Source organism: Sprattus sprattus (genome assembly GCF_963457725.1).
Source record: "Sprattus sprattus genome assembly, chromosome: 9".
Taxonomy (NCBI): Eukaryota; Metazoa; Chordata; class Actinopteri; order Clupeiformes; family Clupeidae; genus Sprattus; species Sprattus sprattus.
This window is the reverse complement of record NC_137928.1, coordinates 30,325,591-30,469,769: the sequence shown is the minus strand read 5'-3', so window position 1 is coordinate 30,469,769 and position 144,179 is coordinate 30,325,591. Positions and strand designations below refer to the sequence as shown.

At 41.1% G+C, this 144,179-nt stretch overlaps 6 protein-coding genes across 7 annotated transcripts; 4 read left to right on the top strand and 2 right to left on the bottom strand.

The window, feature by feature from the left end:
- Positions 1–799: 799 nt before the first annotated feature.
- LOC308369861 (calpain-1 catalytic subunit) lies at positions 800–34,864 on the bottom strand (the record flags this gene model as incomplete). The annotated part of the gene is made up of 20 exons (XM_080844407.1): positions 800–826; positions 949–1,007; positions 1,248–1,364; positions 1,468–1,546; positions 1,673–1,741; positions 2,243–2,307; positions 2,495–2,555; positions 4,945–5,019; positions 12,742–12,781; positions 15,855–16,060; positions 19,223–19,380; positions 21,125–21,279; positions 23,296–23,370; positions 23,722–23,813; positions 23,937–24,008; positions 24,136–24,307; positions 27,417–27,550; positions 28,057–28,175; positions 28,683–28,752; positions 34,661–34,864. 20 exons carry the CDS (start codon positions 34,862–34,864, stop codon positions 800–802), a joined length of 2,049 nt encoding a protein of 682 aa, XP_080700533.1.
- Positions 34,865–37,444: 2,580 nt separating this feature from the next.
- eif3k (eukaryotic translation initiation factor 3, subunit K) lies at positions 37,445–42,314 on the bottom strand. 2 transcript variants are annotated; one of them, XM_080845348.1, is made up of 8 exons: positions 42,167–42,314; positions 41,640–41,738; positions 40,743–40,863; positions 40,414–40,491; positions 40,152–40,218; positions 39,348–39,425; positions 38,870–38,995; positions 37,445–37,575 (listed from the first exon to the last, which is right to left on the bottom strand). In XM_080845348.1, exons 1-8 carry the CDS (start codon positions 42,226–42,228, stop codon positions 37,544–37,546), a joined length of 663 nt encoding a protein of 220 aa, XP_080701474.1. In that variant the 5' UTR covers positions 42,229–42,314; the 3' UTR covers positions 37,445–37,543. The 2 variants fall into 2 exon arrangements, with proteins under 2 accessions (XP_080701474.1, XP_080701475.1); XM_080845349.1 differs by having other exon boundaries at positions 40,414–40,488.
- A 20,811-nt stretch (positions 42,315–63,125) lies between these two features.
- Positions 63,126–65,247, top strand: LOC308370447 (uncharacterized protein; the record flags this gene model as incomplete). The annotated part of the gene is made up of 4 exons (XM_080845096.1): positions 63,126–63,288; positions 63,530–63,677; positions 64,900–65,027; positions 65,143–65,247. The coding sequence occupies exons 1-4, from the start codon at positions 63,160–63,162 to the stop codon at positions 65,245–65,247; spliced, it is 510 nt and encodes a 169-aa protein (XP_080701222.1). The 5' UTR covers positions 63,126–63,159.
- A 5,057-nt stretch (positions 65,248–70,304) lies between these two features.
- map4k1 (mitogen-activated protein kinase kinase kinase kinase 1) lies at positions 70,305–92,828 on the top strand (the record flags this gene model as incomplete). Its single annotated transcript, XM_080844907.1, is given in 33 exon segments — positions 70,305–70,375; positions 70,377–70,410; positions 75,088–75,145; positions 78,769–78,859; positions 79,856–79,920; positions 80,113–80,168; positions 80,430–80,477; positions 80,683–80,725; positions 80,823–80,895; positions 81,011–81,142; positions 81,424–81,486; positions 81,637–81,718; positions 81,928–82,044; positions 82,156–82,237; positions 82,349–82,407; positions 82,509–82,570; positions 82,677–82,721; positions 82,860–82,880; positions 83,009–83,051; positions 83,288–83,450; positions 83,569–83,669; positions 83,978–84,019; positions 84,251–84,329; positions 84,421–84,497; positions 84,613–84,673; positions 85,119–85,221; positions 85,359–85,417; positions 85,661–85,764; positions 90,765–90,942; positions 91,139–91,207; positions 91,745–91,837; positions 92,445–92,571; positions 92,732–92,828. Coding segments are annotated over 33 exon segments (2,598 nt in total).
- Positions 92,829–111,216: 18,388 nt separating this feature from the next.
- LOC308370143 (WD repeat-containing protein 20) lies at positions 111,217–124,110 on the top strand (the record flags this gene model as incomplete). The annotated part of the gene is made up of 4 exons (XM_080844731.1): positions 111,217–111,626; positions 112,483–112,665; positions 121,950–123,428; positions 124,063–124,110. Exons 1-4 carry the CDS (start codon positions 111,246–111,248, stop codon positions 124,108–124,110), a joined length of 2,091 nt encoding a protein of 696 aa, XP_080700857.1. The 5' UTR covers positions 111,217–111,245.
- A 14,268-nt stretch (positions 124,111–138,378) lies between these two features.
- LOC308370445 (delta(14)-sterol reductase TM7SF2-like) lies at positions 138,379–143,142 on the top strand (the record flags this gene model as incomplete). The annotated part of the gene is made up of 9 exons (XM_080845094.1): positions 138,379–138,399; positions 138,738–138,792; positions 138,904–138,957; positions 139,287–139,390; positions 139,510–139,629; positions 139,829–139,997; positions 140,083–140,163; positions 140,250–140,372; positions 142,982–143,142. 9 exons carry the CDS (start codon positions 138,379–138,381, stop codon positions 143,140–143,142), a joined length of 888 nt encoding a protein of 295 aa, XP_080701220.1.
- Positions 143,143–144,179: the final 1,037 nt, after the last annotated feature.

The window sequence follows — 144,179 nt, the reverse complement described above, 5'->3', positions numbered from 1 at the left end:
GACCAAACGGGTGCTACATTTAAGTAGGTCACTCTTAAACCGTGCGTCTATGTCGATTACCATCATACAGCGGCCGAGCATTCCAGAGAAATACTCCAAATCCGCTCCCAGTCCTTGAATTCTGTGGCCACAGAACCACTTTTATCTCCACTCCCCCTCAGTGCAAGCCTTTTGGTTGAAGGACAGCTCCATCATCTCTCATAGCTTAAGCCATGCCATTTTTATAACTGATTGCCATCACTGCCCAAACTGTTTCAATGTTAAATTAGTTTAAGCTCACTTGCCTATCCAGATGACTTTCAAATAATCTGCAGAATTGAAGACAGCCCATCCATACATGGATTCATTTCCAGCATTTGATGCAACATCTGTCTTAATTTGCATTTGACTCCACATAAACTCACAAATAAATAGTAACTTACAAACAGAAAGTGATCTAGCCACTATGTAATGGTGGCGTGTCTGTAAACTCTAAAAATGTTTGCACACTGTCTGCACCGAACAATGTAGCACATGGCAAATTCTTACTTTAAGAAAGCGGAAAATGACCTCTCAAGTTTTGACTCACTTTAATGAAAACTCTCAATAGCAACACACAGAATGGTTGTTAAAAAACAAGAGCACATGCAGTATCTGAATAACCCATGCCCTGGAGAAGATTCTATCAAATGACTTTGAAATAGAAGAGGATAGTCGGTTTTGAAAGATGCTGCTCAGGATGCTGAGGCTGGATCAGCACTGGGTTGTTCCACAGTCCACTGCTCCCAGGCCTGCATGCATCCTTTTCCAGCCTGGAGGCTCAGTTGTAGAGAGTCATATGAAGCCACTGCAACCCAGAAAGAAACCATGATAAATCTTGCTATAGTCTCACATTTTGTAACTCAGAAATAGTTCAGCTGGATAGTAATTAGTTGTACTGACAGCTGAATCCATCTACATTCTTTTTACCTGTCTTGCATTGATCGATATCATTCCCATTCCCATCATGTCATAGGCTTGAAATTTATCTGGGGAATATTTAAACCAACACACTAATAAATACATACATACACACCTGCCATTTATTCACCTTACCATATTAATACATACGTTGTTATACATCCACAGTGGTGTAAACCATGAAGACACTAAAACTCCTTTAGTAGAATAGTAGTCGTGACACCTCCCCTTTCCCTCCCCTTCTCCCTCCCCTTCTCCCTCCCCTTCTCCTTCTCATCATCATCCCAAGTCACTCCTCTTCCTCTTACGGATCATGCTCTCCAGTTTCATCATCAGGTACAGGAAGCCAGGGTAGCTCACAGTCATATCTGGCTCTGTGTAGCGCTGACCAATCAGCTGCATGATGAACGAATCCACCTGAACGCCTAGGCCAAAGTAGACAAGCACAGATCAACATGCAATTCATGCAATTCATTTCCCAATGCTGCCTTCTAGTGGTGAATTGTATGAATACATTCTGTTTCCTACCTGCTTTCCTGAGTGCATGTTTGATTTCTTTGTACTCTAGAGAATAAGATTTGTTGTAGTCGTATTTCATGAAGATGTGCTGCAAAACAAAAGAGGAGTGCAAAACCTGGAACAGCTGGGACACGTTCACACACACTTGGGAAGCGCATTTGACCAGCTCATAAACTGTCAAACATTTCTAGGTGCAGCGGGTTGAGGGGCTTACCGTCCACTTCCTGAATTTATCCCACAGAGCCTGAATCTCCAGCCAGTCAAGCTGAGCCAATCCCTGTCTCTTTTGTTGTTCAGAAAACTAAGGAAACATGGGTACCTCCACCATTTTGAAACATGTACCTGTTTTTGATAAACACACCACCTAATTCTTGACTGCTTTCCTTGTTCAAAATGGTTGAACATCCCTAGACCACTGAAGGAGGTCCATAGCAAAGTACTAAAGGTTAACACAGGGAGAAGGTCTATACTAAAGTCTATGCTAAAGGTTCATGGGAAATAAGCACAATAGCTTAGCATATGACTGATGATGCTCAGTTATGCCCCACACTTTATGTAAGCACTAATAATTAGCAATTTGCACATGGGTAATATTTTAGTAGTCATTTTACTATATTGATATGCCTTGACATTGTGAAAAAGGCTCATTTCATCAAAGTGAATTCTAACTTTTCAAAGTGCTTTTTTATTGTATTTGAATGACAGAGAAACTGGAGCTGGATATCTGTGGAGCCAAACTGATTCTTCTGCTCTCTTTCTGAGAGCTGAAGCAGAGGAAGGATACATCCATTAGAACCACAAAACTCTTGCAGTGTTCAAGACACAGCTTCTGTTCACTCCCTGCGAGGGCTGAAGATGCCATCCGGGCACCACAAGAGGAAACAGGAAGAGAGAGCAGCACAGAAGCATTGTTAACCACACTTCCTCTAACCTTAACCCAGTAAGAATAGCTCCTGAATCATTTACAACCAGGCTAGTATTCTGGTATATTATCAACCAGGCTAGTATTTGTTCCGGCCTACTAGATCTCACTTACCTCCTCCACTGATGGCCTCTGTCAGCAAGCTGAGCAATTCAGCAGGTCGACACTGTCCCTCCTAGAGGAAAGTTCAAAGCTTCAGTATGGTGCCAGGTACATCAAAAAGGCACCCCATCAGCTCTTGTTTACACTAGCCTGCAAATTAGGGTTAAAATGTACAGATCACACAGGAACAAAGGATTGACACATTCTAATGCAGAACACATATGGGTGAAGTTGTAGAGCAGAAGGTCAGGCCTCAACTCCGTACTGGCTTTGGTCAGGCCTCAACTCTGTACTGGGTTGGGTTAGGTATCAACTCTGTACTGGGTTTGGTCAGGCTTCAACTCTGTACTGGCTTTGGCCACTTTGATTTCCTTTCTGTCTCTACTTAACTGCTCTGCACTGTGTGATGATGTCCACATGTGTTACCTGAGCGTCTAACTGATCCAGTCACTTCTAATATACTTCTGACTGATGCTCACTGGTGCTCACTAACCGAACAGTTCCAGACTACAATGACGACTGACTAAAGTGTGATATATGCTCTGTTTTAGACGTAACGCGTAAGCACGTAAGATACACAACCCCCTCCTTGCGCAGTAAAATACCCCCCCCTTACGTGCTTAAGTGCGTCGCCCAAAATTTCTGACTATGCGACTAAAACACTCCGGCCATACGCAGCTCGCAAAGACTGTGATTGGCCAGCTAACCACAGCCTTTCACAGAGTCTCACGTTTCCGTTTTTATAGCATACTACAGTCTTTTTTAGACCCAGAATTTTTTTTAATCATGAATACCCTGCAGACCGTCTCACAAGCCTTTTCTTATGGATTATGAACATAACAGAAGAGGTCCAAAGACATGAACTCCTTTACAAATCCTCTTTAAACACTTTTAAGGACGCTCAAATGACCGCAAATTTATGGAGAGAATATCCCATTCTCACCCGCGATTGTTTGGAGAGAATGTGCTAATTCACGAACAAATACTTTCATATTCATTTTCCACCACTTGTGAGTCGTGGTGACATCATTCATTGAGTTCATATTGAAGTGAATCAATCTATTGCACCCGCGAGTTTGATAGAATGAGCCCGGTCTGCTCATATGCAAAAGTTAACATTAACGTGCCGTTACCGTGCCGTGGCCAGCACCATTGTATTTACAAGCATTGGCATGATACACTCATGTGATGAGATTCTCTCGCCGTTTACCTCTCATCTTTGAATAATGTAACTCACAAACACATCGTTTTAAAGCCTGTCGCAGTCATTCAAAGATGTGTCAATAAACGAACTTTTGCATCATGTGATCTGTCGCCACTGTTTTTTTTCGCCACTGGTACTGAATTGCCAACCTTTGTATTTTGTGTAACACATGTATTCATAACATCAAGCCTTTCGCCCACTACACTTTCATGTTCCGGTAATTTTTTTTCCTTTGTCCTGCTGCAATAAATACGCTTACTTCACTCAAAATAAATCTACAGTTCTGGCGTCAATTTGCTTTGCAACACGCACAATCCTTAGGTAACCTTAAGGAACCGTAAATCAAAACTTGTCTAAAACAAGTCCCTTGTGTAAATTACGTGCTTATGGCCCTGTGTCTAAAACGAGCCTAAATCAGCCTTACGGTGCAAACCCATGCCACCGTTATGAGCGACGCGGTTTCTAAACCCAATGCATTTCAACGGGAGCCAATCCATTGTGACGTAGACCAGCGATCTGGGCGACGCGACGATGAAAATTCGAACATGTTGAAACTTATGCAAATGAGGAGTGATTTTTTCCGGCAGCGGCCAATGAGATTGTTTGGTGTCGTCTTTGACGGTTTGAAAATTGTAGGACTGTATGCTATTTCCACACGCTACACCACGCCCACTCAAAGCGATGGAATTTGATTGCGTCGCTGTCATGGGTTTGCACCGTTAAGCTGCATATAAAGGTTATAAGAACATGTGCATACTTTTTGTAGTCAAATGTTACAACATTATTTAGCAGTCTTGTAGCTGAAAGACGTAAGTCATAATAGAAAATGTAAGAGTAAAGTATAAAATATCAATCAAGTGATCAATTGATCTATAATCATCACATTATCAATCTTATATACACAATATATTTATATGGACCATTTTGTAAAGGTCTGCAGGTTGTTCAAGATTCCAAACTAAAAGTTAAGGGTGACAATTCAAAACTATGCTGTTTGGGTCTCAGAACTGGAACAGCCTTCCCCATAATATTATAAACTGGCCTTTTCAGAAAGCTGATATGACATCTATTGGTTTACCTCAAAGTGTACATTTGTTAGGTTGATTCTAATTCATTTGACTTTTTTGTAATTGCATCATGGACAGCAAAATAGAGATGTATACCCACCGTTCTGAGACCCAATGAAAAGGAGTTGTGTTTGGCTCACCTTGTTGCAGTGCTTCTTAAAGAGCTGTGTTTGTGTTTGTGTTTGGCTCACCTTGTTGCAGTGCTTCTTAAAGAGCTGGCGCATGGCACTGAGAGAGGGAAGCACTGACAGGGAGGGAGAACTGACCTGGGAACAGGGGCAAAACAGCTATGTCATACATCACTAACATCACTTATTAATAACGTACACTTAAGTTTACAATCAGTATGATTATAATGTACTGAGAGTACAATAACCTTTGGGTTAACCCTAACCCTAGATATGACCTACTCTTTGTCTATGTTATGGTTGTGAACTTTGGTGACCTCTCGTGGCCACCTTTGGTCATCATCAGCCTTCAGGTATTTTTTTGTGATCTGTGATGACCTCACCCTTGTGTTATCAACCTCCCCTGTGTCTCATTGTAGTGTCCTGTGTCTTGATTTTATAATTGTCGATGTGTATTTAAACCCAGTTTCCTGCCCCGTTCTGTACTTAGTCTTAGCAGTGGTGTTGGGAGTCTGTCTCTGCCTCTGCCTCTTCCTCTGAATTCCTCACTGGTTGGACTGGTCTTGAAGAGCTTTTTTTCTGGCTTTATGGACCTGAACTGTGTAAAGGTATTGTTCCAGTCATCTCTTGTGGAACTAACCATTTTAGATTTAGTTCCTTTTGTTGGATTCTGCCATCTTTTGAGCATTTAGATGTTATGACTTTCTGCCTGGAATAAAGTACACTAACTGGATTTAGCTTTCTGCACTTGAGTCTACCCTCTTATCTGGTAGTTGAGTTGGTCAGTTTCTCAATCTTGAGACCTGGTGCTATGGATCTACTGGGGATCAGGGACGACAACAGTTTCCGTGGTTTTTACTTTATTCCAAGCGTCAGCTCTGAAGTTAACAGCCTACCTGCAGAGTAGGCTTGCAATGTATGCATGTCATTACAGTGCATGACATGCCCTGTATTGTTATTCCTAGGCTTCTTATACTTCTTATTACAGTGCATGAAATGCCCTGTATTGTTATTCCTAGGCTTTTTCTTATTATTACAGTGCATGAAATGCCCTGTATTGTTTTTCCTAGGCTTCTTCTTCTTCTTCTTCTTCTTCTTCTTCTTCTTGTTACCTTTTTCTGCGATTAATTCAGCTCGAACCGCTTAACTTAGAAACTTTGTTCAAACTTTGTTGCGTAGGTCTTGTAAAGGACACTTATGCTATGTATTTTTCACTTTTCTAAACTTTACACTTTTTAAGATATTAAAGAAAAACGAATATAAATGTTCCCATTGACTTACATTGGGTCATTAAACTGGCTTGCACCTGTGCTTCACTGACACCTGCACCAAGGTTCCAAGGCTCCTCTTCTCTCTGTCCCTCTCCATTCAACTGTATAACTAGGAATATTAAGAGACACCTTCCATACTCTACTTTTTTCTCTCTCCTTCTTTCTCTCTATCCCTTTCCCTCTACTTTCTCTCACACTCCATCTCTCTGCTTCACTCTTTTTTTCTCCTTCTTTCAATATTTTCCCTCTTCACTCTCTCTTTATCCAGTTATCTTTATTATCTGGCTTTATCCAGAGCCACTCTTGTTCACTCTTCTTACTTTCTTCTTTCTTTCTTCCACTCTTCTTTCCTTCTTCCACTCTTCTTTCCTTTATTCACTCTTCTTTCCTTTCTTCTTTCCTTCTTCCACTCTTCCTTCCTTCTTCCACTCTTCTTTCCTTCTTTTACTCTTCTTTCTTTTCTTCTTTCCTTCTTCCACTATTCTTTCCCTTCCTCATTCTTCTTTCTTTTCTTCTTTCCTTATTCCACTCTTCTTTACTTTCTTCACTCTTCTTTCTTTTCTTCTTTCCTTCTTCCACTCTTCTTTACTTTCTTCACTCTTCTTTCCTTTCTTCCACACTTCTTTCCTTCTTTTACTCTTCTTTCCTTTCTTCTTTCCTTCTTTCACTCTTCTTCCTTTCTTAACTTTTGCATTCCATGCACTGGTATTTCCTTCAGGAAATGCATTTTCTAGTTATTATTCCGTTTACCGAACTTCTGCGATTAATTCAGCTCCAACTGCTTAACTTAGAAACTTCGTTCAAACTTTGCTGCGTAGGTCTTGTAAAGGACACTTATGCTATATATTTCTGAACTTTATACTTTTTAAGATATTAAAGAAAAACAAATCTAAATTTTCCCATTGACTTAGATTGGGCCATTATGACATCATAATAGGGTCATTAAACTGGCTTGCACCTGTGCTTCACTGACACCTGCGCCAACGTTCCAAGGCTCCTTTTCTCTCTGTCCCTCTCCATTCAACTGTATAACTAGGAATGTAACGGGGCAAATGCACATTCAACATATGTGTGGGGGCGGGACACCCTAGCCCTATCTGTGCATTTGTTTGTGTGTGCTTGTGCGACGTTTCCTCCACAGGTGTTCCCTATATATGGGCTGATGAACAACCAACAGGATTGGCTGGGTCACCACATAAAGTCTAACCGAGATCTCCTCTCGGGGCTCGCACCTGGCTACGGACGACGAGAGACTGCGTGCGGAGACGAGACCCGGATTGACCCACTCTTCGCAGACTCCCGAGCGATCAACCACGAGATTCGTTCAACGCACTGGACAGCACGACATAAAGGAAAGTAGCCCCGCTATTGCCTTGTGTGTGTGTGAACGAAACTTTTAGTGAAAGCCCCATTCTCGCTTTTGATTATACTCTTCCTGCACCTCTCTAGCTCCGGAGGAAGCAGACGCCGTCAACAGTGACTCGAGAGTTTTGTCAACGCACACTACTTCCTTGTGCAAAGGAAAGTAGACACATCAAACTTCTACCGAGTGAATGGGCTGGGATCGGGGATAGCCTACTGTTGATACTTTTTTGTACTTCCTCGTTCTCCAGACTGGGCGGAGCTGCTGGCCTACTAGGGAACGACACCTCCCGTCAATCGAACTCCCTTTCTGGATTCCGGTTGGCTAGACCGTGGGTTGGACTTATATACCGAACTGTGATTGGTCTTTGAGCCCGTCTCTCCGGAGGGTAGTGAGTGGTGATCATTTTAGGTGATAAAGTGTCTGTTTAATCTTTTACTGGCTGCCCGCAGTGTAGTTATTTGTAATTTAGCAATCCTATGCTTAGTGATCTTTGTTTCCATGTGGTAATGTCTGTTGTGGTCCTAACTATTGACTCTCTTAGTCTTTAGCTGTTTGTGTTTTTTATAGGGCTGGGCAACGATTACAATTTTTAATCGCGATTAATCGCATGATTTCCCTGATTAATCGCGATTAATCGCATTTCTATACACACAATCCAATAATCAATTCAAAAGTAGTCTATAGCGCACTTTTATTTTAAATGTTCTGCCATATGAACAAAAGTACCACAACATGTGTTGTGCAAACACTTAACATCAGCATTTTTATATAGTAGCAGTTAAATAAAATAAATACTTTGTGTAATTCTCAACTTAAACAATGTTATCAAAACAAATACAAAACTGAAGCTTATTGCCACTGCCAGGGCATTGATATTTAGAGTGTGGTGAAGCACCAGAAAGTTGTGATGGCTGGTTTCCCTATAATGTAACTAACCAGCCTGGTTATGACGTTGTTTCTGCCATAGCCCTCTGACGTTTGTAGCTCGCTAGTTAAAGGCAACTCCCCATGCTAGCTAGCGATAGCTAGCACGTTAAAATTAGTTAGCTTAACCTATCGGGAGCCGGGAGGACAGGGGATATCATTGCACAACAATCTCAAAATCATATTTTAGATAGTTGATTTCTTTGTCATCCTGATGTGATCTTAATGATATATCCAGTAGGGTGACAGGCTAGGATAGCCAGCTGCTTAGCTGCTGCTAGCATCATTCAGAGACAACGAACTTATAGATTCTACCTAAACAGCTGACCGGTTAACGCCCACTGACGTTAACATTTGCTGGAAGTGATGCACAGGCAATGAATCGCCACATTATTTCGAGAAGTTTGGCTTTCGTGTATCTGTGTTAACTTGCGTGTGGTCAACTTTTCAAGTATATGCGCTTCTGCAGGTTTGTTTATCAGCCCATTCTTTTCTTTTCCGGTTGCTCAGCAGTCAAAATAAAAGCCTATTGGCAACATACCTTTACAATAATAAAATAAATAATAAAACCTGCGTTAACGCGCGATAAAATAATTGTCGGCGTTAATTAATTGATGAATTAACGCAAGATTAACGCATTAACTTGCCCAGCCCTAGTTTTTTAGCATGTACAATTGATGTGTGGAACTGTTTGCATGTTTGCACAATGGAGTGAAACGTTGTATTTTGCACAAACGATTGCCGTGTTTAATAATTTGTATTTTGCACAAAAAGGATCCCAGTGTTAACCACTGCTTATCGCTGCACCGTGTGATTCCCATCACCAGACTTTAATATTACCACATGTTCGTCTAGATCGACTCCAGCATACTTGGCAGATCTGCGTAAGATATTCAATTTCACTGTCGGCGCCTAGCCCAATCACCTTGTTTTAGTGATACATTGATGAATTGTTTCTTTCTGTATTGATTCCCCCTGATTCGATTTTATAGGATAACTGCTTCCTGTTTTAGACTTGACTAATAAAACTCAAACTTTTGTACGAATAGATTTGGTATTGTTGTGTATCAAAGGGTCAAACAATCAACCTGCACGGTTACAGGAATATTAAGACACCTTCCATACTCTACTTTTTCTCTCTCTCCTTCTTTCTCTCTATCCCTCTCAGTCTACTTTCTCTCACAATCCATCTCTCTGCTTCACTCTTTTTTCTCTCCTTTTTCAAATATTTTCCCTCTTCACTCCCTCTTTACTGTCTTTATCCAGAGCCACTCTTGTTCACGCTTTCCTTTCTTCTTTCTTTCTTCCACTTTTCTTTCCTTTCTTCTTTCCTTCTTCCACTCTTCTTTCCTCTCTTCTTTCCTTCTTCCACTCTTCTTTCCTTTCTTCACTCTTCTTTACTTTCTTCTTTCCTTTCTTCACTCTTCTTTCCTTTCTCCTTTCCTTCTTCCACTCTTCCTTCCTTCTTCCACTCTTATTTCCTTCTTCCACCATTCTTTCCTTTCTTCTTTTACTCTTGTGTCTTTTCTTATTTCCTTTCTTCTTTCCTTCTTCCACTCTTCTTTACTTTCTTCATTCTTCTTTCCTTTCTTCCACACTTCTTGCCTTCTTTCCTTTCTTCTTTCACTTTTCTTTCTTTTATTCTCCCTTTCTTAACTTTTGCATTTCATGCACTGGTATTTCCTTCAGGAAATGCATTTTCTAGTTATTCTTTGTACCAACTTCTGCGATTAATCCAGCTCGAACCGCTTAACTTAGAAACTTTGTTCAAACGTTCTCATGTAGGTCTTGTAAAGGACACTTATGCTATGTATTTTTCACTTTTCTAAACTTTATACTTTTTAAGATATTAAAGAAAAACGAAAATACATTTTCCCATTGACTTACATTGGGCCATTATGACATCATAATAGGGTCATTAAACTGGCTTGCACCTGTGCTTCACTGACACCTGCGCCAATGTTCCAAGGCTCCTCTTCTCTCTGTCCCTCTCCATTCAACTGTATAACTAGGAATATTAAGAGACACCTTCCATACTCTACTTTTTTTTCTCTACATTTGTCTTTTTATCCCTCTCACTCTACTTTCTCTCACACTCCATCTCTCTGCTTCACTCCATCTCTGTGCTTCACTCCATTTTCTCTCCTTCTTTCAATATTTTCCCTCTTCACTCTCTCTTTACTTATCCAGAGCCACTCTTGTTCACTCTTCTTTCCTTTCTTCTTTCTTTCTTCCAGTCTTCTTTCCTTCTCCCACTCTTCTTTGCTTTATTCTTTCTTACTTCCACTCTTCTTTCCTTTCTTCTTTCCTTCTTCCACTCTTCTTTCCCTCTTCCACTCTTCTTTCCTTTCTTCTTTCCTTCTTCCACCCATCTTTCCTTTCTTCACTCTTCTTTCACTCTTCTTTCCTTCTTCCACTTTTCTTTCCTTCTTCCACTCCTCTTTCCTTCTTTCACTCTTCTTTCTTTTCTTCTTTCCTTCTTCCACTCTTCTTTCCTTTCTTTACCCTTTCTTTTCTTCTTTCCTTCTCCTTCTCCCACTCTTCTTTTCTTTTTTCACTCTTCTTTCTTTTCTTCTTTCCTTTTTCCACTCTTCTTTCCTTTCTTCTTTCCTTCTTCCACTCTTCTTTCCTTTCTTCTTTCCTTCCTTCACTCTTTTTTCTTTTATTCTTCCTTTCTTAACTTTTGCATTTCATGCACTGGTATTTCCTTCAGGAAATGCATTTTCTAGTTCAGTGGTTCTCAACCTTTTTTCAGTGATGTACCCCCTGTGAAATATTTTTTCAGCCAAGTACCCCCTAACCTGCGCAAAGCATTTTTGATTGAAAAGAATATGTAATTCACAGCGCTATGCCATCATTTTCTTATTTATTAAACTGTCAACACTGAATATTGAACATTGAACATTGTTGCATTTAACTGAGTGCGTTTGCAATTACATTTTAGTAAGAACCTTGTGCTTGTGCTTCACTGAAAACCTGTCAGTCTTGGTGGCAGGAAGGCAACTGCTGTGATCAAGCTCTTCTCCAGACACAGTCTGTTTCTCTGCTTTGTTGTGATCACAGTCATTGCAGAGAAGGAGGCCTCACATAAATATAAGGAGTAAAAGGGTAGTAGCTGCTCCAAAGCTTTCTCTCCCAGGTCAGGGTGCTCCTGCTTCACACACATCCAAAACTGAGTGTGGATTTGGCAAACTTCATCTGGAGGCCAGTCAGATTACACTTACAGGAGTCTTTCCTGATTAGTGACAGGTAGCTTGCTTCCATATGCTTTGGACAAGAGAAATGGGTTTCTCACCCAATCCAGCTGTGTAGATTTCTCCTCCATGCCAGGAAAGTAAGACATTCGAAAATTTAAATTTCGAATCAAATTGGTCAAATGTCCCACGATGACCAACTTGACAGGAGCTCTGTCCGCATCCTCACTAGAGAGAAAATCATCCACCTGAGGAAAGCAGGTGAAATTCCCCTGGCTCTTCTCCACAGCTCTGCTTTCTTCAGGAAACCTCCCACCTTGTCATACAGGTTTAAAATGCTGGTGTCCTTTCCCTGCATACATATTCAGTTCGTTCAATTTGCTAAATATATCTGCCAGATAGCACATATTTGCAAGCCAGTCTGTGTGGCATGCATGGGGAGATCTGTGCTTGTTCAGAAAGGTGTGTACTCAGATCGTAATTCCAACAGCCGGTTAAGTATTCCGAGAGAGAGCCATCGCATATCTGTGTGCAGCACAGTTGTGTGTGTGTTCAGCTTCCATGTTTTCGCGAACAAATCGCGCTTATTATAGGCTACAGTCAGTTGCCAAAACGATAGAAGACATTCCTCCGTGATTTCCCTAAGAAAAAAATAGTTCTACACGCAAAGGCGCAGCAACCCGCATTCTGACTTCAAGTTTCAATGACTTTCCGTTACGTTCAATTACCGGACTACTACTGATATGAAAGATGTGAATTAGAAGCACAAAAGCCGTTGCCAATGACAGCGGATATAAACTTTTCGCAGCAGTGAAAATCAAGGAACTACAAACCTGCGAATGCAGACATTTAACCCACATAGCTATGGCCCATACAAATCAACTGAACATTCTGAATAGCCGTATAATAACTATTTTTAAAGGATTTTTGAATGGAGGCTAATTTGGAATATATCTTTTAAAAATCTCACGTACCCCCTGGACTACCTACACGTACCCCCAGGGGTACGCGTACCCCCGGTTGAGAACCACTGTTCTAGTTTATATCTAAAATTGGCGTTAATGTTGCATAAAATATGGAACAAAATTAAGAGGGTTTGGTTTACCTCTGCAGGCACAGGCTCAGAGCTGGGGACTTCCACTGGACTGTGAACACACAAAAGGAACATAGCTGATCATTGGGTAAATCAGGAATGAATCTCTTAACATAGTTCAAGTGACTACCTAAAGCGGTCCGCATGCTTATCCGACCGTGCTCTCCGATCTCACAAGGCACGCCCTAAAACGCCCTCCTTGAAGTGGGACCACACCTTTGAGCACGGATGGATCTCGGATGGCCTCTCGGATGGCCTCTGGAGCACCGCTCGAATCTTCTCAACTATCCGATCCGAGCTGTCCGACACCCCTGGCTAAAATCACGTTTCCGGTTTCGTTCCCTATATGACAGCACCGCCGTTTTAAAAAAATCGCTGAGAGATCGCTGGGAGCCTGGGGCTGGAGGTCCAGGAGTGCATTAGGAGTTGGAGGAAGATCAGGGACAAGTTTGTAAAAATGAAAAAAAACTATGAAGGGCACCAGCGGCGATGCAGGAGGAAAACCGACATTTCCCTTCTTCCTTGCTCTATCCTGGCTCTCGCCGCATATAAAGCATAGGGAGACGCGTCTAAATATGGCAATAATAAAAACATTTCTTGGTTTTCGAACAGCCTCTTTGTGTTTGAGCTAGCAGAGCATGCAGTGTAAATGATTAAATTGTAAAAGAACCTGAATTGTAGACGTAAAAAAGCAGAACTGTTTGTGTGGTATAATAATAGAAAATATTCGGCAATAACCGCCAGCTTGGTCATTGTCGTAATTCATTTCACAACAACAGCCTCTGATCATTAACGGAAAATACACGGGATAAAAACAAACGATTTCTTATTTGATAGTTCTACTGTTGTTGTTGTAGATGATGTAATGGCCTTGTAACATCAAAATAAGCCGATGGTAATCTCCACAGCCCCTCGTAGAACCATGCAGGTAAAGGTGAGTCGTACGATCATCCGATTAGAAAGGGCGTGTCTCTCGTGAAGTCGTATGAGGTGAGTTGGATAACCATGCAAAAGCCTTTACTCTTACCCAATATATGATTTGATCTGACACCGTTACTGTTAATTCACTGAAATATTTCTCACTATCTGTACAGCCATCCCTGATCTATTCCTGTTGTTCAGAGACTTACACAGCCCCATGGCCCTGATCTATTCCTGTTGTTCACAGACTTACACAGCCCCATGGCCCTGATCTATTCCTGTTGTTCACATACTTACACAGCCCTGTGGACCTGATCTATTCCTGTTGTTCACAGACTTACACAGCCCCATGGACCTGATCTATTCGTGTTGTTCACAGACTTACACAGCCCCATGGCCCTGATCTATTCGTGTTGTTCACAGACTTACACAGCCCCATGGCCCTGATCTATTCGTGTTGTTCACATACTTACACAGCCCTGTGGACCTGATCTATTCCTGTTGTTCACAGACTTACACAGCCCCATGGCCCTAATCTATTCCTGTTGTTCACAGACTTACACAGCCCCATGGCCCTAATCTATTCCTGTTGTTCACAGACTTACACAGCCCCATGGACCTGATCTATTCCTGTTGTTCACAGACTTACACAGCCCCATGGCCCTAATCTATTCCTGTTGTTCACAGACTTACACAGCCCCATGGCCCTGATCTATTCCTGTTGTTCACATACTTACACAGCCCTGTGGACCTGATCTATTCCTGTTGTTCACAGACTTACACAGCCCCATGGCCCTAATCTATTCCTGTTGTTCACAGACTTACACAGCCCCATGGCCCCGATCTATTCCTGTTGTTCACATACTTACACAGCCCTGTGGACCTGATCTATTCCTGTTGTTCACATACTTACACAGCCATGTGGACCTGATCTATTCCTGTTGTTCACAGACTTACACAGCCCCATGGCCCTAATCTATTCCTGTTGTTCACAGACTTACACAGCCCCATGGCCCTAATCTATTCCTGTTGTTCACAGACTTACACAGCCCCATGGACCTGATCTATTCCTGTTGTTCACAGACTTACACAGCCCTGTGGACCTGATCTATTCCTGTTGTTCACAGACTTACACAGCCCCATGGCCCTGATCTATTCGTGTTGTTCACAGACTTACACAGCCCTGTGGACCTGATCTATTCGTGTTGTTCACAGACTTACACAGCCCCATGGCCCTAATCTATTCCTGTTGTTCACAGACTTAAGGCCCCCACATGCTTATCCGATCATGCTCTCCGATCTCACGAGGCACGCCCTTAAACGCCCTCTTTGAAGTGGGACCACACCTTTGAGCACCTCGGAGAGCCATCCGAGGGTGTCGGATGGCCTCTGGAGCACCGCTTGAATTTTCTCACTATCCGATCCGACTATCCGATCCGAGCTTTCCGACACCCCTGGCTAAAATGACGTTTCCTGTTTCGTTCCCTATATGACAGCACCTCCGTTTTTAAAAAATCGCTGAGAGCTCGCTGGGAACCTGGGGCTGGAGGTCCAGGAGTGCATTAGGAGTTGGAGGAAGATCAGGGACAAGTTTGTAAAAATGAAAAAAACTATGAAGGGCACCAGCGGCGATGCAGGAGGAAAACCGACATCTCCCTTCTTCCTTGCTCTATCGTGGCTCTCGCCGCATATAAGGCATAGGGAGACGTTGTCTAATTACAGCAATAATAAAAACATTTCTTGGTTTTCGAACAGCCTCTTTGTGTTTGAGTTAGCAGAGCATGCAGTGTAAATGATTAAATTGTAAAATAACCTGAATTGTAGACGTAAAAAAGCAGAACTGTTTGTGTGGTATAATAATAGAAAATATTCGGCAATAACCGCGAGCTAGGTCATTGTCGTTAATTCATTTCACAACAACAGCCTCTGATCATTAACTGAAAATACACGGGATAAAAACAAACGATTTCTTATTTTATAGTTTGTTGTTGATGATGTAATGGCCTTGTAACATCATAATAAACCGTTGGTAATCTCCACAGCCTCTCGTAGAACCATGCAGGTAGAGGTGAGTCGTACAATCATCAGATTAGAAAGGGCGTGTCTCTCGTGAAGTCGTACGAGGTGAATTGGATAACCATGCCAATGCCTTTACAGTACACAGCCCCATGGCCCTTATCTATTCCTGTTGTTCACAGACTTACACAGCCCCGTTGCCCTTTTCAGTCAGGACCCGCAGAAGGAACTCTCCCTCCTGGTGCTTCTTGGAGGTGGAGGGGATGATGATGTAATGGCCAGGGGCCAACTGACCACGAAACACCACCTCCCTGCAGGATTGGTATTTGGCAGTGCAGAGAGGGTCCAGCTGAGACAGATCCATCGAGTTGAGGTAGCTGTTCTGAGATTTAGCCTGTGGATGAAAGACACTCGCTTAAAAATGAACACAGACACACACACACATGCATAAACACCACACATTAATACACAAATGAACACGCATAAACAGAGCACTCAGACAGGCACACATGAATGATTCCACAGCCCTGGTCCTATTGTTGAAAGAACCAGAAGTTAAGTGTCTTCTGTTAATAGATTATTTGGTCATCTCATCAAAAGGGTTTACAGCAGCTCCCTCACATCATGGCTAAACACCAATAATGAGGCCCCAAAATGGCTCCAAATGCCAGGGAAATGAGTCCCCTTATAAATAAGGTACCACAGCTCTCTCACACACACACATGCAAACCTACCTACCTATGACTATCAGTCAAATTAAACAATTCAACCTTGGTCCTCAGGGCTTTCATCCTGATCCCCCCATATTCTCCACATAAGCTTTACTGACAGTTAAAATGACGAGTGTCCTCTACCTGATAAAACATGGAATTAATAACACATTTCCTAGCAAACATGCCACAAACCACAATCTGGCTAAATCCTCGCAACAATACTTGAACCAACTGCTATGCATGGTGGTGAGGTAGGGGCAGGGGTGCATTGTGTAAGTATCTGATCACTCAGACCACATTGAAATCCGATCACTCAGACCACATTGAGATCCGATCACTCAGTCCACATTGAGATCCGATCACTCAGACCACATTGAGATCCGATCACTCAGACCACATTGAGATCCGATCACTAAGTCCACGTCCACATCCAATCCGATCACTAAGTCCACATTGAGATCCGATCACTAAGTCCACATTAAGATCCGATCACTAAGTCCACATTGAGATCCGATCACTAAGTCCACCTTGAGATCCGATCACTAAGTCCACCTTGAGATCCGATCACTAAGTCCACCTTGAGATCCGATCACTAAGTCCACATTAAGATCCGATCACTAAGTCCACCTTGAGATCCGATCACTAAGTCCACATTGAGATCCGATCACTCAGACCACATTGAGATCCCATCACTAAGTCCACCTTGAGATCCGATCACTAAGTCCACATTGAGACCCGATCACTCAGACCACATTGACATCCGATCACTCAGACCACATTGAGATCCGATTACGAAATCCACATTGAAATCCGATCACTAAGTCCATTTCGAGATCCGATCACTAAGTCCACATTGAGATCCGATCACTCAGACCACATTGAGATCCAATCACTAAGTCCACATTGAGACCCGATCACTAAGTCCACATTGAGATCCGATCACTCAGACCACATTGAGATCCGATCACTCAGACCACATTGAGATCCGATCACTAAGTCAACATTAAGATCCGATCACTAAGTCCACATTGAGACGCAATCACTCAGACTACATTGAGATCCGATCCGATCCGATCACTAAGAGATCCGATCACTTAGTCAACATTAAGATCCGATCACTAAGTCCACATTGAGACCCAATCACTCAGACAACATTGAGATCCGATCATTAAGTCCACATTGAGATCCGATCACTCAGACCACATTGACATCCGATCACTAAGTCCACATTGAGATCTGATCACTCAGACCACATTGGGTGTGGGGTGCATATGGCCACATTCTTTCAGCAGTGTGAATGTGAGTGTGTCCTGTCCTATGCGTCTTTATTATACAATATAATCAACTGATGGCACACACAATGCAAACCATAACTCAAGAATGATGAGAATAGCACGTTATCAGCTTATTTTGTGAGGTAAGGCTTTAAGTGTATGTGAGCAAGAGACAATGGGTGAGCGTATGACGATAGCACAAATGGTGTATGGAGTCGCAGCTTAAGCGCAGAGACAGGGTTTGCCCGTCTCCTAATAAAGTTGGCGAAACAAATGCAACATTAGCTGATTAGCCTACCTCTTGTTACCAGCAGACACACACACAACACTTTCCAAAATGGCGTTGCATTGAATAAATCAGGCCTATGATGTGCATTACGCATGCATGCGCATGCATGCTTTGTCGATGCTTAACAAGATCTGCGTAATGTCCTGCGACAATCTGCCAGTGATTTCCTTCTCACGAGTGGTACCCTATATTAAAAACCTGAGTATATTCAAAACCAGAATAATAATAATACATTTTATTTATATAGGCATTTCGGAACAGAGGGTTTAATTTGGTAAAGATATTTCGGATTTTTTTTCTAAATATTGAGCTTTCGGAACACTGGGCAGTCCCCCAGCCAGACAGAAGTTTTGCCTGGTCATAGCTCATCATTGCCTGCGAGCTAATTACAACTATAACAGGGACGTAGCAATAACGTTGTATGCACAACTCCTATCGTTCTAACTGCCGAGCTATTATCAAACAGGTTGTTATAGGCTACTTTCGGAGTCAGGTCGCCGCCAAGCACCTGTTTAATTGTGTATGTGTTTTTCAGATGTGGGTAAAGCTGCTGTGTGTGCTGCTGCACCAAATAATTCCTTTCATCAGTGTTTTGTAAATGTTTCAGCACTTTGACTGTCTGTTTACGTTACCGCGAGTCAAAGCACTATTTCTGATCGCTTTCTCGTTGACCTGTCTACTTTCCCAATACAATAACCGAAGTAAGTAACTAATTTGACCGTAAAATCCAACACATTGTTGATATACTGTATATTCGCCAATGGGGTGTGTTCGCGCCTCATGCCTCATGACTAGTAAACTAGCTTGCACTATAGAGCCATCTACCTTATGCCACATACAGGGGCTCGTCATTATAGCCGGCACTGGGGCCTGTTGTATCTACGTTAAGCCTAAATTATACTTCAGTAGACGACACTTTTGAAAAGGTCTCCGACAAAAATTACGTCATGCATGACACTTTAAACCGTCGTTTTGAAGTGTCGGCTACATAGAGGTTTAAAGTGTCGTCCATGACGTAATTTTTGTCGGCGACCTTTTCAAAGGTGGAGTCTACCGAAGTATAAATTAGGCTTTAGGTTACAGCCTACATCACATTCTTTCATAAATAACATTAGCAGGGATGTTTATCATGAAAAACTGGCACGTCAACAACTTTTCTAACACAGCCAGAAACATCAAGGAAGCGCAACACCATAGCTCTCGCAGAGAGAGAGAGACAGAGAGAGAGACCGAGAGAGAGAGAGAGAGAGAGAAAGAGAGAGAGAGATAAAGAGAGAGACCTTGTAGATGTGCAGGCCGATGGAGATATTGATTCCCTTCCGTCTCTGGTGCTTCTGCATGAGGGCCACCAGGAAGGAACAGCTGAGCTCTGGGTCCTCAGGGTCATCATCCTGCTCCAGCAGAGTCAGGTTGAACTGAGGGTTCTGCCAGTACCACGCTGGAGGCCCACACACACACACACACACACACACACACACACACACACACACACGCACACACACACATTCTATGTATGCATTGACAATAAAACCCATGCAGTGAGATACGGTCTCTTCTATTGAATCATTTAATTTCACGCAGACATAAGTTTCAGAGTACACAGCACTTCAGGGCATGGGAGCACTGGTGAAGCACTGCAGAAAGAGCATCAGGGCCCACAAGTACTACTTCAAACCTGCAGGCAGATCTGGGTGCCACAGCCACCCCCTCTTGATGTGGCTAGAAATGTGATGCCCCAGCTGCCCCTGGCCCGGTGTTTGGTCCGGCAGCACAAGAGGCCTTAAGGTTTATGATTGACATATTGGTCATGTCTCGCACAAACTGTAACGTCAACACAGCAAGACGAAACTCATTGCACTTATTAACAAAGAGAAGGTCAGGTGGCAACTGTGAGGGGGGGTTTGTTGACTTCTGGCAAATATCACACGATAGAGTGTTGTTTATATTCCTACTGATGGTGATCCAGAAGAAAGACATTTCTTTTTTTGCATTATATATGCGGAGCATCTCTTTATGGATTTGATAATGGATCTTGAGTTTGTTTTTGCGCCATTTTGCGTCTCCCTACACCCTCTTTTTAAGAGTTTAACAGTTTGATTTTATTTTCATAGTGCTTTTTGTTTGTTGGTGACGGTCTTAACTTGTACTGAAGCAGTGTCATCCATAATATTTGCCATTTTTAAAATTATTCAACATACCATCTACAGAGTATGACAGTTGGACAATCTGATCTCTGTTCTTTTGGCTTCCTATGCTGACTACCCACATCAAGTTAAAAGCTCTGATGATTTGCCTACAGATAAGTCAAGACAACTGCAACATCCTTCCTGAACACCATCACCCAGGCTGCCTCACTCCCTCAGCTGGAGATACAACTGTCACACATTTTCTTACGCCCTTGAATCTAAAACTCTTTCTTTCTTCTCTTTCTCCTCTTATCTTGCACTAGAATGTTTGTATTGAGGCACTTTGCTTTCAGTGTTTAAATCATGGGCCTGCATTAGTGTGGGTCTTCCCTTAAAAAAGACCATATCTGAGACTGGGTAAAGAGCAGTGCACAGGCACTGGACATTAGGGGTGGGGTGAAAAAAATCGATTCTTCAGTTGTTCTCGATTCTCTCTAGAACGCTTCTGACTCGATTCAGAAAAGTTCATAATCGATTTTAAATTATTATATATTTTTTTTTTTACACATTCATTTTATGTTGAAAAAAAAGCTGCATCGATTTATACATTGTTCATAGAAAGTCATAATTGTTACAATGACTAGCTTTTTTCTCTAACAAAAATAGGGAAGGTTCAGGCTCTGGGCTCTGTAAAGCGCCTAGAGACAATTGTATTGTTATGGCACTACATAAATAAAATGTAATTGAATTGAAATTAATTAATTCATCTGTTGATTTTCTTTAATTATCAAACACAAAGTAGGAAGTGATTTGAGACTCTGAGTAGCAAACTCAAATGTTTTAAAAATCGAGATGCATCGATAATCATTTCATCAGTTTAGAATTGATAATCGATAATCGGTTTAGAATCGAATCATTGAGTTTTGACTATGTTTGCTATTGATTTGCAACTTATTTGGTTAATATAAATGAGAAGATAAAAGAAAGATCATATCGGAGACAGTGAAATAAAGTATAAATGTGTATATGCGCATGCACCAGCTAATGAGTTTATACCCCCATTGTGAGGACCGCCAGCAGACTTGTAATCCACCCATTTCCCATGATGCATTGTGCAGTGCCAGGGCCGCTGTGCAGAGCTCAGTGTGTCGTCACTCAAGTGACACACCTCCATAAAGTCAAAGTTCAGACGGAAGTCTGACAGAGACATCCTGAGAGAAAGAGCGAGAGAGAAAGAGAGAGCAGGACAATCAGAGGAAGAGAGATACAGAGAGAGAGAGATGACATTTAAAACCTCTTCACTGAACTATCATATGGATTAACGACATTTAAAGCCTTGTATCTGCCATTTTCTACCCCCATACCATGGTACATACAGTGGCATGCAAAGGTTTGGGCAACCCTGGTCAAAATTTCTGTTACTGTGAATACCTTAGTCATTAAAATATGATCTGATTACCAAAAAAAAACACATTTCTTTAATATTTTAAGCAAGATGTATTTCCATGCCGCTGCTGGCATATCCAGAAGATCTCCTCTATATTGTAAGTACATTTCAACAGGTTATTGAAGATTGTAAGCAGAACCAGTTGAAGTGTGTAGGAGGTCGGAGAAGGTGTTCTTGACTAGCACCCTCTGTGACCTGTTATACACAGGATTAGTTGGTCATTTAGGTGGAAACGAGTGGTGAGTTATTCAGCAAGAATGTGTGGCTTCAGGGTGTTCCATGCAGAGGAAAACTTCACAAACAGAACCCTGGCTGCAGTGTGTGGGGATTCCAGATGCTTGTGGATGGTGCCTGTAGTTATTACTTTTGCATCATCAATCTGTTTGATATTCATATTGGACTGGGTCCGTCTGTGTATATTTCCTTGGTGATGGTATTGGATAACCCTCTCCATAGTCTTCCACACATAGGAGGTGAGGGCCACAGGTTTAAGATCATCACATAGGAGGTGAGGGCCACAGGTTTAAGATCGTTTTGTTTGTTAATCACCGTGGAGTGTTTCTAGAGCTGAGGGATTAGGCCACTAGACATGGAGCTCTGGAACAAGAGCTGGAACATGTCCCTCAGCTGCGCCCACAACACAAAAAGGGTTCGGCCGTTGAGGTTGTCTGGCCCAGGTGCAGTCATTAGGTTTAGGTTCTATCTGTCTCTCAGAATCTATCTGGGTGTTGCTGCCTGTCTCAGATCTGGTGTAGGAAGAACTGAGATCCATTAGGGGCTGATGCTGGACTACGGCCCGCAACCTGAATTAACTTGTGGGTGGTGGAAGCAATATTCATAGTTTCCATGTTCCTAAGACCTTGCCAAGCTTTACAGAAAATCACTTGAGTACATATTTGATCCACCTTGTCTTCATATTTCAGTTTGCCAATTTTGATGGCACACTTGAGTGCTCTGTTAACCTCCTTTTTTCAGTCTTGGAGCCAATTAAAGTTGGAGCTGTTTTCTTATTGAGGATTTCTTCATTAGGAACCCAAATTTAAAAAGGATTAAAAAGGAAATGTATGGCAAGGCCGTGTCCACTTGCTCATTGATGTTACTGAATGAGGCTATAAGGATATTCCAGTCGGTGGCCTCCAAACATCCTCGTACGTAAATTCTACCATTGGTCTACTTTTTGATGGTTAGAATAAATTGCAGGTTTGTGTTGTGGTCGTAAATTCTGTGTTCCTTTTTAGTAGAGTCCGTAGCTACGGAAAAACTACTCACAAATATAAGGTTTTGTGAATGGTACCCATAGAGCAGAAGCCTCAGCATCACCTTTCTACGAAGCCCTTTGTGGCCAAGTCACTGTGCACCAGTGTTTTATAACTGGACTACTTACTGTATAACACTCTCCATGAAGGTGACCTTCCCCATGATCTCTAGACTTTTGACATGTTCAAACTTGTTAGGTATAACCAATACATCAGGAAAAAGGACATCAACTGGGTCACCATCATGAAGTAATTTGCAAAGCCAAAAGGCCTTCAAGCTCTTAAGTATGTCGTCTACCATTCTTTCAGACTTACACCCAAGAGAAGAGAGAGAAAGATAGAGATAGAGATAGAGAGAGAGAGAGAGAGAGAGAGAGAGAGAGAGATCAAGAGGAGGGAGTAAATAGAACACCAGGCAGCATAAAGGGGAACACAACAAATGGAGAAGGACAGTGATAGAGAATGTGCTAGAGAGAGTGTGAGGTGAAATTAAATCCAGTGATTGACCAATAGGTCAGACTAACCAGAATTCTCCATCTTCCTTCTTCACCCTCTCAATGCGCTGCTGCTCTTGAGCTGAAACCTCCCTCCACTCCTGCCTGTCTCACAACCACACACACACAAACACACACACACACACACACACACACACACACACACACACACACACACACACACAGAGATCACACACGGCAATCATAGGCCTGTCTCACAACCACACACACACACACACACACACACACACACACACACACACACACACACACAGAGATCACACATAGCAATCACAGGCCTGTATCACAACCACACACACACGCACACACACACACACACACACACACACACACACACACACACACACACACACACACACACACACACACACAGATAACACATGGCAATTCCAGGCAAGGCACCCTGGGCAGGGACTAGCACAGTTTCAGACGTACCCTTTGTCGTCGCTCCAGGGGCCCTCCCACTCGGTACTCCCCCATGGGTTGCGTATGCGCACCAGCTCCACAGGGCCTGACCTGGTCTGGATCTGATGGGACAGAATGACCCAGAATGACCCAGAATGACGGAGGACAAGACAGCTGACAAAACGTCCCCAGTGTCCTTAGGAGATATCACTGGCATGTGGATTTACAGTCTGCACTGATTGTACCTTCTCCATGCTGGTCACAGAGTAGGCGTGTTGGAACATGATTCCAAACACATTCTTCTGCGGAAGGACACCCTGGAATGAACACAGTGATCAGCTATGTGGTGGTCAGGTTCAGACAGGTCAGTATTTAGTTTTTTGGGTAAAAGAACATTGGGACCCATCAGTGAAATCTAATGTTTGGCAGTTAATGTTAACATACCCGGCTGTTCGCACAGTTGATAAGAGCCCCTTTGGCCATAAGGGGCTTCAAGAAACCTCCTAGATTCTTCGACAGGGCTTCCACTCGGAAGACCTCAGTGACCCCTCCTGTCAGGTCTACCATAGCCTCATGGGGGAAGCCCATGTTGAGGGCCCGGTAGCCCCCCTTCAGTCTGCCAGGGGGAGAAGGAAAAGCATCAAAGATGGGGGTAGCATGGAAAGACAAAAAAACAGCATCAGGAATCATTATTCCCTCTCCTCTGGAACAATCTCCCTGCCTCCATCAGAGCTGCAGACACCGTGCCTATATTCAAATCAAGACTTAAGACATTCCTCTTTAGTGCATCCTATAGCCAAAAGTAATCGTGTCAACAAACCCATCACCTGCTGTGCCAGCCACCCAGACATATCCGAACACAAATAATGTTCTAATAAAAATCTAAATTAAAATATTACTTGCAATTAAGTACCGCAACATCAAATGTGTTTCCTGTTTGCCGAGTGGATGCATGTACGGCCCCGGCAAACAGAACACAACAGAAAACAAAATGCTCAATGCCAGCAAAACTAAACATATCTAAACACATGCAATACCCCCCTAATCAACAAAACTGGGCTACAGACAGCGCATGTTGTACCGTGCAGGAAGGCCTTTACGGTTCCCGGGTACAGCATACGGCGCATGTTTCGACTGTCACCAGCCAATTGGGCACTGCTGTATACCCTGCGACCCTAAAGCTTACGACTGATATCTCCATAAGTACATTAGTAAACTAAATGACAAATGCCAGCATTACTTAACTTATCTTTTCCCTTTCTCTTTCTCTCTCTCTCTCTCTCTCTCCTTCCATATCATATTGCTTATGCCTATAATAACACTGATAAAATAGCCTATTGCCTACTGTTAAATCTACTACCCAAATGTTTCTCCCTATCTGTTTCTGAAATTGATGTCTACTAACATAAATGTTCTCTCGCCCTTAAAGCATGTCCCAATCGCTGATGCTCCTCACCCCCACCACTCCTCATCTACGCATATGGACAGCTGAACTCTACCAACTCACTTTCTTCCTTTTCTTTCCCTACTAATCAAGACTATCTCCCCATGGCACACTGCTGTAGTCTCTCCACCTGGTCTACCTGGAGAAACCCTCGGCCAATTGCACCCACCGCCACTGCATTGCCGTACACTTACGCCCAATCTCAATACTTCCCCTTACCCCTTATCTTCCCCCTTACCCTTGAAATTGCGCGTTCATGTGAGAGCTAGTGGTGTCTCAATACCCAATTTGATCAAGATTAAGGGATAAGATTGAGGGCTTTATATCCCTTAAAATTAAGATTATCGGAGAGCTCACTTGCTCCTCCAAGGGCTATCCCAGAGCACACAGCGAAATCAGCTCGGGAATTTTCCAAAAAACATGGCTGCTTGAAGCGAGGAATATTTTACATGAATAAAGCTATCTACACAACTTTTTATATGTTTATAATGACTCGGTTTGATCTGAAATGTGCTACACGAACGATGCATAGTATTGTAGGTCTTAACTGAAGCTTTCAAACAGTAATTTTAGGTTATAATTAGCGCGTATACCACCACTCCATTGGCTTATATGGTAGCTTGCCAGCTAGATGCTACATACACTACATGTAAGTATTTTTGGCTTATAATTAATTTAAAAATGACGACAGTCTTGTTTCGTGCTCTACACAGTTGTATACATATATATTTGCAACCATGGTCTTTATTGAAACTTTTTTTAAATCACTAGTTTCATAGCTCATACAGTCACGCATGACGTACCCGAAACCGAGTGGCGCCTCATTTCATAGGGGAAAGTTTTCAGCCCTTGGCCCTTACACTTGCAAGTGCTAGGGTTAAGACAAAGACAAAGACAAAGCAAAAGGGGCAAGGGGAAGAATCGAGATTCGGCCTTACTCTACCCCATACCCTATGCTAGCATTTATATACAATATACATTATTGCCACCACTGAAATGTTTCTCTGTCCCTACGTCCCCTACCCCTGTAACAGTTACCCTATTAGTACAGTAAACCGGTCTTGCCTGTATCATGTATTTTACCACCGGATGTCTGTGTATATACTATGTCCCACGACCAAATGCTGGCTGTGTACAACCCCTGTTGCCTCCTTTCCCCTTCTGCCACACAACTTCCCCCCTTCCCACCTTCCTATCTCCACCCGGCCGACCTCAAGCAGATGGGACCCCCCTTATGTGCCGTGGTTCTGCTTAAGGTTTCTTCCTGCCTAACAGGGAGTTTTTTCTTGCCCCTGTTGCCATTGTCCATGCACTTAAGGGGTCTATGCTCTGGGCTCTGTTAAAGGTGCCTTAAGGATTAATAGCTATTCGCTAAAGGTATGCTAGCAGCTAAAACTAACGAAATCTCTTGAAATGTGCTGACTTTGACATTATGACAAACTAATTACTCAACGACTGTCCTTACACAGTCAAACATCAATCATGTGCAACGCAAGACGGCAAATAAGCTACTTACTAGATCGGCAGAAGGTAATCAAAGTCAGGTCGGCGGGCATCGGCAGGCAAAACTACAGAAGGCAGTTATATGCCTATCGACCCTGCTATGCCATTGGCACGGACGCAATTCTCCGTATTAAAAGTCATTGTAGCGCCCCAATTTTTTTTAAGCTGTTATTTTAAGGTTAAACTGCTTATCCTAACCCTAATCCTGAAGCATAATTGTTGCATATTGTGCCTTTAAGCGCCTAGAGGCAATTGTATTGTTATGGCACTATACAAATAACATTGAATTGAATTGAATTGAATTATTAAATAGAACGGCCAAATAGTTCTGTTGTGATATGAATCTGGGTTCATGGGTAAATGGTGATCATAACACGCGTAATAGTTCATGCTGTTCCTGGATGAAATTAAAACATTGTGCTACTTCTACATGACCCCTTCACAATGTCTATTTTAGAACACAAACAATACCTTGAAGCATTTTAACACTTCAAGGAAAGTAGTCCTGTGTGATTAAAACAAATAATGCAACCAGATAAACAGAAAAGGCAGTTGTTTAGTGCTCTCATGAATGATGTGCAATCAAAAAGAGGTCTGTATTCAATGCACGCAGGAGCTAAAGGAAGCTACCTTCAGCTGTTAACAGTCAGCTAGTAAGACAAACAATGATGTAATGGGTGGAGCAAGTGGTAGACTACAGAACCAACACTGACAGACAAACACCCAGTCACAAAGAAAGAAGAGAACAGAAGAGGAGAAGACAAGACAGAGTCCTGACTTGGCATAGGCCTTCTCCAGCAGGGGGCTCCAGAACTCATTCCTCTGAGCAGAGCGCAGGTAGATCAGCTGTCCATTCTTAGTAGGAAGCTGATCGTCAATCTTCACATCCTTCCACTCGCCATACTGCCAGAACTACAGAGAGGGGGAGGGGAGTATGGGTGTGGCTAGGTAGTATACAAACAATACATTTGAGAACATGTCATTTTAAGCCTCGTTCAGGTTTTTCCAGGCACCATGGCTCATTGCCAATTCAAACAATAAGCTGAGGTCATGCGCATGTAATTGATCACAAACCACTCCTGTTCGAATTTGCAACCTGTGTGTCAAGGCAACTGTGCAGCTTGGTGAAATCATGAAGTCTGTGGCCTCCTGAGTCTGTTCGTCAAGTATCCCAGAACATAATATAGCCATGTGATGTTTCTTAATTACATATTATAAACCGACTCCTTTCTACAAGACAGAAAGCTATAGATTGATGATGATGATGATTGATGATTATCCATCTCATTTAGCTATATCAGGACTATAACAATATATATATAAAATAAAACGGAGCTTCTGAGACTTTAACATTAGCACCTTGACAATAAAGATTAATTGGGCAACAGTATGTTCCAGCCTAAAGTGACTTGTCTTACCCGGAAGTGGAAGCTGCCGTTATAGCCCTCATGAAAGCTCTGTCCCATGGACACAACCTGTTTGAGCAGGGATGGGTGCAGGGAGAGAGAAGCAACTGCAGACAGAAACCAGCAGTCATCTGCATGAAGGGGATGAGTGGGAAACAAAACAGGATGAGACCGGGAAAATGACAACAACACAGAACATGTGTACCTAACTTTCTAAGTTTTTAGTTGTTTACACAACGTCACAATGTGACAATTTCACAACGTCAAAATGAGCAACATTGGGCAGCACATTGCTACCATGTCAATAGGTAAGTGTATAGAGCTAGTTCCTTCTGCTCTCTCTAGATATAAATATAGATCAGTGTCTGAACAAAAAGGGCTTTGGCCTTCCTAAACGTAGATGTGTAGTCCAATAATCAGCCTATTTATTTAAGTATGTATGTATGTGTATATGTGTGTGTGTGTGTGTGTGATGTAGATAACTGTTTCACTAACAGTGTGTTTAGTTTGCATAACTTATGGCTAAACTAAATACACAGTTGTGTGGCCATGCATTAATACATTAGAGGTCCCCTGTACAGTAGCCTAATTGTCACAATGCCCATCATCCCTTTCAGCTTTAGAAAAATAACACTCACTCAGTATCCCTTGGCAGACATCCATACGTGTAGCCTCATCCACAATGAATTGTGGAAATGGACAGATCTCCTGCAGTTAGATAAGCACATCTTACCTCACTACAGTCATTGTTGCTGTGTCCTACCTTAAAAGCACCACTAGAGGGAGCTCACACATTCAGTCATACTGACCACTGTACAACGGTGTACAGACAGTTGCAAGATACAAAGCAAAACAAAGTGCTTAATAAAGTTTGTTTATTATAACCTACTTCTGCTTATACACCTGTTGGTAAAAAAAGTATCACCAAAATACATCACCTACTAAGAGAGATCACAATAGGCCTATCCATGAGCAAGACAGATGAATAGCTATTCATGGAATATAATATGGCTTGCCCTATCAAAGTGACAGGAATAAAGTGTGTAAGGAACAGTCATTATTTTGTATGCTGCAGATAAGCAAATGCTCCCGTTTGTAAAATAATTACAAAGTATTCAATTATGTTCAGTAAAACTGCATGTGTATGTTGTCTCCGTATAGACTTCAGAGCCACTAAGTTAGATCTCAAAAATAGGTCTGTTGCTTTCCCCATGCTGAGAGGGAATAGTGACAGACTCAAAAGCAAGGCGCTTTGCTAATGTGTCACCAGTTTCACAAGGTGAGCAGAAATTAACCTCAAATGAACCTAGACATGCCGCAGAGCAGTGTGTAATATAACCACCGCACCAAGTGAGTGCATAAACCTGGACGGATTTTGAATCAAGGGCCCCTGGACACAGAAGCCTCCTGTGCCCTCCAACTCCCAGGCGTGCGCAGTGCACACAGCAAGAAGCAACTCACGGTCCAACCACCCTCTCCTGACATGACATATTTAATACCTGTAGATTGCCTACAAGAGTCAAACCATATCGACAAATGATGGAATAAGCTATACTAATTATGCTATAATAAATTGCCAACAAATAGCACATTAATGAACAAAATTAAAACTTGTATAGCCAATCATATAGGATTTACGAGACTCATACCACAGGCAGTAGCTGTGTCTGTTTCTTTTGTTCCTGACCCATCCTGACCTTGCGTAACCAATGCTTGCTTATACTTTAGTTTTATTTTAAACACATTCATTTGATTTACTATTTGTAAAATGCCTGTGGCACAAATCATGACCTTTTTTTTGATTGGCAGGCATGATAAAAAGATAATATAGAGACATAAACTGCATAATTATAGCATCAATAAATATCCAATAAGGTATTTAATTTTCTAATGCAATGTCCTTAGATGGTTATTAAGGTAAAACCAATTAAAATTACTTTCATAGGGGAAAAAGGCATTTCTTGTAAATGCATTTGGCATCCTCGCTGACCTCCGTAGGTGTAATGACCTCATTCTCTGCCAACATGACCACAGGTGACTGCTCCTCTTCGGGTCCACCGATATTAAGGAGTAAATAGGCTTTGGTTTTTTGTCAGATTTCTTTTTTTCTGTGCAGGCTTGACACAGCAGTTACTTTTTACTGTTCCTATCAGCTCCAATAATTTGTTGAGAAACGTGGTTACACCGAGATATTCCACTTCTGACCCCATGTTGTTTCACTGACTGAGAGTCGTGCTGGCCACAGTAACTATAATATAATAAACATAAATAAATTAAGGTTGATTAAAAAGCTGCCAAATGGTGTCAGAAGTGGGATAGCTTTCCGTGAGGTCGTCGGAGGTGTGCCCATAAAACCGTGTGAGGGACCCCCAGGTAGGTTTACCCCTGTGTGAGAGACCCCATAGATGGGTGAAGCACTTGTGTGTGGGGCGTCGGATGAGAGAAGTACAGTTGGTGAATGCGCGAGGAATGCCTGTGTAGGGTGCGCTTTTCAAAGGTGAGGGCATCTTGACGATGTACTGTCAGTATAGATGAGTATGTGCCCTGACTGCCATGCCATCGAGCCTGGCTCTTAGGCGTTGCGGTCAGAGTGGATGTTTGGCACCCTGTAGACCGGGTGGGGTGACTACGCTCTCTATTCGCTACACACGCTTTAACCACATGCAGTCAGACTACTTTAACTCGCTTCTGTCTGGTCCACCAAAAAAAGCCATTAGTCAATTACAAATAATACAGAATGCAGCAGCAAGAGCCCCCACTGAAACCAGATGGAGGCATATCACACCAGTCCTGAAATCAATGCACTGGTTACCTGTCCACACCTTTACTGGCCTGGCTGTGTGGCATGGAGCATTGCCCTGCTGGAAAAAACACTTCTCAGAGTTGGGGAACATTGTCAGAGCAAAAGGAAGCAAGTTTTTCTTCCGGGACAACGTTGTACTTTGCCTGGCTGAGGTTTGTAAAAGACCATAAGGATTGAAAAAAGCGGACTGGAGGGTCTTCTAAGTTCGTCTTCTCTGATGAGTCCAATTTCACAGTAGGTGCAAGACTCTGTGGCTTGTAGGCCTCTCCAGGTCTCCGTCTAACCATCAGACGACCATGTTGTTGGGCAAAGCTGAAAATTGGACTCAGAGAAGATGAACTTAAAAGATGACCTCCAGTCCGCTTTGGTTCAATCCTTATGGTCTTTTACAAACCTCAGCCAGGCAAAGTACAACGTTGTCCCGGAAGAAAAACTTGCTTCCTTTTGCTCTGACAATGTTCCCCAACTCTGAGAAGTGTTTTTTCCAGCAGGGCAATGCTCCATGCCACACAGCCAGGCCAGTAAAGGTGTGGATGGAGTACCACCAGATCAGGACCCTGTCATGGCCAGCCCAATTTCGAGACCTGAATCCCATAAAAACCCTCTGAAATGTGATCAAGAGGAAGATGGATGGTCACAAGCCATGAAAAGAAGCCGAGCTGCTTGAATTCTTGCGCCAGGAGTAGCATAAAGTCACCCAACGGCAATGTGAAAGACTGGTGGAGAGCATGCCAAGACACATGAAAGTTGTGATTTTAAATCAAGGTTATTCCACCAAATATTGATTTCTGAACTCTTCCTAAGTTAAAGCATTAGTATTGTGTAGTTTAAAAATGAATATGAGCTTGTTTTCTTTGCATTATTCGAGATCTGAAGACACTGCATCTTTTTTGCTATTTTGACCAATTGTCATTTTTCTGCAAATAAATGATCTAAATGACAATATTTTTATTTGAAATTTGGTAGGAATGTTGCCAGTAGGTTATAGAATAAAACAAAAATGTACATTTTACTTTAACACATACCAATAAATAGTAAAACCAGAGAAACTGATAATTTTGAAGTGGTCTCTTAATTTTTTCCACGGCTGTTAATCTCGCCTATCACTCCCTGTAATATGTATCTCTTTGCAGTAGTCTGTAGTGCACAGACATGATATGGTTTATCATCCCTCTGGAAAATGTGTACTGTGTCTCAGTAACCCTCTGTAACCCCCCCCCCCCCCCCCCCCCCTCCATTTTTCCTTCCGTGAGGCGCATTGTGTTACCGCCTGGAATAAAATGCACCGTTTAAATAAAGTTTGATTTGATGTGGCATGTGGCAGGAGTGTGTGTGTGTGTGTGTTCATGTGAGTTTATGATGTGTCTCAGTGTTCATAGAATATATTTATCTTTCCTCATTCATACGTCTTCAGTCATTTTCTCCAACCCTTCACATTTGTATAGATGGTACCAGTGACTGAGTAACATAAGACTTTAACCGTCATTTCTCATCTTGAGAGCCATATTGTAGCTAAGACTCCTTTTGTTAAGTGGCTGATTTTGATTTGATAACATTTAGTCATTTTCTTCATATCCACGCCCAGTTTCACTAACCTGGTGGTCCCAGAGCGATTACCACCTGTGGGGTGCCGACCAAAATCCACAGGTGGATATGCTGGCTAAAGTGCCCTCCGCAAATATTGGCACCCTTAGTGAATGTGACCAAAACAGGCTATGAAAAAATATATCTTTGCTGTTTACCTTCTTGGACTTTCCCTCAAAATATTCACAAAAATCTTACCTTTTCATTGAAGTAAAATTCTTGAAAGAATTAATTTTCTTGACATTACATAAAATATTTTTCTCCAAAACATGGGTGCCACAATTATTGGCACCCCTAGAAAATCCTATAATTAAAATCTAACTGAAGTATATTAGCAGTCATTTTTTACATTTTTGAGTTCACCTGTTTGATTAGGAACTCTTAAGTGGTCAAACATGGCTTCCTGCTTCACAGAGGTATAAATATGAGGTGACACAGGCCAAATACCCTTAGTCATTCATCAAGATGGGAAAGACAAAAGAACTCAGTGTCAAAGTGCGCCAAAAAGTTGTCGAGCTGCTGGAACCCGGATTTAGGGATATAAGAAAATATCTAAACAGTTGGAAATACTCACTTCCACAATCAGGGCAATAGCTAAGAAGTTAAAAGCGACAGGAGATGTAAGGAATCAGCCTGGAAGAGGACCTATCTGTAAATTGATCCCACGCACCGTGAGGAGGATGGTTCGACTGGCAAAAGAATCTCCAAGGATCACAGCTGGATAATTGCAGAGGTTAGTTAAGTCCTAGGGTCGGAAAGTCTCCAGAACTACCATCAGACTGCACCTACATCACCACAAGTTGTTTTTGAGGGTTGTCAGAAAAAAGCCTCTGCTGTCAATCAACAACAAACTAAAGTGCCTACAGTTTGCCAAATGTAAGTCAGACTTTTATATTAGAGTTATATGGTCAGATGAGACCAAAATAAGGCTTCTTGGCAACAAACATCAAAGGTGGGTTTGGCGTAGACAGAAAGATAGCCATACAGAAGAACACCTTATACCCACTTTGAAGTATGGTGGCGGATCTCTGATGTTGGTGGGCTGTTTTTCTTCCAAAGGCCCTCGACATCTTGTTTGGATACCTGGCATCATGGACTCCATCACATACCAGCAGATATTAAATGAAAACCTAACAGCCCCCTCCAGGAAGCTTAAAATGGGCCGTGGTTGGACCTCCCAGCAGGAAAATAATCCGAAGCACACCTCAAAATCAACACAAAAATGGTTCACCGACAGCAGAATAAAGGCTTTACCATGGCCATCACAGTCCCAAGACCTAAACCCCATAGAAAATCTGTGGAAAGAGCTGAAACCTATTGTACCAGCGTTGACCTAAGAATCTGAAGGATCTGGAGAGATACTGTATGTAGGAATCGTCTCAGATCCGTGCCATGTGTTCACCAACCTCATCACGCATTATAGGAGAAGACTTGGAGCTGTTATCTTGGCAAAGGGAGGCTGCTCAAAACATTAAATTAAGGGGTGCCAATAATTGTGGCACACCTGTTTAGGAGAATATTTTTTATTTAATGTAAAATTAAAATGTTTTCTTTCAATCATTTTATTTCAATGAAAAGGTAAGATTTTTGAGAATATTTTGAGTGAAAGACCAAGAGGATAAACAGCAAACAAATATTTTTTCATAGCCTGTTTTGGTCACATTCACTAAGGGTGCCAATAATTGCGGAGGGCACTGTATCTGTGCTGTCTCAATTCTTGTGTCTGTTTTAATAAACGGCAAGAATGACTGAGATCACTAGGCCTACGTATAAATAGATTATTATATTGATTCTCAAGAGACACAATTACAGTAGTGAAAGTTAAGAATACATTGTATTACAAAAATTGGATGAATTGGATGGGCCAGCTGTCAACCTGGGAGGATCCATAGATCCGCCTATCTTCACGGATGTAGACATTATACGCAACTATTAGCCTACAACCTCAAAAAAACATGCTGTATTAGGGCACTCATTTATGTGCAGACATTTATATTGGTCGGTTCCACACGTCGCAACATTCGCAACAGTGTTGGTTTGAGATACATCTACAAGGCTACTAGCAGTCTGAATCTTCAGTTTTTACCACTCAGTTTACCTTATGAGTGTCGTATGTTTCCCGTAATATGTCCTAACCATAAACGTATTCAGTCCAAACGTCTCCATTCATTCCTTAGTGTTGGCTGTATCTGCACCTCGGAGAAATACGCCAACTTTGAATAAACGTACCTTTGGACGCTTCCATTTAATTAAGGTTTGCGGCAGGATATCATCTGTAGGAAACGTGCGGTCTACGAACAGCCCATCTGCCACTTCAAGACTGCTTATTGTATTACTGGGGTAAGTATATGGACTCAACGAAGTTGGACTTCCAAGTGGTTCCGGCCATTCGTCCCGCGACTGCGGTGTTGAAGTTTTCTTGGTGTCTGACATCTCACCACTGGTGTTCCACTTCAGTTTAGGCCTACTTTGTTCATATCCTTCAATCTCACATAAATGAACTCACCCGACTGTCGACGCAGATCCGTTTTAACATGCACAGTAAAGTAGTGCTACCTTTACCTTTATAACCACACCCATCAAAGTGAACCGTACCGTGTCATAACCTGAAGCACATCACATCGCACAACGGGCTTGCTGACTCAGTCAAGTTTCGGTTTTGTATAAGAACATTTCGGAATACCAGGGCATATGCTCTACTATGATCTCCCATTAATGCCGCAACCATTATCTAACAAATAAAAGAATATATGCATAGCTTAATCCCATCTGTTATTCAAGAGAATTCTTGGTATTATTCCTCCCAAAGGCCAAAACAAGCACAGGCAAAGCCCCACATTCCACAGCAAAAGATTGTGTAGAAAAATGTGCAGAAGTGAAGGAAGCAGGTGAGAAGTTATATAATTCACTTTAAGAGGAAATAACACTATTTCTTCATCATTACTATTGGCTCAGAAGTTCATGAATATGACAAGTTAGGATTTTGATAATAAGCAAATACATAATATATTAGTCATATTACAGCTGACTGGTATAAATATCTCAAAGCCCACTCAGTTCTGTATTCTGGCTTGTAAATGCAACAGCTAAATTCTTGACATCATTGCAGGACAATTTCAGTTGATGAAGTTCAAGAAACAGCTTATATAATACATGTATTCAGTGAAAATATGGGCCAACATTTCCATTAGTCATATAAAATTTATATAACTAAATATATATATATATATATAACTAAATATATATATATATATATACAGTGGTGGCCAAAATTATTAGAACGCTTGGCATATTTAAGAGTTTTCAGTTGTTTTTGTTGAATTGGCCATTAAAATACCCTAAAAACTAATGAAATATCTACACAGTCATCATTATGCTCTATAAACCATAAAATAGAGCCATCATAATGAGATTTAGGTCAATTTCCGTACAAAAACAAGCTAGGCCTATTTCGCTGTCAATGTCACACAATCATGTTCCTGCACAGAAGAAGCCAAATTACTTTTGTAATCATTGTCAGGTGTTATTGGGGTTAAATTGATTGTGATGCAAGAGTCTTAGGACACAGCTCTGCGATTCTTTTGAATGTATAAGGCCTATCCTGCTCATTAAGTGATTGGTAACATCAGGGTTTTGTCACTGAGGCCACACCACCAAAAGGTATTGATTCAAAGCCTCTAGAAGCAGTCTTGAAGCACATGTTGCTCTTTGAACATGCCTAAGGTGAAGAAAGAGCTAACAGGTGAGCAACGGGTTCGAATAAAGTTTTTTTTTTATGCTGGCTGGAGTTACTGCCGCATAGCCAAGGACTTGAGCTGCAGTCCAAGCACTGTAAAGTACACTTAAGACCACCATGGCACCAGAACCGAAAGGGGAGAGGTTTCAAAAAGAAACTCTCAGACTCACAAGTGAAGCATCTCAAAATTCTCAGTCTTCAGGACCGAAGAAAGACTTTACAAGAACAGTGTGACGAGATCAACATCACAATGACTAATGGTGCAACAGTGTCTTCAAGAACTGTCCGTCGGAAACAGGGAGAAGAAGGACTTTTTGGCAGAATAGCAGCAAAGAAACATTACTGAAAGAGAAGAATTGAGTGTAATGTCTGAAATTTGCAAAAGAACACAAGAAATGGACAGAGAAAGATTGGTTTAAGTGTTGTGTACTGATGAGTCCAGGTTGGAATAGTTTGGCAACAAGCAAACGTGTATGTTCCACGAAGTGAGGGGGAGAGATATAAAAATGAGTGTCTCTTGCCAACAGTTAAACAAGGAGGGGGTAGTATTATAGTGTGGGGTGCAATTTAAGCCTCAGGAACAGGTGACTTTGGCTAAATTGATGGCATCATGGATACAAAAGTATACCACAATATTCTGGTGAGGCACGGAGTTCCTTTTTGGAGACGTCTTATTGGGCCTGGATTTATTTTCCAAGAAGACAATGACCCTAAACATTATTTTAACTATTGCCGGATCTACCGCCAACAAGGAATCTGCTGGAACATCGAAAATGATGGACCGGCCCTCTCAAAGTCCGGACTTCAAACCCTTCAAGCCAATTCGGGGCAAGTTGGAAAATAAACTCGACAGATCTAATGTAAATTCCAAGGAAAGCCTTTGGCTTGACTTGCAGAAGGCATAGGATAACATAAGTGTTGAAGTTCTCAAGAAATATATTGACTCTATGCCTGAGAGATGTGCTGCTGTAATTGCTGCAAAAGGTGGACGTACCACATATTAAAGTTAAAAGTGGATAAAAACAGTAGGACTCACTTCATCTGATATTTGTTGTGCTCAGAACAGCCATCTGCATGTTTCATGAACATTATGAAATTAAATCATGTTTTGGAGGCAAAAAAAAGGTAATTATTCTCAGATCGGTCAGGTGTTCTAATAATTTTGGCCACCACTGTATATCTATATAAACACACACAACCACACTTTATGAATACTTATAATGTTACAAAACCAGGTCCCTTGTCACAGAAACAGGAAATGCACAGAAGCAAAACACTTGCAGATCCATTTTGTTTATTGCAAAGCTGTTGTTTTCTTTTTAATGAAGGCAAAAGAAAGAGGTAAAAAATCCGGAGATATTATTGTGATGAGGGGTTCACTGTGATGTTGCCATTATGCTTGATACACCTGTAGGGAAAGGTAGGAGGATTGGAGCATTATAAGCAACAGGCTTCATCTGACACATGACTCCGTGCAGAAATATTACATTTAGTTTCTATGGCCAGCCAGTCATTCTAGCTAGATCCATCACTTTAAACTGAGACCATGTTGACTAAACAATTCTACTCAATGGTTGTTGACATATCAGTCTGATGTTTTGATGTACTCGGAGAAAAGGAAAAGAAGTCACTCCTCTCCATTCACTCCACTCTAGATTAACACCAAGGTCTCAATCTACACAACATAAACATGTTCATTTGTTTAACCCAATGGGATTTTTGATATAAATGTTGTCTTGTCAGGTCTTTTTACCGGCTGAGGTTTTCATAAAGTTTATCTTTTTGAAACTATGGACAATGCAGAAACGCTGACATAGTTTGTGATGCCAATGAGTTTTAAGTATTTATTTACTTATAAAATAAAATTCGGCTAAAAGGAGGTGTATGCGACTTATTTCTGAAGCATCTTTATATCCCGATATCAATGAATAAATTAAATGCTGACAACAAAAAGGAAAAAAATCCCTCATCTGTGGCATTTGTCCCAAATGAAGTGATTGGTTGATCTTCCTACCTCTATGTCTACATACAGGTCTATTTACACTCACTTTGCCCATGCAATCACTGCGCGTGACTGGAGTCTTCCATAGGCTAGGAAGATATATTGCTATAAAAGCTAGCAAGCTACACGCACAAGCAGCATGTTTGTGCTATGCTTAAGTAGCTACGTTTACACCTACTATGTATGTTATCTGTTTGCATGTTCACAAGTGTTTGGATTGTAGTTGTGAGGAGGTGTGGTTCGAGGGTATTTATCTCAATGGTCTATTTTGGCTTTGAACAGGACATTTTACAGACATAGTGATGTAGCTTATCTGTGTGTTTTTGAAGTTGTGAGAATGAGACGTGAATGAAACATGGAGGTCTGTAAAAGGGGCTGGGATTTCTGTGGTTGTAGTCTTTCAAAATATCTCATACTTGCTGGTTTCTTCAGCATCACCTACCCTACACTAAAGTGATTTGACAACAGCTGACAATTTGGCATTCTACTGTTTTGCCATCATCTGCATGATTGTTGCGCAGGTGAAGTAAAGCAGGTATCAGTGAGCCCCTGAGGCTTAGACAAGAGTCGGCACAGCCGGTTTGCCCAAGTTCACATTCCAAAACCAAAGATTAGCTCTTGATGGGATAAAAACAGCTCCTTCACTAGCTTTGCTTTCTCAGCAATGGGATTATAACAATGTGTGGCATTTTATACTCACTTTCAAAGTCAATCTTCTCCACAATGTTCTTGGGTTTGATGCTCTCTTCCTGGTTGAAGATGAAAATCATACCATCTTCATTCTCTGTCCAGCCATATTTACTCATCCACACTTTCACCTGAGTATCTGCAGAGAAGAGAAGGACAAGAGGGGGATGGGGGGGCAAGAACTAAAATGAGAGCAAGGCCAAAAGAAACATCATTCCAAATGAAATGTAGTTTCCAAAGAGACATAGGAGCAGTCATGTCTATTTTAATATGGCTTCATCTGGAGTTTAGTAATATTGACTTTACATTAGTCTGGTCCTACTAGATCAAAAGACTACAGAAGGATCTAGAGCAGTTGATCCATTACCAAAGGATCCAGTTGTGTGGCACCTACTCGAGTCTGGGTTACATAGAACTTATATTGTGTGAACAATGACCTATACATTGACTTGGCCCGATAAATGAGAGGCATTCAGGGCAAGCCTTCTTACCCAATGGGTCTCCCAACATTTCAGCCAGAAGCCTGTGTTCAATGTTTTGGTAGGTGATTCCCACAACATGGCAGATAACTGAAAACAGACACAAAAGACACAGAATAACATTTTTTAAAAATACGCAAAATAACATCTAAAATGATAAAGTTATCCAAGTTCTGATTAGATGCAAAACAGTACTCCTTCAGATAGTCATACAGACTACACCAAAATCAGGTTCAACAAAAATCGCCTCACCAGTTGTGAGACTAAGCCCTTAATATTGTATCTGACAAATGTTCTGTAGCAAAGCATTTGTGCATACTGAGCAACATGTCTGGTCTTGTCTAATCACATGACCTAACATCGACTCTACATAGCATTTTTTGAAAGACTCAAAGTTTAACTTACCATGGGATTGTTTTTTAGCATTAATGTGTTTAAGTACATTATGCTGGATGTCATTAGTGAGCATCTGGCACATATTTGACACTAGGGACAGAGTTACTGTAAAACCAAGCTGCAAGTCAAAGTTATCTTATTAGAAACTGATGAGCTATCACTTTCAGCACTGCTTTTGTCACGTCACTGATGTGTCCAAAGAGTGTCTATATAAGTGAGACATTTACAAATGTTTGTTGTGGTGCCTTGAATTTTTCTTTTCAAATATTTATTTGCATGGCCGCAGAAATATGTTTTTGGTGATTGGTTGTTTTAATTATAATCGATGGTGATGTTTCACTATGGAGTATTTGTGTAAACATATAAATGGGTTCATACCCCACTCAAGAAATCAGGAAAGGCTTCTAAGTATTTACTCACACTTGCGTACAGATTCTTCAAATCCAGTGATGCCATCAATAAGCTCCCTGTTCTCCTCCAGGCTAGTCTGAGGTAGTCACAGAGAAACACCAACCATGTCATACAGCAAGACAACATTTAGTAGACAAATCAAGATAAATAGCTAGTTCCACAGAGACAACAGATGGGCTTCTTGAAATGCAATAAAACAAACTACTTGATGCATTATCTTTTTCTGAGCCCTTGTCAGTGTGCAGGTGTTTGTGTGTGTGCAAGACCTTACCCAGAACGCCTGAAAGTGACATGTTTCCAGAAGGTTCCCGAGGTAGAGTATCTGTCTAATCGGTCGTTCCTCTTGCTGCGACACTGTAGTCAAGGAAATCAAACCTCTTGCAAAGATGAACCTTTTCTCTAATGTGACCATGAGCAGTTTTGAGATACGCTTGAACTACAAATAACAGGCATGCCAGCTGAAACAAGTGTGACTATATTAACTTTCTTAATATTAACTTAACTTGCATTCTTTTAGCTTTAAGATAGCTGACGATTACATCGTAGTAATAAGAACGTTAAAGATAAAAGAAAAATACAAAACAGGTTCCAAAAAGATACGTGTGTCTGGTCAATCATGCACTTGCATAGGGTGAAGTCTGTGTGCGGCAGATTCGTCAGGGCCTTGAGCAAGACTTGTGATGTGACTGTGGTCTGAAAGTAAGCTGGGTTGAACTGGTAGCTAAGAGGAGAAAACATACAGGTAAGTTTTAATCAGACACAAATAGATTAATCACACTACCACAAGTCTTTTTCAGAGAAACAGGCTTCATTCACACTATTTGATCACAGATCACATTATTCTTTAAATACTAAGCCTCACTCCTGTGGAATACTCTTCTACCTAAATCTAGATTAAAAACATTAATCTTCAGTGCACTCCTTGGTTAGGGATGGTGTGCAGAGATCAGGCACCCATTGTGCAGCCTTTTGGAGTCTGGCCTGTCAGTCGTTGTTGGGTAAAGTAAGGTTTAGATTACCCTCATGATGTGTGAAGGCAGTTTTCTTTAATGAATTGAGAACTAGATCCAAGCATTAGTAAACTATCTGGCATGTCCTTGTATTAAATATTTTACACTGAGATGTGATAAATAAACATATTTAGTTATATGATGAGCTTTGTACACAGAAGATACATAGTTTAAGCTGCTGAGTAAAATTCACAAATTTGAAAATTGATACGAGCACAAATACAACACAGGTGGTAAAACAGCTGGATAGGCATGCCTCCTTGCACACAGCAAGGCAATCCAACTTCATAATCCGGGGAACAACTACTGGTGAGGTTGGAGGTGGTGCATGTTTATGGTTTGTAAACACTGAGATGGCTAATCCATACCAATTAGGACCTATATGAAATTTAAATTGACACGACTTCACTGGTTAAAGACACAGTGGCAAATACAACGTGTGATGATAATGGTGTGTATGTTTTATACGAGCTTTTGGGAAACTCACAGTTTAAGAACAGCCAGATTGGCTTCCAGGTCATAGGCGTTTTCTCTTGCTTGCGTTTCCACATAGCGCTCCAAAGTAGCCAGATTCTCTGGGTTGTATCTGAGAATAATATTAAGACATTACAAGTTTAGATGGGAGATACATGCTGACTTAATTCAACTTAATTAATGTTACCTTTAACACATCATTTCAAATACAAAACAGCCATATTACGTTCACACTCTCATAACATCCTGCCAACGCTATTCTTAAATAGGCTAATTTTACACAGTCACTGCTCAACAAAGGAGGTGTGTAATACAAGGTCTTATATATCTGAATGTGGGGATATGATGGTTAGTGTTTACAGAATGATAGCTATATAGCTCATGCTAACCCCCTGTGAATTCCACAATGCTACAACACCAAGCTAGTTCACCGCGTAATAGCGGCTGGACCGAAAGCTAACAAATGCCATGGATGAACAGTTGGCTATCTAGCTAGCTAGTGAGCTATATTTCTTTTATGTTTTATAAGAAAAAGGCTACCTGTCGATACCACGGAGCAGCTTGGCTACATTTGCTCGCATCTGTTCAAATGACGAACTCATGTTATCAAATGTGTTTTACGCGAGCTTTCGAATGATATCCACACGTGGAATCACTGGCAATTTAGCAAAGTGGCTCACTTGTGAACCGGGTTGGAACGGAAGGAAAAACTGACACATGACCGGAAAACTCATTCCCTTCCTGATTGCGCTCGCCTTTGCTGTTTTTTTTTTTTTTAATTGGCGCCCCTCAGCGGATAGGAGTACAGTGAAAACATGGTCGTTTGTATCAGAAAGGTTTCCTATTTCCCCCACTGATCTCCAAAAGAAACTGGATAGCGCATCCCATGTGTCGCTGCCCTATCTGAGTCGGCTGCCCCATAGATATCTATAATAAAGGCTAGATAAGTTGTCCGCGTTGCTGGCCGACGGAGTCAAATGTCCGCACAATTCGGCCATTTTGAGACGGAATAGCTCGCTCAGATAGGTGCCATAAATACACAAGCACAAGCTATTTATGTAAAATCAATAGGCTACTAAAACTCAGCATACAGAATGGCAACAGGAGTATACTTTTATTATCACCGTTTAAAAAGCAATATTACTGATATAATAAAATACCGGTGATCCCACGGGATCTCGCTTTAAGGGAACGTTCACTAGAACAGACTGCACAAAATTCTGGCATCTTCATTGGCAATAAAGTCAGCAATTTCCTGTGGAAATCATAATGTAGATGTTTAACAAACCAACACGATTGGAAATCATGTGCAACTTAAGTTGTATTGAAAAGAAAGAACAATTATGCCTCGCCAATTGATGTAAAATGATTGAAACACAATAGCCGTGATACACAATAAAGCTGCACATTTCAACATGTTCAAGCATCGAGAATTATTACCAAGGTAATGACGTTTGTAAATCAAGTAATTTGTAAATCCGTCAAGATTTCCGCGAGATATGAGTGTAAACGATTGTGAAGATCACTGACGTTACCTAACGTACCACTGATCCCTCCCGGAACTATTCCGTCCTTAAATGGCCTCCTGTACGGACATTCACGAGTCCGCCGTTGCATCCATAGACATGTATAGGTAGACGCCGCCTCCACTGCTTCAGCCCGTTGCCTCGGCGAAACGCGTCGCCGCCATATTGTTACAGGAGCTCTCTGACGCCAGAGGTCTGTCAAAAGTGTCAAACAACCGCAAGTTGCCAGGAGCTGCGGTTTATCTGGATACAAATCACGATAACCTTTTACATTTCGCAACCAATTTCATGGAGTATTCAAGGGTTTATGCTCTACGTGAAGTGTGTGAAAAAGATTTGCCTCTACATTACTTTGAAACTCGCTAGTTAAATCGCCAGTCATTCATGTGCATGGGTCTATGATAAACGCGCACCTTTCTTGCACAGCTCGTGCACTTTGAAAATACTGAGAAGCTCTATAAACTATCGAAATAGTGCTTCTTTAGTTACTACGTATTGACCATCATTAAGAGAAAGAGCATACATCAAATAGTGAAATACTGGCAGTCAGTGTGTTTTTCATAGTTTAATAGTTCCTTTTCAAGTATGTGCATTAAGAAATGAATGACTGTGCATTAAGAAATTAATGACTCAGTATAATGTGCAATGGAATAACATATGATATATATAATATGTGATACAATATAATATAATATATTTTAAGTATAGGTATATATTCATATTCCACAAAATCAGGCTGCACCACATTGCAAAACTGAGCACGCTGCAATTACAGACTGGCAACAGTCGAAAAAAGCTCAGCAAGACGATACTTTTTAAAGGGTTCTAGCCTAGATTAAATTATTATATTATATCATATATTGTGTGAAATTCTATATTGTGTCAATTGCACTGCATAGATCTGAAAATGTTATGAGCATGATTGTATATGTCAAATTGTACAAATGTACAAATATATATATATATATTATATAATATGAATATATACCTATACTTAAAATATATTACATTATATTATATTGCATCACCTATTATATATATCATATGTTATTCCATTGCACATTATACTGAGTCATTATATTATATTGTATTATATATATGCTATGTTATTTATATTACAGTTCAACTATTGAGATGTGTATGTATATATTGAGGTGTATATTTTTACTGCTATAGAAATATATAGCTTTTTTTGTAATGTTGATTTGTGAAATAACTGTGTATTGCCAATTGCACTGTTCAAGGTTTCTTAATGCACATACTTGAAAAGGAACTATTAAACTATGAAAAACACACTGACTGCCAGTTTCTCACTATTTGATGTATGCTCTTTCTCTTAATGATGGTCAATACGTAGTAACTAAAGAAGCACTATTTCAATAGTTTATAGATCTTCTCAGTATTTTCAAAGTGCACGAGCTGTGCAAGAAAGGTGCGCGTTTATCATAGACCCATGCACATGAATGACTGGCGATTTAACTAGCGAGATTTAAAGTAATGTAGAGGCAAATCTTTTTCACACACTTCACGTAGAGCATTAACCCTTGAATACTCCATGAAATTGGTTGCGAAATGTAAAAGGTTATCGTGATTTGTATCCAGCTAAACCGCAGCTCCTGGCAACCTGCGGTTGTTTGACACGTTTGACAGACCTCTGACGTCAGAGAGCTCCTGTAACAATATGGCGGCGACGCGTTTCGCAGAGAAGCAGTGGAGGCGGCGTCTATCTATACATGTCTATGGTTGCATCCCCTTGGGCTGCCCTATCGGAGTCCCACACATAGCGCATGCTCAAACACAAACGGTTTACGGCAGAAAGCTCAATATCAACATATCTGGCTTGTCTTAACGCATAATGTAGGTTTATTTAACGTAATGTTTTATAATTTTGTAAACGTTTAACAGCTTAAAGGGTGATATATTCTCCGTTTTATACGCAACGCGTAAGCACGTAAGATACACAAGTGCCCCTTGCACAGTAAAATACCCCCCTTATGTGCTTAAGTGCGTCGCCCAAAATGTCTGACTATCCGACAAAGACACTCCGGCCTCACGCAGGTCGCAAAAACGGAGATTGGCCCGCTAACCACAGCCTTTCACAGAGTCTCACGTTTCCGGTTTCATATCATACTACAGTGTTTTTTTAGACCCAGAATTTTTTTTTATCATGAATACCCTGCAGACCGTCTCACAAACCTTTTCTTGTGGATTATGAACAAACATAACAGAAGAAGTCCGAAGACATGAACTCCTTTGTAAACCCTCTTTAAACACTTATAAGGACGCTCAAATGACCGCGAATTTATGGAGAGAATATCCCATTCTCACCCGCGATTGTTTGGAGAGAATGTGCTAATTCACCAAACAAATACGTTCATATTCATTTTCCACCACTTGCGAGTCATGGTGATATCATTCATTGAGTTCATATTGACGTGAATCTATCAATTGCATCCGCGAGTTTGATAGAATGAGCCCGGTCTGCTCATATACAAAAGCTATAACATTAACGTGGTGTTAAAGGCACCCAGTGCAACTTTCGAGGCAAAAATAAACATTAAATTTCTAGTCTTTTTTACATGTAGTTAGTTTCAATAACTCCATACCATTACATATCGACATTCAAGGAGCAAAGATGAGACTTCGTTGTGTGGTGAGAACTGATAGAAAATCGTAAACAACAACAATCGCGGCCATTTTTTTTCCAAATCTTTATTTATTGTTGCCACCAATAAATAAAGCAGGATTCCCATCGGCCATTCTCTGAGTTTTCCGAACGCGGTACTTCACTATTTAAATGCCCATGGTTCTATTTCATGATGGCGGATCTAAGTTGTTTCGAGACGAAGACGAAGAGAAAGCGTGGTCGACCTCGTGTTTTCACAACACCACATAAAAAACTGAAGTTTCATAAGAAGCTTATAGGTGTCGTGTGCTCTTGGGCGACACATTTGACGAATGGAGGAAGCTAAGCGAGAAGCTCGGGCTGCAGACGGACAGCGAACTTGCGCGTGTGCTGTTGAAAAGGTAATAATAATAATTAAAGCTGCAAGCAGCGTTGACCGAGCACGCGCGCACACGTCGGGGAAGGCGCTGGTCGACGGCTGATGTGCACCGCCGTCCGTCAAGCGTAGAGCAAGCCGTGAGAATGCCACGTACATCAAAATAGCACAACAATACAGCACAAAGAATAAAGAAAGCAACGTTTCCAACCAACAACAAGTGGCGCTATAGGCGAGTGGCATTATGGGCATATGTCCGCATTCAGGCCGGGTCCAGCGTACACCCTATGACCTTTGGTCAGGATCAGACAATGTGCGATGTTTCCAACCACCAACAGGTGGTGCTATAGGCGAGTGGCATTATGGGTATATGTCCGCGTTCAGGCCGGGTCCAGCGTCCACCCTATGACGTTTGGTCAGGATCGGACAATGCAGGCAGGAGTTTAAGTGACTTTGTGGTTTGTGGCGAGCACTGGCAAGTTGTAAAAGTTTGAGGGTCTGCCACGCCCACACCCTTCAGATTTTTGGAAAACCCTACATAAGTTTTGATCCCCCATGGCTGAAGAGTATCCTGACCAAGTTTTTTTTATTTTTTTATTTTTTTTAAATGTATTTATTTACGTGTTTACAGACTTCCTTACAGTGTGTATATATATATAGTTTTTTCGTTTGTGAAAAATAAAAAGACAGACAGACAGACAGACAGACGGACCAAAAGACAGACATGTGGACAGACCAACAGAAAGGCAAGCAGACAAATACACAGGACATTATCCAGTTGCGGTGGGATTGTTGTATACCAGAGTCAACAGGGGAAGAGAAGGAATTGATGAGGGAGATCTGTGTGAATGAGGGGAGATAAAATGTGCCTGAAATGTGTGAATTAAGGGAGATGAGGTGTGCCTGCATTGATGGCGATTGAAAGGGAGAGTAAAGCTGGAGAGAGAGGAAAAAAAAGGAGAAGTGGTGTAATTGGAGTTGTATAAGTGTGTGTATGTGTTTGTGTGTGTGTGTCTGTGATTATGCATATGATAGCCTAATGGGATGGGAGAAAAGGGAAAGATAGGAGAGTAGAGAAGTGGGAGGGAGAAGGGGAAGTACGTGGTTTATGCTACGGTTTAATTTGTAAGAAGATTATGAAAGGGTTCCAGATGTTTTTAAAGGCACATATGGTTTGTTTTTTTCTAGCTTACATTTTCTCTGTTGATATGTGTTCTGCTAATAGATTGGACCAGTGTTTGAGATGGCAGGATGTTTTGGATAACTAGTTCTGAAAGGCTATTTTCTTAGCGATAGCTAGAGAGACGAGTACTGGGATTTTGTGTTGAGATAGGAGGGGGATTTCTGAAGTGTCTCCCAGAAGGCAGAGTGTTGGAGACATTGGGACTCTGCATTCCAGGATGGTGGATAGTGTTTCAATAACGGTGGTCCAAAATGAGTGAACGGGTTGGCAGTGCCAGGTGGCGTGGAGATAGGAGTCTGTGTTCCCTGAAGTGCATTGTGGGCAGATGTCAGTGTCAATAAAACCCATTTTGTGCATCTTACTACGGGTGAAGTGGGTTCTGTGAATGGTCTTATATTGTATGAGTTGTAGGTTGGTGTTGGTAGTCATTGCAAAGATGTTACTGCAGATTTGTGTCCAGAATATGAGATGTGACTTTTTTGGGTTGGTTTACGAGTTTTAAGAGTTGTTCACTTAATTCAGATGGCTGCAATGTGTTGTTGGTTATTTTCATTTTGAATTTGACTAGAGATCTCAACTGTTGGTATTGAAGAAATTGGTTTCTCCCGACGCCATATTTCTGGGTAAATGAGATGAAATGTTGATTTTCGAATACATGATGGAGGTGGGTGATTCCTTTTTGGTGCCATTTGGGGAAGTAGATAGGTGCCTTGTGCAATTGAAAATCTGGATTGTGCCAAATTGGGGTGAGTCTGCATGGTGCTAGGGTAAATTTGGTGATTTTGTTGGCTTTCCACCAGGCTGTCAGAGTTGAGGATATTGTAATGTTGTGATAGAAATCCATTTTTTGTATTGACTGTGGTAGAAAGGGGAGGTCTGTGATAGAAACCGGAGAGCATAGGGATTGTTCTAGACTGAGCCATGGGTAGGTATGTGTATTATGTTGAGTCCATTTGAGTAAATATTGTAGTTGAAGTAGTTTTGGAAATGTGGTGCTTCAAGTCCACCTAGTTCTTTCTTATTTTGTAGGGTTGTGAGTGAAATTCTTGCTTTTTTGTCTTTCCAGTAGAAATGGGTTGTCAGAGAGTCTAAAGTTTTGAACCATGGAAATGGCGAGTACTGGCGAGTCATACAAGTTTGAGGGTCTGCCACGCCCACACCTTTGAGATTTTGAACAATCCCTCATTACAATTTGATTCCCCATGGCTGAAGAGTATCCTGACCAAGTTAGAAGGCATTACCATTAAATCTGTAGGAGGAGTTCGATCAGACGTCAGGTGTGGAAACAGAGTGATGATTCCAACCACCAACAGGTGGCGCTATAGGCGTGTGGCATTATAGGCATATGTCCGCGTTCAGGCCGGGTCCAGCTTCCACCCTATGACGTTTGGCCAGGATCGGACAATGCCGGCAGGAATTATAAGTGGCTTTGCGTTTTGTGGCGAGCACTGGCGAGTCGTAAAAGTTTGAGGGTCTGCCATGCCCACACCTTTGAGATTTTGAACAATCCCTCAATACAATTTGATCCCCCATGGCTGAAGAGTATCCTGACCAAGTTTAAAGACCTGCGTGAAGTGCGTGCGTGTGTGTAAAAGAAAACATGTAAAACTATTTCAGATCGTTTGTGCTTCGTTTGTGCACGACAAATGAAAATTTGTGCTCATACTGTTTTTGAGATATCAAACATTACATTTTGTAAACATATGACGTCACTCAGCACCCCAATATTGTCCGAATCGGTTCAAATGTGTCTCAATCATTTGTGCATCGTTTGTGCACGTTTGTGCACGACAAATAAACATCTGTGCTCTTTTAATTTTTAAGTTATTAAGGTTTCAATTTTTTTCACTCAGCACCCCAATAATGTCAGAATTGGTTCAAATTGGTCTCATTCGTTTGTGCATCGTTTGTGCACGTCTGTGCACGACAAATGAACATTTGTGCTCTTTCAATATTTAAGTTATTAAGGTTTCATTTTTTTCACTCAGCACCCCAATAATGTCCTAATCGGTCCATATTGGTCTCATTCCTTTGTGCTTCGTTTGTGCACGTTTGTGCACGACAAATGAACATTTGTGCTCATACCACCTTTGAGATATTAAACATAACATTTTGTAAACAAATCACGTCACTCAACTTCCGAAGCTGGCGCCCCAAAGGTGAAAAAAAAACATATAAAACTTCTTCTGATCGTTTGTGCTCGAAGCATGAATATTCCTGCTCTTTTATTTTTTTAAGTTATAAGGTTTCATTTTTTCACTCAACAAGAATGTCCAAATTGGTGTCATCCGTTTGCGCACGAAGAATAAAATGTGCTTTCAAATTTATCAAGTTCTAGATTAGAGGCTTCCTATTTTTTTTTTTTTTTTACATGTGACGCAGTTGGTCACGCGGCTTAGTTGTGCTGCAGAAGACAACGGAGGGAATATCTGAAGAGAATGAACAATGAACACATGTAAAGAGAACTGGAGACATTCTATGGAAGAGAACTGAAGTCTGTCAGTGCAACTATCAACTGTGTTTTATCACCTGTAGTGACATAATGGGGTATTGGTTTTCTAGCACCTTGCTCTTTTTTTCTTGTTTAAGGGTAGCTAGACTTGGCAGGCGGCTAGGCTCTGGATCATCAAACTTCATAATGTTGTGGGCCTCTTGTCACTCGCCATACATGTGGCAGTTTTTTCCCCTTACACAGCAACAGTCAACAGGCTTTGTTTTAGTTGTATTCGTTGATTAGTTTGCCAATTGTAATGTGAAATTCTAGAAAGGAAAATACAGACTGGGATGCAAAGATCCTATAGTACAGTAGAGCTTCTCATACCCTTTCTATGCTTCTTTAATTTGATATATTGCCATTTAAAAGATTAACAGGTTTACCAGAAACATTGCAATAAACTGAACAAAATTGTTAAGCAGTTTATCCATGAATGTAACAGTTATAAACTTTGTCACTTCAACTTAATAGAAATATATACATAATCATTGTGTGGACATCCTTTGAATAATGTCAGTAAAGATAAATAATACATTGATTATACTATGATAATACTTGATAATAGGAATCTTCAATAGAATCCATATTTCTGGGGGAACTTCATAACAAGCGAGGCACACCTACAATTGGGGGGAGGTTTGACTTCATTCCACAAGTTTTGATCAGGATAGCAAGGTGGATATTGCCCTCTATCAAGATTCTGCACATTTTCGCTGGTCTGTCCTCTATCAAGATTTTGCACATTTCTCTGGTCTGACATCTTAACAAGGTAAAACCACTGTACACATGAGGGAGGGAACTAAACATTATTCCTTATATTAACAACATTGATAATGTTAGCAACTGCAAATGATAAATGCTCATAATAGGTGTATAGTTTGAGGCTCACTGTGTGATGTATTACAGGACTCACTCCCTGTGATGGTAAAAGATGCACTTCAGTCATAATGTTGGTCATACAGATCACTCTTTATTGTAAATAATGGCATCAGTGTCCATTTTTTTGCATTTCTTATATTACTTGTATATTAGCATGAGGTCCACTACACTGTGGGAAACCTGAGCAATGTATCAAATGTGCAACTGTGGGTGGGGGAGGGGGGGATTGGAAAGTGGACAGTGGTGACCAACAGAATCCCTCACATTCATACTGGGGTGGTCCTTGTTTACAATTTTCACTTTGTAATGTCTCTTTTTAAAATAAATGACAAGCTTTAAGGTCATCATTCAAGGCCAACTTTCAGAAATCATTGCATTTTCAGCATCATGAGGCACTACTCCTGACATTTAGTCGTCACACTTCTTGTCATGGCCTCCTTTGAACATATTAGTACCACTTTGATCCCAGACAAAACAAATTCACTTTGATCTAAGACTAAACGCATTCAATGTAAACTCAGCACAAAAAGTAAGTAAACTTGTGTTTGGTAGATAATTTCTTTGTTCTATCAATGCTAATTGGCAATAAATATTATACCGTTGCAAAGCCTGCTTTCTCCCCTTTTAAAATGGTGCCACATTTGTAAGGAACATGCATTTGTGGAATGAGCATCAGAGCTGAGTATGTGGGTTGCGCCCATGAAAAATGTGCCAGAATAAGCTGAAACTAAGGTCATTTGTGTTTGGTAGATTATTTCTTTGTTGTGACAATGCTTCTTGGCAATACATCTTACACTGTTGGAAAGCCTGTTTTCTTCTCTTTCAATTGGTACCACATTTGCAAGGAACATGCATTCGTGGGATGAGCTGCAGAGCTGATTTTGTGGGTTGCACCCATGAAAAGTTTGCCAGAATAAGCTGTTTGGCAAATGTTTCATCGGGGCAACCCACAAACTCAGCTCTGCAGATCATCCAACAAATGCATGTTCCTTGCACATTTGAAAGAGGAGTAAACAGGCTTTCCAACGGTATACGATTTATTGCCAAGAAGTATTGTTACAACAAAGAAATAGTCCCAAACACACATTTTCTTACTTTTATTACATTTGGCACATTTTTCATGGGCGCAACCCACAAACTCAGCTCTGCAGCTCATCCCATGAATGCATGTTCCTTACACTTAAGGCACCATTTCAAAGGGGAGTGAACAGGCTTTCCAACGGAATGAGATTTGTTGCCAAGAAGCATTGTTACAGCAAATAAATAATCTACCAAACACAAGTTTCCTTACTTTTTGTGCCGAGTTTTATATGTTGAGATTCTGTACCAATATAAAAGAACCTGGGGTTGAGAGCTGTAACAAGGTCTTTTTTATTATTATTTTTAAACAAGCTCTTTCAAGGACCACCCTAATGCGCACACACAATCACACACGTGCACACACACTAATAGGAAGAGTGGTCTCCTTTTTCATGAATATGCTTACAAGTTGGGCAATAAGAAGTTAAGTCCATTCCCTCTGTTTTTTGATAGATGCCAAGACCTTCAGCTTGGGACAAGGAGAAAGTAATAAATGTACTCAAGGCTGCTAAACACAGTGTGGTAACTGAGCATGGCATTGCAGGTCCTACAAATACAGTGTGGAAACAGCTTAGTGACCAACTCAGAGGGGAAATGTCACCCAAAAACATGTACACATTTGTGAAGTTAAATAGGCACAACTGTTGGGAAACCCTAGAGATAAAAAATGAAGAGAGCGACGAACCTGATTGCACTGATACTGAGCCAGAATACATCAGTGATGACCCTGATGAAAACCCACATAACACGGATTTTCAAATGACCATATCCTATGACGAGTGGGCTACTGTATGGAAAGAAGAAGTTGAATACAGTAATACAAGTGGACAAACTAGACAGTACACAATTCTAAAGCGTAGAACATGGACTCATTTATTGAATCAAAAGATATGGGAGAGCACTAAATCCCCATGCACTATAACATTCAAAAGAGCCAAAGTGTATCCAAATAGTCTGTCAAAGCCCATCGATATTACTGGGTACTGCACTGAATGCAATGCAAGATTATCCATTGTGAGTGAGAGCATGCCAGAAGAGGGCAAACCAGTGCTGCTACAATGTCAAATTCAGAATGTCGATGACAATCTACACACTGGGAAAAGGAAGAGGAGATTAACTGAGGCACAGCGAAAAACTGTGTCAGAGGAGCTGTGTAAGGGCAAACAACTTCCACATGTATGGCAAGTGACAGAGGCTCACAACATTATGAATTTAGGTGATCCAGAGCCTAGCCACCTGCCAAATCTAGCTACCCTTAGAAAAGCAAAACAAGAAAAAAAGAGCAAGGAGCTAGGTAACCAAGACCCCATTATGTCGCTGCAGGTGATAAAACACAGTGTGCCTCACAGTGGAAGCATCCATGATATTGGCCTTGACATTTTTTTCTGTCACTACTGGACCCCCTCTCAAATGCATGTATACAAGGCAATGTCAAAGATACCAGGCTCCACTGTTAGTTTTGATGCCACATGCACAGTGGTGAAAAAACTAAAACGACCCACTGGAACATCAGGACATATCCTCCTTTATCAAGGGGTTTTGTCCTCACCTGGAGCTCACATTCCAGTGGTTCAGATGCTCTCTGAACATCATGACATCCAAGCGATACGAAACTGGTTGTCTGAATGGCGACGAGCAGGTGCCGCTGTCCCAAAAGAAGTTGTGTGCGACTTCTCCCTCGCACTCCTGGGAGGAGTTGTTAAGGCCTTCACTCTTCAACCAGACCTCAAAACTTACATTGATCAGTGTTTCGGGGTACTGATGGGCAAAGAGTACTCCACATTACCTCCATGCTTTGTCAGGGTGGATGTCGCTCATTGCATAAAAATAATCAGTCGAAGGGAGTGTCTCAGGAAGAAAGGGAACAGGGTAAGGGAGTTCTACCTGAGAGCCATGGCACAGCTCTTGCAGTCTGTCACAATGGACCAGGCAAAAGAGTTGATTCGCTCCATTGTTGTTGTGGCCCTCAGCGAATCAGAAGGGAGTGATGCAAAGGGAACACCGGTCTTCTCCGAAATATGCAAGACTAACCTGAAGAAAGCCATCGCAGCACAGTGGGAACCTCTCACAGAAGATGTGCCACAGAGGACCGATGTGCCACAGAGGACTGATGACACACTACAAGCCTGCAGAAGCGATGTCCAAAGGTGGGTTAGTGACATATGTGAGGAGAGCAGGTCTCTTGCTGCCGATGATGGTGACAGGGACAATTTGCATTTTTTACCGAGCTCGTCCCACATCTCATTCGACTGTCCTCCTACCTTCCTCTATGGACTAGGATTATGGTAACAGCCTTCAAAAGCCAAAACATTACTGCCAGTTCTGCTCACATTGAGGCAGAGTTTAAAAATTTGAAGAAGGGCCTCTTCAAACATGACAATTTGCCCATACGGGTGGATTGCTTTGTAGCATAACATCTTGCTATGCCCGAGGGAAGTATGAAGCTGTCCGCTGCTACCATAAAGAACCACAACAAAATGGAAGACAACACAATGGAAGACAATGACGATAGAGGACAACAAAATGGACGACAAGACCATGAAACACTGTTGGACACAGACAAAAATTAGCCGATTGAAAACTGGCGAGGCCTTGGTGTGCCCCCCAAAAAGAGGAAGTCATATTTGACACCATGTCCAGAGTGGCTTCACAAAGATTCTGCCCCGCAACAAAAAATATCGATTGGATTAATGAAAAATGGCAACCACCTTGCCAGTCACCCTATAAAACTGGGGAAAATGCATGTAGCCGTAACAAATACATGTGCATTTGACTCTTTCCTCCAGTGCCTGTGCTCTGCCTTCTGCGATAGCAACAGCTTCAGCAGGTACATCCAACAGAGCAAGAGTTCATTATTCAATTTGGTCCACTTCATCGTAATAAAAGGGGTAAACAATGATGCGTACAAGCAAAGGGCAAAAATCCTGGTTGAAGCTTTTAGCTGTGAACCGTTGGTGTCAGGCGTAAATGAAGTGAATGCTGCATGCAATGTTGCCAACATAATAACGTCAACAATGAAGGAGGCCCCATCTGTTGTGCTCCAAGCATTGTGCTCCTCTCCTTACTGCAGCTACAGCCTGAAACAGAAAAGAGATGTTCCTCTAGTTCAAGTTCATGTGCACACACTGCATACAGAGGGAATGGGAGCACTTCAAGCGACTGTACATCGAAACAGGCACAGAGAGGTTCTTTGCACTGGAGGAATTCCCCGCCAACATCACCTTACACAACGAGCCATTTACACTTCGAGGCATTGTGGCATATCTTCCAGGGCCGACCAGGAGCTCTCTTGGACACTACGTGGCCTTCTGCAGGAGATCGTCTGTTCTCTGGGAGCGATGTGAATACCTCGCCAACAAAGTCACAACTTCACCTGCCAAAACAAAAATACAACCACATGTCATAATTTATACAAAGGAGTGAAAAAAGAGACAGTTTTTTCAGCCATCCATCCTCTCCAATCAATCTTAATTGACTTTTGTGTTCCTGCCTCTTGGCCACCTTTCCGCCAACAACCATCACATCACATCATATAGGCTGCCCTGGGCCCTGTCCTTCTGTCAGCAGAGGCTTTTTTGAGACCGTTTTTTGTTGCACTGACAGACTTCAACTTACTGCAATTAATTTCCCACCATCAGTTTTTTTGAGGGCTTACAAGCACACAGTAACATTTCTTTTTTCTTTCTTCAGTATGACACATTTTCTACATGACCAGCAACTGAATAACAATGATTACATGATACTGTGTGCAGAACCTAAACTTGTGTCTCCTTCAGAAAACCTAATATGTAGTTCAGTTCTCTTCCATACATGTGTTCATTGTTCAGTAAATACAATTTTCTCTATGGTTCAGGTTTTCATTTCTTTCATCTCTGTTTTGCCATCACACATCTTACAACTAAACATTCTTCATTGATTCTTCTCTTAAATCTTAACATAATCAGAACCACAATCTGCATCTGCTTTAATTGACCAAGTTTGTTACTAAAGACAATGAATTTAGTTAGTTTTTAAACTTTCTTAACATATGACACTCACAAACTAAGACATGCCATCTTCCTCCGTTGGCCATGTTGCCATCTGCACTTGACCTCATCAACTCACTTCATCCTAACGTTTGAAAAGCGTGCTTTAGCGTGTCTTACCTGAATAATGACAACTGCTTTCAACAACGTAGGCGATATAAGTCTCTGGAATAACCAACTGACACATCTTTGATACATGAACGCTACGACTTTACTCACCTCTCAGAAGACAAACATCGGTGTTAGCACAGGAGACTTTTGAGCCGAAGCCTTCAGATCTTCCCGCGGTTGTCTTCTGCAGCACAACTACGCCGCGTGAACAACTGCGTCACTTGTTAAAAAATAGGAAGCCTCTAGTCTAGAACTTGATAAATTTGAAAGCACATTTTATTCTTCGTGCGCAAACGGATGAGACCAATTTGGACATTCTTGTTGAGTGAAACAATGAAACCTTATAACTTAAAAAAATAAAAGAGCAGGAATATTCATGTGTCGAGCACAAACAATCAGAAGAAGTTTTATATTTTTTTTTCACCTTTGGGGCGCCAGCTTCGGAAGTTGAGTGACGTGATTTGTTTACAAAATGTTATGTTAAATATCTCAAAGGTGGTATGAGCACAAATGTTCATTTGTCGTGCACAAACGTGCACAAACGAAGCACAAAGGAATGAGACCAGTTTGGACCGATTCGGACATTATTGGGGTGCTGAGTGAAAAAAATGAAACCTTAATAACTTAAAAATTGAAAGAGCACAAATGTTCATTTGACGTGCACAAACGTGCACAAACGATTCACAAACGAATGAGACCAATTTGAACCAATTCTGACATTATTGGGGTGCTGAGTTAGTCTGGGAAGTCCCGCCCCACTTCTTCCGGCCAAATTGATTTTGCCTCAGAACTGGGTCTGGCCAAGTTTGCATACCCGTTCATTTCAAGATTTCCAGAATCCTTGGAGCCAATCACAAACTGGCTTTTGGCTACCTGGCGCGCCATTGGCGGATTTAAACTTACCACGGCTACGTTACAAAATCTACTGCACGGAGAGTTTTTAAACATTGGACATGGTGGCCGCCGAAGCACCGCAAAACTTCGATAAGGCAAGTTTTCTTTGAAAACAGAACAGAAACTTGCCCTGGAACAATTCATACAGAAAAAATATGTGTTTGCTTTATTACCGATCGTTGTATCGTTGTATAGTATCGTTGGTCTGATTGGTTAAAGGACTGTCCAATCAGGTGGCTGAAGTGGAGCGCCGTTGAGAGTTGGCCAGACCAACTGAACAAATGGAATGCAGTGAAGGGGCAGGGAATTCCCAGACAAGTGCTGAGTGCAAAAAATGAAACCTTAATAACTTAAAAATTAAAAGAGCACAAATTTTCATTTGTCATGCACAAACATGCACAAACTAAGCACAAATGATCTGAAATAGTTTTACATGTTTTTTTTTACACATGGGGTGCCAACTTCACTCAGGTAGTTTGAAGGCATTACCATTAAATCGAGTTCGATCAGGTGTGGAAACGGGCAAAAACGCAGCCAAAACGCATATTCCACTCAAAATTGCCGACTTCCTGTTGACCTGCCACCATTTCGTAGATACACTTTTTGGTGCGCCTGGGCATGACAAACACGTGTACCGAATTTCGTCAAGCTATGCCAAACTAACCCCAATGCAGAGGGGTATTTGCAATGTTCAAGGGGGCGCTACAGAGCCATTTTGCCCCACCCCATAAAATGTTCAACGCAAAAGATCTTAGATGACCCGGCATAACGTCCCTGCCAAATTTGTGAGTTTTCCAGCAAGTTTCATTAAGAAAAAAAAAAGAATAATAATAATAAGAAACAGTAGAATATCAATAGGGCTTCGCTGCTTGCAGCAGCTCGGGCCCTAATAATAATTCATTTTGTAAGTACTCACAACTGTATTCAATTACAGGCATGAAAGTACTAACAACTGTATTCAATGCATGGGCCACATTTGCGGAATATCATTGTGTAACATTCAGCAAATACCTTAGAACAGACAGCACTGCCTTGCGTGTTAGAATCTCCGGAAGCGTTCTGGACTCATCGGTCTTGTTCGTGTGCGGTCAGAAGATTTGAAAAAATGGCCTCTCCCCACCGACGATTGTTGTTGTTTACAATTTTCTATCAGTTCTCACCACACAACGACGTCTCATTTTCGCTCCTTGAATGTCGATATGTAATGGTATGGAGTTATTGAAACTTACTACGTGTAAAAAAGACTAGAAATTGAATGTTTATTTTTGCCTCGAAAGTTGCACTGGGTGCCTTTAACTTATGGCCAACACCATTGTATTAACAAGCACTGACAACATACACTCATGATGAGATTCTCTTGCCGTTTACCTATCATCTTTGAATAATGTAACTCATAAACACATTGTCATTAAAAGATGTGTCAATAAACAAATTTCTGGATCATGTGATCTGTCTTTTTCGCCACTGGTACTGAATTGCCAACCTTTGTATTTTGTATAACACATGTATTCATATCATCAAGCCTTTCGCCCACTACACTTTCATGCTCCAGTACGTTTTTTTCCTTTGTCCTGCTGCAATAAATACGCTTACTTCAGTCAAAATAAATCCTACAGTTCTGGCGTCGATTTGCTTAGGGAACCTTAAGGAACCGTAAATCAAAACTTGTCTAAAACAAGTCCCATGTGTAAATTACGTGCTTACAGCTCTGCGTCTAAAACGACCCTAAATCAGCCTTAAGGCTTAACGTCAACATATGGGGCTGGTCTTAACTCGGGTACATTTAATGTTATATTTAATTGTGTTGTAAACCGTTAACAGCATAAGGCTCAACGTCAACATATGGGGCTATTTTGTATTACTGTTACTAGTAATGAATGCACTGCTTAACTAATAATTCAATAAACATGAAGCTTAACATCATAAACCGTGGTGGATTACCTGGCTCGTTGTAACAGTGTCGCAAAGTGAAGCAAGCGACTACGATCCGGTAACTACTACGCATGCGCGACTCAGATAAGGCAGCCGACTCAGATAGGGCAGCGACACCATGGTTCCGGGACAGTTACAAACCCCTCCACCGCCCTGCTTTTGGAAAGGCTGACCACAGCTCCATTCTTCTCCTCCCCGCAAATCGGCAAAAGCTGAAACAGGTCAGACCTGTTGCGAGGTCAGTCCATCAATGGAGTGACGAGAGTGTGGCTACTCTCCAGGACTGTTTTGACACCACTGACTGGCTGATGTCGGGGCAGCTGAGGCAGCAGATGGGGACATAAATGAATATACGGATACAGTTTCCAGCTACATCCAACACTGCATTGATGATGTCGTTCCCAAGAAGGCTGTCTGGTCTTTCCCAAATCAGAAGCCCTGGGTTGATGCTGCGGTCCGGGCCAACCTGAGAGCCCGGTCTGCGGCCTTTAACTCCGGGGATCCTGATCAGTACAGGAAGGCCAGATACAACCTTTTGAAGGCCATCAAATCAGCAAAGAGGGCTTACAGAACTAAAGTGGAGTCCAGTTACCATGGCTCTGACCCCAGGCGCATGTGGAGTGGACTAAGAGCCATCACTGACTATAAAGGGGGGAGTTACAATGAGACCCAGTCTTCTGTCCTACATCCAGACGAGCTGAATGCCTTTTACGCTCGCTTTGAGAGGGACAGTGACCCCCCAGCAGTGGAGTTACCTGAAGGCCTATCCAGTGGTGTGCCTACATTAACTGTAGCTGAGGTGAGGCACTGCTTCAAAAAGATCAACCCTCGCAAGGCACCGGGCCCAGATGGGATATCAGGTAGGGCCCTCAGGGGTTGCGCTGACCAGCTAGCAGGGGTCTTCAGCGACATCTTTAACCTCTCCCTCAGCATGTCTGTACTTCCCACCTGCTTCAAAAGGACCACCATCATCCCTGTGCCGAAGAACACCATAGGCCATCTGCATGAATGACTATCGCCCTGTAGCACTGACTTCTGTCATAATGAAGTGCTTCGAGCGGCTAGTTAAATCCTTCATCTGCTCCTCACTGTCTCCCTCCCTGCACCCTATGCAGTTTGCATACCAGTCCAATAGGTCTACTGACGATGCCATCACCCTGACTATGCACACCGCCGTCTCCCACCTGGACAAAGTGAATACATACGTAAGAATGCTTTTCATTGACTATAGTTCCGCATTTAACACCATCATCCCATCCAGACTCGTCTCCAAGCTCATAGACCTGGGACTAAGCACCTCCCTATGCAGGTGGATCTTTGACTTTCTGACGGGGAGGCCACAGGTGGTGAGAATCGGTGACCGCACCTCATCCACAGTAATCACCAACACAGGCACCCCCCAGTGCTGTGTGCTCAGCCCCCTCCTGTTCTCCTTGTTCACGCATGACTGTGCGGCCACGCACAGTTCAAATCTCATCGTGAAGTTTGCTGACGACACAACCATTGTGGGCCTCATCACTGACAACGATGAGGCAGCCTACAGAGAGGAGGTTGATACCCTGACAACATGGTGTCAGGTTAATAACCTCTCTCTTAACATTAGTAAAACTAAAGAGATGATTGTGGATTATAGGAGACGGCAGGAGGAAGAGCATGCGCCCCTATACATCAATAGATCTGTAGTTGAAAAGGTCAGTTGCTTCAGGTTCCTTGGGGTGAACATCTGCAGTGATCTCACCTGGTCTGTTCACACGAACAAGGTGGTGAAAGCGGCCCGGAAACGCCTTTTCTTTCTCAGGAGACTGAAGAAGTTTGGTATGGATCAGTCATCCTCACTAACTTTTACAGGTGTACTATAGAGAGCATCCTGACTGGTTGCATCACAGTGTGGTACGGGAGCTGCACAGCCAAGGACCGTAAGGCCCTACGCAGTGTGGTCAGGTCTGCGGAGTTTATCATAGGCAGGGAGCTCCCAGCCCTGCAGGACATCTTCCATACACGATGCATCAGGAAAGCTGGCAGGATCCTTAAAGACTGCTACCATCCATCCTATAAACTTTTTTCCCCTTTGCCATCTGGTAGGCATTACCGAAGTATTCGATCTCGCACCCGTATATTGGAGGGCAGTTTCTTTCCAAGGGCTATCAGGCTTTTAAATGGACAGTGATACAGTCTTGCACCTTTCACTTTACATGTTACAGTTTTCCATTGTTTGCACTACAGTAATATTGCACTACCTGATACCAGGCACATTTGATTTGTCTTTAGGTTAGTATAGGTATATTAGGTTAGTTTAGGTTACTATATGTGTATTATATGTTTAGCAGATGGTATTGTATATTTATTTTGTAGATTTTGTAGATGTATTATATGTGGAATTTATGTTCAGAGTACTTATATGTTATGTTATGTTATTTATTTTATGTTATGCTATTGTAACCAGGTGGTGGTTAGGTCTTGGCTCTGGATTGCGACTACGCCACACTGTAAAAAAAAAATGTAATAAAACAGAATTTTACTGTTTATTTTACAGTTTTTTTCTGTATTTTTAAAATACCATTCATTTTACAAAAAGAAACTGTGATTTTACATGACAAATGTAAAATAACATGAAATCACTGTAAATGTAAAAACACAGAATATTTCTGTTGTTTTACACAGAAAAAACCCATTAGAAATACGTATATTTACTGTTGTAACACGGGTAGATGAAATCAAGCATTCTGATTGGTTGAGAGTGAGTCACTCAAAAATATCGAAACTGAACAAAGATGGCGGCGTGTAGCCTGTTAGTGGGAAATATTTGATGTGAATTAAGCTATCTACACGACTTTTTATACGTCTACATTGACTCGGTTAGTTGTTTATGTGCAACACGGATGGTGCACAGTATTGGTGGTCTTAACTGAAGCTCTCAAATATTATTTTAGGTTGCTGATTTCGCGTAGACCAAAACTCCATTAAGACACATAGTAGCTTAAGCTAGCTAGCCTCTCTGCTAAAAGTATACCGTTAGCATACAGATTATGCTCTCATACATAGATATATACATGTGTTATGTCTATGCTCTCATACGCCTCCCGCATTGAGGCCGATGTAGGGTCTGCGCGCGCCCAAATAGAACATTCTTGCACTGGTTACCACGGAGTTTCAACACTGACAAGACACAAGACAGCAGAAGACTAAAGGTAAATGTCTTTGTACTTTAATTGAGTTCTCAAAAATAAAAAGTTTAATACCCTGGCATTGTATTTGACGATGAAAGGCTCATTGTGTATAGGTTGTCGTGCTGTCATGTTGGTGTGCTGAATGGGGGCCGTGATGTGAGTGTAGCCAACACCATATGAGGCTCTGGCTAACTTTGACTAGCTAGCTTGCACTGACAACCTTCAGTTCGTAGTCGTAAGGTAATGTAAGCCATAGTAGCTAGCTAAGGTAACATGTACAGTTCAAGTTAGCTAGCTAGCCAACCTGGATAATTTAATCTGTAAAATTGGTTGGCATTTTGTATTTGCTATTGAAAACATGCAGAGTGAGAGAAAGTAAAAACCTGGCTAGTAACATATTGCGTTTTCTAATGACGAAGGCTCTTTTAAGCACATATCATAGATACTCTTTTGCCATAGCTTTAAGGCTAGCTATTTAGCATATCGTGTTGGCTAGTTTGCTCCATTTTATATTATAACCATAGAGCAGGGGCAACGCCAGTGGTGGAAATCAGTTTTCCCCAAACCCTTTTCTCTCGAAGCACAATCTATGTATTCTATGGGGAAAAAAGTCTCACGGCACACCAGCATTACATGTTATTGTGTTGTTTGGTTGTGAAATGCCTTTTAAGTTTAGTTTGTTCGAGTTGCAGTCCTGTTGAAAATATGTGTTTTAAATGTTTGTTTAGGGATTTTAAACTGCACCAATGGCTCATACATTTTTGCTTTGGTTTGTGTTTTTCTCCAGCCTCCTCCCCTGCCAAGACAGACACATTTTCTACCTTCCCATGACAGGCTGGACGACAGTGGATTGGAGTACTCAAAGTACTAATTCAATCAAAAGCTCCAAACATACTCACAGAATATGAGAAATCTGGTACCATATGCACAAAAAACAGGGTGCTACTTGTGAGGGTTGCTGTCAGCAATCTTGAGGAGAGATGAGGATTGTAAGTTGACGACACTGTCAAAGTGTGAGATTCAAAAGTATTGACAGTGGAGTGGAAGTTGTTCTTATATATCTCATACTTAAAATTAATATTTTAGTCAATACATGTGAAGTGTGAGTATAACTGATGGCAATACATGTTTCTAATTGAAGAGTTCAGGTGCAAAAACTTAATCATGCCAGCTGTGTTTTTTCCAATTTACCACAAAAAAGGTCAGGTGGACTTCTGAACTCTTCAATGTGTGTTTAGAAATGGTTTGGTTGATGCTGTCTGTTATTTTCAGTTACCCATCCAGTGATGACAAGGTGCGTCTTGACAAGAATGTTGTCACCACGTTTCCTAAATTGAGTGTCAAAATCCAGGAACACAATGAGGGATATGTAAGTGAAAAAAAAATGATGTTTACCTTCCCACCCCACATTTTACTGATGTACCAAATGTTTATTGTTTCAGAAATAAGGGCCATTGTATTTTTGGTATTATTGACTGATGCCTCATGTCCACTCTCTACCTTCAACCCATGAAAAGGAACACTTACCCCCCCCCCCAATATCTCAGTAAATATAGCCTGTAAATTCAAATGAATAAATTGGATTGAATATTTATCTTTGTACATCTTAGTTCGACTTCGATAGCCAGTTTGAGGGGAAAGCTGATCTTTTCCTTCGCAAATGGCAGATGAACATCATCCCTAAGCTAATGAAGGTTGCTGCGTTGGAGTTGTCTGAGGATCTGGAAAATCCTTCAACCACCAGGAACAACAGTGATGGTATGTTGGTTCGCATTCAGAAAGATAGGGGGGAAATGCACTTATAACTTTTATGCAATGGATAATAACTGAAGCCAGTTTAATTGTTCAAGATGACTTAAAGTGCATATGACACCTCAATACTAATTTTTTTTAATAAATAGAACGAAGGTGGTATTTCACAATCGATATATATATGTTGAGGAAAAATATACACATTTGACTTGTTAAAATCATCATTTGAATGCAGCGCCACTGAGCTACCGACTTCCCAAGCGACTCACTACCACCCTTCGTTAAAAAACTTAAATTACTTAAACGGAGGTACTCTGTTGCACTTGGTCGCCATTTTTCCTGACAGAAAACACATTTTCTCAGGGAGCCACCGGCTATTTCTTAAGGATCAGTTGTAAATATGCCTTCAGGGTGTGTTGCAGCATATTGCTCGAACGTCAGTTCCCATTCTTTTAGCCTTTTCAAATTTCCAAAAGACCTAAAGTAATTTGCTGTGAAGTAATGCTGGAAGCATTGCTCTCTATCCATTAAATAGGGAATGTATTTCACGTATTTAGAATGGCTGACCTAACAAACAACAGCTGTGAAAGAGCTAAGAGACTGGAGGCAAACGGTACATCTGCCTCAATGAGGGGGGCGTTATACTTATTAGCAGCGAGGCTAGCTAGCTACTATGTCATCACTGTCAGAACTCGGCTCTTCTGCTGGCTCGTCTTCCAGATACGGCTCAATGCTCACAATCACCTTTACAAACTGATACGGATCGAAGTCTTCCTCAATCTCATCTCTGCTTGAGTCTGTTGCAGAAAATTGCTCAAAATTGCTGAATTCTTCAACCTCCATCGCTAGTTGTGTGGCGTGGGAACGAATGAGGTCTACCGCCAGGTGACCCTGTGATGTCAGTGGTGGTAGACTTCATTCGTTCCCACACCACACAGTTATCGATGGAGGGTGAAGAATTCAGCAATTTTGAGCAATTTTCTGCCACAGACTTCAGGTTTCAGGTAAGCCGGCACTGCTTGCCGAAGAGCGTCGCGAAAACCACACTTTGAAATCGTGTACAAACCTAATTTTTCAATCATCGGGTTTACACATGACTTCAAAGTACTATGTTTTATGTATAGTCTTGATAATTATATGCCGTTTACCTTTTTTTTTTAGGTGTCATATGCACTTTAACCTTGTGTAATGGTAGATATCTAATTTGGATTCTAATATTTTCATGTAGACATGCTTTGCTTCAAAGCACTTCAGATGCTCATACACCTTCTTCCACCAATGCCATCAGGACGAGGGGCTGGATGGAGTCGCTGCAGTGTTAAATCAGCCATTTCCTACCTCATGGACTTTGTGCAAGTATGTTTGTGTCTTATGACTTATTGGTTGCATCACTGAACCTCCTGATGTTGTGTTGTGGTCTCCTCCCCATGCTGGTTTAATAATGTAGTAATTCAAACGTTTTGTGTTACAGCCTAGAACGAGCATTTCATCATTGCTTGAGAATCCTGATTCATCGAGAGGCTACCAGCCTAGCATTGTGTGCATTGGACACCCAAGCGGAGCTGCCCAGCAGTAGCTGATCGTCGCAAGAAGTGACAAGATTGCTATGCCACTTGGAGATGAAGGGCTGATGTATTGGGCCTTATTGAAAAAAAACATTTACATTTGCAGTCGAGTTGGAAATTATATTAGAAGATATCAAGAGTCTGTGGATTTTTGTTTACTTTTTTTTTTTTTAACTTTTTTTCTTTCATTTCCAATTCAGTTGAATTTGTTTTTGTTTGTTTCAGAACCAGTTGCTGTATGGTTACCTGTTAGTTATTTTTTATATATATACAGAATAAAAATACAGAGAATGGGAAATTGTAGTCGTTCTTGTTCAGCTTAGTCTTGTTCAAACACAATTCATTTAAGCCCCTTTTCCGACTGGCCAAAAACTGGTTTAAACCATTTAAAATTAAAATAATTATGGTGTTATTAGGTGAGTATAGTTTTTTTTTAAGTTGAAAGTGCTTTAAATATTCATTTTTTTTAACTAGTTTTTAAAGATTAATCAAATTATTGTTGTATACTATTATATTACATCTCATAAAAAATTATATACAGGATTTTTAAACAAATAATGCCATTAAAACCAACTAATAACAGCACATTTCTGTAAATGTAAGCATTATTACTCGTATAACAATGTTAATCTACCATCTTCATGGGTAATTTAATTTAACAGCACATTTCTGTAATTATGAGACCAATAAATGGATTTAGTGTGTGAACAAGTGATAGAGAGAGGCATATTCTCAAAGGCTGAAAGATCAGGTAAGTGACTATACACTAAAAATTATAATAAACGGCAATTTTCTGGCAGCTGGGGTGCCAGTAAAAATACCGTAAAATAACATTAAATTACAACATTTTCACATTTTAAAACAATTAAATGACCTAGAAAAATGGAAAATAAATGTTGTATTACGAATAATGTTCGTAATATAACGTTTATTTACCGTTTTTCTAGGTCATTTAATTGTTTTAAAATGTGAAAATGTTGTTATTTAATGTTAAAAAACCTGAAAATAAGGGAAAATCTTGGTAAAATTACAACTAAAAACTGTATTTTAATTACGGGAAATAACCGTATTTTTACGGTACAGTAATTTTCTGTTATTTTACGGTATTTTTCTGGCACCCCAGCTGCCGGAAAAAAACCGTTTTTTTACGATTTTTTTTTTTACAGTGCACCTGATGACTTTCACACCAAGATATTGTTTTGTTGTAATGGTTCCTTTTAACAGAGACAAGCGGGTTCTCACCTAGGCACGTTCAAGTGACAAACAGAGACAATGTATTCCAGTATAAAACAGTATTTGTCCCAACCAACACCTCAACCAGTCTTCCGTCGGTTACATCGGGTGTGCTTGCTCGGTAGCGGACAGGCATACCCGGAAGCGTTTGGGTGAACGGTAAACACCTGTTGCCAAATAGTCACTTTAGGCAAGAAAGATCATTTAGCTGAATTGCTAACAAGCTGTATGCATAGTTGAAATAAAACAGGAGCACATACCTTATGCAACAATAGCGCACAGAGCAAGAATGTGGAGACACAGACACCTGTATTTACCTACCTGATGAGCTGGTTATATAGGCGCACGACTTTAGCTAAGTAATGAACAGCCACGGAGTGCTACTCGGGGGCGTGGCAGAGCAGGACCCGAGCTACGGTGGCTGCTTGAGAACAGGACCGCAGTTCGGCCGGTTACATTCTACCCCCCCATTTGTTATCGCTGTCCCGCAGATAAAACAAAAAAAACACCCTATATAATACATAAAATCCTAAATTGATCTCTTAAAACCAGGGTCGGAAACCTGCTGTAGTCCTATTAATAGAGCCAGGCACCTGGGAGTTCATAGTCCCATCCACGGTGGTCCTAGTCACCGACACTAGGAGGTGATTGGGGTTTCCATGCCTTCCTGCAGTGACCCGGGATGTCCTCCGTGGAGGTAGTAGGCTATACGTACACAGGTTAATATACACATTTTGAAACTGTCAGAATCCATGTGATGCGCTATCCAGTTTCTTTTTGAGATCAGTGATTTCCCCTCATAGGTGCAAAGAGTTAGGGGTGAGCAATTATCACGTGCCTCTATCATGTGTTTCCTACAATAAGTGGAGGAAACTGTAGTATATGTCAGTGGGGGTACACTGACATATACTACAGTTTCCTCCACTTATTGTTAGGCTATATGCCCCATAGCAAACGGAAATGACTAATATGACATAGGCTATGGGTTAACCACTGTCGTAGGTCATTTATGCCCCTGTAACTGAGCAATGTCGGGATGATGGTGGTGCCCCATTTGCTTCCTGGACTGAATTTGCCTTGTTATTTCACTAATTTACCTTAGAAATGGCCTTTTAGATTAATAGGAAAGCTTTCTCAAGGTCTGTATTATCACTGCAATCAGTCAACAGCTTTCCTAGCCTGTAAAAATAAATATTTGGGCTCTCAGTAGAAGTTAAAATAAGATGATATTAAAACAAATCAACCTTTTGATTCCCTGCCAACACAATCTTTAGAATCAAAAGTAGGCCAAGTTTGAAATTTGGGATTACACTACATTAAATCCACATCACTTGTATTGATTTATTTAACCCTAGTTTACCATAGGACACATTTACACACACATGGCTGTTGTAGTAATATTCCACCTTTATCTGCTCCAGATTTGAATGGTTGAACAATAAGTGGTAAGTGTTAAGGTGTGTGGGTCACATGGAGACTGTGGCCAGACAGTGAGTGGGTGAAGAGGAGAATTTATTGTTGGGTATGTCTCCTGTAGTTCTGGGTCCTCAGCCAACCTCAATGAGTTGGTAAATTCAAAGAAATTCACTTTCTCTGTTAGCACTGTCCTTTACCTATTGAGTCGAAGATGGGAAGTTACATTGGTCCAAAGTTAATAAGGTATATAATGAATGGCGATATATGCAAATCTTTGTACAAGCCATGAGACCGCATCAATGTGCAGCAGATGCATGTTTGTCTAAGGTCAGCCTTAGCCTTGAGGGGGAAAATTTTCACATCGTCTTTTGTGCACTACATGGTTTCTCACCCACAGTGCCGTTCCACTGGTAGTAACTTGACTTTCCGAGTTGAAGAATGGTGTCACAGCATGCAATCCAAAAAGACATAAAAATGATTTAATATCCCCCCTAAAAAAGGCTAACATTTTCCTGCTCACAAGAATAAATAGTCAATCTCATATCAATAGTGCCACACCTTAGACTTTGTGTCTGTGGCAAATCAAATTCTTACATTTAGAAAATGATTTGCAAGGGCCTTAAAGTAGCATTATGCAGTATTTGTACTTCAGGGATAGGGTTAGGATAAGCAGTTTAACCTTAAAATAACAGCTTAAAAAAATTGGGTCGCTACAAGGACTTTAAACATGAAGAATCGCCTCCATGCCATTGCCATACCAGGTCCGTAGGCATACAACTTTAGTTCTGTAGTTTTGCCTGAAGCCGCCCGATTTCTACTGTCTGCCTAACTAGAAAGTAGCTTATATGCCGTCTTGCTTTCTCTTGCACTTTCTTGATGTTTGACTGTGTTAGGACAGTTGTTGACTCACTAGTTTGTTAAAGTGTCAAAGTAAGCAAATTTCAAGAGGTTTCGTTAGTTTTGGCTGCTAGCATCTCGTTAGCGATAAGCAATTAATCCGTTATGCTACTTTAAGGCCTTGCATTTTGTATGCAGTCATATAAAGCTGTGTTTACCTATTTCAATTTGCATGTATTTTGAATGTACTGAGCTGCCACAAAACCTACCTTTGATCGTGATGTTGAGATTTATTTACGTTTCTCTCCCTCCTCAGTACTGACAGAGATGTCCAGGTACACACGATTGTTGCAACACAGGATAGCAATACGGAGGGGCAGAGTGGCAGAGTGGCAGAGTGAACAAACTCAAGATGTGCATCTAGTCTGCTGTGTGTTAGTATAGAGTTGTCTGCTGTGTGTTAGTATGGCGTTGTCTGCTGTGTGTTGGTATAGAGTTGTCTACTGTGTTCTAGTATGGAGTTGTCTGCTGTGTTCTAGTATGGAGTTGTCTGTGTGTTAGTATGGAGTTGTCTACTGTGTGTTAGTATGGAGTAGTCTGCTGTGTGTTAGTATGGAGTTGCCTGCTGTGTGTTAGTATGGAGAAGTCTGCTGTGTGTTAGTATGGAGTTGTCTGCTGTGTGTTAGTATGGAGTTGTCTGCCAACCTCTCAAACCATTTTCATGGATTCTGTGGTCCTCAGGTGAAGCTGGAGAGCAGCTATCCAACCCTGGGATTGAGGTTGATGTGTCCTGATCATTGCAGCCAGAACCCTACCCATAAATTGCAACTAAGCTCCTCTTGTTTCAGAAGCCTACATTCCTTTCCAGTATGTGACTATCCCAACGAGGTGAGGAGGCAACACTGGACAAGAGCTGTGTTTCCAGTAGAACATTCTATATTGTTAGTATTAAACTTCTAAGTGATAAAAAATTACAGGAAGTTAGTCATGTTCAGCACAAACCTGTGCAGCCTTGCAGCAATTGGATGCTGTCTTCTGCAGAGATGCATATCTATCACCAGAAAACCCACAGATTCACATCACTGCCAGAAGCCAGCAAGCAAGCACACACACACACACACACACACACACACACACACACACACACACACACACACACACACACACACACACACACACACACACACACACACACACACACACACACACACACACACACACACACACACACACACATATTTATATTTATATATATATATATATATATATATATATTCATGCCTGTCTTTCTCTCTGTCTCTCAAACACACACAGGCAGGAAATAGTCTACATGTAAATGAGCCACACAGAAACCATGTGAAAGGCAGAACAAGGGAGGGAACTCACAGTTGAAAGAAGAAGGAAGGTGAATGTGTGAGAGCGAGGCTCACACTTCAGTGCGTTGGGTGAGATCCAGCCGGTCAGCACGCACACACACACACACACACACATACACACACACACACACACACACACATTTACTGAAACTCACATACTGGAGGGAGCTGACAAGTGAAGTGTGTAGTGCCATGAGCCAAAAGTGATGGATTCCCAGAACCGAGCCGCCTTGGACATCTCCACCAGGAACCCCCAGGATGACTTTGAGATCCAGTTGAGTTGGTGGAGGAACCTATGGCGAGGTTTACAAGGTCAAAACATTTTGAATATTCTAATTCTTATTCATGTGTCTATGTGTAAGTGAAGAGACACAACCACAGTGTAAGCTTTATCACGATTTTGGTGAACAAAATGAAATCAGTGGAGTAAATTCAGATAAATTCTGCTTCTGTCACCTCATCTGTCATCTTGTGAACATTACCTCTCGACTTTGTAGAAAGTAGATGCCAAATATGGGTACATGAATGCAAAGGGGTCGAGATCTTTTAGCTTCTCTTGATTATGGCAACTTGACATGAGCTGTGTTTAGGGAAAGTTGACTATTTTCAGCCTTTGTAGTCTTTTTGAACCACCAAATCTAAATAAGCTGCTAAATGTTTCACATCTCTAATCAAATGACTCCTCCTGAGCCTTTTGTGATCTCATGACTCTTTCTTTCACTTTGCTTCAGGCACTTTATGCTTTCTAGTGGGTTACTGAATTGGAAATGATACCAGACATGAAAACAGGATAAATGATACATCAAAAATACAATGCCTATATTAAACAATACTTTGCAAATGTATTTAATGTAAACCAGGCTGTTGTGAGTCACATTCTGTTTCAAGACTTTTTTACCTCATGTGGGGGGCTTCGGCCCATACATCTATTCTTAGTCCACATTCTCAAAGAAGCTTTTCACACAATTGAGAGTGAGAATTGAGAATGTATTTTAGCAGTCAAAAATGGCAAGATATTTCTCTCTTTTTTGGGCATTTCAACACCATGTTCTGGTGTATTGGTAGCATGAAGTGACAAGTCTGTCTCTCAACAATGTGGCCTTTTTCATTCAAGACATTCACAAAGTCACTTTCGCATCTGCAGTTTAAAGTCTGGTCAGAGTGTAAGTGTTTCTTAGATTTGAAGCAAAAAATGTATTCTGACACCATACATCTACATTTTGTCTGCTTGGAGTTTCATTTTAGAGAGGGTGAAAAGCACCTGTTATCTGGAAAGGCCAATGCAGATATACCACTGCTTCCTGTTTTCTTAAAAGATCATTCTTTTGGCTCAGTGAACCTGGCAAATGATCACACACATGATTATCCTGCTAGAAACAGCTTTATTGTTTCTGCGCAGAAATACATAAAGGTCTAAGTAGAACTAGTTTGATTTAAATTCACAGTTAAATATTGCAGTGTAATGCTTCAAATGTCATCACAGGACGACTGAGGACTAAACAACGAACTGCTAATATTACTAAAACTTTGTTTTGAGTAAGACAGTAACAGCATTTAAAGTGGACTGTCTAACTGACACAGGCAGTGTGCATGTGAGTTGTACTGGTGCAAATGAAGCAGATAGGATACACTCAGGCATTTCACAACACACTGCAAGGGTCCAGCCTGAAAAGGCAGAACTGAAATATAGTTGGGTTAAGGCATGGACAAGTTATTGTCTTATTTGGTTGTGTGTATTATAAGGATACACACGTGAGTGTTCCCGTTGAAATGCGACAAAGAGTTGGAACAGATAATGAAACAGGTACTGACCAGGTCTTGTGACCATGGCATTTATACATCACAAAGTGGTGTGTGTGTGGTGTAAGGAGATCTAAGATAACGTCTGATCTAAGATCATGTATGTTTCTTTTTGGCAAGATGGTCATGAAGCAGCTTTAAATTATTGTTGAGGACATATTCATTCCATGCTAGACTATGTAAGGCACTATATAAAATGATACAGTTAATGAACTGACACAGTGTAAGCCAACGTGTCTGAATAGCAAGACATTCCTGTTCACCATACCGGTTTGTCCTGTTTAGTTTACGACCAATGTAACAGAGTCCTGTCAATGACACAAGCTTGTGCCCAGACAAAAACACATTCGCTTCTTTATACTCATTGGATGCAGTAGTCAATGTGTCAGTTCCATTCATGAGGATGGTACTTTGAGAGGGTCAAGGTCCCCATGACACAGTAAGACACCACAACCCTGATGGTGGTTCCACCCTCCCACTGGGGGCCAACCCCCCCCCCCCCCCCCCCATCAGAATGTGCGTCATTGAAGGTGTGAAAGCACACATACTGTAGATAAGTAGAAATATACCTAATATGATATAAAATAAACTAACTAAAGGCAATTCATATCATTTCATTGAAACATTTTCTATCAGAATGACTCAGTCTTTACTGAGCTTCTGAATACTTTGACATATGGACAGATCCATTCTTTTTTTGAAATCCTTTCAAAGGGGGATTTTCAAAGCTGGTGAGGCCTACTCTCTAAGCAGACTACGTACTGAGCACCAGGTGCACCTCTGAATTGAATGCAAAGTGCAAACACAGAAGTGAGACATGCTGCGATGTTTATCTGCGCTTCAGTGAACTGTGGGGGGTGGGGACAGAGACAGAGAGAGAGCCAGAGCGAGAGGAACATGGACATACAGTCATTGTAGTTCTATGGCAGTTAGCATGGATATACAATCATTGTAGTTCTATGGCAGTTAGCATGGACATTTAACCAATCGGAAGTATTAAAAAACACACAAAAATCATTCTACCTTCATGTGAATTCCATTCAATGAAAATACCAACAGTCCTCAAATTTAATATTGGTATCTAAACACAGGCTCTGTATCACAGAATTATTGAGAGTTATTCCTATCATTCATGTTTTCGGTAAACCCCTATGTGTTTCCCCCCCCTGTTTGCATACATACTTCTTTGCTTGTTTGACGTCATCACAGAAGCCTTTGAATTGAGGTGGTCTCGCCAGCCCTGTCAACAAGTGTGGTCATAGCTCTTCTGCTCTGACCACAGCCTCAGCTAGAGTGTCTGTAACCCACATTTGTCTCCAGCCCCCTCTGGGTTTGCTTTGACCCCGTAAACACAAGTCCACACTTTCCACAGTCTGCATCTTAGGGCTCTTTGCAACCTTCTCTACTGTATAAGGTCAGGTTGATGAATAGCAGCTGTAAAACAACATATACTGCTCGGTTAGCAGGGGCGGAGTGGGACACAAAAATCCACCGGGACAATTCTGACTGCACGGCCCACCACCGGCCCACAACGTGCCCAAAACTGGCCCAATCCGCATCCCCTCCACCTCCCATATCAACTACACAAACAAACGGGCGGCTTTTGATCATTATTGTTAGATTTAGTGTTGATGTGTGGGTGACAGACATGACAGTGACAGTGACAGTGTATTTGTATATGTACATTTATGGAAATACGGAACAAATCGCGTCCCGTATTGGCTCAAATGTTATGCTAATTCGCAACAATGTGTCCTGTCAACTCACTCGCATTTAGTTGACGGCTGGTTGAATAAATCCGTAATTCTTGTACATTTTGATGCACTTTCCTCCAGCATCCGCCTCTTTTTCAGTCTGGCCTTTTTGCCCCCTCCTTTCTCCTTTCTCTTATGTCCCTCAATCAGGTCCACTTCACCTGCTCTCTCTCGCTGATAGCCGCTAATTTATCTCCCTAGGTTCACTTGATAAAGGCACAACGATACGCATTTCCCATGAGGCAATTTGCTCCGACCATTCTACATTCAACAAAAAACGAATTCAATCGCTGGCCAATTTATATTTGTGGTCATGAAAGTAGCCTAATGAAGCGTCTGAATAAAAAAGAATTACATCAATATAGGAGGCTAAACAAAAATCAGGTTGGATTAATGGGAGTGAGTTTGACACACACCATAGGTGTGATGTACAGAGACAAATAGAGCTATAAATAGTGGTTGGACTGCTGAACCACAGAACTCTCAGAGAATTTAGAGATTTTCACGGGACCATGATTTGACGTACATGTAATCTCGATGGGCCGCTCATGAATTTGACACGACGGCTGCGAAGGCCGGTCTGCAGGCTGGTTCTCGATAGATTATTGGCCGACCGGCCTACCGGGAAAAATCCCGGTCCTCCCGATGGCCACTCCGCCCCTGTCGGTTAGAGTTGTACAGTTGCAGTTCATGGTGTGAAACTGGAACGCAGTATTTAGTAAAATATATACTATTTAGTGCATCAGAGAATGGGCCAGTGGGTCTCATTTTCAGCCACTGACTATTAACAATTCAGTATTAAAGGTGCATTAAGGATTAATAGCTATTCGCTAAAGGTATGCTAGCAGCTAAAACTAACGAAATCTCTTGAAATGTGCTGACTTTGACATTATGACAAACTAATTACTCAACGACTGTCCTTACACAGTCAAACATCAATCATGTGCAACACAAGACTAAGCAAGACGGCAAATAAGCTACTTACTAGATCGGCAGAAGGTAATCAAAGTCAGGTCGGCGGGCATCGGCAGGCAAAACTACAGAACGCAGTTATATGCCTATCAACCCTGCTATGCCATTGGCACGGACGCAATTCTCCATATTAAAAGTCATTGTAGCGCCCCAATTTTTTTTAAGCTGTTATTTTAAGGTTAAACTGCTTATCCTTACCCTAATCCTGAAGCATAATTGTTGCATATTGTGCCTTTAATGACATCTTAACCTATTAACAAGTCAGTATTAATGACATCTAAACCGATTTTAATGACATTAAAAGAATGACTATTAACAAGTCAGTATTAATGTCTTCTAAAGCGATTTCCTATTGGTAAAATGACATGTTTATATACACACACTGCTCTCATTTTAAACATAGTAAAAAGCCTAATGGCTACCACAGAAGACAATAATTAATCACTATGGTCTAACATTCTAGGCTCGGAATAAGCAAACAGATGAGCTGGCAGCCATCAAGGTCATCAAAATGGAGCCAGGTAAGTGATTGACCTCAGCTAGTTTCATCTAACACATGTTTAGTCCCACAAATTACAACATTCTTTAATATGGTCATTTCCTGCAATGTTTCTGATAATGTGCACATACAGTACATACACAGACACATTCTAATGTCACAATCTGAACTCTGGGTAAATATTGTGTTGAGGCTTTTAGCCATGAACTTGTCATAGGTTTTCACAAGTAAATAACAAAACAATGAGAGATGTTGTCCATTGTTGTAGTGTGTAAAAACTGGTTTTAGATGCTAAAGTCAGCCACAAGGCCGAATTAAAGTTTGGGAGTTAAACAGGTGTATGTGTGTGTGTGTGTGTGTGTATGTGTGTGTTCAAGCTGTGGCTGGTACAGCTTCCTTCCTCATCCACAACACCTAGCTCATCAGTAATCTCACTGCACATTCCTCTGATGTACAATATGTTGGTACTATATATCATTGCTTTCTCAACTCTTTTTCTGAGGGCTTTGTGAAAGGTGTCTTCTATGGAGTCACTGCTGACACGGATGTTAACCATATTAACTCATCTAAGTACAGAGTGAGATACAGTGACCAGAATGTGGGAGCTGTGGGTTAAAGAATGTGTTTTGAGGATAAGATTGTATCTAGGGCATGGTAAGGTCAAAGGATAAGATTGTGTCTAGCGTATGGTATAAGGTATTAGGATAAGTTCGTATCTAGCGTATGGTATAAGGTATAAGTATAAGATCGTATCTAGCGTATGGTATAAGGTATTAGAATAAGATCGTATCTAGCGTATGGTATAAGGTACAGGGATAAGATCATTTATAGGTTATGGTATAAGGTATAACGATAAGTTTGTACTGTATGGTATAAGGTATTAGGATACGATCATACATAGGTTATGGTATAAGGTATAAGGATAAGATTGTATCTTGCGTATGGTATAAGGTATTAGGATACGATCGTATCTAGCGAATGGCAAATGGTATTAGGATAAGGATAAGATCGTAAGGATAAGATCGTATCTAGTGTATGGTATAAGGTATAACGATAAGTGCGTATCTAGCGTATGGTATGAGGTATTATGATATAACATCATATCCACCATATGGTATAAGGTATAAGGATAAGATTGTATATAGGTTATGGTATAAGGTATTAGATAAGGTCGTATCTAGCGTATGGTATGAGGTATTAGGATAAGATCGTAAGGATAGGATCGTATCTAGCGTATGGTATAAGACATAACGATTAGTTTGTATCTATACTGTAAACCCAGACAGTTCTACTAACTCTTTAACATTATGTATTCAGTACTTAAAACCTGGTATTTAGTTGACACATCTTAAAATGTATTAGTTTTCTGAGCAAGTGCAGACTTTTTAATTGTATTGGAATGTATTTGTTTGAGTTAACATTGCCTGATAAATGTTATAAATGTTCAAAAATGTTTAGTATCTGACGTCATCAACGTCGTTGAGAACACCATTGCAAAGCTCTTGGGATGAGAGTCGGACACACACGACTCCTCTACCTTAAGTCTGCTGTGTCCGTCTCTTATCCCAAGAGCTTTGCAGTGGTGTTCTCAACGACGTTGATGACGTCAGATACTAACATTTTTTGAGTTATCAGGCAATGTTAACTCAAACAAATACATTCCAATACAATAGAAACATCTGCACTTGCTCAGAAAACTAATACATAAGTTGGGTCAACTAAATACCAGGTTTTAAATTCTGAATACATAATGTTAATGAGTTAGTAGAACTGTCTGGGTTTACAGTGTATAAGGTATTAGGAAACGATCATATCTAGCTAATGGTAAAGGGTATTAGGATAAGGATAACATCGTATGGTATAAGGTATTAGAATAAAATCATATCTAGCATATGGTATTAGGCTTTAGTAAGCAAAGTTGTATCAAATAGCTAGACCTGTTTGTGACTTTTAGAAAATGACAGACAATTAGACTCTATGGTAGCTAGTACTGGCATTTTCTTATGAACTGCCACTTACTCACTGTGGCACACATGTAGTGCCGTGGGGTTACTTCCCAAACTAGTACAAACCAGATCCACCAATACACAGGCAACACACAGATGGACTAGAGTTCTTACAAAGGTTTATTTAACAGTTCACAAAATAAATACAGGACTGTAAAACAGTAGGCAGATGTAATAGGGCACCACGGCAGTTACTTCCCCCACTAACAGGCAAAGGCTAGAGCACCCAATTCTGCCCCTACGTATAAATATCAGTGCATATAAATAGCATGCAACCCACAGCAGTTCAGGTGACACAACACAGCATCAAATGGCACATCACACGGTGGAGGTAAAGTACATAAAATCCACTTCAATTCATCAGAGCAACAATGTGATAACTCATTCCACACCAGAGGGGGGCAGGAAGGGCAAACAACCTAAGGTCAGTGGGTGGCAATAAACCGTTCTTGATGTACCCCAGCCCAACCCATATGAACAGTCCTGCACAATATAAAATAAGTCCGTACTGGTCGGTGACCTCTACCGACCAGTAATTAAAACAATACAAATATAGAGCACACAAAGACACCAACCCACTGGCCAATCGCCGATTAGTGTATGCAGTCCATGTGATCTGGACCGGTGACGTCACGTTCGTGCGGAGATGGAATCGCGCATCTGGATCACCGTGAACGCACCCGGTCGTCGCAGCAGCTTGTGGCTTGAGGATCCGCCTCCAAACTACAATTCAATGAGGAAGTACACAACAACTCAGCACACAGCCAGGCTATACCAAGCTGGTCAAATTAACAGCAACATTAAAGGGATTAAGCAGGCTGGAACTATTACTTCCCTTTCCCAGAGGAGTGGAGAGCGTAGTAAAACAATTCGTCCATTGCTAGTCCTCACGCTCCACTTCCTGGTTGTAGCTCTTGACAGATGCGGTCTCCCAGTCGGCGCTGCACATCTCAATCAAATACTTAGCTTGCGTTGAGTTGAGTTGAGTTGAGTTGAGTTGAGTTGAGTTGAGTTGAGTTGAGTTGAGTTGAGTTGAGTTGAGTTGAGTATTCTCCGATGTCGGTCTGTCCACTGTTGGCTCCAGCCGCTTCCATGCCGTGGCTTCTCACTCGCCTCCCAACTCCCGTCCATCTGTCAATTGCTCTTTTTATCTCTCCCCATCCCGTGTTCGCTCTGGCACCAATCGGTTCATTAGAGTCAATTGCCATTAATTAATCACACGTGAGTCTCTTTACTCACGTTAAAGAGACTCGTGAAGAATCTCCTCCCCAGTCCAAAACACGTACACACCAAGCACCGTGATGAATCATTGTCTCTTAAGTGACGGCACTTTGACACATAAATGTAGGCATAGAAACACGTACACATTCATATACATAAACATTAATTTACAGGCACTTGACACACACATGCTCACAAACGATCTACTGTAATATCTACCATTCAGATGGCTAATCCTGGGTTCCTTGTCATGTCAGGTACAGACATTACTAATGTGGCTGTGTGCAAAATATACACACATACATTACATTCTCTTAGACTTCTGACTAATCTTTAGCCAGCAGTGGAAAGAACCGGCCTTAACATTACAATGTAGCTGCATGCTGAAATGACAAAAAGCCTTTGTGTCTCTTTGCAGAGGATGATTTCTCAGTGATCCAGCAGGAGATTGTTATGGTGAAGACATGTAAGCATCGTAACATCGTGGCCTACTATGGCAGTTACATAAGGTAATACTTAAGTCCAACAACTTCACTGATCTTTCATTTACTGTGTCTCTAGGAGTCATGAATTACCAGTGTTTTGTGCATTATGTATTCTGGGCAAATATTTTAAAACAGTATGCAGTTTTTTTAAACAATTTGTTATGTACCTTTTTGTAGGTAAGTCGTTTTTATAACTATCTTCTATCTTGTATAACTATCTTGTAACTATATAACTATCTCATAAGATCTTCCAATTTGTTTTAATGGTATGTCTTTTACCCATACATGTCCTCTTTTCGACCGCCCTTTCAGTGTTGCCAAATGTATTATCCTCCAAATACAATCATTTTAAACCTTTGGTATGATACTTCGCCATTTCCAATCTGGCAACACTGAGCAACAGCATATGACATCTGCATGTACAAAATATGTCAAAACTTCGTTGCGGGGAGGGGCGGGGTACTGTATAGCATGCCGGCAACAAAGTGTCCTTTTTTCACAAACTCAAATCTGGTCACCCTAGATAAACACACCGCCCACTCTCATTAGCCATGCACCCAGGTAATACACTATGCAGTTTGGTTAGATCCTGACCAAAACCCTCTGAATATGTAAGAACTGCTTTTCACAGCATGCTACCATCAGACATATTGTCAACATACATTAGTTAGCTAGCCTTTATCCATTCCAGAAGTGCTGTTGTAGGTGTTTGCAAAGCAAGTCTATTGGCTTTTAGCCAGTTAGCTTAGGGTTTTGAATGAAAAATCTCCTTAAGGTGAAAACAGCCAAAGAAAGAGTATGTCTACAACACGTAATACACAATATACAATACCACGTATGAATTACAACTTGCTGTTGGAATTTTTTTAATTTAATTTAATAAAACATTTTGTCTTTTGACTGCTTTGCCAGTTCAGATTTTAATTGTTCCCTAGTTCTAATTGGTCACTGTTTTCACTAAGTACCTACAAGAGCCAAATCTACTCAGACAAAGTCAACCCCCACTTTCTCTGTGTTCAGGGCCAATAAATTGTGGATCTGTATGGAATACTGCGGGGGAGGATCCTTACAAGACATTTATCATGGTGAGTGCTCTGGGGTCTACTGAGTGGCCTTCTCCCAAGCATGTGGCTTGAGAAAGAAAGATAATCTTATTATTGTAGAATCTGTCATATCTACCCACCGGTCCATATACATACTGGCTTCCATTATCTTTTATGTTGCATTATTCACTGTATCATAATATCTAATCAGGTCTTGTGTGGTTGTCGCCATAGTAACAGGACCACTCTCTGAGAGCCAGATTGCCTACGTGTGCAGGGAGATGCTCCAGGTAAGCCCTGTATTATCACTCATCAGAGATAAAATGGACCTTTCTCCACTTCATGACTGTAAAGAGGTAGCCAGGAATACACACATTCACAAAGTCAGTAAAATGTTTGCAACTATTGTAGTTGAACAGAACTGTGCCCTGGTACCCTGTGCTTTGGCATACAGTAACCATTTCTGTCAATAATTCAGCATTCACCTCAAGCTACAAAAAGTATAGTAATGTTTCAATGTGTAGTCTGTGGCTTTAATATTTTACCAATAGGGCCTTGATTACTTGCATGGACAGAAGAAGATTCACCGAGATATAAAGGTGTGTTGACAAGGAAGACCTCTTAATAAAGCGTTATATCGTTCATATTATGTATCATTCATATTTACCAAATGTTGATGGCCTCATTACAGTCTTACTTGCTCATACTGTATATGACCCTCTGGCCCCCCTCATGTAGTTTTTGAAAAACATTTAGATCACATAACTTCCTTATCTATTATACCTATGTGCTTTGTCTTTCCAGGGTGCAAACATCCTTTTGAATGACCAAGGAGAGGTCAAGCTAGGTAATTTGTGTGTGTGCATGTTCAGGAGGAGTTGTGTAAGTGTATGAAAGCACATGAAACTGTTCTGTAATCAGTTTGTCTTCCTTCCTGTGTGCAGCTGATTTTGGCATTGCTGCACAGATCACAGCTACGTTCGCCCGCCGCATGTCGTTCATTGGAACTCCCTATTGGTGAGAACAAGCCTGCACTGATTCTAGACCAGTACCAACTGATTTGATTGCAGTGCACCGGTCACAGTGGGTTAGTGAGTGTGGTTCTGTCTGTCCCATTGACTGCTCCTCACAGGATGGCACCAGAGGTGGCTGCAGTGGAGATTAAGGGAGGCTACAATGAACTTTGTGATATTTGGTCAGTTGGTATCACCGCCATCGAGTTGGCAGAACTACAGCCACCATTGTTTGATGTCCATCCTCTACGGTACATTCTCCCTGTAACAATGTATCTGCCTGCACACGTGTGTGTGTGTGTGTGTGAGATTGTGTCCAATTCTGATTTTGAGCCTATATGTGTATGTTACATCAAAGAGTTTTGAGCACATGTGATATGCGAGTGTTATGGTATTCAGATCTCATCTAGCTACTGCCCTTTCTAAGCATTCTCTTGCTCTTCTTGTGTGTACCACTGCTCCGACTCAGTCCACAAAGACCTCTGAACCCACTACGCCTCTCAACATCTTCACATTTGGTTTTTCACTTTAGGGTACTCTTTCTTATGTCTAAGAGTGGATACCAGCCTCCAAAGCTCAAGGATAAGACCAAATGGTGAGGAACAACAAGTAGGAATATATACATGAAATAAAAAAAACTTAACAAATATATCATCCAAATATGAGAAGTCCACTGAAGAAGGCTGTATCAAGTTACTAATATGGTCTTTCTTATGGGTGTTTTCTGTTGGTGTGTGTGGCACAGGACTCCCATGTTTTACAACTTTGTAAAAGCCATGCTTATTAGAAACCCGAAAAAGAGGCCGAGCGCTGCAAAGATGCTCACAGTAAGCCCAGCCGATTACCATCATAAACCCAAAGACAATGTTGAGTCTGTGTATGGTTCTGTGTGTTTGTGTCTAAGTATGAGAGTGCTTGTCCTACTCTCTATTTTCTTTGTCAAAATCAGCTTCAACCAGCTTTTATAAAGCTTTCCTGGCACACAGTTGCAGCAATATCAATAACACAACCACAATATGTCCATGTGCCCATGCAGCACCAGTTTGTGATCCAGCCAGGCCTAAGGCAGGCGCTGACCCTGGACCTGCTCGAGAAGCTACAGCATCCAGAAAAGCTGAAGGACTGTTTACTAACAGAAGAGGAGGACATGGAGGTGCTCTTCCCCAATCACATTTCACTTTGTCCAAAGAAAAACCTTTATGTATTTTATTATATTTTCTTATATTATATTAAATAATCTTATATTTTATTATATATTATTTAGATAAATGTTCCAAGTTCACTCCGAAGAATCCATTCCATTAACCGACATAATCAAGCAGAGAGGACGAATTCTGACATCAGCTGTGAGTATGTTTTTCGAGCTTGATGATTTTGTGTGCAGCTGTGATACCACTTCATCCTGTTAGCTCTGACCTTTCTTCAGTGTCAAAGTGTGAATGATGTGGTGTTTTTAGTGCAGCAGATCTACACACAGAGGCCGCTGAAGGCAAAGACTGATTCCCCAGATACAACAGTAAGAAACACTTTTGCATCAAATATGGGTGTTATGTGCTAAAATACATGTCATTCCCATGCATCTGTAATAAATCCAACTCCAAATTATATCATAATTAGTTACGGTCAGATGGTTGTCGATGGATAGAATCTTCTGAAACGGACAAAAAGTGGACAGCAAGGTAACATACATACTGAATGACATTGACAAGGAGTTGCAGTAACATTGCGAAAGATTGATTTTTAAGAGTCCATTTTCAAACAATTGTATCTTCTTCTTTCCTCTAGAAATGAGGATGTTGGGTCGGATGATGACTATGATGATGTAGACATGTAAGGATGAAAAATTTCTAATGATGAAGGATTAAATGACAAAGCCTAAAGCATTTTTTAGGGTCTCCAGTTTGTCACATTCAAAACTGTTGTACACATGTTGTGATGTCTTTCTCCTCCTTCTTGACTATTTGACAGACCCCTGAACTACAGCAGCAGGTGAGTCTTCCTCACATTTAGCTGTAACAGCAAGGATTAGGCCAAGTGTTTAGCTCCGAGGACATGACATATATTCCTTATATTCATGCATTCTTATATTGAAGTTACCTCCTCCTCTTACTCTACAGTGAGACTGCTGCAGATAACACCCCTCCTCCACTTCCTCCAAAGGTAATTAAGAGAAATATAACTGCTAATTATAGTTCACTATAGTTTAGAATGTAACATATATATAAATCAAACAGAATAGATTACATTTAACCACAACACTGAAAGACATTGCCATTTCACATAGTCAAATCCATTTGAGGTTTAAGATAAATACCCCTCTGAAAATGAGTTAGAGGGCAGTGGTACTCCCCGTATTAAGATAATCCACATGCGTGACAGTAATTGTGTCCATGCAGCCAAAGGTTCGGACAAGTTCAGAGGAGAGTGTGGTGGGTGAGGATGATCACGGTCGCTCACAGCACACCCTCCTGCCCCCTCTCCCCCCCCTGTACCGCACATCCAGTGGGACCGACACACGGCCAACCCCCCGGCCTCGCTCTACAAGAAACACCAACTCAGGTAACACCCCATACCACCATTGTATTAAAGGGAACCACAGCATTGCTATAATCAGAAGCTTCCTCTTTTGAAAAGGTCAGATAGCACAGCCCATGAGTTCTCTAATTTCCATTTGCAGATCCTTCATCTTGTGCAACCAATAGAACAGACAGTCCTGCCCAACCCCAACCACCAGAGCTGCCTCCGAAGAAAGAGAGGAGGAGACGGCAGCCCAAACAGGTGAGGATAGCACACTGGACACATTTGGTCCGAGAGAAACCTATTTCAACTTCTCATACTTTTGAATCTTGAGCTACTGGGGCACTGGGGAGATTTTAACAGACTGAAAGACTGAAGACACTTTCCTATGCTTTAATGTTAAAGCCAGGCCTCTGTACTCTATTCTTTGGTATCATTTTTTAGGTAGAAACAGGGGGAAGAACATGCTTCCCTAAAATGTAATGCTTTATCAAAGTAAGAGCAAAGATTAGAGAGCAAGCTGGGCAGAGTTTTAGTACACTAGTAATTATACATATCTTCTCTCCAAGGAACCAGTTGAATGTGCTAGCCCTGTGTCAAGAAAACTGCCAGTAAGTTGTTTTAAATATCCACATTACTGGTAGGTTATGGATCAAACTTGAATACAAAAACATGAAGCAGTGAACTTGTATGCACTCATTGGAACACCGGTCTTAGAAGGAAAGATGTTACCATTCACTTTCATCTTCTGCAGATTATATTTAAGAAAGTATTTAATGGATGTTTCATTTTCTGCAGATTATATTTAAGAAAGTATTTAATGGATGTTTCATCTTCTGCAGATTATATTTAAGAAAGTATTTAATGGATGCCCTCTGAAGATAAACTGCTCCACCACATGGGAGCACCCAACCACTAAGGGTATGCAGCTTGTACAGATGTGCCTGATTGTCATACGTGCATCACATTTCATGTTGCACACCAACCAAACCTTTGCCCTGATGCTTTATAGATCAGCACCTCATATTTGGAGCAGATGCAGGAATATTCATGCTGAATCTCAGTGGGACAGAAGCCACAATGGAACTAGTGAGCATGCAAGACTGATTCTCGATGTCATAAAAGTGTATAGGACCTGCCAATGGTTTGTAAGAGTTTTGTCAAACTTCTTTTCTGTCTTTCTCCCACCTCTCCTGCACTGTAGCTTTACCCAGGGAAATGCACTTGGGTACATACCATAAGTAGTGTACTTATGTCAATATCAGGTAAGGATGCAAGCAATATCAATTATTTTCATGCATCAGTCTTAATGATTACATTGTATTAGAGAAGAGGCTGAACATGTGAGTTCATGGTGTGTGTCTGTGTGTGTGTCTGTGTGTGTGTGTGTGTGTGTGTGTGTGTGTGTGTGTGTGTGCGTGTGTGCGTGCGTGTGTGCGTGTGTGTGTGTGTGTGTGTGTGTGTGCGTGTTTGTGCATGTGTGTGAGTGTTTGTGCATGTGTGTGTGTGTGTGTGTGTGCATGTGTGTGTGCATGTGTGTGTGTGTGTGTGTGTGTGTGTGTGTGTGTGTGTGTGTGTGTTTGTGCGTGTGCGTATGTGTGTGTGTGTGTGTGTGTGTGTGTGTGTGTGTGTGTGTGTGTGTGTGTGTGTGTGTGTGTGTGTGTGTGAGTGTGTGTGCATTTGTGTGTATTTTTCTGTTTTCCTTCTCAGGGAAGTCAGCTCAAATACATTCCCATTCTATGAAAGAGTTGTATGAGCAAGCTAGGAAAGACCATCGTATGGTTGCCTTACCCACTCACCGACTGCTTCCAAGGTAATTCCAAAAACAACAAGATCTACTGACTCCACAGTTGTAAGATAAGCATGCATGTAGACTATAAGGAATCCTCAATTCTAACTCTACCCCTAACAATTTTATGCACTGAAGCAGATATATTTTTGTTTTCACAGGAAATGTGTAATAACTACGAAAATACCAGACACCAAGGGCTGCCAAACATGTACTGTAGGTGAGACTTGATGGACACTTAATCACTATTATTCAGTTAATTGCAGGAGTTAATTTCTTATAAACTCATTTTGGAATAACATAAGTCATGAGAAAGCCATTAATTCCATTTGATATTTGAATCTGCCAAGTTTATTAAACTCTAAAAGTGGGATTCCATTTGGACTTTGAAGCATGATTTAAGAATATCATCAACATACTGATACAACAGCCCTATTTGTGTGGTGCTGTGCTTTGTCTCCAGCCAAAAACCAACTGCGAGATTGTGAGTTTCTGTGTGGTGCACTGGAGTCCACTGTCGTGTTGCTTCAGTGGTACGAACCCATGCACAAGTTCTTACTCATCAAGGTCAGTGGATGTCCTGCATCTTTTATTCCCTTTAGTTAGGGGCTGTCCTAAGAAGCCTCTAACCACCTCTAAACCACAGTTTCAAGACATGTACATCTATGTGTGTAAGTCCTAAATCTAATGTGGAGCAACCTAAGCTCTGCAACCATGGATAGTTTAAATTGGAATTGCAAGTCACCACTAATTTTTGAACTACATTTCTCCCCTTAAAGAGCAAGATGTAAAACATTCAAAGCTTGTGTATTCAGCTTTATGTTGACTCTTGGATAAGGTTTCTTTGACATTGAGTTTCCAGACCTCACCCTAAAAATGTACCTGTTTTTTAGTATTTTGGAGTGTATTTCAGACTCCTACTTTGATCAATTTGGAGAGGAGGTTGTAGCTCAAACTGGTCCTTCTGGAGACCGTCTGCTAATACTGGCCAGTACCACTAGGGAGAGCTCCAGAGTCTGTTTTTGTCTCATTGATAAAACATGAGACTTGACAGGTATGCTAAAGTTACATAGTATGTCATAATTACAGTGCATGAAATGCCCTGTATTGTTATTCCTAGGCTTCTTCTTCTTCTTCTTCTTCTTCTTGTTACCTTTTTCTGCGATTAATTACAGTGCATAAAATGCCCTGTATTGTTATTCCTAGGCTTCTTCTTCTTATTCTTGTTACCTTTTTCTGCGATTAATTCAGCCCGAACCGCTTAACGTAGAAACTTCATTCAAACTTTGTCGCGTAGGTCTTGTAAACGACACTTATGCTATGTATTTTTCACTTTTCTAAACTTTATACTTTTTAAGATATTAAAGAAAAACGAATATAAATTTCCCCCATTGACTTACATTGGGCCATTATGACATCATAATAGGGTCTTTAAACTGGCTTGCACCTGTGCTTTACTGACACCTGTGCCAAATCAAAGGAACCTCTTCTCTCTCTGTCCCTCTCAATTTAACTGTAACTAAGAACATTAAGACACCATCCATTCTCTATTTTTTTCTCTCTCCATCTCTCCATCTTTCTCTCTCAGTCAACTTTCTCTCACACTCAATCTCTCTTCTTCACTCCATTTTTATCTCCTTTTTTCAATATTTTCACTCTCTCTTTATCTCTTCATCCAGAGCCACTCTTGTTCACTCTTCTTTCCTTCTTCCACTCTTCTTTCCTTTCTTATTTTCTTCTTCCATTTTTCTTTCCTTCTTCCACTCTTCTTGCCTTTCTTTTTTCCTTCATCCACTCTTCTTTCCTTCTTCCACTTTTCTTTCCTTTCTTCACTCTTCTTTCCTTCTTACACTCTTCTTTCCTTTATTCTTTCCTTCTTTCACTCTTCTTTCTTTTCTTATTTCCTTCTTCCACTCTTCTTTCCTTTCTTCTTTCATTATTTCACTCTTCTTTCTTTTCTTCTTTCCTTCTTCCACTCTTCTTTCCTTTCTTCACTCTTCTTTCTTTTCTTCTTGCCTTCTTTCACTCTTCTTTTTTGCTTTCTTCTTTCCTTCTTCCACTCTTCTCTCCTTTCTTCACTCTTCTTATCTTTTGTCTTTCCTTCTTCCACTCTTCTTTCCTTTCTTCTTTCCTTCTTTCACTCTTCTTTCTTTTCTTCTTCCTTTCTTAACCTTTGCATTTCATGCACTGGTATTTCCTTCAGGAAATGCATTTTCTAGTTCAGCTTGAACCGCTTAACGTAGAAACTTCATTCGAACTTTGTCGCGTAGGTCTTGTAAACGACACTTATGCTATGTATTTTTCACTTTTCTAAACTTTATACGTTTTAAGATATTAAAGAAAAACTAATATACATTTCTCCCATTAACTTACATTGGGCCATTATGACATCATAATAGGGTCTTTAAACTGGCTTGCACCTGTGCTTTACTGACACCTGCGCCAAATCCAAGGAACCTCTTCTCTCTCTGTCCCTCTCAATTTAACTGTAACTAGGAACATTAAGACACCCTCCATCTCTCTCTCTCAGTCAACTTTCTCTCACACTCAATCTCTCTTCTTCACTCCATTTTTATCTCCTTTTTTCAATATTTTCACTCTCTTTATCTCTTCATCCAGAGCCACTCTTGTTCACTCTTCTTTCCTTCTTCCACTCTTCTTTCCTTTCTTATTTTCTTCTTCCATTTTTCTTTCCTTCTTCTGCTCTTCTTGCCTTTCTTTTTTCCTTCATACACTTTTCTTTCATTTCTTCACTCTTCTTTCCTTCTTTCAGTCTTCTTTCCTTTCTTCTTTCACTCTTCTTTCCTTCCTTCACTCTTATTTCCTTTCTTCTTTCATTATTTCACTCTTCTTTCTTTCTTCCACTCTTCTTTCCTTTCTTCACTCCTCTTTCTTTTCTTCTTTCCTTCTTTCCTTTCTTCTTTCCTTCTTCCACTCTTCTGTCCTTTCTTCACCCTTCTTTCCTTTTGTCTTTCCTTCTTCCACTCTTCTTTCCTTTCTTCTTTCCTTCTTTCACTCTTCTTTCTTTCTTAACCTTTGCATTTCATGCACTGGTATTTCCTTCAGGAAATGCATTTCCTAGTTATGACTTACTATATCATAATAATGACTCAGTATCATAACTATTTTGTAATTATGACTTAGTATCGCACAATTATGATTTGCAAGGATTTCATCATTAGTGTTTGCAATATTACTCATGTTTATTAATTAAATATTGAAAATGAAAAGTTCGTTCATTAAAAAGTGAAATTCCCATGCATTGAATAGACTATGACTTAATTTCTTTCAAGGCTTCTCTACCTTTCACTGCTTTTATTAGTGTGCTTGCCCGAAGGGAAGCACAGTATTGTTGTTGTCAAGTTTTCTTTATTCTCCCCGTTTTTTGTAACGCTAACTACTCCTCGCCCGTTCGAGGTGCAGACGCCGTTCAAACACCGAAACGTCCGGCCCGATCCGGTGCAACCTGCTATGACTTTTCTTGGCGGTACTCCTTGCCACTCCTTTTTTATTCCTCTTTTTCCATCACCTTTTTCCCCATAGACTTGCATGGCAGAACTCTGTGGATTATGACATCATAATGGGGTCATTAAAACTAGCTTGCACCTGTGCTTCACTGACACCTGCGCCAAGGAACCTATTCTCTCTGTTCCTCTCCATATAACTGTATAACTAGGAATATTAAGAGACACCTTCCATACCAGGGCTCTACAGTGCGAGTATTTCACTCGCATAAATAGGTACGTGCGAACTTGAAAAACTTGTATTCCCACTACCGTAACGTTAGCTATCATAGCTGTGTTAAGCAGTGCTATCCTAGCTGTGTTAAGCATCTGTAATATCTGAGTACGGGGCTAAAGGCTAACTAACACTACGTAACGGGAGTATCCACTGGCAGTTTCAGCTAGCCGTAACGGGGGATCATTTTCCTTAATTCAAGTTGTAATTTAGTTGTGTGAATATAGTGAGCTAAGGCTTGTATTCCTACTACGGTAACGTGAGCTATCCTAGCTGTACGGGGCTATGCAAAAGTAGTTATACAGAAAGAATGGTTAACTTGTTAGCTCACCAGTTTATTTTGTTGCTAATGTGGTTGGAGAGGATTAAGCGTGACCGATAGCGTGAGTTAACATTAACCCGTGTCCTGGGAGTAATGATTCATGAGAGACCTTGAATCATTAGGTTAGCTGAAAAACGTTTGAGGATGTACCTGGACACAGCGTAGCTGTTGTAGTGTGCTCAGTTTTCGAAAACTAGACTGAAACTAAGAAGGATAACTATGACTAAATGTGACTAAAACTAATATGCACTGAATCTAAAATAGCTGCTGAATCTAAAAGACTGAATCTAAAATAGCTGCCAAAATGAACACTGAGATGTATTCATTTTGGCAGCTATTTTAGATTCAGTCTTAAGACAAAAATGCATATTAGTTTTAGTCACATTTAGTCATAGTTATCCTTCTTAGTTTCAGAAGAGGTTTTTCATGGTTGCTAGCTCTAATCAGATGTACTAACTAGGAGACTAACTTTTTATGCCAACGAACACCAATAACTAGAGCTAATTTGACAGACTATAAACCAATGTGATACACGTGCTCTAGCTATACAGTAAAAGTGTTGCTTACGTTAGATACTAGACCTACAGTCTAACTCTAACTGCATTAAGTCTAACAAGCTATATCTTACAATAAACTTTAAGTAAAGCTGGCTATGTAAGATACTACTAATAACAATTGATAAGAGGTCAACCAAAGCGTTGTATGAACAAATGCAGTAATTTGATCAATTTACCAGCTAAATTGCTTTGGAATAACTGAACATGAATGGGGTTAAACGTTGGAAAATACGTTTAGTCCATTTGTCAGCCAGTATTTGGGTATATCCATAGGTATTTATGGTGCCATCTATAAATGTCATCTCCCCAACTCCTTTTGCACTCATGCAGCCCCATATCATCACACTCCCACCTCCGTGCTTCACTGTAAGGACTATGCATTCACTGGTAGTCCTGGACAGGTTAATGCCAAACATGCTGGACCCAAACTGAGTCAAAGTAATGTATTTTGGTGTCATCTGACCAAAGAATGTGCTTCAGATATTCAACAGACTGATTTTCATGTTCAAGGTTTAATCTTGTAGTATTGTGCTGAAGAGCAACCAAGGGTTAATGTAAGAGCTTAATGTTATGCATGTCATTCGCACTGTCTGAATGTCTGAGTCTCTACTTTGAGGTCTGTTCTCTCAGTATAGTCTTGCTAAAGCATTTGTTTTTGATTGTTCATAAGAGGAAATACTGTAGTTGTCAACTGAGAAATAATGCATACTCTATCTGGGCATCACATTGGAGTTTTTTGACATTACTTCAAAACGATAATTTCTTCACATTCTGTTGCCTATTCTAGTGAATTTTTTAAGGTTTTAGACTGATGTTCTTACATATAAAACCTTTAAATGAGATTCACAAACACAATATTTTGGTTACTGTTTTTCTCTTTTCTGTTAAATACTCTTGTGGTCCCTTCCACCTCTTTGACACTGTCTGGCGCTATGGCGTATGTTTCACAGACATTTGATTTCCCACTGCCTACTCCTCTGCGGGTGTTTGAGATGGTGGTGGTTCCTGATCAGGAGTACCCCCTTGTGTGTATTGGAGTCACCAGGATGAGCAGTCCAGACCAACCTGTTCAGCTAAACACCATAAACCTGAACTCCAACACATCCTGGTTTTCTGGTACAGGGCAAGGTAACAGTCATCACCGTACATTATCTAAGAAGTTCTACCAAGACACATGAAGGTTGTTAATAAAGTTTGTTAATATTGATGCGATGTCCATTATCTCAGAGTTCTACCAAGACCCATGAAGTTTGTAAAGGAAGTTTGTTAATATTGATGTGATGGTCCAATGGTATTTCTGTGTGTGTATGGTTCTGACTCACAGAGGCCTGCTGTGCAGAAACAGTGCAGGTTAACCAGCTGGATGCTAGCACACTGCTTGTGCTCATTGACAGTAAGTCTTCTTGTTCCTCATCAGAACCATTATAACTAAGGTAGTAGCAGGGATCGGTCCAGTTCATATTGTTGCAAGTGTCTTTTGACATGACATACAATACATATGATACACTCCACCATTGACCCACAGTATCAAATGCCATGGTATTGATTTACATAATGACATACAAACAACCTAGACACTAAATCAAGACTACAAGCAACACTAAAATCCCAGGCTGAGCAGTCCCCAAGCCAGAAGAATATCTTCTGATGCTTCGCTTCACAGGAGAGGGGAAGCACTTCATTCCCAGGCCAGGGCCACCTCATTGCGCAAGCAGATGTAGCACACCTGGGCACAGCTAGAGATGACAAACAGCACAGGGAACACATACAGACCTAACACATACCATCAAATAAATTCCACTATAATAGCTTGTGCTTTGATATCTGTGATGGGCTGAACAAGAACGAAATACTCAAAACATGCACGAATATGAAAAGCAGCCTGCCACATGACAATGGTATCATGACTTAACTCTACCTCTCCTGATAGACTCGGCTTATTTTGTGAACTTGGAAGGCTCCGTGAGGAGTCAGAGGAGGTTGCAGTCTGAGGTTTTCTTCCACTTGAGTGTAGAGGCTATTGGTAAGCGAGGCCTCAAACATCCTCTACTTTCATTGCTATTCTCTAATGTCTGTTGGACTCCATTGGAGTGCACTGTTCGTGATAACACTTGTGTTGTTACACATCAGGCACAGATTATGTAAGGGATAACGGCCGACAAGCTGTACAGTTCTACAAAGATAATGGACGCTACGGGACAAAGAACTCCACGACGCGAAGTCCATTATCTTTGTAGAACTGTACAGCTCGAAGGCCGTTATCCCGCTTATCTCCCGTTTACAACATTCAAAAATGTTTTTATTATTATTATTATTATTATTATTATTTAGAATTTCCTTTATCTTTAGGAAACTTAATATGCAAAATAACCTGATGAATTCTTGATTTGAACCCGTGGCTCCTGTTAGAGAAGGTAGAGCTTTCGTTTTCCAAAAAAAAAACGTTACGTTGGTTGTCAATGGTAACCATTCAAGAGCATTGATATGGAACGGCGATTTAACTTTTCTACTGGGACTACGTCCAAGATGTCCGTCTATACGAACTTAATGTACACCCCATTAGCCAATCAGAAAACAGTATTTCGTTCCAGAGGGAGATAACAGCCCTTATTCTCTCTTGCTCTCCTCAGTGTACTTTGAAGGTACATTGCTGGCCTTGTGGCGACATGGTTGGCAGCGGAGAGGAGAGAACCTTTCTGAGATTCTTCAGGAGACCACCGACCGCAGGAAGACTTATCGTCTAGTGGGGACAGATAGGTGTGTATGAGTATGTGAGTGTGTGTGTGTGTGTGCGTGTGCAAATTCTATATACTCCATATGATAAAAACGTAGCAACAGTTGATACATTTGAACATTGCACAAATCATTTTTTGAGGTCCCATGTTTGTAACTTTGATTCATTATCTTTTCCCTTCAGTATGGTTGTGTTGGAAACAAGACCAACTGAGGAGCAGTCTGGTCACTGCAACCTTTATATCCTGGAGATTGCTGAGCGCCTTATTCTTGTACCTTGAGGAGTTTACTGCGTCCTGGTGTCATCGGGAGACTACCCAGTCTCCACCATGCTGAACTTTTTCATAAATTAAGATGTTATAACTATTACACTGAACTATGTATGCCCAAGGGATAGACCACATCTGCTGCCTCAATAATCCCTCACGAACCACATGTGCCATCTTTGTCTAATGTCAACCAAAGTATACCACAGTATGGAGTCCCCTATAATCTATGTCTCCCCTGCTGATGTACCATCATTCATATGTGGACAATGGAGCGACTTGTTTTGGCTGATCTACTTCTGGTGGTCCTCCATTTAGATGCAGCTGGGAGGGTTGTTTGTCAGGAAGGAGACCATGAGTGTTTTTGTGATACCACTGGAGGGGAAGACCTCATCATCAATGCAGAGGTTACCCTCTGTCCTCTCCAGGGCCCACTAGAACACTAAACACATTTCCATAGCCTTGCAGTCATTGGCAAAGATGCCTGCCGCAACAGTTTGGAGTGTTTAAAAGCAATGTCCCAATACATCTTTAAACCGATCAATACCAGTTACAGCTCCAGATGTTCTGAGGCTTATAATTGTCATATATGTCACAAATACTCTTCTTGTCGGGGCCTGATAGTTCCTCTATGTGTTTACACCACAATGGATTGTTCGCTTTTCCCAGACCCCTACTATGTCACCAGCATCAAGCCCCTTCACACATGACAGAGTCAAATGAGCAAAACAGTAAGGGACAGGCTGTGCACTGAAACCAATGTGAAATTGGCTGCTTCACTGAGTGGTTTGGGATGCTGGGGTGTGTGATTTACTGTGAGGGAAGTCCTTGTGGTGTTAGCTTGTGGTGTTAGCTTGTGCTCTCATTTGTGTTTCCTGTCTCTCTTCCTGTTTGAAAGTGTGACTTTAGATGGCTGTGTTAACAGTCTATTAAAAGAGGGGCAGAGCAGTTTAATGTGTTTTTTTCCTTCTCTAAGACATATACAGATACCAGTTTAAAGTATGCCAGCATTGGCAGGGACGTTTTTGTGCTCACATAAAGAAATGATGTATACATCTAAAGCAAGAAGCATAGACACTTGATGATAGGAGTCTAGGTATCCTGAAGTATTCATGACGTCTTCATGGTCTGACTCAATTGTCAGTGTATTGGACAGAATTGCTTGGCTCTGAGCCACCAGGAGACATATTGGGTCTTGTTTTCACACTTCATTATCTTAAGAGCTTTTGTCTGTGGAAATTCAGTGGAATGGCCCATGTCCCCTGGGCAGGTTGTGTTGAAATCTGGCAATAAAATTAATTATACCAAGGTATCTATTTAGAATATAGTCGTGTCAGTATACTACTACCTGAGGGAGATAATTTGAATAAGCAAACCACAGATCCTTTATTACTGGCTATTGCAATAACCAGTCTCGTAAGTCCTTGAAGGTTACAAATATCCTTTTAAATAAATAAATAAATAAATATCACATTTGTAAACAAGATTCGTTTTACTGTCTATTTTATAGTGGTTAAGCGTCAGTCATTTTCCAGGAAATATGTTTCATATGTGACTTCATACATCCTGTTTATACAATACCATTAAAAAGTTTTCATCCATCAAATAAACTTCAAAATAAATACATTAGTCAAGATTGAACATATAACATAGTCAAGATAGTCTGCAAAAATGTCACCCCCCTAGAGAATGTATTTATCACTAAGTAGTTGTGCACCCAGGCCTTCCATGTCATTTTCTATCATGGTTAGCCAGTTTGCACTGTTCTGTCAAGGGAATTAGTGCATAGGTTGAAATTGCATTCATTTCTCCAAACAACAATAAACTGATATGTTTCTGTTGAAAACTTTCTATCTGGCCATTTCATTATACTGAACCCACAAATGCTGATGCCCTGAATAGAGAGTTTTATTGCTTGCTTAAGTACCACAACGGATTTCAGCTGCATATACAGTACATAACTGGAAAAGGGCTTTCAACTGACATATTATCCTTTTAACATTAGCATTTAGGATTATTTACAATAATGTGCCGTTGGACACAAATGTAGATATTCCATTAAATTAATGGTGTCAAGTCCCGTCCTGTGAGATAGTTTATGTTTCCCCTGTATTGTCATTATCTATGTTCTGTGTTGTGTTTGTTTACTCATCTCTCCTCTCGTTTCAGACACGTCACGCCCTACCCTTGTGTGTGCTCCGTCTCGTTGATTGTTTGTCCCGTCATGATTGTTGTCACCTGTCCAGTCATGATTGTTGTCACCTGTTCCTCATCACCTTGTGTGTATTTAGTCTGTGTGTCCCTGTCCCTCGTTGCCAGTTCGTCTTTGTTTCTTCATGTCTCAAGAGTTCCAGCGTTTTTCCTTGTGTATTGATCTCCTGTTGCCGACCCTTGCCTGTTTTACGGATTACGTCTTTGCCGCTTCCCCTTTTGGATACTCTGCCCGTCTTGGACTGCCTGCGTGTGTACCGACTACTCTGCCTGCTAAACGGATTACGACTCTGCCTTTCCCTTCCTGGATACCCTGCACCACCATCGACTGCCTGCCTGTGTACCGACCCTGGACCGAACTGACAACGAACTCTGCCGCTGTTGTTGTATTGTGGAATATAACGTGTTTTTGGACTGCCTATGAACAATACAGTAAACAATTGAATTGCACTTACCTCTGTCTCTGTGTCGTGCGTTTGGTTCCACAAGGTCTACTGAAATCCTTACAAATGGTTCCATTTCAGTCAATTCACTCGGTACAACAAAGGTAGTATGGGATATCACATCCCCGCCCTCGTGTGTTGCTGATGAACTTTAGTTTAACATCCTCTATTGATGCGTCAACTTTCCGCAAGGCCTTTTTTTGAGAATTATTTGCACTAGGTTCGAAATGTGACCTCCAACAAGCGATTGTTTAGCCTGTCTAATTAACGTCTAGCAAGAGCTCGCTGCCTACGTTGACCGCAACAAAACCAGAGGTTTGACCCTGTCCTCAGGGTTCAGATTTTCTCACCACGAGAAGGACCGCCATGACACTTGCTTTGTTCCACGCCGTGTAGCCATTGGGCTCAGTGCCACCAGTAAATGCCATCACACCTGCCCCCACCTACCGTAGGCCCATCAGCCTGTGTCCCCCTAATCTGAAATTAAAGCTCTTCTATCCACAGGAGCTAGTGTCTGCTCCTGGAGCAGTTAGCAAACACTAAGAGCAGAAATACAGACAACCAGAGAAACGTACTGCAGCCATGAGGTATTCAACACTGGGTGTGGGAAAAGAGAAGGATTAAACTATATTTGCAAAAGAGGCCAATAACCTTATCTCAGGAACCATCACCAGAGACTGTAGAAGGCAGCAATAATGACAGTGTCTGAGAGAAGGGAGCAGAGGCTGTGTGACGATGTAGGGCATTCATGTGGATATGTTCTGTGCATTTATAATGAAAATGTATACATTGCAACAGTTATTTATTAGTGATTACAAATGAACAGTCAATTATTAGTGATTACAAATGAACATGTGATGGAGGAAAGCCAAGTGTACCAGAGGAGGTGAGAGAGGAGATTGTGTTGGAGAACCAGAGGAGGAGTAAAAGGAGATTGTGTTGGAAAAGGAGAGAGGAGGTGAAAGAGGGGATTGTGTTGGAGAAGGAGAGGAGGAGCGAGTGATTACAAATGAACAGTCATTTATTAGTGATTAATAAAAGAACATGTGACAGAGGACAGCCAAGTGCACCAGAGGAGGAGCGAGAGCGGATTTGTGTTGGAGAAGGAGAGAGGAGGTGGGAGAGGGGATTGTGTGGGGTCTGCAGATGCCCAACAACTTCCCCGGTCTAGCACAGGAAGAGTAGCAAAGACAATAGGGTACTCAGGACAAGTACAAATAATACCATTTTCTGCTCCAGTGTTAATTGAAGTAAGTGGGAAGAAAGTAAGGATGCCAATATTGATGTCAGATCATACTCCTATTAATTTGTTAGGGCGAGACATATTGTGTCGCATGGGAGTCCAAATTGAGTGCACCCCAAATGGACTTTCTTTGACTGACCAGACACCACGCCCCACCATGGTTCACCAAACAATTGCCACATCACAAATCAGACAGGTTTATTGGATACATTTGCTGGAAATGGGGTGGAAGAACAAGCTTTTTAGTGAATGGGGAACTTTTATACATGACAGATATCCTGCTCTCAGGGAACCCCGGTGTCCATTACATTGTACTGTGATGTTATGTGAGGCTTCATGTACAGATGCATGTCAGGAAAAGGACGCAAAATGGAGAGAAGTGCTGCAGGGGCAGGAGCAGATCATGTCACGAGCGCAGTGTGTGGTTATAGGAACAGAGGGAGTTGGAGTACAAGTGAAATTAGGCGCAACATTGTATAAAACAGCTTACGATGTGCCTAACTCAATACCACATGTTACACTTAAGGTAGGCTCGGGGTTCAGAGCAAGAGACGTGGGCAAGATGATGAAAAGAGCCAAAACCAGTGTCTGGGTGACTTCAGAAGTCTCAGAGAGAGAAGGAGTGAGAATGTCAGTGGACAATACCCTGATGCAGATAAGACACTCAGCATGGTTCGCAGGGGAACCTCAGATAGTGGAAATAAGTGATGAGGAGGAGTTGTAATTGTACTTTCAGTGTGTGATGGGCAAGAGGAAGGAATGCCATGCCCTGTTAGGTTTAAGTTTAGTAGTGATATATCTTGGTATTGAGTAGGGTTGATGTAGTATACAGATTGTGAACACCAATATAAGTCCTTTTGTTATTATTATGTGACTAAGGGGGGTCAGCCTTTATGTTTTGATAAGCCACGTGTGCAGGATGTCTTGCAAAACAGTGTCCTCAGCAATTCAGTTATAGTCAAGCTTAGTAGTAAATGATATTGTGTATATATGTGATGAAATTAGTGACCAGTCATGGCTAAACCAGCCACAAGTCTCCCCAGAGACATTTTGAGTTATTCGCATATTCTGGAAGTGTAGGTTTAAAGCTATCCAATGATGTATCACTCATGTAGATCTGATAATATTTGTATAAGTTGTGATCATTTGAATGTATACCCCTCAGAAAAGCCTTTGCTGAGAAAAAGGACCTCTAATTTTTCCAAATTGCCACCTCACCTTGGACAAAGGGAAGACAGTTGTGCTCATTTGCATCTCAGTGAGATTAGCCCTCCTCTACATATGTCACACTGACATCTGGTATCTGTAGCCCTTCCCCCTATTGGTGTCACTGAAGCCTCAAGAATGTTAGTGTTGTTAATTATGTAGTGTTATTTTCATTAGGACTTGAATCAGAATTAGAAGGTACTAAAATGAACATGCTTTTATTACAAAAGACATTGAATAGCATGCATTAATACACAGGATAAAATGTTACAATCCCATAATCCAAGGTATAAACCAGTACTGCAAAATGGAAGTCAATATGAATCCAATACACTAGACAATAAGAATAAAGATACAATTACAAAGATTTTGTGTTGATAATATCAGTCAGGTTGTTTTTGCCAATTCTGAAAAGGGAAACAAATAAGTTTCACATCATGGGTCATGCTAACAGGTACCGTCACCTGACTGTATGTAGCTTTCTTATTAAGCATATATTCCATAACCCCCCCCCCCCCCCCCCCCTCACATGAGATATATAGGTCAAGTGTTGAGTGTCTCATGTGAAGCATTTGTTTTTGTTTGTAATAAATAATCGAATATGATGATGAAGTACGGTACGCAGTGTCTTAATTGAAGCTCAACTCAATTATTACAGCTAGCTACAGATGGCTATCCAGACAAAGGAGCCTGGTTTCTGGACACGTTTCACTTGACGAGCGGGGGCAATACAGTCATCTGGAAAGTTTAAAACAGTGGCGGCTCGTCCATAAGGGCGATTGGGGCGACGCACTGCCTATGGGAAAAGGAAGAAAAATAAATAAATAATAATAAAAAAAGATAATTCCTGATGTATAAATTCAATTGCACGACTACATGTAAATGTAAATTTCATATTTTTTTTTTGTCGGATTCTACCACTAGACCGTCTGATATGCCTCTGTATGTCTTTGTCGAATCAGGTAACAGTCATTCAGTCAGCCTAGAGTCGTGATTCAAATGGCCCCGCCCCTTCAGGGCGATCTTGGAAATGAAAATCGCCCCAGACCTCTCCCATGTTAAATGCGTTTTTTTCACAAAACAGAGCTCTCAATGCATTCTCTATGGCTTCCGGGAGGGCTCGCCCCTCCAAGTCTAGTCATAAGTAAGCGACGCAAAAGCCTATGGTAAAATGCAATGAGGACGTCACACAGCTTCGACAAAGGCATGTCAAGATGGCACCTGTTCAGCACAACAACTCATCCGCTCTTTGACAGAAACTTCTTTTTAGTCAGCGTAATATTGAAGATAAATTGACCAAAAAACCTTAGGGCAAAAGTATCCTTTCAACAGTTTTCTACAAAGGGAGGGAAATTGGAACAAAAGAAAATCGCGGTCGGGAAGTGGCTAACGCGGTCTGTATCTATATACCACTGTCACTTTTCATAGGTTTCGCAGTGTGAACTAACTTTAAATAATGTTTTATGTGATGACTTATTTTGCTTTTGTAAGCCAATACTTTCAAGATCAGTCAATAAATATCGTTGGTTTTGACGTAAGTTGCCCCCTTCTTTATGTTGTTAGTGGACATATCATGTGTCCTGTTCAGCTAGGTTACATCATACAACATTTGAGACGTGTGGATAATGAACAAGTGGGATCATTTAATGTGGAGCCACATCATGTTTACTTATGAAGGCTCCTGAATGTAACTTTCTTCCATAGCGTTCCACTTGTATCTTGCTACTCTAGCTATGTAGAAAGAGGGGAGATATTACTGTTGGTTGCTGCCAATAGTGGACAAAAAGGTTTTGCTGTATGAGTAACTCGGATAACTTAATGTACCTACTGAATAGGTCGCCTTAATCATTATCAAAAAAATTGCCCCCCCTGAGAATTTTTTCAGGAGCCGCCACTGGTTTAAAATGATACTAAACGAAGGGAAATCTACTGTATGGAGATATTTCTGCTAAGTAGACAATGCAGATTGTAATTAGGCTGGTGGATATGTCCCATGTAAGAAGTGTGAAGTTTTTATGAAATATGATTGATGCAACTCCTTCTCCACAACAACGTGGATAAACCTCGCTGGTTGGATGTAGATAGTTTTCAGAACGAACGTCTGCGTGCAAAAATATCTTCAATGGTAAGACTTGTCTGTTGAGCCTCTGTTGGTGTCTCATTAAACGTGAGTTTAATTAAAGCATAACGTGTGTAATGTGTAGCTATTTCATTCCGTTTGTTAACCTTTCCTGCTGTCTGTCTCTGAGCGTAGAGATTGCAGGGGAGTAAAATGCTCCTCTGCCGAAGTAGATTACATGTTTTTAACTTCGGGGTTAATAATTCCCTTTCCTTTACGTCTGCTGATGGCTTTTTGGTGGATGTAGTCATCTCCGAAGTAACTACTGAACGTCTGTTTGCCTCAAGATGTCCAATGATTCGCATGTCCTGCCACTCTCTCTCGGCTGCTAGAGAATCACTCCGTAACTTGTACATAAGCTCTGGAGAAAGTTTGTTGCTACACGAATGTCTCCCGAGGAGAGAGTTCTCCTTTCTTATTGCGTTGCATTTGCAGTCAAAGTTACCGTAGAGATAGCGTCTGATATGTCACGCTCCAGCTCCTCTGCTGCGAGGCCGAAAGATTCTTCCTCGTCGGCTAAGGTCAGCTGGAGACTACGGATGTTCTCCAGTTTGATGAAATTGCGTTCATCATCTGTGCACTTTAAGATTCAGAAGTCAGATTGCCATCTGGATAAGAGTAGAGGAGTATGATGCTGTATAAGTAGCCATGTGTATCGCTTGTAACGTGCAGCTGATTGGTCGAAAAAAATAACAAACGTGATCCAGCAGTTCATATGGAAATTAGGTAACACCCCCCCAAGCGCCACGAGAGTGAAGGAGAATTTAACCAAACTGAACCAACTTCAACGACAAAATGTATACTTTTAAGGTAACCAATACTGTTATCTGAAACATGGAGTGGCTTCTTCATGAATTCAACTTGCACATTCTGCAAAAAAACGAAAATCACTCATTTGGAAAAAAAAAACTTCAAATGTGTTTTTCTCTAAATCGTCTCGGCCGACTTGTTCCCCCTTTGCGCGTGCCGGGTCACATGATCAGGGGAATAGACCAAGCGTATGTCAAAGTGGGTTGAAATGCAGGCTTGGTAAATTATGGACTTACTATTGTGGCCACATGGTAATTCCATACATGTTATCTGCCTTGTTTATTTGCACACACTTTTAGTTTTAAGTGTGTAAGGGTGGAGGATACAGAAAATTAGATTTATGGGCTTTTGGTAATTTTATTTATGGGAAGTTTTGGAAATTAAAATTTGCATAATGCTATGTTTGTAGCATCTATAATCAGAGAAAAGGAGTACGGATAAAACTTTTGGGTAATATTTTACAATGGAAGGTGTAATTGTATAGGTAGTTATGTACTACATAGATATGAAAAGGTATTGGAGAAACGGATGGATTCATATGATCGATTGAGGAATGTCTGAGGACAGGACCAAAACTGAGAGAGGGTAAGTATATTTTTAATATGTGACATTGTTATGTTTTAAGCATTACAGCAATGATTTTAGTATAACAATAAAGAATGTATGAGAAGTATGAAATAAACTTACTGCAAATGTTGGCAATCAAATAGCACACTTTTAGAGCATGTTTAGAGGGCGTGTGGAAATGATGTGTATCTGTTGTTTCTAATTTTTTGAGATTATATATACACAGGTGGACGCATATGGACTGGTTCAGTCAGGACACTGGGTATAGGTGAAGGTTTTAAACAAAAAGAACTTCCAGCCAATGGTGGTGAGAAGTCAAAGTTCTAGTGTGTAATATTGTACTAACTTTTTGCAGAATTTCAAGACCAGAAGGTGGTGGGACTACCTCAACTTATAGTATCAGGGTTAGAATGGGGAGCATTCTGTTGCAGCAGCTCGACCTGGGCGAGAGGCTGTTAAGATCATGGAAATGCTGCAGTGAATGGATGCTTCTTATCATTGGGGGAAGGGAACTGATGCAGCACATAACATGGTCATAGCAGTGGTGTGTTGTGGTCTTCCCTGTTTTAATTTCCTTGCAGTACGGGCAATAGCCTCTAGGTTCACTTAAATGACTGTGATATTTGAAAAGGATGTTAATAAAGTTGGTCTAACAATTTCATATGAAAAGGACAATGCTTTGTAAATGTTACAGGTATTGTGCAGCTCAGAACAAGATGGGTCAGGAGGCAAACCTGACTCCAACGGTGACGTGTGGGAACTGGGTGACCAGACCACATAAGTCCTGGATTAAAAATTAAAAAACAAATAACACGTCAGGGTTAAGTGCTGGTCCTGCCTTGCCAGCAGGATGGTCGTGAGTGAAAACTCAGCCATAACCTCTGCCCTTCGACGGCTTACAGAAGCTGAAGACTTTGCACACCGGTAGTTATACAATATACACTGAATACATACATACACTGGACAATTCATAGACTGATGGGATGGTAGTTAGTATGCTGTAGTTTTATATAATGGGATCACATATGTTGTATACATAGGGGGGTTCGGTATTGTTAGAGTAGTTGCCGTTCTGCGTAAGAAGACTTCTCCAGGAAAATTGTCTGGGGATGATTGCATTTTATTGCTATAATGATTTTTGAATGATGAAGTGTTTTAGAAAATTAAAGATTTACAAATATAATGGTACTGTATTCTAATTGTGTCTGTTAGATACGGGATACGGACAGTTATATGCCTCTTACAAGATGTATTGAAGTATACGTATGTGTTGTCACATGAACTATGTTTTTTCTTTTTATATGCTTTCACATGTTGTATATCATATTATGTGCCTTAACCATTCGGGACTGACCCGATGGTCTTTCATAATTGTTGAATGTGTGTTAATCTGGAGGAACAATAATATGTTATATTGGAGTGTAATGGAATTTAGTATGATCACGTATTGATAGCTTAAATTTACAGATGTTTAAAATAAGGTTAGCTATTGGTTTTTGCTGTGCAGACGTTAAGATGGGCTTTTATTTCTGCAAGTGTATTGATAGTGTGTATTTTCTATGATATCATAAAATATTTTGTGTGTCAATTAGACACATAGGGGGGATTATGTGGAATCTATTTTATGTTTAGATGAACATGGATTAACTCATCTGTATGAAAGTCTCATTTAGGGAAGGCAGACTAGTTGGGCAGCAATAAAGTTACGACACAGGTACATTCCAAGAAAGGAGGGGGTCTTACAGGATCCCGGGGGGAGCCAGACACACACACACACACACCTAGGAGGTCTCAGAGGAGTTAGAGAAGAGGGAATAGTTATTTCTGATTGGTTTTGGCAAACAGCCAGATAGAACACATCCCACAATTTACAGGCCTTAAAATGGCCTGCAGACCATTCATACAATGAGATCGAGCTAATCCATGGACCATCTCCTTATTGTAGCTTATTGATTACAATAATAAACCTCCAGATTTCTACAACCAGCCTCTGGTCTTCTGATTGAAAGAAAAAGGTGTAGTAAGATCCTATTCCCGCCACATCACTGGCTAGGTATGCTATCATAGCCACCGTTACCATTATGTCCGCCATTGTTTTCGAAATAAAACGAAAAGCTCCGATTGGGAATGGCGCACAGAGTTATGGGTAATAAATGCCGCCATTAGGGCATCAAGGAAGCTCAGACCCTCTCTTGAAAAACGACCGTTATGTGACGTATTTCAAGGTCTCTGACTAAAGCGGAACTGAAGGTTTAAGCCAAATGGGACAATCCTTGCTCTCTTGATAGGAAGGAAGGAAGGAAGGAAGGAAGGAGGCATTTTAAGACCTTTGGAACGGGGGATGGTGTGTAGACCAGGAGAAAACCTAGGCAAACGATTTGGTGACTAAATGTATCAGTTGGTATTTTGTCATATGTAGTCTTATAACATTAAACAAGACTGCCATCTAGTGGTCTCTACGTTTTCTTTGTGCAGATTCAACACTTGGCACACATAATAACAAATTTACAAATGTCAAATGCACAAGCAGAGTATGATGTTACAAATCATAAAGCATATATTTACAAGTCAAAATAAGGAGTTCTGTGTTAGTGGAAAGAAACACATTTTAAACTCATCAGAATATGTATGGATCATGATACATGCATTTATAAATAATTTCAAACATATTAGAAATATTCTCTCCATAGCATCTGGTTATATAGGCCCGATAAGGAATTTGGCTCGATTAAAACTCTAACTACCCACCAGCATGTGACATGACGTGCGTAAAAAGTGGGCGTTGGACGCATGCTTGTGGTCGCGCGCAACGCGAATACAGCAGCCTAATAAGTGTGTGTATAGTGGTGCTCAAACTATATCAGCGCACAGAAGATTACATGATGAAATCTGAAAGCCACAGTATTTACGCAACCCGATCAAACGGACCGTGATGGTTATCATCGTCTGTCTCCCCTACGGACCCAAAATGCTCCTTTACCATAGCAGCGTTCTGTGAGCAACTATAGTCAAATGAGCTCGAGCAACTTCCGGTTACGATTTTTCAAAATAAAAGCGCCTTATTAACCCCGTGTTTCTTTAACTGTCAGAAATATTAATTTCATAGAAACATAAAAATGGGTTAAAAACGATTCACTGATGTTACAAAAGTATGATTTTCTTGTTTAAATAAATGGAACACTGACTAAACAGGACATTTTGCAATTATTATAGCAAGAAACAGTAAAACACACCACAATCTGCTAATAAAAGGATTATACCTCGATTAAAGTTGGTTGAACATGTTCAGTACACTGTAAAGAAAGGGTAAAATATGTTTAGCAGTAATTATTCTGGTCATTCACTGTGAAATAAGACTTGACACACAGATTATCACTTGACACACGGATTATCTCCAATGCCAGGGTATTGCCATGTGACACATATCACACTTTGCTGAAGAAAGAAAAGAGTGTGTTTCAATAAAAGGGGGGTGGAATATGTTCAGGACACTCCAAACATTAAATAAAATGTGAGAAGTAGTTGAGATTTACGTCACTGAATGATCCACAATACTTTAAACATAGGCCTACAAACAGGCGAAAATGCATTCACTTTAATGGCAGGGCCATATGACACATATCACACTTTGCTGAAGAAACTAAAGATTGTGTCTCAATAAAAGGGGGGTGGAATATGTTAAGGACACTCCAAACATTAAATAAAATGTGAGAAGTCATTGAGATTTACGTCACTGAATGATCCACAATACTTTAAACATAGCCCTACAAACAGGCGAAAATGCAGTATTTTCAATTGCAGGACCATATGACACATATCACACTATGCTGATGAAACTAAAGATTGTGTCTCAATGAAAGTGGGGTGGAATATGTTCAGGACACTCCAAACATTAAAATGAAATGTGAGAAGGAGTTGAGATTTACGTCACTGAATGATCCAGAATTCTTTAAACATAGGCCTACAAACAGGCGAAAATGCAGTATTTTCAATTGCAGGACCATATGACCAGGGGTTAAAGTGGGCCGGAACGCTCCGGTACTCAGTACCGGCACCTCAGATAAATTAATAAATAAATAGATTCTTAAAAAAAAAAAAAATGTTTAATGTTTAATGTTTAATGGTAAGGCCAGTCCACACCAAAGATCTCTCTCGATCAAATCAAAACGTAATATCATCCCCTAGCCCCGCCTTGTTCATCAAACAACAGTTAACCTGTCAGTTCAGTTGAGAGCGCGACGCTTTGCGGTAAGTGTTTAGACTGTTCCAGTCAGAGCGAGTGCATGTTGGAGTCCAAGGTGAAGTAGTAAGCTAAAGTCTAACGTCTATATTTTAAATAGGGCAACAAACACAACTTAAAGAAAGAACCAGGCTTTTAGTTATTCGTTTTCTATCACTCTGGCCCTGACTGAGAATGACGAACATTAACAATGGTTAACTGCAACTAGTTGGTTATTGGCTAGCACGTCAGCTTGTCAGATAGACAAAAAATGTGAGTACCGTTACTTGTTTCCTAATTGGAAAACACGTTGGTAATGTTATGTCTTCATAATTTCCTTCTTAAAGATGGAGGAGGATCGAAATAAGAGAGGGTGTAAACGAAAAATAACTGATTATTTCCAAGGGTAAGAATTTGTCTGGAAATGGTGCCTAAACAGTCATTCTTTTTAGATTTTCTTTTAAAATCAAGCAATTGATAGTCTAAGAAGTCTACGAAGCATTGTTGCTTTGATAATTTATTTAACAGTAAAATATTTTTAATTTAATAACTGAAGTCTGCAGTGTTGTTTATTAATGGCTGTGTGAGTGGACAGTCCAGGCCATGGAACTAAGTAGGCACTGTGTAATTTGCGCTGTGATTACTGTGTAAGAATGACTAAGATTTGGCCTGATGCAGAACAGATTTCGTTATCCATTTTCACTGTTGCAGTCATCAAGGCTTATTTAAGTGTCATTTTCCAAATTCCTTATCTTCACCGTGATTAGGGGAATGAAAGCAGCCCAGGTCATAGCCCAGAGCAGCATCAAGAGTACCAAATTCAAAATGTTCTCATGGAACCAAATAGGGGCCCAAAGGCTCATGATCCATCCCTGGTTTAGGTCTTTGGTTAGACCTCCTTATATCACTGTGATTAAAAATATATAGGAATGGGTGATTTCAACGCCGCCGCCACCAGATCCACCAAATACCCCCCGCCACGGCCGCCGCCAGATCCACCAAATACCCCCCCGCCGCCACCACCACACCGGAAAATAGAGTACCCCCACCTACCAAATCCCACTTTAACCACTGCATATGACACATATCACACTTTGCTGAAGAAACTAAAGATTGTGTCTCAATAAAAGGGGGGTGGAATATGTTAAGGACACTCCAAACATTAAATAAAATGTGAGAAGTAGTTGAGATTTACGTCACTGAATGATCCACAATACTTTAAACATAGGCCTACAAACAGGCGGAAATGCATTAACTTTAATGGCAGGGCCATATGACACATATCACACTTTGCTGAAGAAACTAAAGATTGTGTCTCAATAAAAGGGGGGTGGAATATGTTAAGGACACTCCAAACATTAAATAAAATGTGAGAAGTCATTGAGATTTACGTCTCTGAATGATCCACAATACTTTAAACATAGGCCTACAAACAGGCGGAAATGCATTAACTTTAATGGCAGGGCCATATGACACATATCACACTTTGCTGAAGAAACTAAAGATTGTGTCTCAATAAAAGGGGGGTGGAATATGTTAAGGACACTCCAAACATTAAATAAAATGTGAGAAGTAATTGAGATTTACGTCACTGAATGATCCACAATACTTTAAACATAGGCCTACAAACAGGCGCTAATGCAGTATTTTCAATTGCAGGACCATATGACACATATCACACTATGCTGATTAAACTAAAGATTGTGTCTCAATGAAAGTGGGGTGGAATATGTTAAGGACACTCCAAACATTAAATAAAATGTGAGAAGTAATTGAGATTTACGTCACTGAATGATCCACAATACTTTAAACATAGGCCTACAAACAGGCGAAAATGCATTATCTTCAAGGGCAGGGCCATGTGACACGTTTCACACTTTGCTGAAGAAACTAAAGATTGTGTCTCAATAAAAGGGGGTTGGAATATATTCAGGACACTCCAAACATTAAATAAAATGTGAGAAGTAGTTGAGATTTACGTCACTGAATGCTCCACAATACTTTTAACATAGGCCTACCCACAGGTGAAAATGCATTATTTTCAATGGCAGGGCCATATGACACATATCACACATTGCTGATGAAACTAAAGATTGTGAGGAGAGAGGTGTGTAAAGAAGGGAGTGTGTGATAGGGAGAGAAGTAAGGAGGAGAGAGGTGTGTAAAGAAAGGAGAGTGTGATGGGAGAGTGGAGAGAGGTATGGAGTTGATTACAGACTGCACCATCCAGCCCCTCCGACTGAGTGACAAGCTGGTGCAGACGGGTGTGAACGTCCACCTGGTATCCTGGATCATTGACCACCTGATGGAGAGGCCACAGTTTCTGAAAATGTGCTGTGCAGCACCGGCGCTCCACAGGGGACCACCTATCCTGTACACATCGGACTTCACCTACTTCACAACTTTATGCAGTGGTGCAGGCACAACCACCTGCAGCTAAACACCACTAAGACCAAGGAGATGGCGGTGGACTTTAGGAGGTCTCAGCCTCCTCTGCTACCAGTCTCCATCGAGGGGGTCAGTGTGGAGGTGGCTAACACCTACAAATACTTCGGAGTGTATCTGGACAATAAACTGGACTGGTCAGCCAACGCTGATGCAAGAAGGGTCAGAGCCGGCTCTACTTCCTGTGGAGGTTGAGGTCCTTCAATGTCTGCAACAAACTCCTGCGCATGTTTTACCAGCCTGTTGTTGCCAACGTCCTTTTTTAGGCTGTGGTGTGCTAGGGTGGCAGCATAAAGAAGAGGGATGCAGGGCGACTGGACAGGCTGGTGAGGAAGGCGGTAGCTGTTGTTGGCATTGAACTGGACTGCCTCACATCAGTGGCGGAGAGAAGGACCCTGAGTAGGTTGCTGACCATCTTGGACAATGTCCACCAACCACTACACAGTACTCTCAACAGACAGAGGAGCATATTCAGTGGCAGACTCCTGTCGATGTCATGCTCATCATGTAATAAGGGTGATATACAACAGTTAGTGAAGAGTATACTCAAAAAGAAAATAACACTTAGATTTATTTAAACACCACCAGAGACACATCAGGTATATAATCTGAGGCTGGTCAATAGAAGACATGGAACCACTATTTATCCATAATTTCCTCTTGAATTTCAACAGACACTTCATAATAGGTAGCCTGGATACCAGCCTGAACTCCGCCCACAAATTTTTTGGTCTGGGAGATTCAGTCTGGAGTCAAGCTAGTTGGGAGGGTTTAAACGTTTCGAAAAAGTCGAGAAAGTAATCTAAACCAATCAAATTGTAAGGGCGGGCTTTATACGTTGATGGACAGATGACCTGATGATAGATAGAATACCGGTATAAATGGAACAAAGATGGCGCCGTCTCGGGAGCTTAGTGGGACATATTTGATATGATTTAAGCTATCTACACGACTTTTTTTATGTTTACATTGACTCGGTTAGTTGTGTATACGCAACACCAATGTTGCCAAGGATTGTAGGTCTTAACTTAAGTACTCTAGACCATTAATGAAAGGTTATGCTAACAGCGTAGACAAAAAAAACATTGGAACAAATGGTAGCTTCTAGCCTTGAGTGCTAATTAAGTAACGTGAGCAGGCATATCTCAACAGATATTGATAGCGCATTCATTTTGAAAGAGGAACAGAGAAACGCGATCAAGGCATTTGTCGATTGAAAAGATGTTTTTGCCGTCCTTCCTACGGGATCAGGTAAAAGTTTAATCTATCAGATGGTAATAATACTACGTTGCTCTGATTGGTTCTAGGTATCCAATTCAGCGAAGAGGAATTGTTTCTTGTTTCGAGTATGACATCGTCAGGCTACATAATAGGTATAATTAGGTATAATGTGATTACATTGGACCTATACTGAATCCAAAATAGGAGAATATAAAAAATATAGGCCTACACTGTTAATACAAATAGCACCAATAAAAATATAGACAGTTTGAGAGGGTGCATGTCTGCAGAAGATATGATTTAAAGTGAAGTAAAACCTGTGCTTTCATAATGTAGTCCTGGTTATTAAAGGTTAGTTTTTTTTTTCAATCTTATACATAGGCCTGCCTAGTCAATGGTATCGTATAACCATTTTAAAGTAACTTCTAAACAGTACCAAATATGTATACTATATGCAATGGTCATAGCCTATGTTTTTTTAATCCTGTTTTGCTCTAATGCAAGCGCACTGATCAAATACATTATTTTTAATATAGTTTTCAGCTAAAAGTATCATGTACGTTTAAAAGTAATTTACTATACCTCACCTTGTTTTAAAACAAGTTATTATACGGCTCTTCAGAATGTTCCAAAAAGTACCGTTGATTTGAATGGGCCATCCCTACGTCATAGGTCACATTATTTCCTGCATTATTTACAGACCTCTGCGAAAGATAATCACCGCGGGTTTTGTACTTCTAATTCACATCTTTCATATCATTCCGCCAGAAGTCCAGTCATTTTAACGCAACAGTAGACAGTAATTTGAAGTCAGCAAGTAATGGGTTGCTATGCAACACCTGAAACTTCAAAGTTCTATTTGCTTGAAGAACTATTTATTTCTAAACGGGACTCATGAAACGGCAACTAAATCATTAAAAAGAGGTATGTTGGAGGAATGTCTTCTATCGTTTTTGGCAAGTACCCGTATAATAAGCGGGATAATGTATTGTCCGTCGGTCATTCTACAAAAATAATTCCTTTCGGTACAAAACAACACCCTCCGCTGCGCATCGGGGTGTTGTTCGCCCCGTCGGGAATTATTTTTGTAGAATGACCTCCGGACAATACATTATCCCTTACTTAATATAATGCACAGATAACACAATACTATTAAGCAATATAGCACGAGTGGGAGTGGGGTAGGTAAGGGATAATCCCACGGGTGGTGTTCGGCCGTAGCCACCGAGGCCTAGGATTATCCCTTACCTAACCCTAGCCCCCACGAGTGCTATATTGCTTTTATAAAACAATTCTACAGTCAACAAATTAACATTTCAACACGAAGTTATTGATTAAAAATGGTTTATTTCGCCATTGTTTCTCCGCAACAAAAAATAGTTCCATTGTCAATGTCTTGGTTTGGAATTTTAAAAACTTTGAATTAACGGTTATCATCAATGCGAATGTTTCATCGCGGAGTGATTTATTTTTAGCTGTGAAAAGTCCCGTAACTGTAGGTATGTTGAAGAATAACCTATAGCATGGAACGTCTCTCGTCCAATCAGAAACAGCTAAATTACGCGCTAGAACCCAATTGTTTTATAATTATAAACAATGATCTGGCAAGTAGTCAGAATCAGACTTTATACTGACAATTAGGCTAAAATAGCTTTCAAACACGCTTTCAACTATTTTCCCGATAATTACGACAAATTCAACAAAAACTCGTTCCATAAAAAAGGTTTTTATATAACCCAGACGATTTACAGGGTTGTTTGTTGTAAAAAACACCTTTCATTTGATACAAAAATCGTATTTTACTTCCTCGTTTCTTTTTACTTCCTGGGGTTATTGTGGGTTATCGTTGCTAGCAGAACGGAACTCATTACAACCATTGTAGTTTTTAATAATTATTTCCAGGTCAGAAGATCAGTTTCCTGTGCGGCTTGTTTGTAGCCTACTGAAGATGGCCGGTGATGGAGGCGCACTTAAGGATATCAATGAGATCAAATCACAATTCAGGACCAGAGAGGGCTTTTACAAGCTGCTGACACTTTCAGATTCTCAACAACGGGGCGGGCTACCTCGGGGTCCAACAGCAAGTGCAACGGTGGGCCCCGGGTCGGGACCGGGTTCAATACCCGGTGGTGGTGTTGGACTGGTGCAGGGGCCCGGGTCTGCCTCTTCTTCCAATGCCGCAGCCAACTCCGCTCCAGCGGGTTTCCTTCCTCCAGTGCGGGTCTCCATGGTGAAGCTTCAGCCGGAAGATCCTAGCGAAGATTCAGAGCGTGTGTGTTTTAATATCGGCAGGGAACTTTATTTTTACACTTACACAAACATTAAAAAGGTGAGATGACGAGTCAGCATCGATTATGCATGTTCACGAGCAAATGTATCCTGTCATTGAGGCTCACTAACTAACTAGCTAGCTAGCTTATGAGCTAGCACTAGCGTTATCTTTCCAAAGCCTTAATTTTTGGCAGCTTTTATTTAACCACCGGACTCTGCTTTTTATTTTGTTGGCCATAACCCTTAATTGTTACGTTGTTAAGCCGAATTACTTGAAGTGATCGCATGTATCACTGACTTGCAACCTCGCCTATCACTGCAACCTTTGCCCTGCACCTGCTGATACTGTAAGCTAAGCAAAGCTTGATGTATTGTGCAATAAATATGTAGAGCATAATAAACGCTTTTGTTTCCCCTTCTGTTCTGAAAACGAGCCCAACCCATATAAATGGCATCCAGAAAACATTTGATAACTTCAGGCTATCAGAGAATGTGTGTGGTCTGAATTTCTTCATTTGACCAAAATTGTTTTGCCATCCAAATGATAAAAACAGGCCGAAGTACAGCTCACTGCTAGGACTTTTCCGTTTTGAATTTTGTATAACCCAATGTGTTATGGGGGAAAGCATGACCACGGCACAGATCTTCTGTAATGAAGAGCGAGTAAGAGCCAGAATATTGACATTTTTCACTTGCACTCTTGAAGAGTTGTGCTTCAGTCTGATCCCTTAACCTAGTTGACAAATGTATATTACACCCAGGCCTCCCCTACTCGCTTCAACCACGAGCTGTATCAAATTGTCAACCTAGCTGTGGTGTGTGTATTTTCTTTCTTTTCTGGAACATTGTCTCTGTAACATTTTTCTTTCTCTCATCATCACTCTTTTGCATCCTGCTCTGTTTCTTCATCATAGGCTGTTGACCTCAGCAAGCCCATTGACAAACGCATCTACAAGGGTACACAACCTACCTGTCATGACTTCAACCAATACTCTGCCACAACAGACAGCGTGGCCCTCATTGTGGGATTTTCTGCTGGCCAGGTGCAATACCTGGATCCCATCAAGAAGGAGACCAGCAAGCTCTTCAATGAGGAGGTTGGTGAATGTATTGCATGGGGATTAGAATAGAGGCAGTTGCAGTGACTACTTGCAGTCAGTCTGTTATCGCATGTCATTCTAATAGTCAAGGGCGTAGGTTTGCATAGGGTCGATAGGGACTAGTCACGACCAAAGTTTGAGAAAGACAAAAAAGTCCCCACCAATATTTTGTTAATTTCAGAGAAAAAAAAATGTGCACAATATATTTGCAAACTCATTCGCATTATTATCAATACTATGTTCGTCGCCCAGAAGATTGAAAAATACATTTCCAAGTTTTCCAATTCCCTCGAGCCTGCGAGACAAAATGCTGTCATTAAATTGGCCTAAGTGGCAAAGTCAGAAACACGTTGTGAAACCTGACTTGCAGAAAAGAGTTGCCACTGGCAATAGTCTGACACGGTAAGCTAATAAATACGCCAGGAAATAATAAAGCCTCATATCAGTATTTCGTTTGGTCTCAGCATTGATATTTTGACCCTTTTGTGCTTTGTAGATTGGAAAAAGCCACCTAAAAAGAAGAGAGATGCCAGAAGTTTTTTTTCTACCCAGAGAGTAGAAAGCAGCCCATGTCGTTGTTAGCTAGCTAGTAGGAACACTACCCACACAGTGTAATCCTGCTAGCCTTACTTCGCCACCCATTCTACAATGGAAACATGTTTTGAAAGTTGTTAGTGTGTAGAGCATGTACCTTTTGCTTGTATTAAATCTATCCCTAGCGTCTTCAATCTTTCGACCAGTGTGGTAGCAGCAGCTGGTCTTCTTGAAGGCAAAAGTAATCAGCAGTCAACTTAGCATGGTTAGTGATTTTATTGAATTGATGAATTGCTGTGCAGGATAAACAGCAGCCTGAAGCTACAGATGAAGAGCAGGGTGATTATTAATCAGCATAAGGGGTTCAGATGAGAGGTTGAATTGTCTATTTTGTTAAAGATTGCATTCAAATATTGTTTTTTAAGGGATGTTTAGACAATGTTACCCATGAATGTTATCATTCACACTGGCTATTTTGAGAATAAATGTTATATGTCATTGTAGGTAGTAAAAAGGTGCAATAAATTGGGATGCCCAAATGTATGCAGCATATAATTAATCAATACAATATTTCATTGCACTGCAATGCAGTACAGATGATGTAGGCTTAGTACAGCTACATAAAACCTGAACCAATTACCTACATATTACAAATTAATTTCAGAACAAACAAATGCTTTTCATGTCCTTCTCAGTTATGTAATTTTGTTCATTAAGGCAATATTTTGAAATGCATTCAGGAAACTTAGAAATCCAGTGCAGATGTAGTGCAGGTTGAGGTAGCAGCAGCTGGACCATCAGGGCTTCAGATGAGGTCTTACTCATGTTTGGGATATCCAAAATGAAGTGATGTAAAAATGTGGGGATAGTTTTGTTTTTTATTTAAACTAATGGCCGGTTCACACTACACGATTGTTGGATATTCCTTCACGATTTAACATGTCACACTATGCGATCACAGAGCCACGACTTCGGGCTTCGTCTTGGTCGGAAGACTGGCCACACTACAAGATCATGAATCTTTGTATCCAATAGCCTAGGTAGCAGGCAGCTAGCTACTTTTGATAGGCTATGTAAACTTTTGAGGTAGGCTATCAAACGTCAATTTCCGGGTAAGACTGGAAAAAGACTACTTTAAAACCAACATTTTGTAACCTACATTTACAATCATAACAGTTTATCAGGCTGGACATTCGTTATACAGGCCAGAGTGAGGTTTATGCTAGGTTTACGCTAGGTTTACGCTATGTCAACAATGGATACGTTGTTGCGATTCACCCCTAAATTCTGACATGCCAGACTTTTCGTCGTGGGGTTTTCGAATGTCGCAGACGAAAACATCGCAGGTCGCAAGCATGTCACACTGCAAGACCTCACCTCGTCGCAGACTTTTCAAAATCGGGCCCGATCCTAAAAATTTGTCAACGACGAAGAAATCGGAGCAAAATCGGGCTGAAATCGTGTAGTGTGAACCGGCCATAAGGTTTTATTTTTAGGGCCAAGCTGCTGAAAGCAGCAGAAAGCCCTATTGTTATTCTACTGTTTCTTGTTATTATTCTTCTTAATGAAACTTTCTGGAAAACTCACCAAATTTAGCAAGGATGTTATGGTGGGAAATCTAAGAACTTTTGCGTTGATGGAATTTTGGGGCGGGGCAAAATGGCTCTGTAGCGCCCCCCTAGAACATTGTAAATACCCCTCTGCATTGGAGTTAGTTTGGCATAGCTTGACGAAATTCGGTACACGTGTTTGTCATGCCCAGGTGCACCAAAAAGTGTATTGACGCCATGGTGGCAGGTCAACAGGAAGTCGGCAATTTTGAGTGGAATATGCGTTTTGACTGCGTTTTTGCTTGTTTTTGCCCGTTTTCACACCTTGCATCTGATCGAACTCCTCCTACAGATTTAATGGTAATGCCTTCAAACTTGGTCAGGATACTCTTCAGTCATAGGGGATCAAATAGTATTGAGGGATTGTCCAAAATCTCAAAGGTGTGGGCGTGGCAGACCCTCAAACTTTTACGACTCGCCGGTGCTCGCCACAAAACGCAGTCACTTATAATTCCAGCCTGCATTGTCCGATCCTGACCAAACGTTATAGGGTGGAAGCTGGACCCAGCCTGAATGCGGACATATGCCTATAATACCACACGCCTATAGCGCCACCTGTTGGTGGTTGAAATCATCACTCTGTTTCCACACCTGGCGTCTGATAGAACTCCTCCTACAGAATTAATGGTACCGCCTTCAAACTTGGTCAGGATACTCTTCAGCCATGGGGGATCAAATTGTATTGAGGGATTATTCAAAATCTCAAAGGTGTGGGCGTGGCAAACCCTCAAACTTTTACGACCCGCCAGTGCTCGCCAAAACCACAAAGTCACTTAAAACTCCTGCCTGCATAGTCCGATCCTGACCAAAAGTCTCCCGGCCTGAACGCGTACATATGCCCATAATGCCACTCGCCTATAGCACCACCTGTTGGTGGTTGGAAACATCGCACATTTTCTGATCCTGACCAAAAGTCATAGGGTGGACACTGGACCCGGCCTGAACGCGGACATATGCCCATAATGCCACTCGCCTACCTGTTGGTGATTGGAAAAGTGGCTTTCTTTATTCCTTGCGCTGTATTGTTTTTATGTTTTGATGTACGTGGCATTCTCACGGCTTGCTCTACGCAGCTTTAATTCTTATTGTGTTTAAATCAGTTCTATGTTCCGCAAGTTAGTACACAAATGTTATTACATTTAATTAAAGTTTGCCTGTTCAATATAACATCAAATGTTTTTTTTTAATGGGGGGGGGGGGGGGGTCCCTACCAGTGTCCCTACCAGTGTCCCTACCAATGCTGAGACCAAACCTACGCCCTTGCTAATAGTATTCTATAAAACAGGCAGGTAGGTTAAGTTATCCAAGTGATAAGAGGAGAACAGTGAAGATATTTCACTAGAAATCACACTTGGTCAATGGTAATATAGTTTCACAGTAATGTCCCAACCCTACCATATCAACATACAGAACATTTCAGGAAAATGACTAGGAAACCAAGACACAAATGTGTGCCACATCCACAGAATCTGATTGAAGCTAACTTCATGGAAGTAGTGAAGATGCAATGAACATAGACATCAAACAACTAGCAGACGAGAACAGGATTCGCCCCTCTGCAACGCTTCAAGACCTATGTGTGTGATACATGTCAGCAATCACTTCATGCCTTCACATTGCTAAAAAATGCTTAGCTAGATCATAACACTTGTTTATTAAAGTATATTGGATGAAGTTATATCTTCAGTCTATGCGCTGTAGCATCCATTACAAACAGCAGGTAGCTAGGATCTTCAGCTCCAACATAGGCAATTTCAACTTTCTTCTTTGGACTTCCAAGTACTAATATGAATAATACAACTGTAGCTTTTGCGATCACATGGTTTAGGTGAAATAAATTCTTCGAATTCGAAAACTTCGAATTCGAAGTTGCACAGGCATCCTAACTGTTTTCGTATTGTAAGTTAAATTGAGGAGACTATACCTTCAGCTATCGTTTCATGCAAATGGAATTTAATTAATTTAAAGCGTGTAAACCATTTTGGTATTCAAAGACTAATTGGTTTAATCAGTTTTCAGTCCTTGCATAGTAAGAGGATATTAAGAAAAAATGTCTGGTTCCTGTACAAAAGCAGATAAGACCTGGGCGGCTCATGGCTAATCTAGTCCAATCTAGTCCATATATGTTTGGTACATACACTTACAGCCAAAAGGTTTTGCTCACCCCAGGATGTGTCTCTTGTTTTGGTTATCAACAATCCTCTTTTGACAAAGACATCATTCCCAGCTAATTCTTTGCTAACTTCTCTCTGCACGCGATTTTCCCAAAACAATGAACATTGTTACATTGTAAGGAGGTGCGTCAACCAACTATTTCGAAATAAAAAGTAGCCTAAGATAGACTCCAAGTAGTAGCCTAGGTCTAATTAGGAGGCTCAATGTTGAAAGAAGTCCATCATTGCTATTATTCACAATAGGCAAGGCTATATTGACAGAGGGGGCTAAAATAGAGTTAATTAAAATAATGAAATGATGGGCTCATTCACATGGTTTATTATCATTAGTTATTTTTAGTAGACCTATCCATTCTCCATGTAGGCCTAGTTGTTGCGAGGTCACATAAGGAGCACCTATCGCAGCGTCTAACACACTACAGCATGTTACTGGTGTGAACACACTACAGTATGATACTGGTGTGAACACACTACAGCAGTGGTACCCAAACTTTTTAGGCCTAAGATCACAAACCTCTGCCTGTGTGACCTGAAGATCTACCTATTGAGGCGTTGAGAGAAAAAGACTGTCAGGACTCCAGACTGTACTTACAACTTATCTTTATGTTTGGCCTAGTTGTAATTGAATGAAATCAAACACTTTGTGAACAATATGAACCAGAAAAAAAAACACATTTGCAATGAGCAGGCTGGATATGAACGGTTTTATTTATCAACTAAATTTACAACAGTGACAAATTTCTCATGTGACAAGTCAGTGTGATGGATGTGACTGAACACTGTCTGTGAGTGCCTTGTAGTTTGGCTCATAAGCAGAGACAGCCAGTCTGAGGCAGTCTGTGAGGTGTCTGTCAGTAAGCTGGCTCCTGTACTTGGATTTGGTGATTTTCATCTGTGAAAATGCAATTTCACAGAGGTAGGTTGAGCCAAAGTAGGCACTCACTTTTAGTGCACATGCAAATCAGCCATCTCCATGTCCACTCCACCAGGCAAAGCAAATGCTTTCTCGAATTTGTCTGCAACCTCCTCTATATCAATACACAGGAATGGGTTTGAAACAAATGCAGCAATATCCTCAATGACTTCTAACTCAACAAAACGTCGACAGAACTCCGCTGCCAGTTTGTCCAGGTGCACACAGGGTGAAAATCAGAAGAGTCTTTGATGGACTGTGACATTTTCACCAGGTTTGGAAAGTGTGTCAGCCTCCCTTTTGTCATGATGCTGAAGCGCTTTTGCTCGAGTTTACCACTTTGACCACCAGTGACATGACATGAGAAAAGTCCACAACTTTCCCAGCCAAGGCTTGCTGATGAATCACACAGTGGTACTTCTTGAAGTCGGGGAAATCTGGATCATTACGGCACAGTGCTGTATAGGGGTGTGTTCCAAATATCGATACGGGGATACATCGTCGCGGGCCTCTTTACGATGCGTGTATCGATACGGAAAATAATTTTTTTTTTTTTTTTTTTTTTTTTTTTTTTGTCTTTCTTTGTACAGCGTCTACTTGGTTCATGTGCCTGCCTGCATACTTTGCCCGTCATCCAGTTGATGGTATAATTTGAAAGCAGAGTTTCTGTAGAATCCACATGAGGTGACAAATATGTTATGATGTACTGTCAAGGAGTTAGAGGCAATTTTTTTTTGTTATAAGCCTAAAATATCGGGATACGTATCGTATACGTACGTATCGCATGTATCGCGATACATATCGTATCGCGACCCCTGTATCGGGATGCGTATCGTATCGCGAGGTGGTTGGCGATACCCACCCCTAGTGCTGTAAAACCAGCGTGCACACCTCACATTGCCGGTGCCCCATCGGTAGTGATTGCCACCAGTTTATGAAGGGGGATGTTCTTTTCGTGGACATAGTCTTTAAACACGTTTTAAATATCCGCACCTCTCGTTTTCTCTTTTAATTGGAGAAGAGTGAGCAAGTCCTCCTTTGTTGTAAAGTCCTGGAAAGCCATTCTGACATACAACAAGCTGAGCCGTGTCCATTACATCAAGCGATTCATCGAACTGCAGTGAAAAGTATTCACAGAGTGCCAATTCCTTCAACACCTGTTGCTCAACGTTCTCCGACAGTAACTCGACCCTTCATGTCACTGTTGAACGACTTTAATGTCCTCTTTGTTTTTGAAGTTGCTGCCAACATCTGCGGTGATGGTCAAAAGTTCCTTAAATAAATCCCCATCTGGAAAAGGCTTCTTGTTTTTAGCCAAAACGTGGCTAATACGAAACAATGCCTCATTTGCAGACTTACTTTGAGAAGCAGGTTTTGCGAAAAGCGACTGTTGAGCCTTCAACTCCACTTTCAGCTCCTGAACTTTCTTGGCGTGGATTGCTCTCTTTGGGGGATAGCAGTCTTTGAATTTCTGATGGTTAGAGATGTGGTGCCGCTTCAAATTCCCTCGCTTGGACAGTGCCTGTGTCTGCTGGCACAACATACACACACTCTTGTCCTTTACCAAGGTAAAGATTAATTCCTCCTACCATTCTGGATGAAAACTGTAGTTTCTCGACTTCTTTCGTGGTGCCTTCGCCATGCTCGTCAACACTATGTGGACAACACGGCCGGGTAAATAAACAAACCAACGGCAACCACGCCCACAGATATCGTGGGATAGCAGGTTTCACCAAGGTGGTCTTCGGGAAAAAACGCCTACTATCAACCAGGGTTATAATCGTTAACGAAAACTAACGAAAAAAACGAAATCGAGGTGTAATTTTTTTTTTTTTGTCGTTAACTGAAATAAAAATAAAAACGAAGCTTTATCAAAAAACAACAACTAACTGAAACTCTATTGTGTCTTCACAAAACTAACTGAAATAAAATAGAATTATAGAGAAAATGTCTTTAGTTTTCGTCTTTGTCAATGTATTTCATACATAGTCAAGTCAATCTTCAAGTCTATCTTCCTCTATACCGCTTTAAGTACACGCCCCTCGCCTGGTATCATAGCCGCAAAAGTCGGGAGAAAGCGACAGAGTTTCTATTTGGGATTACCTGGAACAGTGATGTGCGGTGAGGTTCCTGGCTGGTGAGGCACCGACTCTTTCAGAGTTAGATTTACAAATATATAAACCCAATACAGTATATTAAATCAGCATTCGATTGGCAGCTTGCACATTAACTACTGGTTGTTTTTCAGCATTCTTCACAAACATACATGGGTAGGGCAGCTACACACAGTTGGCAACTGCTGCTAGCTTGTGTTGAACTCGTGTGAATGTGTGATTATGCACTCGTGAATATGAAGTCTTTCATGCAGTTGCACAGGCAGGCACCCTGAGGGTTTCTACCTTTTCCCAATATAATTTGAAGAGTTAAATCGACGAGACTTAAACATCAGCTAGATAACGAGTTATCATGTCATGCAAATGTAATTCTTCCATTTAAACCGTTTAAGGTTATTAAGTGTCCTTAGCTAGCTAATCAGCTAGTGGAGCAACTAGATAAAATCAACCAGGAAACACAACTTTAGCTGCAATTTAAGTTTAATTTCTCAAAATCAGTGAAGTAAAAAGTGATGAGGAAGAACAACGGCAGTACAAGCATAATCCCCTTTACGAGAGGTACTATTTGCCTGTTTGCCTCTCCGTGCTTTTTCACTGCGGGTTTTAAATGAGGTCAGCAAGACTAAATAGTTCTACGCATGCGCTCAACCCAGTTTGTGAGTGATTAAGTAATCCGAGGTGCGGCACAGCCGTCGCTGCCTCGCTCTCTCCGGTCTGTTTGAACAGGACATGTGCAAATTCTGACTGACACACATCTGTCATAGTTGTTTTTTGTGGATGGCTGTTCATCTGTCCTAAGTGAATATAAAATGCTAAATGGTATGTTTTGATGAGCTTGTATTACTTATTATTTATCTTTTGTTCTGCAAGCAAAAAAAGTATCTTTCCTGACCTGCAATCCCCCAATTCTGTGTCGACGTGGAGAAACGAATAAGGGAAGCCGGTCGCCTTATCCTACTTCGAAAACACTGCTGGGCTGCAGTATAATTCTACTGCTAAACTTAGATTAAACAACTAAACGAGTCAAAGTATTTTCTTAACTTCGGTCCAAAAGTTCAAATACGACTGAAGTTCACTTGTTTTAAACCCACCGCCAGAGAGACAGATTTTTGGGTTAATCGCTGTTTTAAAGAGCAAAAAGTGTCACCCTTTTTATGACTTTGTTGTGACCAATGCGAGGTCACTGAAATGTAGATAAGGAATGAAATGTGATAAGGGAATTGTGGGTAAGGGAATTGTGGGTAATGGAGTCTATGTTGGGACATTGACTTACACACCTCTTTCAGTGAAGGAAATTGCTAAGTCATCAGCAGAGAAGTTGGTATCTGATGGCGGAGGGGGGGGGGGGGGGGGGGGGCTTTAGGAGATTCTTGAAAGCAGAAAATAGTTTCCAACTGTCTGTGACATTATCAACCTTTTCTTGGTAGAGTGCCTTTGATGATGAAGGGTGTTATACATTCCAATGCAAGAGTGGGTGTATACCAAGGAAAGGTAGCAACCACTGAAGTTTCCAAAGTTCTTCATTAGCTAACTGTGTCAGTTGTGCCTTGTAGGAATGAATCTCTGGTGTTTCAGAGATTATTTGCAATGATTTGTTAATTTCCTTCTGGCAGTTGCCTGTTTGCCAATGTAAGAGATTGAGACACTGGCATTATCCTTTACATGTAAGGGGTTAATTGCTTCATCCAGAAAAGGTTACTTTGAGTGTCAGGCCCAGGAGTTTTGTTGTGCACTTATAGGTCTGAAGTATTTTTTCTGTCTTTCTGAACTTTATTCTGTATTGTGCATTTGCATTGTGCATACATATTTTTGTATAAAGCTACACAGGCTCGGTTGCATAAGCTGCTGTCCTCAGCTCTATGTTCTGTTGTCCTTTGTCCTGTTCTCTTCCACTCTGATCCCCCTGGCACTTCTTTATCTGTCTCTATCTCTACAGCGGCTGATTGACAAGACCAAGGTGACCTGCCTGAAGTGGTTACCCAAGTCAGAGAACCTGTTTCTGGCCTCCCACGCCAGTGGGCACCTATATCTGTACAATGTGGAGCATCCGTGTGGCACCACAGCCCCCCAGTATTCCCTGCTGCGCCAGGGGGAGGGTTTCGCCGTCTATGCCTGCAAGAGCAAGACGCCCCGCAACCCGCTGCTGCGCTGGGCCGTTGGGGACGGGGGGCTCAACGAGTTTGCCTTCTCTCCAGACGGTGTGCATGTTGCCTGCGTGGGACAGGACGGCTGCTTACGTGTCTTCCACTTTGACTCAATGGAGTTGCAGGGCGTGATGAAGAGCTACTTCGGGGGGCTGTTGTGTGTCTCCTGGAGCCCAGATGGTAAATACCTGGCCACAGGCGGGGAGGACGACCTGGTCACCGTGTGGTCATTCAGCGAGAGTCGCGTGGTGGCCCGTGGACATGGACACAAGTCGTGGGTGAATGTGGTGGCCTTTGACCCCTTCACCACTAGCCTAGAAGAGGAGGAGCCAGGTGAGCAGAGCGGAAGCGAGGAGGACCTGCACCAGCCAGGTGGAGTGGGAGGTGGAGTGGGAGGTGGAGTGGGAGGTGGAGTGGGAGGTGGAGTGGGAGGTGGAGTGGGAGGAGGAGGAGGAGGAGGAGGAGGAGGAGGAGTGGGAGGGCTGCATTTTGGGAGAGTACGCACCAGCAGCACTCTCTCCCGTCTGTCACGCCACAGCTCTAAGGGCAGTCGAGCCCCATCCGTGACATACCGATTTGGCTCGGTGGGGCAGGACACCCAGTTCTGTCTGTGGGACTTGACTGATGATGTGCTGTACCCTCGGCTGCCCCTTTCGCGTGCCATCACCAACACTTTTGGGTCTGGGGTGCCCGCCTCTGGCAGCAGCATCATCAACAACACAGGGGGATCTGTAGGGGTGGAGGGGCACCATCACCCCACCACCACCAACACCCACCAGCCCCCCACACTTCCTCTCCCGCGCTCACTGTCCCGCTCCAACTCCCTCCCCCACCCAGCCGTCGCTACTGCTTCCAAGGGCCAGAGTGGGGCAGATGGCAGCAGTGGGGGGAGTGGAGGGGGCAGCGCTGGGGGGGTCGCTGGCTCGGCATTCAGCATCGGACGCTTCGCCACGCTCTCCTTGCAGGAACGCAAGTCAGACAAGTCGAGTGGCGGCGGGAGCGAGAAGGAGCACAAGCGCTACCACAGCCTGGGCAACATCAGCAAGAGCAACGACAAGCTCAACATGGCCCCCCGCAGCAGCCGCCTGGACGCAGCCAAGGTGCTGGGCACCACCCTGTGCCCGCGCATGCACGAGGTGCCCCTGCTGGAGCCACTGGTCTGCAAGAAGATCGCCCACGAGAGGCTCACGGTGCTGGTCTTTATGGACGACTGCATCATCACTGCCTGTCAAGAGGGGCTCATCTGCACCTGGGCTCGGCCTGGTAAAGAGGTAAGTGCTCCATGCTTGATGCTCCTCCATGTTGTTGCAAAAGAGTTGATTGAAAATGTATTGAACTTCTTGGCAGGGCCAAAGATTAGATAGTTTTAACACCAATTCGTTAAAAAAAAAACTTTGTGGCAATTACGACTAAAACAGTTTAATTTAGTCTCACTTTCAGTTGGGTTTGAAGGAATGAAAATACTTTTACAGAAAATGCTCCTTAGTGACCTCTCTCCTGTTGTCCAAAGAGCCTAATCGTCTTTTCTCTTCTGTTCACACCACACAGATATGGACATGTTTAATGGCAAATGAACAACCTGTTAAGATTAAGACCACCAACTTTGTTGTTTCGTTAACACTGGCGTGTTGTCTAAACAGGGAAATGTATCTCTCTGATTGCTATGCAATAGAAAGGTCTCAGATTCCTTAATAATTCTGCATTTAACAATGAGTTACATTTTTGTTACAGAATTCTGTGATTCCACAAACTGGGCATCCTAGGGCCCTAGTGCTTGTATTTGAGCTAAAACTTGATTTCTAAAACAAGGTTTGACACATTGGTGCTTCTTTATTCTTTATACTGTTTCTCTAACTCTTCTCTGTGTTTGTTTCACTCTTTTGGTGTGAGCAGCACCCAACCCAGTCCTTGGGAGCACAGAATGGGAACTCGCCCAGTGGCACAGTGGTATAGCTGGGAGAGGATCATTGCACTGCTTCAACTCAACCCAACTCAGCCCCTTTGGCTATCTCTCTCCTGGGATCACATGTTGACCAGAGGGCCAATACACAGCAATGCACCCATATCTGGCCCTGCATCCATCAAATAGACTTGGATATACAATCCACACGTACAGTGGACCATCATTTGATTTTCTATTTTCCTCTGTTTTTTTTTTTTGTGGATTGTAAGAACTGTTCATTCACCTCAACTGTCCGGTCACCTATGCTATTGTCCTTAAGATCCTTAACCTCTCAGAAAGGCTTCTGAAGCTAAATTGGGGGAAGAGGATCCTTTTCAGTCAGCCACAAAAAACTCTGTTTGCAAAACAGTGTGTAATGCCACGGCCATTGTATTTTATTTATTTATTTTAACCATAAGACTGTTCTAATTTATATTGTACATATTAAGAATATTAATGGAAGAGGACTATATGTAATGACATGACTCATACAATAATAAAGCAGATCAAATTAATATATGAAGATCCTATATTGTATATAATGACACATTTAAAGTGAATGTAATATAAGGGAAGATGTAGTTCTCGTGTGCTAGAGTTCTTGTTTAAAAATAAATAAAAAAAATGTATGAATTTGTCTCATGAACAAAGGTGCATTATGGCTTCCAGCATTAAACCCTGACAGTCTTTGCAGTGGCTGCTATGCTCCGATAGTGGGTTGGTTAATGCTCTATAGCAGGGGTGGGCAAACTTTTTGACTCGCGGGCCACAATGGGTTCTAAAATTTGACACAGGGGCCGGGCCAGAAACAGATGGATGTAGTGTTTGTGTGGACTAATATAAATGACATGTAAAAATCATCACAAGAAGGATTTGGCCTTTAACAGGTAGCAAAGCATTTATTTGCAAGGCAATTTAACAAATTGCATGAACATGAACAATACAAAAACATGTCGTTACCTGACTGATCAAACATTATGAAAACATCTGAGGCCTGCGCCCAAACCAATTACCTTGAACTTCTTTATTATTTACATGAACAGGTTAGAGCAGCCACGCAGGCTCTGTGCGGCATAGAGCTGCAACGATAGGTTGACAAAATCAACGACTTCGATTGTGAGAAATGGTCGACGTGGATGTTTATAGTTGACGCGTCATGCTCTATAGCAAGTCTAGCCCCAAATCTAAACAGTTCAAAGACAGACACTACACGCAGCTCTAGAGCACGCGTTTAGGTGGATAGTGTAGCATCCAGTAAGCTCCATCTCTTTACACCTGCAATGCCTCTTGCAAAATTTTGCACATTTTACAGTTCAAATGGAAACCTACTACCGGGTCAGAGAAGGCAGAGGTTTCAATGTTACTAGTTTTTTTTTTATCTGTATTCTAATTTTCTATGTTTGTTTTTCTTTTTATGTTTCATTTTGTTGTTTATTTGCTGAAGCAGTTTTGTCAGGATAAACCGAGCTACTGAACAGAAATATGCTAACTTCCATGTTGTCTACTTTTCTCTGGAAACAAGTCATGCTGTCTTGTGACCAGTAAAACCAGATGTTTTTATTGTTAGGTGTTGATTTGCCAATGCTGTCTGCTCACCATTTGTTAACACTACCTGTCACATAAACATTATGGAATTTTATATTTGAATCATCTTTGTTGCCTTTTTGTTTTCACAAGTTGAGCAGACCATGTGTCTTATTGGATAGCACTGCAGCTTTTTTTTTATCACCACAAGGCAATTGAACCACTGCGTCTTTAGTGTTGGCATGAGAACTTCATGCCTACGTGGTTAAGCAAGGAACCTTAACATCACCATCGGTCAGTAGTGAATGAAAGACCAGTCCAGACCTAAGTCCAGTTATTTACACTGGACACCAAGTTACACCCCTGTGGACAACATGCTTAGTGAGACTTTATTCCACACTGCAGGAATGTACCATTCCATCTCACAGGGGCAATGATAGGGGCCATTCTATTAAGAAGGGGAGAGGCAATCATTCCATGTGTCAGTTTTTATTTTTATGTTGAGCAGTTTACAGTTTCTGTAGCATGATGGGATGTTTTATTTGTATTATGTACACATTAAACATGCAAATAAATGTATGCCTGAGGTGGTGCAGTGATGAGAGGTATCAAAATATGAAATTTTAAAGTTATTAAAAGTTTCCCTCAAACATCCCTTCTCTTCTCGTAGTTTTCAGTTAAATTGAAGGAGTAGTTTGGTGAGAGTTCCACTTGCTGTAGACACATTTCATTATTCAAGATATTGTTGATGACTGTTTTTTCTTCCTACCTGGATGTTTACTGCAGTTATGTGGACAGTGTAACCAGTAAGTAAAGGTAGCTTGTTTTCATTTAGTTGCATAATGCCACATACCTAAAGCATCACATATTTTACACATTGTCACGTCTTGATTCGCGTAGTATTCTGTCTTGATTGCAAGAACATGAACATGAAAGCATGTGAACATTTTTTGGATGTATGAGGTGATCTTTTTCCCCCTTTGTACAAAGTCCACAAGGGATATTTCAACAACACTATGATTCATTGACTTAATACCCCTTGCTGTTAAATGAGGATAGAAACATTTCCTATCATAACTTGAAATTAACAATGTATTTTCCAGTGATTAAAGAAAATCACATCAGCATTACTGTCTAGAATTGATTATTAAGCTCTTTACCTGTTTCTTCATAGAGGACTAGTTCACTTGCGCATCTAGATTTGCACAGCATGTTTTGGGTTCACTAGGAAAGAGAGGGATTGGAAAGACCCATTTAGTTGAAGGGCTCTTGTATTGGCATCATTAATCATATCATTCATGTGCAAACATCTGGTGCAAACAATCACCTAATGCGCAAGTACTTCCATAGACGCTTTATAACACAACAACAAAAGCACCACTATGTGAGTTCCAGACAGGAAGCTTTAGCTAAACCTTGTAAGTATACCCCTACAGCGCATGTTTAACAGCATCCACAGGGTTGGGACCTTCTATTTCATCAACCTCATTCAAACACAAAGGACAAACCTTCTTCTCAGTTATGACTGAACATCAGCTGATTGTATAACCATAAGCCAACACTCCCCTGGCTGTATACTAGACTAGCTTCACACTTATAGTAATGTTGTACTACTGCTTTACACTTTTTTGCTCTGTTTACACAATTTAAAGACAATAAATATCTTTTCAGCATCTTAAAGCAACAGGCCTCAATTCTGGTAAAAGGTTGTTGATATTTGAGCTCAACAGCCAATCTAATAACACCCTTCCCTTCCATGCTCCTGAAACAACTTATAGATGAGCTGGAATAGTGTTCGGCTCACTCTGAACCACTTCATGTCCCATTTACAGGTCCAGGACTGCATGAAGAGACCTTTTAGGTCACATACTGGATGGACATTCAATGTAGCTGAATTTGGGGAAGTGAGATGTATTATAATCAAGTAATGTTCCTTTAAGTGTTTAGCAGACAGAGGGCCTCATTTATAAAACGTTGCGTAGAAACCATCCTACATTTTGTCTAAGACATTTCCTGAAATGAGCGTAAGTGAGATCCACAGAAAACAGACGTACACACAAAAAACACGAGTACGCCAATCCTTCGGTTATAAATCACAAATGGTCGTGAAATTGTGCGCAACTGAATCTCCGCCCTCAAAACGCCCCTATTTAATCTAATCAGCATATTATCAATGCACAAACAGAGCGCATCCTCAATGCACAAACTCTCTGTGACAGTGGCAAGCAAGAAAGAAAAATGTAACAGAAGAATTAAAGTGAGGCTGACGTCGACGTTCTGCTGATGGAACAGCAGATGCGGGCCAAAACATCGTAAGAAAGCCTGTCTGGTGGCGTGATGGCAAAAGCAAAGTATTTGACATGTAGTAGACACGTCTCCGAAGCACCAGCACCTGCGGCACGAGCAGCACCAGAAGCCGCATCTGCGGCAGCAGCATTAAGGCCTTTGGTGCGCTCCACCACCGACCTGTGCTGTATTGAAGTGGGCTCCCTAGGCTTTCTGAGTGTGCGAAATCTGGATGAGAATACATTGGGAACCCTGTTTTACGCAGGAAATTCTCTTTCACATTTTGCTGGGCACTGTATGGAAATCTAAAAAATTGCAGGCATATGGGATAGTATAGCCTACTGCGAAGAACATCGGGCAAAATTCTGCTTAATGATGACGGGGATTGCTCGACTGGTCTCCAATTTCTCATCGGAACGTTCCTGTAGCCAGGAATCCAAGAACGGACAATACCTGAACGTGTATGGCCTGGTTGCCACTGGTGCGCCTCTCTAGACGAGAGGCCATTTGGGCACAACGCTCTCGGCAAGCGGTACCTGCTTATCAGACATACATCATCCTGTGTCAAAAAGTCTGTGCGATCACAAAAAAACCCTCTCTCTCCTTATTGCGCAGTTGGCAATATCCTCTAACAACGCCAAGGCAGCCATATCTCCTACTGAAAACTAAGCCACTATTAGTCTTTATTTAGGCTATAAGTTTGAGCGTAATGTTTTACACTTGTGAAATTAAAACGGAATACCTATAAGATGTGAATCTCATTCATGTGTAAATTATTCAAATAGTTTATTTGATTTTATTGAGCGAAACATTAATTTGGCTTTTCACCATTAGCCCAAATGGTGACGTTGGTGCTGACGATGATGATGAAACTGCGTGTCGGCTGTCGGCGCTTGGAGAGTCCTGGATTCCTGCAGTACTCCAGTATTGCCGCGAGGAAATGTACTTACACGAACTGAAACCAGACGTAGAGATACATCCTTTTCTACGTCTAAGACGGTTTTTATAAATCTGTACTTAGACGTGGATTTGATCGCACGCACAGTCTAAGATCAGTTCTGTGCGTAAGTACGTTTTATAAATGAGGCTCAGAGAGATATATGGGCGATATATGGGTGATCACATTTTAGCTGTACTTTGTGCCAACACTGAAGTGTCACTAAATTAGTCTTTTTTGGTGAATGGAATTAACAGGCCCATATTCCCATTAGCATCTGCTAGAACTTATGAAAGACTATAAAAACTCTATTGCTCTGTCTAAATTAGACAAAATATGTATTATGTTAATATATATAATATATATCCCTCTAATATATTACAGTATAGTGGTGGAGGTTATGCGTGAAGTATATACATCTGAACACAGTAGCTGTATTTTAATTTGTACTAGACATGTTGAAGACACACACTTCATTGTAGTAAAAACTTGCTCCTACAGCATGGCATATTGTTAAAACAGTGCCCTTATACAAAGATATGAGATAAGCATCAGCATATTAGTTACAGCATAAATATCTATGATGAATATTCATGTTTAAAAGTATTTTGTATTCCAATAAAAACAATGTGAATCTAGCTGTTGTCAAAGATTTTCTGGTAGTGTGAACCCTTTTTATATTGTATATACAAATATAAAAGAGAACACTTGAGCACGAGTATTGTTAGAATTTGGAGGATTTTAATTCAATTCAATTCATTTCAAAATATATAACGCCATAACAATACAATTGTCTCTAGGCGCTTTATAGAGCACAGAGCCTGAACCCCCTTAGCGCAAGCACAATGGCAACAGGGGCAAGAAAGAACTCCCTGTTAGTCAGGAAGAAACCTTAAGCAGAATCACAGCACATAAGGGCGGACCCATCTGCTTGAGGTCGGCCGGGTGGAGATAGGAAGGGGGGAAGGGGGAGGGTTGTGTGGCAGGAGGGGAAGGGAAACAACAAGTTGTACACAGCCAGCATTTGGTAGATGTACCATACAGTCCTGCTCACCATTATTGGCACCCCTAGTGAATATGAGCAAACAGGCTATCAAAAAATATGTCTTTGCTGTTTATCCTCTTGGTCTTCCACTCAAAATAATCATAAAAATCTTACCTTTTCATTGAGGTATAATAATTGAGAGAAAAAGTTTTTTTGACATTAAATAAATATTATTCTTCAAAACATGTGAGCCAACGTTTATTGGCACCCCTGAATTAAATGTTTTGTGCAGCCTCCCTTTGCCAAGATAACAGCTCTGAGTCTTCTCCTATGATGCGTGATAAAGTTGGTGAACACATGGCAAGGGATCTGACACCATTCTTACATACAGTATCTCTCCAGATCCTTCAGATTCTGAGGTCAACGCTTGTAGACTCGGCTTCAGCTCATCCCACAGATTTTCTACGGGGTTTAAGGCCGGGGGACTGTGATGGCCATGGCAAAACCTTTATTCTGCGGTCGGTGAACCATTTTTGTGTATGCTTCGGATCATTGTCCTGCTGGAAGGTCCAACCATGGCCCATTTTAAGCTTACTAGAGGGGGCTGTTTAATATCTGCTGGTATTTGATGGAGCCCCACAAAAACAAAGATCCGCCACCATACTTTACAGTGGGTATGGGGTGCTTTTCTGTATGGCTATCTTTCTGTCTACGCCAAACCCACCTTTGTTGTTTTTGCCAAAAAGCTTCTGACCATTTAACTCAGTCCCATTGAAAGTCTGACTTCCATTTGGCAAACTGTGGGCACTTTAGTTTGTTGTTGATTGACAGCAGAGGCTTTTTTCTGGCAACCCTCCAAAACAACCTGAGGTGACGTAGGTTGTGTCTGATGGTAGTTTTGGAGACTTTCCGACCCCAAGACTCAACTAATGTCTGCAATTCTCTAGCTGTGATCCTTGGAGATTATTTTGCCAGTCAAACCATCCTCCTCACGGTAAATACATGGCAAGACCAGTTTAGTGGGTATACACTGCTCATAGGATTACTGTTACAGGGGTAAGAGATGTAGGGACAGGTAAACATTTCAGTGGTGGCAATAATGTATATTGGATGCTAGCATAGGGTCTGGGGTAGAGTAAGTGTACGGCGATGCGGTGGCAGTGGGTGCAATTGGTCGAGGGCATCTGTTTGAGATATCCAATATACTACTTCTGCAACTACTACTACTCATCATAATAATACATAATACAAATAATAATATTACCCTTTGAGAGACCAGGGCTTGCCCATTGCTTCAAGAGAGATGGTGTGTAATTTGCAAATTTCAGCATGTTTCCTGGGAGACTGCAATCAGTTGGAAGTATTGCAGGAGCATATGTTGATGCAATGCTGCGTGAGGGCTGTTAAGCCCCACAGAGGAAGACATACAGCCTCTTGCATGCTGTGACCGATATAAATACAAGTTCCAACACCAGGAGTGGAGCCTTAGCCACCCCTCTCACCTCTCTCTAACACATCAAACCATCTGACCACCGGTGAGGCAAATACTTTTTCATTTCACAGCATTCCTTTGTTTTGGATTACGTTATAATAGTAATGGTAACAGATATATGTTATGTAAAGCATACTGAAATTATGTTCAGCCTCAGACGATGTAATGTGAATTAATACAGAAATCAGGTTAACACTTCTCAGAAAGGCCAGTCAGTAGAAATGGATCTGCCAGTCCATTTCATTCAATTTGTTTCTCAGAAAATATGCAATTTACGTGAGCCTCTTTAGTGTTGTGGTATATATTCATGTATGCATGCTACTGTTCAAAACCCTGGACACACAGAGAAATGTCTTTTGTTTTTAAATTCCTAATTGTCTTATTGCAGTAACACTACATTGTCTAGTCTAGACATCATTAATGCTGTGAAAGACTGGTGTGGCTGAAAACAGGTAATTTGAATGCAACATTGATATACAAAGACTTTCCCTTCTTTGCTCCAATAGCTCATTATGTTAGATAACTATTGTGTTAAAAAGGTAATTTATCATTGGAAAACCCTTTGCAATCGAAACCATTATACTGTTTAAGGAAACAGTAAAACTGTCTGCTTGAGTATCTGGAGCATCAGCATTTGTGGGTTTGATTATGGCCTGAAAATAACAAGACAATTCAACGAATAATCTACTATTGCTCAATGTAAGGTCAGCATAGTCACATAATTTCGATCCTATTTAGCTTTTTGTGGGAGCAGCTTGACTATACAAGTCTGAAAAGTGCCTAATCCAACTTTTGTGAGGCAGCATGAGTTGAAATTTCCTCAACTTATCGACAACAAGACTGCTAAAGGTCAACAGAGATGTAACAGCTGCAAATGGAGGATCCTTTGATGAAAGCAACATACAATGATTTTAAGTTGATATCATTATAGCTAACCTTTTCAATATCTTGAATGTCTGATTGATTCCAAACTCTTTGTGTCAGTCTAACCTAGCCAAATATACTCTTTGCTGTAGAAGCAGAATACTATTCTTATATAATAATAATAATAATAATAACGGATTTTATTTTTATAGCACACTTTCACATACAAAGACGTCTCAAGGTGCTTACAAGGTCACAACAACAATAATGCAAAAATAGGAGTGCAAAAATAGCAATTAAAACATTCGTCTTCTCTGATGAGTCCAATTTCACAGTAGGTGCAAGACTCTGTGGCTTGTAGGCCTCTCCAGGTCTCCGTCTAACCATCAGACGACCATGTGTTGGGCAAAGCTGAAAATTGGACTCATCAGAGAAGACGAACTTAGAAGACCCTCCAGTCCGCTTTGGTTCAATCCTTATGGTCTTTTACAAACCTCAGCCAGGCAAAGTACAACGTTGCCCCGGAAGAAAAACTTGCTTCCTTTTGCTCTGACAATGTTCCTCAACTCTGAGAAGTGTTTTTTCCAGCAGGGCAATGCTCCATGCCACACAGCCAGGCCAGTAAAGGTGTGGATGGAGTACCACCAGATCAGGACCCTGTCATGGCCAGCCCAATTTCGAGACCTTAAACCCATAATTCCGCGGCTGTATATAAGGAGCTCCAGTACCAGTCAAAAGTTTGGACACACCCTCTCATTCAATGTTTTTTCTTTATTTTTATAATTTTATACATTGTAAATGAATACTGAAAGCAAAACGTGGCTACTTTGAAGCATCTAAAATTTAAAACATATTCTGGTTTGTTTAACAATTTTTTTGTTTACTACATAATCCCACATGTGTTCTTTTATAGTTTTGATGTCTTCGGTATTAATCTACAATGTAGCAAATAATAGAAATAAAGAAAAACCATTTAATAAGAAGGTGTGTCAACACTTTTGACTGGTACTGTGCAGCGAATGTAACAGTTTTTCACTATTGTTAAGACCTAAAAAACTTTCAGGTCTTTTGACCAATTTGCGGTGAGGACTGCACCATAAAAGTGTCTTGAGCCTCTGTTTTGTCTGGTAAACTATTGAAAACTTTGAAAAGATCGACAACCAGAGAAGGAGAGGGGTAAGAGTGAGAGGAGGAGGAAGAGGAGGACAAGAAGGAGGAGGAGTAGGAGGTTGAGGAGTAGGAGGACAGAGAGAAGGAAGAGGAGGACAAGGAGGAGGAAGAGAATGAGGACAAGGTGAAGAAGGAGGAGGAGGAGGAGAAAGAAGAAGGAGAATAGTCATCTCTAATGAGATTTGGGCCGCTGTGGTAGACCATGTTTTCATGTTTTTTCATTAGAACCTTCAGGATGGAGAACAAGTACGAAATATGTTTGCCTTGTGTACTGTAATACTGCATATCAACAGAATATAGTGTGCTCACAGTATTTGTATTTTGCAGGACTGAAAGAAAACCACACTGTGGAGGAAGAAAACACACTTTCAATATTTTTTTAAAGCAAAGTAGCATTTTCCAGGAGATATAAAGGGTTTTGCATTTTTTGTTAGTTGTTTTGGGATTTGTGTTTAGAGATTTGAGAAAACGAGGCATGCTTCCAAAAAATGTTTGTAAGCAATTGAGAAAAACTGTTAGCATTTTGTATACAATATTATGTCAATACAATCTAGTGTTTGGTTGAACAGGAGACTGGAATTTTAAATATGGTTTGTGAAAACAACGGTATTGCTGTTTTATGTTTGACTACGAAAAATGTAGGCCTACACTGATACATTTTACAAAAGGAGAAATGGCTCAATGAGTCATTGTCATTCATATGGTGTGTTTCGATGATTGTGTTTTCAATTTTGCACTTCTGTGTGCTGTAAATTCTTGGTAGTGTGCAGCAAATGCTTAGTTGTGTGTACTAAATGAATGTATGTGTGTGTGTGTGTTTTGAAAATATGGCTGTGTGTACCAAATGAAAACACGAGTTCCATTTTGTGAACAGTTAAGAGATTTGATAGCAAAGAGTCATCTTGCAAAGGTAGTGTCAGGTTTAGCATTTTGTGTGTGAGGTTTTCAGTTTTCTGTGTGCAGTTTTGAGAAAGACGTTATTGTTTGAAAAACAGGTTTTAGCAATAGTGAAAAACTGTAATTTAAGAGGCATTTCACTAAAGAGCATGCATTGATACATTCTAGTTAGCTTGTTGAATTCTTTGAACTGAATTCTTTTTCTGTTTTTGCAATACCTCATTGATGAAATGACATGCATAACTTTTACTGGGGGAAATACTTTAGCACTAAACTTCTCATTCTGCTTCCAAGGTTAAAGCAAGGTTAAGCTGAAGTATAAGATGAGTGAACACACACATTTGAAGCAGGTCAGAGTTACTTTCCCTCTCTCTCTCTCTCTCTCTCTCTCTCTCTCTCTCACACACACACACACACACACACACACACACACACACACACACGCAAGCACACACACACACACACACACACACACACCAAGTATCTGAGCACACTTATTTCACTACACAAGCTATCATTTTCAAACTATTAACTTTTACCTGACAGCTTAATGGCAGTGCAACACACTGTGGCATAAATGGGGAACAACACATAGAAGCCAATGATGACAAACCCAAGGAGATGGTGCAACAGGACTACAATTGGAGCACTGCCCGTGAGATCTGCCGCCTTTACTCGATGTTGGGAGTTCAATAAAGTGTCTTAACATACTGTACCTATAGTGGTGATCTTTTTGTTTTAGTTATGAAATTCCAGGTGTTAACAAACCCTGGCAATTCACTTGTATGAGACAGGGCTTGTTTCATAATCAACCAATTCTAGATGTTTACATCGACTAAAGGCTACTGAACAGAATAGGCTGGTGTTACTGACCAAGTAACGTGGTGTCTTAAGTGTGAATGAACAATATGCCTTTCTCTCTCTCTGCCTATCTATCTATGATATAATATGTTATTCTTGGTTACAACATCCATCTCATAGCTCTCCAATGTTCTCATCACAGGCATCATTCGAGTGTGTACCCTGATGACACCATTAGTAATGCTGCTGTATGAAGGCTGTCGGCATCCCTCTAAACCCTGGACCCTACTGGGTGAGACGAGCATGCTGTTGTGGGACTGGACATCACTGCTTGTGGTTATAATATATACTGTACTGCAGGGGGTTCTCTACCATCTACCATTTGGCCAAGTAAGTCACTGAATCGTTGAAGAGTGATTGCACAACTGGTCAATTATAATGACAAACTCCAATGTAACCTGCATGGTGTATACAAGGAGATTCCTACACAGAACTCAAACTCGCAACATCGGGTGTGCTAGCAAGGAGGCTAAAACCTATAGGCGCTAGTATCTGTCGCTAGCACTTCCCTGGCTACTGTTACATTCACATCCATTGGTTCAGTTCGGACATCCTTTGCTTTAATTTTCCTTCGGTAATTTACTGAATGTATTGAATCAGAGTCCTTTCACACTCGCCACAGTATATCAGAACTGTTATGTGGATATGATGAACTTTTGATGGACTACAACATTGGATATCAAAGTGTGTGTGTGTGGGGGGGCGCCTCCTGGGGGGGGGCGCAATGTCACACACGGAGAAAAAAAACACATCGCCGACCTATCACTGGTTAGGGTAATCTCCCTCGGTGGCGAGATGCAAGGGACTGGACTGACACAAACAAATCAAATACACAGTTTACACCAATTAAAACGGAGATTTAGCATTTGAATGCGATTTGCACATACGCAGGCATGGTAAGCGCTCAACCTCACTGAATTGACAACCTGCAGAGTATGTGCGATCTCTCTCATTTCCTAGATCAGGGGTCTTCAACGTTTTTCAGGCCAGGGACCCCCAAACTGATGGCGAGATGAGCAGGGACCCCCTACTATATAAATTGCATAAAATTTTGGCACACATCCTCCCGCATTAGTGAGATGTATCTTCTTTTCAATAACTCCTGACTGACACGATCCAACGGATGACGGAGGAGGAGTCTGGCGCATGGAGTTGTGTTGACAACATAGATGTTATAGTGAGATTGACAGGTCAACAAACTAATCACACCGCTAGCAAGTTGTTAAGATTGTAGGTAGTAGCATGCTTACATTAGCTAGGAGGCTCACACACCTCGCAAATCCTCACTTATTTTTCAGTTACAATTTACGTTTTTTGACCTTGTACAGTGTCTATTTCTCTTTTAAATCTAAGCAAAAAAATGTCAAACTAACAATTTATAGGTACAAACAAAACCAGCCATGGAGTTTGGTCCGCCATCTTTTATCTTTGATTTTCGCACTCTTTAGACTTGGGCAGAAACGCGATCTGATTGGCTAGTGCCTGTGCATGAAAGGTGCTGTGAGTGAACCGGTGCCCAGCTTGAGAGAGCTCCTGTGGGTAGCTGAATGTGTCGATTGGACTGAAAGATAACGTCTTCTTGATCAATTTATACGTTCGCTACAATATGTTGGATTTATGTTAATGTAAATTTAAAGGGAATAAATACAATTCTGATTTGGAAGACATTTAAATTTGCGGAAAAAAAAATGTGTTGAATTTTTTTTTTTTTAGAAATATTAAGATTAATAAGATTTCGCGACCCCCCTGCAGTACCTCCGCAGACCCCCTGGGGGTCGCGGACCCCCTGTTGAAGACCACTGTCCTAGATCATTCATATATTCATTGCTTTATATACAGTGGGTTTCCGGGACATTTATGGCATTCATGAACGTTTTCTCCTCTAGGATTCGTTCTTAACTTAGACCAGAATTTAAGAATGCAAAATAGATATGGCAGATTGTTCTTAATGGCTGAATTTGTGAGAAATCGTTGGCGATTGCGTTCACATCAATTCTACAGACATCCTCGGATTAAAATATTTATTATAATAAAAAATATGAGAATATTTGTATCATTAACAATTACGTTTCACATTTATAGTCATGATTCTACGAGGCATCGTGATGTCCTAAAATAAATAAAAGCACTACACGAACAATGCAAATGTAAGTGAATAAATAAATAAGCACTTAACTCAATCTCGTGGATATAGACATAGTGTAATAGAATGGACACATCTACATTCTGCAACAGTACCTCCACCTCTGCACTAGTGAAGTTAGGGCTGCGTTTACTCGACCGGTGCTCACTTTCCGCTTTGACATGATTTTGATCAGTCTGAAGTTGCTTTCGCGTTGCTGTGGAGTCTGTGGGTTGTGCACACGGCTCTTCAGTTGCATGCCCTTATAAGGAGCTGGCAGGGCGTTTCTGTATAAAATTTGAGGTGTACGAAAATGCACGTTCAATTTAAGAATCAGTGCACAGCTACGGACACTTTGGCAGTTTAAGAACACAATTCAAGGCGTTCATGAATCCGGTGAAGATCTTTTCTTAGGTTGGTCTTTCGAAATCCGTAAGAAGATATTGAAGAAGACACTTCTTATGTTCGAGAACAAGGCCCAGTCTTTTTAAAGACTCACTCCTTCCTTACCAATATATTACATTCCTGCACTTGCAGTACGCCTATTTGTAGCCTAATCTAAGGATTACTTTGCTAAATAAACTTTGCTGAGGATGATCTGAGGCTATGTTTATCAAACATTGCGCCAAGAATTGAGGACCTTTGCAATGCATAGCAGGCTCATGTTTCACATTGACAGACCTGCAAGATTTTTGAAAGAGATCACAAGAGGCCCATAATAATAATAGTAACCTAATGATAGCAATAATAACACCATATAACACCAATAATTGGTCGATTATCATTAAAATAGTAATAATATAATGATGGTGATAACAATGGGCCTCATTCTCGAACATTTTCTGAAGTTCTTTCTGAAATGTTTCTTACGGACTTCGGAAACCAACGTAAGAAAAAGATTCATGAACGCCTTATGACAGAACATCAATGAGTGCATGGGCTTCGGAAAATCTAAGCACACAAAGCGCCAGTGGTGAGGGATGGGTAAATTGACCAACAGAGAATACTTGATTGAAAAGCGCAGTTTCTTTTGTAATAAATGGTAGATAAGTATGGCAAAACAAAACAATCCAAATTTGGCTGTGGATATTAACTATATTACAGCTGTATTTGGTTTTGGCATAAATGCTCTAACACTATCATGCAGACTGTTGCAATCCACGTAATGTTTACAAGAATTAGGTTAACACTTACTAGGAAGTAAGGCTTTTATTTATCTAGCTATGTAAAGGTCAGTTTAAAGGGCGTTTTTTTTTAATCCAAAGCAATTTACACGGGCATCCTGCCGTGGTGGAGTAATGTAAACATCATGGTATGGTGAAAAAACAACAACCTGTAGTTCATTAGCCTACACAAAATACTACCAGTATTATAGCTGACACTGTGGTCGTCTCAAGCCATGAGCATGGTGTTCCAGTAGTACAGATGACAATGTGGTCATCTCAAGCCATGAGCATGGTGTTCCATGGCATTCATCAATATATGTCTTTCTTTTTGTAGGTAGAACATGGGGGAAAGGGTAGAGATGGAAAGTTCCTGAAATACAATTGCAACAGTGAGTACAAATTATACCTTAAGGCCATTATGATGGATGTGTTTCAGATGTCTGTACTGTTGGGGTTTTACACTGTTGGATGTAGATGTTCTTTTCTATTTTCTCCAAAAGGTTTGCAAGTGTTTGTTGTGAGCTCAGCCGTCCTGGTGGGGATGTGGATCGCTGGTGTGTTCCAGGCATGTCTGATCGTAGACAGGATCTATTCTCTCATGTGTGCATGCTACATTGTCTCTCTCCTCATGGCCACACTTTTACATCTGCACAGGCGTCAAGAGCACCCATCAAATGAAGTTCACACTAAAACTGGTCAGTGAACTCTCCTTTTCAAATTCTCATTAGAGACAAAGTCATATCCTTTTGTGATCAAAAAGCGGCTTTTTTCTGATGTTGAAAAAGGGTTGTGAGGCTGTTTTGCTGCTCTGTTTTAGCATGTAGCCAACTGGATCACAACCCTTGTTCATATTTTTATGGATATTCTTTTTGGTTTCTCACAGGATCCCTGCTTCAAGACTTTGCTCGAGGCAAGGAGATTAACCCTCGAATTGCTGGCATTGACATGAAACAGTTTTTCATGGTCAGGATTGGATTTATGGGATGGGTAAATTGGAGCATTATTGCAAGCTGCCACCGTCCCATTCCTCAGAATAGAAAAATACTAATACCTCACTAATATTTGGAAAAATACTAATACAATTATTTTTTATGTTACATGTGCAGGGTATGGTTATCCTATGTTATCTATTGGCTGAGATAGAAAGAGATGGACAAGTTTCTCTGCCTATGCTTCTTGTGGTGACCTTTCAACTTCTTTACATAGTGGACTTCTTTGTAGACGAGGTTGGTAAACTGAAGTAATTTAATGCTTTTAACACTTGTTAAATTTTTCCTCCCAGAATAATCTGATTGCCTGAAGCTACCCAAATCATAATGAAATTTCTACTGTATCAGATAATTGTCAGACAACAACTAATTAAACAAGGCAATTGGCAATGCCTGAAAGACCACAGTTTCATATTTTGTGTCACCTGTCATGCAGGCCTCAGTTTTGCCAACCAAGGAATTCACACAGGAGGGTATTGGCTTCGTCATGATCCAGGGAGAATACGTATACATCCCCTTCTACTCCAGCACTCCTGCATTCTTCCTTCTTCATCGACCTCTGCAGATCAGTATCCCCACTGCCATTATCATTGGTTTTCTCTATGGTACATGTGTAGATTACACTTCATCCCTGGATATAATAATATTATAAGATGTGCAGAATAACAGTTTTCATCTGTTTCTGAATAGGTGGGGGTTTGGTCATTTATTATTTTTCCAATGATCAGAAGGATTGTTTTCGGAAAGACCCCAGTGATCCTGCTTTTGCCAGTAAATCCAATAAGCATTCACTTTTTGTCTTCAGTTTTGTATGTATTCCATCTGTCATGTTATGATTTTTGCTAAATGTACCATAGGTCTGAAGACCATCGCGAGTCCCACTGGACAGAACCTGCTAGTGTCTGGCTGGTTTGGATGGGTTCGCCACCCAAACTATCTTGGTGATATTATGATGAATTGGGCTTGGACTCTTCCCTGTGGTAAGACTTCTGAAGGGTAATATGGGTTACTCTTCAGTTTCTCTTAGACTGACATATTTGTGACAATGTTTTTGGTAAAAGACTCTGACTTTTTTCAGACCAGTATGAAATCATTTCTACTTTCTAATAAGCCAATGAATGGGCATCCGGAGCATAGTATACAGCATGCCAGGGATCTCTTGTAGGATTTGTATGAAGAGCACTTGGGCTGGCCCAGCACTGTACAAACCTAAACATGAAATCCCTCATATTCCCTCAGAGGCTAAATTCTGATTGTTGTGCATATAGATTTATGTGATATTATGACCGCCGCGCAAGTTTTTTTTTTTTTTTCTGTTTGACGATTTTCTGTCAACGATTCCCGGGACACTGAAACACCGGGGTGCACAACATTAAGTGGGCATGTAGCCCCACTAGATTAGCGTGGAACCATTGCTTTTCGCTTTGATCCGTTGCACCATTGCACCCCGTCGGACTGGACCCCTTTTAAAGAGGGTGGGGCGATTCAGTTTTCTGTGAATAAGTCGAAAACCATAGGGCCTAGGAGGAATAAATTTTTTTGGTATGTTGGTCTTAAGACGCCACGTCAACCATTCCACTACCACTTATTTCATGTACAGCGCCACCTAGTTACAAATGAAAAAGCAAAAATGTAGTGTTGTAAAAAATGTTAATTGTGGAAAGTTTCGTGGAATTCCGTTCACGGGGGGGGGGGCATGTAGGTGGCGCGACACAGTTTTCTTTGAATATCCCAAGAACCGTAGGGCCTAGGAGGGCCAAATTGTTCCTGTATGTTTGTGTTAAGGGGCCATGTCAACCCATACCATAACCAGTCATATCATGTATAGCGCCACAAAGCAAAAATGAGGTGTTTTAATCACATGTCAAAGTGCTCGAAAAATTACCAAATTTGCCAGGGACATCAAGCTTGTAACCGTCCATCTTCGGTAGTTTTTGTCCATGGATGGAGCAAAATGGCTCTGTAGCGCCCCCTAGAACATTGCAAAAACCCCTGCGCATTGGGGTTATTTTGGCGGAGCATGATGGAATTCGGTACACGTCTTCATCATGCTTGGACGCACCAAAAAGTCTCTTGACGCCATTGTGGCATGTCCACAGGAAGACGGCCATTTTGAGTGGAAGACGCGTTTTGACGGCGTTTGCACACCTCGCATCTGATCGAACTCCTCTGACAGATGTAATAGTAACGCCTTGAAATGTGGTCAGGTTACTCTTCAGCCATGGGCGACTAATAGTTATAGAAGATTTTTTCATTAGTCGGAAGGTGTGGGCGTGGCAGACCCTCAAACTTTGCCAACTTGCCAGTGCTTGCCACGAAACACAAAGTCTCTTATAACTCTTGCGTACATTGTTTGATCCAGAGAAAATTTCTTAGGGTGGACGCTGGATCCGAACGCGTACATATGCCTGACTGATATCACCTATAGTGCCACCTGTTGGTGGTTGGAAACTTCACTTTGTTTCCACACCTCGCATGTGATTGAACAGATTTAATGGTAATGCCTTCAAACGTGGTCAGGTTACTCTTACGCAATTGGGAATTAAAAGTTATGAGAATCTTTTACAAAGTTTGAAGGGTGTGGGCGTGGCAGACCCTCAAACTATGCACTCTTCACAACTCCAGTCACTTATAACTTATGCATATTGTCATGAACCTGGCTCTAAGCCATGACAAAAACTGTGAGGACACAGTTTTGAGTTCAGTAAAGGAACATATATTTATTGTTGCAACCCAGCCAAAGTAACAATAAACAAAGAATGAGCAGGATCGTCCGTGGGGAGACCGGAAGCTCCCCTGGTTCAGGAGACGACGGATCTTATAGGCCCGTGGAGAAACCGGGCCCAGGTGTAGTCACTCCTCAGTAACGGCCTGCTGCAGCCACTCCTACACACAGATGGAAAAAGACAGGAAGTAATCAGCATAGCCAGCAGGCCATGACAATATATTGTCAAAGTGCACGAAATTGAAAGTGGTGGATCATTATGAGACCCTCTGAATGCATGCCAAGTTTCGTGCAATTCCTTCCATCACAAATAATTCCTTTAATACATAAAAATGAAACACAAACCAATGTACGCACACAAAACACATACAAACACACTGACAACCATGACTCATTCTGTGCCAAAACCTACTGAACAGTTCGGCGGTCATATTTTGTAACGCTTTGCGTTACGTCTAGTTCTACTTCCATTCTTTAAAATGAGTTATTCTATTTGAAAGAAGTAATGAGCCATGGAAGAAGGAACAAACATTAATACAAATGATGAACGTGGTACACACCAAACTAATTTGGAAAACAGGCCACACAAGGCCATAACCACTCCTTTTTCCCCATTCCATGGTGAAATGCACAAATAAACCCTTTTAAAACCCTGCTTATTAACAAGACATTTTATTAGTACTGCGATATGTGTAAAATCTTACGATCAATAATTAAAAATACAATTTTGTGGTTTATAATATTATCTCGAGATTTCAAACAAAATATCAGCCAGGGTTTTTGGACACCCTTGTCTTCATTGCCTCACTGCTTCCCTCTGTGTCATGATAAGATGTCATGTATTACTTTGAATGTGTCCCTCAGGATTCTCCAGTGTTTTACCTTACATACCAGCTCTCCTGTGCACATTCATGCTGAGAGTCCGGGCCAAAGAGAACGAGGAAGCATGTCAAGAGAAACATGGAGAAGGGTGGGAGGAGTACTGTCGTTGTGTGCCATATCAACTGCTCCCGCACATATACTGAAGATGGGACACCATATCAACTGCTCCCGTACATATACTGAAGATGGGACACCATATCAACTGCTCCCGCACATATACTGAAGATGGGACACCATATCAACTGCTCCCGCACATATACTGAAGATGGGACACCATATCAACTGCTCCCGCACATATACTGAAGATGGGACACCATATCAACTGCTCCCGCACATATACTGAAGATGGGACACCATATCAACTGCTCCCGTACATATACTGAAGATGGGAAACCAGTACATTCAAAACTGTGGGGTTATACTGCACTATTCAAAAGATGTTCTACTTTTTAAAATACAGCATACAAAACTCTTACTCGGTATGATACAATCAGTGGAAAAAGTAATCTAGTATCCAATCATAAGGCTGAAAGTCTCTGATATGATCCATGTTTTACTCAAAATGAGTAACTGATTAATTAATTAATGAATTAAGGAAATTCTTACAATTGATTTTAAATGTAACCTCTGACTGGTACACTTTAGCTAACTAAAAACAATCACAGTATTACAATCAATAAACTGATGATCAATATTATAACTTAGAAGGCCCTATTTGTGGAAAATGAATTATATAAAGTATATTTGTTTCGGTCCCTTTTTTCAAAATGGCCCATACACGTACACTGACATGACACATGCCATAGGTCATTGTTGGAGCTTTTCCTTACTTTTTCCCCTTAAAAGCTATGTTGACAATAAAACAAGACAGGTTATTAAGTGTTTTAAAACTTATAAACACTACTGCACTGGACTCCAACCCAAACCTTTGGTGGCCAGCATATATTTTAAGGTTTTTAGGGCTCAAGTCTGCTGGCTACTGTAACACAGAGAGGAAAACATTAAAGGCTGATGACACAATATCTGATTTATTGAGCACCAATCATTTACAGATCAATTTCTTAAAACTCATATGGCAGAGAGAAATTACTAAATTGTAAGTTACACTTTTCCAAATTCTGACTAAAACTTTTAAACTAAACTCTGATACTGTGATAAACAGAGTAAACAATATTTTACA

What these genes read in the sequence shown, in the direction of transcription:
- eif3k (XM_080845348.1), bottom strand. Translation starts at nt 42,228, where the DNA reads ATGAGTTCGTCATTTGAACAGATGCGAGCAAATGTAGCCAAGCTGCTC. An exon ending in AATGTTGGGAGACCCATTGG is followed by an intron (nt 38,996 to 39,347) that starts GTAAGAAGGCTT and finishes TCTTCTCTGCAG; the next exon opens with ATACTCAGGTGAAAGTGTGG. An exon ending in GGAGAAGATTGACTTTGAAA is followed by an intron (nt 37,576 to 38,869) that starts GTGAGTATAAAA and finishes CTTTCCCTACAG; the next exon opens with GTGTATCAAGCATAATGGCA.